Raw genomic sequence first — 144,179 nt, forward strand, 5'->3', positions numbered from 1 at the left:
CAACTCTCTTGAAGGGATCTTCACTATTTGAGGCCAGCTGCTGTCCCTTGTCTCTATTCTCTCTTTTAGGGTCATTTTTGCATGATAGATTAGCCCTACTTGTGTTTGTTTTTGAGAGTTGTAATAAACTGAAAAATATCTTATTTTAATCTCATCTTCAAGTTTGTTTAAGGTTCAATTTTTTTTTGAGGTCATATGCTTCCTTGTATGCTTGATTGTCTCCTATTTTGAGCCTTAGGATTTCTAGCCACTGAAATCCAGTGGATTTTCAGTGGCTAAGACACTATTTTGAACTTCCAAATCAGAGGGGGGTGACCCCCTCTCACCTTGACTTGTTTGGTGGTCATTTTGGCCTTCCAAAGAGACCCTATCTTGCATGCTTTGGAGTCACTTTCTAGGGTCAATTTGGTGAGTTTTGGGACTACCATATTTGATTTTAATAGTTTTTTATTCCATGCCAAATGTCTATCTTGCATGTGCTTAATGACTCCTTGCATGGCCCTCTAAAGTAACTCATCATTTTTGCATGCCATGGTTGCATATCAGTGGTTATTTGGGCCTATTTTCACATGTTTTATTCACTGATTTTTTCTGGTTTGGTGAGATTCCATGTGCATCCTATACTTTCCATGTAAACCATGTTTGCTAGTCAAAATTGCATGCTATTTTAGTCCATCTTGCTAGCATCTTTTGGCCATGCTTTGAACTGAAAATGTCCATGTTTTGGGACTGCCTTGGCTCTGTCTTCATACTTCATGATCAAATAATGCATGCTTTGTATAGCTATAGGTCATTGCGTATGCCTAGTTTTGAGTTTCGGGGTTTATCTCGTGCATCGGGTGCCATATTGCCATGTTTCGGGGCTGTTTAGCATCATATTTTAGTGCTGGAATTTTCATGTTTGTATGACATATTTTGTGCCTTGCCATGCTTTGTTAGAGTGGCATTTGTGCCTTAGGATCGGTCCTCGGTTTGCATGCATGTGTGCACGCATCTCGAGTGTCTCATTTTATATCTTATGGCCACTAATGTGGGTGTGGCTGAGGTCCATTCATGTTGGTGTAAGTCCATTATGCATTGTGTATGCCATTTCAATTTATAGCATTGCGTATGCTAGGTTGTATGTTAGAGCATCGTGTATGCCATGTTACATCGCGCATTATGTATGCCATTTCATAGCATTGTGTATGCTAGGTTGCATGTTAGAATTGCATTCGTAAATGTCATGCATATTGCATTGTGTTTGGGATAAGAGTTAGCCCGAGCACGGAAAATGAGGGACGTTTCGTACTTCGAGTGACGGAACGTGTCTCAATTCCCAGTCACCGACACTCCGGATTATCCATGATGGAGTCTCGGTCTTGTTGTGTTTATGTGTGCATTCATTTCATATTAAGTCATGCAAATCGACTCCTCGGCCATCATGCATCGATATGCGTGATTGGTGGCACGAGGATCGAGGACTACACTCCCTGAAGAGTAGTCACGCATACATATGTGAAAATACTTTGTCACGCCCCTTTGTTGCTCTCTGTTACAGCAAATCAGAAATCAGCAACCTTTCGGAGCCTGGCACGCATCCCTAGAATAATTGCAAACAGAGGCAAACTGGGGCATCGCAAGGGATTCTCCGCACAAGGCAACCTGAGCATGCATCATTCGTCATTTGAAACAGAGCTGAGGCGGTCCATGGATTTACGTGCCAATTTACTGCTTTTCTAGATTAATTTGTTAATTAATTAGGATTCTGTATTTATTCGGGACTGTATTATTTATTCATTTGGGACTGTATTATTTATTCGGACCCTCCGAGTGAGGGCACAATTGTAATAAGTGTGCGTGTGTCTGATGTATGTCTTCGAACCCCACGTCTTTCTCCCTTTTATTTACCCGCTTACGATGGTTAGATTAGGGCATGTTTCAATTAGCATACAGTATGATAGCATGTTTGCATTCATTCATCTGTCTTGCATGCACCGGGCTCGGCGCATCATACTAACTGCATTGCATTTCAATTCCAAGTTGAATACTTGTTAGTTGTAGCATTTCGCATGCCATCTTTAGAATAGCCGAGCCTATCTTAGTTGCATTTTGCGTGTGTTGCATTAGGCATTTCTGTATAGTTAGGATCATGGATGAATTTCTAATTAGCTTCTGTTTTGGCTTGGAGTACTCGGTAAGTTTTATGCTTTAGCATCCTTGCATGCGTGTGAGTGACTGCCATGATAGCATGCTTGCCATGAGACTATGTGCTTATGTGATATAAACTGCCTGAATGCCTGTAGGTGAAGGTTGGATTATTTGAATTGGAATAAATGCATTGACTGTGAGTTTTAAGCCCACTAGATAGTGGCAAAATCATGTTTTTTTAAACTCACCCGAGGGTGGCAAATCCACGTCTTAGCCTACTTGCGGGTAGCACCATCAAACCACTTTAAAAAACAAGCATGAAATGTTTTGTTCCAATTCAGACGATCCAGTCTATACTTGTTTGTTGTGCGCATCACATAGTAAATCTTGGCTAATAACCGGAATAAGAACACATAAAGTTTTTCAAAACTAGATATCATGGTTAGTAGAGGTCGATCTTTGATCGGGCGAGCGGGGGTTCTCATGAAGTGACCTTCCCCAATCGTACCCAAGTTCCCGAGCCGAGGCAACTTTGGTGATGACAGACACGTGGCCTTAGGCAACGAGTCAGGGTTTTCTAAATTTCTCAAAAATAAAATATTTAGGTGGCGACTCTGTATCTGGCAAAGCAGTCCATGTTTGGCACTTCTTTCAAAAAATTTGTTTTCTCAAAATGATTTGTCGGATTTGGACTCTGTGGTTCAGATTAAGAACCGTGACAATTTGAGAGTCCGAACTTGTAGTGAACCCCAAACGAACAGAATGGGACTCGTCCTCCCGGGGCGTTCGGGACGTCTACAGCAAGTATGGCTAAGAGAGTGATCAAGACAAAGTTTAAAAGGGGAGAAAAGAGGTTACCCTTGAAGCACTGCAATACCAGCAAGTTTCTCAGCCAAAAACCATCTTTTCAACCTCCAAAAAGGTCCTCTAGGAACCTCAGTTCAATGGTGGGGTGTATGGTTAAGAGTTGTGGTGTAAAGGTGAATAACAACACACACACACTTTAGGCACCAAATATAGAGATATAGAGGGAGATATACACTTGTGCCTTAGGCGAAATTCAGAACCTCTGGAATAGAGAGAGAGAAAGAGAGAGCCTCTCTTATAGAAAAACAAAGGGTTCAAGCTTCTTGGAGAAGCTAAAACTTGGATGCAATCCCTCCATACACGTGTATGGAGGATACAGTCTGTGCCCTTCAGCTGGCACAGCTGGCATCCATTCAGTTTGACAAAACAGGGGAAAAGCTGCGGTGGTCAGCCGACCACTTCAAGTGGTCTCCCAGAAAAAAAAGTGGTCGGCAGGGGGAATTGGTGGTCTCCGCACTGAAAGCAAGCCAATGGTGTTGTGGGAGACCAGCAAATGTGGCCCAAAGACCAAGAAAACTAAGAAAAGTGGTCTCCAAGGAGAAAAATTGGTCTCCCACCCTTGTACTACCTTCCAAACAAGGTTTGTGCCAAAACAAACCAACAAGGATGCAAAACGAGAGTTCGGGAGGCAAAGCACGCAGCCAGGAGCCTCGAAAACTCGCTGTTGAGCACCAAAAGCAGTATGCAACCATAAAAGTAGTCTCCCGGACCACAGTGTCCCTCCAGACAGAGGAAACAAGGTGTGGTCCAAAAACCAAGCCAAACGGAGAACGTTAAGCGGTCCCCAGACAAGGCGCACAACCGAAGGCTCCGAAAACCAGAAACTGATCTCCAAACGGGAAAAGTGGTCTACGACCACGAAGAGTAGTCTACGACTACAAATAGATGGTCTACAAGACCTCTCCCTCCCTCCAGGAAGAGAAACAAGGTTCAGTCCGCAAACCGAGCCAAAGCACAACGAGTTCGGAGACCCGGAGACAAGGCTCTCAGCCAAAACTCCGAAGCTCGAAACGAGCACAACATGCACTATCACCGAGGGCTCAAACGATGACGTCTGAGTCTTAAGGTCGGTAAAAAATGAGGTGTCTACAATTAGCTAGAATTAGTTAATTAGTTTACTTGTAATAATTAGTTTAATTAGCTTAGATTAGCTAGTTAGCTTATTATTCGGACCCTCCGTCGAGAGGACACAACTGTTGCAATAAGTGTGCGTATGTGTGATGCATGTCTTCCAACCCCCATTTCTTTCTCTCTTTTATTTACCAGCTTTCGATGGTTAGTTTTAGGGCATGTTCCAATTAGCATCCTTATGCTCGCATGTTTGCATCATTCATCTGTGTTGCATGCACCAAGCTCAGCGCATCATTCAAACTGCATTGTATTTCAATTCCTATTTAAGTACATGTTATCAAGTGTTGCATTCATATGCCATTTTAGAATAGTCGAGCCTATTTTAGTTGCATTTTTGCATGTGTTGCATTACGCATCTTAACTTAGCTAGGATCATGCATTGATTACTAACTAGCTTCTTTTTTAGCTCGGAGTACTAGGTAAGCTTTTTACGCTTTAGCATACTGCATGAGATGTGTATGTTTCCATGTATAGCATGCTTGCCATGGGACTACCTGCTTAAGTGATTAACTGCATGAATGCCTGTGGATGAAGGCTTTATTGCTTAAATTGGAACAATTCATCAAAATGTGAGTTTTAAGCCCACTTGAAGTGGTAAAATCATGTTTTTCTAAGCCCACTTGAGGGTGGCAAAAACCACGACTTAGCCTACTTGCGAGTAGCAACCCCAAACCATTTTCAAAAACAAACATAAGATGTTTTGTTCCAATTCTTGCGATTGAGTCTATACTTGTATGTTGTGCAAATCACATAGTAAGTTAGCTAATATCAGAATAAGAACACATGTGTTTATAAAAATAACATATCATGTTAGCAGAGGCCGATCCTTTAATCGGGCGAGCGGGGGTGCTCATTTCAGGACCTTCCCCTCTCGTACCCAAGTTCCCAAGTTTAGGCAACTTTGGTAACGACGGACATGTGGCCTTAGGCACGAGTCAGGGTTTTTTAAATTTTCCAAAATAAAATATTTAGGTGGCGACTCTGAAATCTGGCAAAGCAGTCCATGTTTGGCGCTTTTTGATTCAAATCGATTTTCCAAAACGATTTGCCGGATTTGGACTCTTTGGTGCACTTTGTGAGATTAGATTCAGAACCGTGACATGAGTCTGAACTGTAGTAGCTAAGAACAACAATTCGCACCCTCGCGCGCGGAGCGGAGTTACGGGCGGTCTACATGTGTGCACTATGATTAGCGGCATGCTAAGTAGTTTTGATTGGCGAGTTTGGAGTTGTGAAATTAATAAGCTCTCAATAGATCTAGATATGATCCTGACTATTGAGCTGCGCGAATTGACTTCATAATTTGACTTGTAATAATGTTGCATCATTGGATGAAGTTGTTGGACAATCTTCACAGTATTTAAAGAAATAAATTATGTTTGTGTACTAAACAACAAATAGAATACAAAAGAAATAAAGGAAAGGATGGAGAATGTTTGATTACAAAAATCAAACTAGAAAATAAAATAAATAGATAAAAACAGATTTTATTTTGTTACAAAAACAAAATCAAGATATGATATAAATAAATAAAAACAGATTTTTATTTTGTTACACAAACAAAATCAAAATATGATTTAAATAAATAAAACAAAAAATAACAACTTACTTGATTAATTTCTTGAGTAATATTCTGATCAAGTCCAGTGTTTGACACTGTATCCTTAAGATAGATTTGTCATCTCCACGGTGCTTTCAGAATATGGACATCCATTTCCCAAGATAAAATGATCAATCAACTAAAATAGTAGCACTACAAATTTTTCGTACAACGAACACACTAAGTGTTTATACTTTTTCTCACAGAAATTTAGATGCAGCAAAATGCAGAGAGCAGTAGCAGTTTTAAGGACGAAAATTGGAGTGAAAAATCAAATGAGAGACTCGTCTATATATAGGTGTAAAGGTGACTCTTCATTTTGAATTAAACATGTAATAAACCTGTTTGAACAAGTAGCAGACCTGTTTGGTTTGAATGGCACTGTTTGGGTTTGAATTCAAACAGATATGAATCTGTTTCAGTTCGAATTTTGAACAAAGCCTGTTCTGGGTTTGTAACAAATTCAGATCTATTGGACAGAGGTGCAAACTGTTTTGAAATTTCAAAAATTGAAATTAACCTGGATAGAAATTCGGAATTAATTTCGAATTCTTGGACAGATTTTATTTTAAAAAATAAAATTAAATCCAAATGTTTTTGGCCTAAAAAGATTAGTATTGGGCTGGACAAGCCCAACCCAATCACACACCATGCACCTGCGCCCAAGAGCAGGCCCAGCCTAGCCCGCCCAACCGACCGGACGGACGGCGGCGGCGCGTATATGTGTGGTAATTTTTGGATCCAATGGGTCTAACCTATTTTTCCCCTAATCTCCCTCTCTACAAAACCTGGGTGCCCTTTGGGGTCTATCCCAAGTATCAAACCCATGCCTTATAAACACACAAAACTCTTTCCACCAAACCAATGTGGGACAAGCCTTAAACCATACCTTTAAGAAATTTTCACCAAAACTTCATTTCCATGGAGCTCACTTTGGTTTCAATTTCCCATTCACCCGATAATGGTTTTGAGCAACCAAATATACCATGTGAATCACAACGCGGCATAGAACGCGTTACCACTTAGACCCGCCAACTTTGGCGCATGGGTCCCACCTAAAAATTAGACCAAAGTTTAAGAAAAATTCTGTTTTTTCCAGAATTTCCAGAACTATTTCTAACAGAAGTAACATCCAAGAGTCACGTCGTCTAAGAAATACGAGCCTAAATGAGTTAGTCATTAAGTGTAAGATGAGTAGCTAATATGAGTAGTGTTTTGCTCTCTACTCAACTAATAGGAGTGGATGGAGCAAAATTTCACGCCCTATGATAGTGTGTATTAAAGTATCACTAGGAGTTATAAGATTAGCGCTTAGAAGCTGCAAGATCTATTAACACTAAGTGAAAAGATTAGCGTCTTGTGGCAGCAAATCTATTAGCACTACCAATTTGTTTAAGTTTGGACAATTATTTTTTTTCTGTACATGAGTGTGAGACATGGGGAGGTGCTTCTTTGTATGATTCCCTAGCTAGACTAACTCTTTTGAATATCGTTTATCACTAAGCGCAAAAGTTGCATCATTATAATGAAAAGGTCAAGGCTGACAAAGTTGTTATGACTTTAAGAATTTAACACATTGCTCGTGAGAGCATTTTGTTGAATTAGACTCTTTTGCCTAATTCGCGTTTAAGTTGTTTTAGGAGCTATCATAAATTGATAGCTTATTCTCTCATTGTGGATAGTTGAATTAATTGTAACTAACTATGAAGCAAGAAACAGAGATAGTAAGAGGAGTATCGTCATGTTTCAACTGGATGCAGTAAAGTGTATAGAGAATAAAATTGACTTGAGATGTAGGAGATTAGCGCTTACTAGTTAAATTTGCGACTTAGGTGCACTAGATATCTCCATAGCATCCTTTTATGATATAGCGAACATGAGTTAGTCATGAATCATCACCTAGTTGGACTTAAGCCTTTACACTTGTCTTCGAGAACTCACACATTAGGATGATTGGAATTAGTTTATGACATTGGTCATGAACCGGTTGTTTATTGTACTTAATCACATTGACGAGAAGGTGACATAGATGGTTTCAGTAGGCCCTCTTGGGCCTACTCGCTTGCAGCATTTTGCTCTCATGTGAATGTGTATATTGTTCTCAATGGTTGAGCACAAGTAAGTTAGAAAGCCGCAAAAGGGCATCTATATTGACGCATTTGGTCACATAAAGTTTTCTTAGCAGAGGTGATGTGAATAGAGTTTCAGAACTCTATAAGATAAAGAATTCTAAGTATAGCGCTTTATGTAGCCTAGTTAAGAATGCAAATAAATTTCCAATATCCTAGGGATAGTGGGAGCGATGTGCCTACTAGTGGATTACTCCATTAGAAAAGAATACTCTACATTCCTAGTTGCGTGGTAGCAAATGTGAAAAGTTTTCACATCATCACTATGTGATTGAGAGGGAAACATTCATGATTACTCTGCAAAATTATAAAGAGCCTAGGATAGTGTCAAAGGCTCTCTAGTCCCCTGTTTTTAGAAAGTTGATCAATATTGTGCATTTTAAGATAAAATCTTTGAGGATTAACCATTTCTAGGATTTGGTTGACTTTTCACTATGACGCAAAACTGTACTAAAGTTATGCGCGATTTGAATAGTCATTTTTTAGGCATAAGGCTCGCTAGATATCGAAAAGTCGTACCATTGAAGAAGGTGTAAACCATGAAAAGATTTCCTCTTGGGGAGTAGGTTATGATTGACATGAGTTCAGAACTTTACTTTGTGGATATTGTGACCCAACTTCATGGTAGAGAATTGGATAAACAGATCTGTAGGGATTTACCTTCTGCTTTTATGGCAAAAAGTTAGGAGCACAAAAGATTGCTAATTCCAATAAATCTTTTGCTGCCTAAAGTAATTATCCAAATAGTGGTTCTTAGATATCATCGAGCCATGATGGGCCAACGATGATAGATGAAGACCACTGGAGGATGATCAATGGTCCAAAAGAAGTTTTTCTTTACTTAGTCATTATGAGCCAGGAATTTATAGGGTTCTCGCCACCTAGGGTTGGCAGTCCTCTATTTTAGACATGATAAACATAGGTGATGTAATTATATGCTCGGATATACGATCCTTAGAGAATGTTCTGGAAGATTTCTCGATTTGTCTTTGATAACTTATATAAGGAATATCCTAGAATGATTCTAGATGTGAAATTGCAAACCTATTGATTCTAGATGATCTGTATTCCTTAATCTTTCGTTTTGGAAGCCTCAAGTACGCTATGTGGTCATATTCGACATAACGAGTGTTATCATTTATAGATGGTCAACTGAGTTGTGACACCCTAAGTGTTTAATTAAATACCACATAAATATTTATAGCTATGTATAAATATAATTATGGTCAAATGTGATAATATATCATTAAATAAATAAATATATAAATCTAATTTGGCATTGGGTTATCAAATATGGGATTAATTAAGGATTATTATTTGAGGCCAAATTAATACAAATATGAAATTATAATACTAGTTGGGCCAAATTAGAGTTAAAGATAATAAATAAATAAATAAAAATAAAATCAAAAAAATATAATAAATAATTTCCACGTTAATTAAGTAACAATTAATGAAAAGATTTGCAAATATTGGTAAAGAAATGGAATTGAGCTATTTGTACGTCTACGCCTGGCGTTCGGATCCTCTAGAGTAACTCTCTAGAGTGATCCTCTAGAGTGGATGATCCGACGGTTCAGAATCGTCCTCACCAAAACGACGTCGTTTTGGTGAGGATTTTCACAAAAAAAAAAAAAAAAACATTTTTTTGCCGATTTCAAAATTCCCCCCAGCTGAAGAATGTCATTCCAGCGGGAAGAAGCATACCTGCGAAAGAAGGAGAGAGGGAAGAACAGTTACAGTGCATCCCGTCGAAAAATTACAGGTCGCCCCCGCCGTGCATCCCGTCGGAATATCATTCCAGCGGGAAGAAGCAAACCTCCTTTTATCTCTCTGTTTTTCTCTCTCAATTTTCTGTCCAGTTTCTCGGAAAATTACAGAAGATCTGGAGCTCGCGATTGAGGTTTGTAAATTGTTGTCTGACTTCGATTTTCTATCTTTTTTGTGTAGAGATTTTCAATGCTTGCTTCCACACACACACACTTGCCCTTTTTGGTATTTTGTTATGATATAAATCAATCTATGCAGTCACGATTCTTTTGTTATCAAATCTATTTATTCATTTGTCTCAATACACTTCAACAGTATAGTTTTATATCTCGAGAATTTTGTTTCTCAAAATGTCCAAGAAATGATGCAGTTGAGAGTATATTGGGACAAAAAAATACTGAGACTTGGGAACATGGGATTTGAAGTGGATTTGGCTTTGATTTCTCTACTTCTTCGTGAAGATTTGTTTGTTTCATTTCCATATTACAGAGAAAAGGCTTGTTCAGAGCTCTGTAATCGGGACAAATTCCAATTTTTTTACCATATTTTGATTATCAATCCTCGTAATTAACTCAATTTTTGTTGGACAGGTACATTTCCAGGAGATGTTGAAGCAGTTTTTAGATGACATCTGAACTAGGAGATCAGTTTCTGGGTTTGCGAGATCGGAATCGGATATGAATCCCGACGATTCAAGCTTTGAAATGTTCTCGATTTCTTAGAAATCAACTTATCAATTTGAATATTCATAATCTCAAGACCCAAAAAATCGAAGCTTCCTCTGAATTCACTTTTTAAATCTGCTATCAATTTCGCCATATTCCTTTAATTCATTCACGCTGTTGTGAAGACAAACCCAAGTATAAAAAGGTATTTCAAAAAATCAGAATAAAATCAAGTTCGATTTTGCAATTTAGCTGATGATTTGATGTTCTCTGCTATTGCAGTTTCAGAGAATTTGGAATCAGTTTCAGAGAATTTGGAATCAGTTATTTTTCTTCAAGCAAGTTGCATCTTGTTTTTCTGTTTCAGGTATAGCTGTTTCAAAATTTGATTTTCATTTTGTAATGTTTTTGGGTTCGTTGTTGGTTTAATTTTTTTGGATTCCTATCTATGTTGTTGGGAATAGTAAATTTGTCACTTTCCTCCCCTCACCCAGAATCTGAGATTTTCCCCAATCTTCTCCTCCTCCTCCTTTGTTTGGCAGCCGATAAAATAATGCTTACTGAAGATAAGAGATTGAGAGTTGAATTTATTTGAAAAATGGAATTTCTGTTTCTTTCCCATTTTTGTCACTCATCAGTTCCTCAATCTCAACGCTGAAGAATAAACTAAAATTAAAGCTATTGTGCTTGTTTTTCCTTTTGTCAATTATTAATTTAGGAAGTGTCTATTGTGCTTGTTTTTCCTTTTGTCAATTTGGTTTCTAATTAAATGTGAGGAAGAAGAAGAAACTTAAAATGTTTATTATTATAGTATTTTCTATTTAAGGCCCAAGGAAATACAAATTAAACTAAGCATATGATCAGTCTTTTTAGTTTTGTTGCACTTATTTTCCTTTCAACTCTTAGTTAGCAACACATGGGATTTCAAATTATAGAAAATGACTAGTTAGAAATATGGAAAGGTAGCTGATGCTTTACTAGTGAATTTATCAACTTGATTTCTTATTTGGCCTGATATGGTCTAGTAATTATTGATCATAAGAGTGTAAAAATTATTAATTAGTAGAATTTTTCCTTGTTTGTTTATATATATTCAGGTCGTACGTTTGTTATTCGTTAATTATCTTATTTGGTTTTTATACAGTTTTTATGCTAATATTGAGCACTTTTTTATTTTTAAGTGACTTGGCACATTGATATGGAACCTAACAATCATGAGAATGACGGGGGTGAGTGTGATTGGAAGCCTAGAGTTCGCATGACATTTGATACAGAACAAGAAGCATATGATTTCTATAATACTTATGGAGGAAGGTTGGGCTTTAGTATTAGAAGGGGTTATGTAAACAAGAGCAAAGAGGGGCAAATCACTTCAAGGCAATTTGTTTGTAATAAGGAAGGATTTCGGGTCGTCGACAAGCGAGATTCATTAACAAAAAATCCTAGGCAGGAAGTGAGGACTGGTTGTCAAGCCCGACTTGTCATTATACAACATTTTCAACATTTCAACATTATTCAACATTTCAACATTATTCAACATTTCAACATTCAACATGACACAACATTTCAGAAACCTGTTATATAACATTCAACCTGAACTAATAGATTTCAGAAACTGTTCATTCAACATTTCATCTCCATCAAACATGTTACACACTTGTTTTTGCAAACCATCAGATTTTGAAGCACCAAATAAAAATTCCAAAACCTAAGAACTTAGTCATTTACATGATAAAGTACCAAAATACACAAAATACAATGACATAAGTCATTGCCTTGAAAATCTTCTCAATCCTTTCAACCCTTCTCCTCAGATCATTAATTTCTTCTGTTCTTGCATCTGTCGGAGGTCCATCATTGGCACGGATTGATGAGGTAATGTCGTCGTCGTCGTCGTCGTCATCATTTGCGAACCATTTGAAGTAATTGCAGTGTTCGTTCGTAGTCTACAATGGACAATAATCAGTTAATCAATAAACGACAAATGAAATTTGTAAAAAGTAACAGATTCATTTATATAACAGGTACTTACATATTTTCTTGGGCAAACAAAATAGACACGCCCTTGATTTCCATTCGCATTGGTTTGTACAACACGCACGGAAGCTATTCTTCCACAATTACAAAACCTTGCCTTGAATCTTAAGTTCGTATTGTGAATGGAAGATGAAGCCATTATTTTTCTGCATTAAAAATACCAACATATTTCTGAAATGTCAACAATTAAAGGCTGCTGATTTGTCTGCATAAAAAATCAAAACAGATTTCTTTCTCAATAATTAAAGGCTGCTGTTTTATTTCTCAAGAATTCAAAAATGTCAAAACTTACACATTCTACTTGATTTTTGTAGAGCCTATTCCTCTACTTGAGTATACATAACTAACAGATTGATAGCACAAATCACACAACTTGTGCTCTGTGTCACAAGCTAGTACAATTCATTGACAGATAATTTGGTTCAAAAGGGCTGAGGCTGCAAAGGAAGTATAATTAGGACTATATGTAGATGTATGTAGCTAATCACTTAACATATGCAAAACAAAAAACCTACCAATCAATTTCTCATATAAAAGATCCTTTATGTATTTGAATCCTTGTGTAATTATTGTAAAAGATTTCTGCTTCCCACTTCTCAAAATAGGACCAAAAAAAAAAAAAGATAAGAAAAGAAAAGAATGATAATAAATAATGCACTCAATCCACTACTAAAATTATGTAATTTTAATACCTCCATAGTCATACTGGGAATCCCTATTCTGTTTTCTTTCATTTTGGGATGTTTTCAGAATTCCTGAACAATGTGTAATCATGATTTTGGAAATGTTGTTTGCTAAATTCTGATTTTTTAAACCTTTTTCTAGACTCATAACATTCTCTTGCTTTTGCCAAGTTCTAGAATATATATAGAACATTGGTTGTATGTTTTAAATTTCTCTCTACTGATTCTGTTAAACCTCAGCATTTTTATTGGTCCTTTTTAGTGTCCACTGCAGTATTAAGTCTTTGATTTCCTCCTTTGTATTTAAATGCTCTGCATAAAAACTTTATTTTTCTCCCAAAGTTGTGTTTCTTGTACTGGGAGAAGCTTATAGTGTTGGGAAACCTATCAACCTACAAGATGTTGTCAACCTACAAAATGTGCATGTACTCATTTTATTCAATTGAATTGAATTATGAGAACTTATTAGAAGCTACTGAAGTTGATAATGATGCTTCAAGTGTTCTTACCTTAGGAATTGATTCTTTCAAAGGGGGTTGGTGCTAGGAGGGTTGGTGCTAGGAGGGTATTGAAGACAGATTACTTCTGGACAGATTACTTCTGGCAATATAGTAATACTTACAGGGTACCATTGTGTTTGGCAAGCCAGAAAACAAAATCTAATGTGAAACAAGGGGAACACAAATAGGAAATGGAAGCAATATGAAAAAGCTCAAAGCTTGAGTGGTTATTGTGGTTTCAATTACAAGTTTTAGGAAAAGTTCTTGAAAATACTATTGCATTTTAAGTGTATATTTTTTTCATCATTAAGAATTAGAAAATGATATTTATTATGAATTTTTGTTTCGAAAATTATCCCAAAAGTGAGGTGTACAGTTTAAATTTAAAGTTTGTGAAATCTGGGTCACACCAAGAATAACTGTAGCCATAGATCTATTTTTCTGGATACTTTTCTGGATAATTTTATTGAATATATATTATTATTGTTAAGAATTTATGATAAATGAAAAGGAGTTTGGCTCCCTCTTAGGAGACTTTTCTGGTTCAATTCTATTTTTAGTTTTTGAAAACATGCAAAATTTACTTAATGAACTATTTCCCAAAACAAATAAAAAATTTCTAAAAACAACTTACCTTTTAGAAAATGCCAAAAAGTTATTTTGACTTTTCAAAATTTGTTTTCAAACTCTTCACTATTTTGTTTCTGAAATTATAAAAAAAATAATAACACAACCAAAAATAAAAGAGATACTAACAAATAGGGTGGGCTAAGGCCAAGAATCTTGCCTATGTATGAAAGTATATGCATATTCATCCATGCATGTGCATCCACGATTAGATAAGAACCCTAGGTTTCTGATTTTGAAAGGTCCAAAGAATCACAAATCCATATTGGAAATTGTGGATTCCATTTCTAAATCATTGTAAAGGGTTGAACTCAGATCATGTTGTTGATTAATATGAGAAGACATTCCGTCACTCCAAGAAAACACTTAATTTTAGAATTTTGGACAAAACATGACCAATACTACCTAATTATCAACCTTTTCAAATAAAACAAAAACTAGTGTTGCAGCCTGTGCTTCTGTTTGATTATTTTTATTTTGGTTTTTGAAAAAAGAAATTAGAATCTATTGTTAATCACAGAATATAATACAAATGTATTGAAACATTCCAAATCATTAGTATAATAAAAAAACCCAAAAAACAATTAAACTAAAATTCAGGGAAAGTGGACAAGTTTTGTCTCCTTGGAGCATGTATGCATTATTGAATATCATGTTATTTTGTCTCATATTCATGATGCAACATGTCATTCATTTATATATAATAATACTTAAGCAACAATTATTTAGTACACATAGGACATAGTTAATAATATCGCAAGATGATTACAATTGATGAATATCATATGAGCTCCATTATTTTATTTTCGTAATTGAGAAATAATATGAGAGGTAACATTTTGTTATTGATTTGTGGATGGTCACATGGGGTTCATCACACACCGAGTAATTTTCATATAAAAATTTCAAAGGTTGGTTGGATCAATATCTTGGATTCCATTCCTCTTGAGACTATTTAGGATTTGTGGTCGAGACTATATGTATCAACAAATTAGTCAGACGAAAGCCTTGGATATTATTGTCATAAAAATAAAATAAATAAATGAAAGGAGATCTAGAAGTACTGTAGTACCACTATTATTTAAGTAAGACTTTGGGTAGTTTGTGAGATGGAAGAATATTATAGTATAAAAAGATGAGACATGAGACATTGGGAAGGATGGGAAGAGCAGAGATTCCACTTCCTTAATGGAGGAAAGGGATGGGGCATTCCACACTTTGTTATCTTGACCAAAAACGACTCTGCTATTTTTTCCATACCATACCAACTCCTTCAAGTCCTTCCCATCTCAAGCCCTATATATATTAAAAGGGTGGATTCTCTATCTCTAGTTTTTTAAGGTTTCTAGAGGATACTTCACATGGCATTTTATGGCTTGGTGGATGGTGCAAAGAGGATTGGGCGTGATGTGTGTAGAGTTCGAAGGAGCAAATTCTCAAACAGTTGGTGTGTGAGCATTCCAACTAAGTGAGTAAGACAACAATGTTGGTGTTTCCCTTCTTTTTCTTCGTTTTCCAGGTAACCAAACAGAGGGTAACGAAACAAAGAACAAACTCAATTTTGAGCAAAACCCACATCACCAAACATTGAAATAAGATTGAAATACATATATATCTACACACATATATGTGTATAAAGGGTGCAAATCAATGATTTAAGCAATACATGAAATAAAAAAGCCTAACTTGTTGGTAGATAAGAATAGAACAGAGAGAGAGAGAGAGAGAGAGAGGAATAGGGAATGAGATGAGAGACCGAAGCTTACGGCAGGACAGTGGCGACTGCGACGGTGGGGCGACGGGGCGACTGCGACGGTGGGCCGACGGGGCGACTGCGACGGTGGGCCGACGGGATGCACGACGGAGCAGCCTCTCTGCCTCTTCTTCCCTCTCTCCTTCTTTCGCAGGTATGCTTCTTCCCGCTGGAATGACATTCTTCAGCTGGGGGGAATTTTGAAATCGGCAAAAAAATGTTTTTTTTTTTTTTTTTTTTTTTTTTTGAAAATCCTCACCAAAACGACGTCGTTTTGGTGAGGACGATTCTGAACCGTCGGATCATCCACTCTAGAGGATCACTCTAGAGAGTTACTCTAGAGGATCCGAACGCCTAGGCTTGTGGGAATGAAGGTGATTCATCACTTGGGGCCATCATTGAAGGGTGAGTCATCACCCAGCCAGCCATGTGTATATAAATAGGAAGGGGGTTGCTGTGAAGTTAGGGCTAGCAAAAAAAAAAAAAAAAAAAGATGGAGCCTCGGAAGGATCATAAAGAAAAAAAATAAGAAAAGGCTAAGGGTCAATATTAAGGTGAGTTATATTATTCTTTGAGTTACCATAATATATTTTACGTATGTTTTGACCTACCATAATTTAATTTATACTATTTATGCTTTATAAATTATACTAATATTTCAATTATATGGATTAATTTTTGAACTCTATTTGTTTAAAATGAAACTCATGGATATGTTAGTTTAAATTTTAGAAAGTATTTGACTATAACATTATAAATAATTATGTTTTATAAGTACCACCACGGGGAGTCCTACGCCTTAGCGGACTTAAATAACCATTGGTTTCTGCTTGGCCACTCTGTAGTCCTCTATTTGTCATGTATCCATTGACATCTATTCTAACTGTCACTTCAGTGACCTCTGTTCTGTTTTGTACCGTGGTTATGGTTATTTAATTACATAACTTATGTGTTTCAGTTTCTGCCACTTTAAATCATTCGTTTATTCAAATTAAGTTCTGTTACTATTTTAGCTTAAATAACTATACATGGTTATTTTGTATTCCCTATACTCTTGGCATAATATTTCTCAATCTGTTGTGTGCTTATAGCTGTTATCCTTTCAAATGACGAGATGTAAGGAAGACTCATAACCTCACGTAGTAGAACCCGCACGAGAATTTGATGTTGAACCATTATTTAGTTTTTTTTTCTTTTTTCTTTTATTTATCTTATTTTAGCTCCCTTTTGTTTTTACTCAAGGCCGATCACTGAATAATAAAATAATAAAAGTCCTATAGATGTATTTTCTCTTATTAAAAAAAGTAAAATGAAGTAAATTTTCTATTTAATTATTTTTATTTCCATTTGCCTGCGCCTGCGCCATTTAATTTGCCACGATTAGAATAAAGTAGTGAGTTACGATTCTAGCCTTAAGCCCCTGGGGTTAGGTCGTGACAAAGATGGTATCAGAGCAATGGTTCGTTAAAAAAAAAAAGCCTATTTAATTTGATCAGGAAGATTGAAAAATTATAAATAGAACTATAAATAAAACTATATAATTAGATACATATAATAAAATAAAATGTTTACATAATAAAATAAATAATAAATATTTACCTGCAACGTTAGTTCTTTTATGTAAAATCTCACGTTTATTCTGGTAATATAGGAATGTCCGAGATTAACCTTGATGAGGCATTTTGGAAGGAGCTTGGGGCCATTAATTTGGATGATATTTTAGCAGAGCACCCCACCCTCGCCTCACCTGAAGGATGGGGAGACTTGGAGGATATGATTAGGAGATTGTATCTAGGTTTTGCCCAATTGATGGATCGGCCAATCTATATACAGACTGATCCTACTGATGTCCCATACTTACTATGGAGGCAGAGCTGTGCCTATACGCGCGGACGCTTTCTCAAACCCACTCATGTCATCGGCGTTGCCCCGGGATATGACCGCCCGCACTACATCATAGGCCCTTTACCCCTAAATTTTGTGGCAAGAAGAGGAAATGTGTACCTTGAAGACTATATTTTTACCACTGTCCCTAAGCTGCGTGAGATTATTAAATATTCAAAATGTTGACTTTAGTAATGACTTGTCATATATCGAGGCAACTGGTTAGATTGTTGATCGAGCATTTTTGGGATACATACAATCCGTCCATATTTTCACGATCCAGGCAGCGTAGATGTGTTATGGTGTGGTCCAATTAGGATGGGAATTTGAGCTTTTTATGCAACACTACTTCCTGTGGTTGTTTGACCCGTTTGACCTACCACTCTAGATTTGGTAAAAGAAAACCCTTTTTGTGCGCTAACCATGATATGCTCTAATCCCTGTTTTTTTTTTTTTTTTTTTTTGTACCACTGGGATAAAACACTAACATATTTTGACTTTTGAACAAAGATGTAATATTAATTATAAAAATAGTAAAGTTGGTATTTTATATAGATATAGATTGCGCTGTATATGCTTATATATATGTTGCATTATGGGTGTAATGCCTCGTTTATTACTTTGTAAAATGGCCAATAATCGTAATGGAAGTGAATCATTAGTCAGTGGTACTGAATCGATGGAAAGAATCATAGAAAGAGCGTTTACTAGCTTTTTGCAAGCCTTACAGACTAGCATCAAGAATGGGATGCCACAACGGCAAGAAGAGCTGGTTACCATAAAACAGTTCCAGGATCTGAAACCCATCACATTTACTGGCGGTCCAGACAAAAAGGTAGTAGACACTTGGGTTAAAGACATGGAAAAGATTTTTCACACTTTACCCTGCACCAAAAGACAGAAGGTAACTTTCGCCACTTTCACTTTCAAAGATAATGCGCAGGAACAGTGGCTTCTCACTCTAAAAAAAAAAAGAAATTGTGACTTGAACAAGATTCTTGGAAGTATTTTATGCAAAATACTTCCCAAATTCATTGCGAGAACAAAGGCGTCAGAATTCATACATCTAAAGTAAGGAACCATGACGGTGGCCGAATACAAGAGTAAATTCACACAACTTGCTCGGTGTAACAACGCCCGCGAGGGGGCCTCGTTACAGTTCGGACTCTCGATTTGTGTCGGTTCTTAATCTGAACCAAAGAGTCCAAATCTGGCAAATCGTTTTGAGAAACAGATTTTTGAAAAGTAGTGCCAAACATGGACTGCTTTGCCAGATACAGAGTCGCCACCTAAATATTTTAAAAATGGGGAAATTTAGGAAACCCTGACTCGGTGCCGAAGGCCACATGTCCGTCATCACCGGAGTTGTCTCGGCTCGGGAGCTTGGGTACCATCGGGGAAGGTCAGCTATGAGCACCCCCTTTCGCCCGGTCCGAAGACCGGCCTCTACTAACCATGATATCCGATTTTGAAAACGTTATGTGTTCTTATTCCATTTATTAGCCTAGAATTACTATGTTATGCGCACAGCAAACAAGTATAGACTAGATTGCCTAAATTGGAAACAAACATTGCATATCCGTTCGTTTTGAAAATACTTTGGAATTTGCTACTCGCAAGTAGGCTAAAACACGGATTTCAACGAGTTTTTCCAACTCAAACAATCCAACCTTCACCCACAGGCATTCCAAACAGTTTATCATATAAGCATTTAGCCGCATGGCAAGCATACTGTCATGGCAACATTCACACGCATGCGGGATGCTAAAGCATAAATACTTACATCGTACTCCGTGCCAAAACAGTAAACTAGTTAGCAAACATGCGTGTCCTAGTTCATGTTAAAAATGGCTAATGCATCACATGCAAAAATGCAATCTAGGCAGGCTCGGCTAACCCTAAACATGGCATGTGAAATGCGGTCAACTACCACATATTCAATTTGTGAATTGAAGTACAAATGCAGTTAGCGTGATGTACCGAGCCTAATGCATGTAATACAAATGCATGGATGCACACATACATAGCATAAGGTATGCTAAATTGAACATGCCCTAATCTACCATCATAAGCAGGTAAATAAAAGGGAAGAAAGACGTGAGGTTGGAAGACATACACACACTCACGCACACTTATTACAGATTTGCCCCCACTCGGAGGGACCAAATAAAATATTACAAATTAATTAACTACGCAAGCTAATTAAATATTACAGATAACCTAATTAATTAACAAATTAGCTATTCTAGGAAAACAGTAAACCGCCTCGGGAAACGCGCCGCCATGCATGAGCTGCCTCTGTTTTCCTTCCTTCACTCCTCTGGAGGCTGCCAAAACCTCAGGAATGCATCCTTGGGTGCTGGGAGACATCACCGGCTGGGTGAAATTACCACCGGCAGTGGTGTGTGGCCACCGGCACAAAATGAAGCTGTCGGCAGAGGAATTGTTGCCGGTCGGCACCTTACACTGCCGGTCGGCAGAGTGTTCCTGCAGAATCTGCAAATGACAGCAACAGAGGGCAAGGCAAAGCATGGCAGCACAATTCAAGGCATATATGCACCAACCATGTCCCTTATCATGATAATGACTCAAAGGGGCATGTGCCTCGATTCCCGGACCACCAATCACGCATTTCCATGCATGATGGCCCAAAGAACCAAGTATGCAACTTTGATTTCAAATGCATGCAAACCAAATCAAACAAACAAGGCCCAATTCCTATCACCAATTCAAGGAACAAGGCATGCATGCAACATGCAATGCGACCTAGGCATACAATCTAAGGATGCAACATGGCATGGCAACAAACTTATGCAAGCATACAAGCAAACATGAGGCAATGCCAATCAATGCCAAGGATGGACTTATGCATGATTTAGGCAGCTCTAAATGGGCCCAAAACAGCAGCCAAAATGCCCAAAACAAGGGACCAAATACACATGCACACATACACATGTTTAAGGGCCAACACTTAGGCACAAATTAGACAACCCTCAAGCACACTTGAAAGGGACAATCATGGACAATTAACATGCAACATAAGCATTGAAAGTCATGCTAAAACATGGTGCCAAACCAAGCAATAAATCAAGCCAAGCATGCAACAAATGGCTCAAGTGCTCAAAACAAACCAATGGAGTATTGAACTACACTTAGCAAGACCAAACATGGCATGAACTCATTGACCCAAAACAGAGTTTTAGGACATTAATACAAGACCTAAGGACCACTTAGATGGCATCTAAATGATTCAAAAACAAAGGCATGCATAAACACCAAAACATGGAGCATGAGATGACAACCTTACAAGGCATTAAAGGGACATCAAATGCGAGCTCTCAAGCATACAATAAGGTCTGAAATGGCATGGTGGATGGTCCAAAATCACCAAAACAATGCAAGGATAGCATGCTATACATTCACATACTCTAGGCCAACAAGCCCAAATACAAAGGAGTTATACCAAGCATGCCAAAATCAACCCAAACACTTATGGACAGACCTAAAACATGTCAAGATAAGCACAAAATCTTCACAAGACTAAGCCTAAAACATGCTCCAACAAAGGCTAACAACCTAAGGCACATTGAGGCATAAACATGGCATTACATGGCAACTATGCTAAGCATGCATGGAGTACCAAAACCAATTTAAAATCATGTTATATCATGGATATATAAGCATGAAAAACAGCCTAAACATGCTCAACACACACTCAAACATAGGCTCCCTTTAGAGGCCAAAACATGCCCTTTTCAAGGACAACAAGGAGTGGGGGTGGCCCTCTCCTTCTTAGGACTTCAAGGCATCACCTTCACCACTGAAATCCCTTAAGATTTCAGTGGTGAAGAGACCCCAACACCAAAATCCCAGAGCTAGCACAAAATAGCACAAAATGAGGCCTTTCAAGGCCTAAGAGGGGTCAAACACCCCCAAACCAAAAAACACTCTTAATAAACAATCAAGAGGACTTAAAAACAGAACTTTTTTGTATTATACACCAAGCTCAAAAATGAATTTAAGATAGGTAGAAATAAGGTGCAAAAATGGGGAATAAAAGGACTAGATTCTCACCCTTGTAGTCCTCTTCAACAATGATGCTCCAATGGCCCTCCTTGGCTTGAAATCAGCTTCAAAACCTCAAAATCAGTCCCTTAGAACCTCAGTTCCAAGAAGAAGGTGAAACACTAGGTGCTTGTGTGCAATAGTATGGACTAAAACACACACAAGAGCACAAAAGAGAGGGAAAGAGAGATAGAATGTGTATCTAACCCTAACCCTAGAACTCAAACCCTAACAATGGCTGTCTAAGCTCTCAAAATATCTCAAGTGTCTAACCTCTTGAGCCAAGAGAGAGCCTCTCTCTATATAGAAGCTTATTGTCTTGTAAAGCTTACAAGACAAGCTTCATAAGAGGGAGATCCCTCCATACACGTGTATGGAGGGGAGCAAAGGCCAGATAGCTGTCTAAAAATATCTGCAAAAACAGATGCACAGTAGTCGGCCGGCCAAAAATGCCATCTTGGCCAAAAATAGTGCCGACCGGTACTAAAAAGTGCTGACCGGCAACAAAAAGTGCCGGCCGGCAATATACATTGCCGGTGGAAGCAAAAACCAGCCGGTGGCCTCTAGCCACTGCCGGTGGTGGGTGGGGATGGTCTACAAGCCCTACCCTGCCTCTCAAAGGCAAGATGCAAGTGTTTGGTGTAAAACCAGACACTAAACGGTCAAGTTCGGAGATCCTGAGATAGGGCGCGTGAGCCGAAACCTCCGGGAACTCCAAACGAACACACACATGAATAATCACCGAGTGTTCCAAGCGGTGACGTCCAAGTCTCGAGGACGGTCAAAAATGGGGTGTCTACACTCGGTTTGCGACATATGTCATCCCCACCGAAGCTCGAAAAGTAAGAAAGTTTGAAGTAGGATTAGATGCTGAAATCAAAGATAGGCTTGAGGTTTTGAAACTGCTAACCTATGCGGAAGTGGTAGACCGAGCGTACATTACAGAAAAGGGAATTAAAGCCTCTCATTCCGGGGAACCAAGCCAAAAGAAGCGATTATGGAAAAGAGACAACAGAAGACCCGATGTTGCGCATCCCAAAAATGTGAATACGGGCACAACCAGTTCAGGTAATCAAGGTCATACCAACCCCCCAGGTGGCACTATTCCAACTTGTCCTACTTGTGGGAAGGCTCATTGGGGACAATGCCATCGAGACACAAAAGCATGCTTTAAACGTGGTCAAGTTGGCCACTTGCTGAGAGATTGTCTAAAGCCGACAAATCCTAAAGTCAGCCCCTTTGGCTCAGTTAGAAAACCCGTAGGACCTAGAGGAAAGAGGAAGGACAAAAAAGCCAAGGAAGGGCTTTTGCCTTGGTACCTGGAAAACTAGAAGTTACCGAAAACATTGTGTCAGGTATACTTTTTGTCTATGATCATTTAGCCCATGTCCTCATTGACTCTGGTTCAACTCATGCTTTTGTTGCACCACACTTTGTTGCTAAGTTGGCATCAACACCCGAACCATTAGGATATATATTGTTTGTGTCTTTTCCTTCTGGTAAGTTTGCCTGTAGTACTGATGTGTACAGATCATGTACTATATCCTTAAAAGGAAAAACCTTATATGTTGACTTGATTCCCTTCCGCATTAGGAATTTTGATGTGATTTTAGGTATGGATTGGCTGGCTGCCAACCACGCCTTTATTGATTGTAAAGCCAAAAAAGTCTCCCTCAAGTTACCAAACTAACCCGAGCTTGTCTTTGATGGGACTGGAGTTTCCAACCCTTCTTGTATTATATCCTCCATGACAGCCCAACGACTCCTAAGGATGGGTTGTTGTAGTTATATTTATTGTGTGATCGATACACAAAAAGAGGCTCCCACCATTGATGTAATCCTAGTAGTACAAGAATTCTCGGATGTTTTTCCTAAAGATCTACCTGGTACCCCAGTTGGCCAGGAAATCGAATTCACCATTGACACTCAACCTGGTACCCAACTAGTATCAAAAGCTCCTTACTGCATGTCAATGATGGAATTGAAAGAACTGAAGACTTTAGGAACTCCTGGACAAAGGTTTCATTCGACCTAGTACCTTACACTGGGGAGCTCTAGTACTATTCGTAAAGAAAAGGGATGGCACAATGAGGTTATGCATCGATTACCGGGAGCTAAACAAGGTCACCATCAAGAATCGGTGCCCTCTGCCGTGAATTGATGACTTGTTCAATCAACTATAAGGCACCCAAGTATTCTCAAAAATTGACTTGCGTTCTGGCTACCATCAATTAAAAGTCATAACGGAAAGCATCGAAAAGACTACCTTCAGGACTCGTTACGGGTACTACGAGTTTCTCGTCATGCCATTTGGCGTCACAAATGCCCCAGCAACCTTCATGGACCTCATGAACCGAGTGTTCAAACCCTATCTTGATGAGTTCGTTATCATCTCCATTGATGACATTCTCACATACTCCAAGTCACCAGAAAACCATGAGAAGCATTTGCAAACGGTTTTACAACCACCTTGTGATCACAAACTTTATGCCAAGTTGAAGACATACGAATTCTGGATCACTAGTGTACACTTCCTCGGTTACGTCATTAACAAAGATGGCATCTCAGTTGACCCCTAAAAAGTTGTAGCAATCGTGGACTGGCCACGACCTACTAATGTATCAGAAATACGAAGTTTCTTGGGTCTACCTGGCTATTATCGACGCTTCGTGCAAGATTTCTTAAAGATAGCATCACCCTTGACCCAACTAACTCAGAAGAACACACCCTTTAAATGGACTAACAAACAAGAGCGTCGCTTTTAAGAATTAAAAAGTCGACTTATGTCAACTCCTATACTAGCACTCCTTACAGGAGTAGATGGGTTCGTAATTTATAATGATGTCTCATACAATGGTTTGGGTTGTGTTCTTATGCAAAATAGAAAAGTCATTACTTATGCCTTACGCTAACTAAAGACTCATGAAAAGAACTACCCAACACATGATATGGAATTGGCTACGGTGATCTTTGTCCTCAAAATTCGGCGTCATTATCTCTACGGTGCAACCTGTGAGATTTACACTGATCACAAGAGTCTTAAATATTTGTTCACATAGAAAGAACCGAATATAAGACAACGATGATGGCTAGAATTTATGAAAGACTATGATGTAGAAATCCGTCACCATCCAAGCAAAGCTAATGTGGTGGCAGACGCACTAAGCCGAAAGACAACCAGAAGTTTGGCATGTACTCTCATTTCCCACAAGATCAATGGACTGCTTGCTAACATAACCGTGGAACCTACATTGATTGAAGAAATTAAAGCGCGCCAATGGGGAGATAAACTTTTAAAGAAAAAGTACGAGGAGCAAAGGAGTACGCCTGATCCTGATTTCACTATAAGCAATGGGATACTAAAATTTCATAATCGAATTTGTGTACCCAACATTTCGGAACTCAAGAAGAAGATATTGGTGGAAGCTCATAGCTCGAGATTTGTAGTCGACCCTAGCAACACAAAGATGTACCATGATCTGAAAGAACATTACTAGTGGACAGAAATGAAAAGAGACATAACAAGCCATGTCTCTAAATGTCTGCATTGTTAGCATGTTAAAGCAGAACATCAGAGATCTGCAGGAATGCTGCAACCATTCCCTATTCCTGAATGGAAATGGGAGCACATTACTATGGACTTCGTGGTTAGGCTACCACAGTCATTTTCGAAGAATGATACAATATGGGTTATACTAGACCAACTGACAAAGTCGGCGCATTTTCTGACAATCAAAATCATCTACTCCCTTAATAAGTTTGCCACTTTATACCTCAAGGAAATTATTCGTTTGCATGGTATCCCAGTTTTAATCGTGTCTAACCGAGACCCTTGTTTCATGTCTCACTTCTGGAACAAATTACAAGAAGCTTTGGGCACCACACTGAAGTTTAGCACTGCATATCACCCACAAACTGATTGGCAATCCGAAAGAACAATCCAGACGTTGGAAGACATGTTACGTATATGCGTGTTGGACCTCAAAGGTAACTGGGATGAGCACTTACCTTTAGTGGAATTCGTCTATAACAATAGCTATTAGGCAAGCATTGGAATGGTGCCATACGAAGCTCTGTATGAAATGAGATGTCGATCACCTCTATGCTAGACGGAAGTCGGGGATAGGAAACTGCTAGGCCCCGAGATCATGCAAGTCACAAGTGAGAAAATCTAACTTATCCAACAACGAATTCGCACTGCCCAGAGCCGCCAGAAAAGTTATACAGATACACGGAGATGGGACTTGGAATTTCAAGTAAAGGATCATGTGTTCCTTAAGATCTCACCAACAAGAGGAGTTATCCGACTTAGAAAGCGAGGAAAATTAAACCCACGTTACATCAGGCCATTCGAGATACTGGAAAGGATTGGTCCTGTAACCTATCGCATTGCACTACCACCTAAACTATCCAATGTCCACAACGTGTTTTACGTTTCAATGCTTTGACGGTATCTTCGAGATCCAAAACATATTGTTGATTATGAGAACTTGGAAGTTCAAGAGGACCTCTCTTATAAAGAGCAACCAGTGTAGATTCTCGATCGTCGTGATCAAGTTCTCCGAAACAAGACCATACTGTTAGTAAAAGTCTTATGACAAAATCATCGTATCAAAGAAGCTACGTGGGAGACGAAAAGTCAAATGTGAGCCAAATACCCACACCTCTTCAAAAATTAAGGTACGTCAAGTTTGGGGACAAACTTCTATTTAGAAAGGGAGAAATGTGACACCCTAAGTGTTTAATTAAATACCACATAAATATTTATAGCTATATATAAATATAATTATGGTCATATGTGATAATATATTATTAAATAAATAAACATATAAATCTAATTTGGCATTAGGTTATCAAATATGAGATTAATTAGGGATTATTATTTGGGGGCCAAATTAACACAAATATGGAATTATAATACTATTTGGGCCAAATTACAGTTAAAGATAATAAATAAATAAATAAAAGTAAAATAAAACAAATATAATAAATAATTTCTATGTTAATTAAGCAACAATTAATGAAAAGATTTGCAAATATTGCTAAAGAAATGGAATTGGGCCATTTGTACATCTAGTCTTATGGGAAGGAAGGTGATTCATCACTTAGGGCCATCATTGAAGGGTGAGTCATCACCCAGCCAGCCATGTGTATATAAATAGGAAGGCGGTTGCTGTGAAGTTAGGGCCAGCAAAGAAGAAGAAAAAGAAGAAGAAGAAGAAGAAGAAGAAGGGAAAAAAAAAAAAAGCCTCGGAAGCAGGATAAAGAAAAAAAAATAAAAAATAAGAAAAGTGTGACAACCCTACTCTATGTTATGGTAATTGGTCCTAATTATGCTTATAATTATGAGCTTGATATGATTTTGAATAATAATTTTATGAATATATATGTGTCTGAATTTCTATCTGTTCATCGTAGGTAAAATCTATTTGATTTTCTACTATAAAACTTAAATTGAAGGCTGTAGACGCGTCAGAAACCAAAGATTGACTGTACCAATGTGATTAGCATAATTTTTAGAGCCTACAGTAAAATTTAATTAAAAATTTATTCGGATCAAAATAATTGGATTAAATTGATTAATTTAAGCCTAGTTAATTGGCCTTAATTAAGTTGATTAGCCAAGTGTATATATAGGCCTTTTAACACCCAAGCTCATTCTTTGAGCTCGAATTTTCCAGACATACGCTCTAGAGAGAGAGAGAGTACACGGTTCTAGAGAGAGAGGAAGCTCAAATTGTGGATTTTGGCTCAAAGTTTGGAATTTTGGAAGCTTAACTCAAGAACTTGCTAATTTTGAAAGGATTGAGGCTTTTAGGTGAGTAATTAGACATGAATTCATGAGTTTAAATTATAATTATGTGAGCTCAAGATAAAATTCTGCTCAAGAACATGGATTGAGCTGAATTTGATGAATTTTTAGTCAATAGGACTATGCATGTAGAAAATTGCCATGAATTTGTGTAATCAAGCATGTAGCATGTTAATTATGCAGAATTGAGTTTCAAAACTTACATGCATGCATAATTTTGTTGAGCTTTATGGCTTTGAAAATCATTTGTACCTTTTGGAATGAAATTGGAGTTAATGAATTACATGCATGCCCAATCCATGAAGATATGAAACATGGATTTTACATACATGGTTTCAACTTCATATCTTGAGTTTGAATTTGGGACAATGGTTCATGGTTTTGAGTAATTGATTTCAAATTGAGGAAGTTTTCATGTTATACAATGTTTTACCATGTCTTTGGCATCAATTTGCAAGCTTTGAACCTTTGGAACCAAGTTTTGAGCTTCAAACAGAGTTCTGGAAAACCCAGTATTCGACTTGTCCACTTGAGCGGGGAAAGCGCCTCTCGAGCGTAAAAAATCAAGCTCCCAAAAGTTTTGCATAAATTGTTTTGTCGCTCGAGCAACAAAGTATATGCTTGAGTGGACCCTGTTTTGCAAGACTTCTCGCTCGAGCATTAAAAGTATCCCTCACGCGTAAAATACGTGCAACCGGTACTTTTGCAGGCCAAAGGGGTTCGCTCGAGCGGCCAAATCTGCGTTCAAGCAGAGGGCCTTGTTTTCAGAAATTTTGTAAAGGCATTTCTTGTTTTATTTTCCATTCTCTTTCACTTCTAAGCATTCTTAGGCATGTATTGGACATTCCAAATGAATTAAAGAGCATGAAAGAAGCCTAAGAACATTATGCAAATTAAAGAATGAAATGAATTGAATTATGACCCAATGTGTTATTAATTATGTAGGGTTAAGCGCAAGGGCGAATCAAGCACCAGATCATTGTGAGTAATACGTTAGTAAAGATATTTTGTATATACATTATTTCCTAAATGTTGTCTATGTGGTAATTTCTAAACTTATGAGTTCGCATTATAAATAAGTATTCTATCCGCCCGTTTCGTGAAAGAATCTGTAAAATGAATGTTGTGAAAATGGAAAATGGGCCTAAGGCCGTTTGGCATATTTGACAAGGACATATATGGGGCCTAAGGCCGTTTAGAATGTTTAACAAGATAGACTAAAAGTCATCTTATACATGAATTGGGCTGCATGCTGTTTTAAATAAAGAATTGATTGGACCAAAGGTCGTTTTAAGTATAAATACAAATGTGACGCATAACTATAAATATGAGAATGTTGGACCCAAGGTTGTTTAGTATTATGACATGAAGGACCGACGGTTATTGATACACGGATCCATTAGACCTGAAATTGGTCTATGAATGAGTATTGGACCCGAGGTCGTTTTGTATAGATGGACCCAAGGTCGTTTTGTGTGCGATAGACCTGAGATCGTTTTTGCATGAATATGATGTGTTGGAAGGTCATTTTGCTCGTTATGGTTTATAAATCTGATATGAATAGGAATAGTAGTTCAACTGTTTAAATTATAAATATGACCTATTCATGAATGAATCTCATTCATTAACCTCTTTACTCTGGTATTATTCACTGGGCATTATCTCACTGTTTATATTTATGTATGTAGATGAATAGCGGAATGTGCAGCCCAGCCCCAGTAAGCGATAAGAAACTATGTTTTGAGAGATTAACTAGAGTCGCCTCACGCAAAAGGCCTTGCTTTTGCTTTACTGCTCTTTGAACCTTTTGTGGTCATGTATGACCAACCTTGACTAATCTGGTGTATAATCCGAACTTTTGTTAACACTGGTTTTGAATAATCTTGGGTGTATGTATGGCATACTTAATGTGAATATGCATATGGTGTGAGTTATTATGTGAATGTATGAATGTATGGTTAAGCCATGTATGCATAACTCAACGGACAATCTTAAAAACAATTTCTTCCGCGATTTGGCCCCTTATTATTAAATACGTTTTGATATTTGACTAGGGCCGCAGGTAATCTCGTGATTACTGGCCAGTTATGACTCTAATCCATAGGAGCAGGTTGGGGTCATGACAAAAAGGCTAAGGGTCAATATTAAGGTGATATATTTCACATATGTTTTGACTTACCATAATTTATTTTATACAAGTTATGTTTTATAAATTATACTAATATTTCAATTTCGTCGATTAATTTTTGAACTCTATTTGTTTAAAATGAAACCCATGGATATATTTGTTTAAATTTTAGAAAGTATTTGACTATGACCTTATAAATAATTATGTTTTGTAAGTACCACCACGGAAGTCCCACGCCTTGGGGGACTTAAATAACCATTGGCCTCTGTTTGACCACTTTGTGGTCCTCTGTTTGTCATGGATCCATTGACCTCTGTTCTGACTATCACTTCAGTGACCTCTGTTTTGTTCTGTTCTGTACTACGGTTATGGTTATTTAATTACATAATTTATGTGTTTCAGTTTCTGCCACTTTAAATCATTTGTTTATTCAAATTAAGTTCCGTTACTATTTTAGCTTAAATAACTATCCATGATTGTTTTGTATGCCCAATACTCTTGGCATAATATTTCTCACTATGCTGTGTGTTTATAGTTGTTACCCTTTCAGATAACGAGATGTAAAGATGACTCATAACCTCACGTAGTGGAACCCGCACGAGAATTTCATGTTGAACCATTAATTTGTTTTTCTTTTCTTTATCTTATTTTAGCTCCCTTTTGTTTTTACTCAGAGCTGATCACTGAATAATAAAATAACAAAAGCCCTATAGATGTATTTTCTCTTATTAAAAAAAAGTAAAATGAAGTAATTTTTTTGTTTAATTATTTTTATTTCCATTTGCCTCTGCCTACGCCATTTAATTTGCCACAATTAGAATAAAGTAGTGAGTTACGATTCCAGCCCTAAGCACCTTGTATGGCCAACCGTGTAGATCTCTAGTGTGTTGGGCTGAGGTGGGTGATGCACCTTTGTTAGGTCCAGATTTGGTTCGGGAAACGACGGAGAAAGTGACACTTATCCGTAAGAGGTTCGTTACAGTCCAGAGTCGCCAAAAGAGTTATGCTGACCATAGGAGGAGGCTGTTGTCATTCGAGGTGGGAGATCACATCTTTTTGAAAATTTCACCTAGACGGGGTTTGATGAGGTTTGGGAAGAGTGAGAAGTTATCCCATCGATTTATTGGCCCTTTTGAGATCCTTGAGTGGATTGGGGAGGTTGCCTACTGTTTGTCGTTGTCGTCGCAATTGTTTGGAGTACATGATGTGTTTCATGTTAGTATGCTTCGGAAATATGAGCCGGATCCATCACCTGTGTTGGATTGGACCGACTTAGAAGTAAATGAGAATGCTTCGTATAAGGAGAGACCGGTGAGGGTCTTGGATAGACGAGACCAAGTCTTGCGAGGCAAGATGATTCCCTTGGTCAAGGTGTTATGGAAACATCACGGAGTTGAGGAAGCGACTTGGGAGCGTGAAATAGAAGTCCGAGAGAAGTATCCGGACTTGTTTGCTAATGTATAACTTTGTGTTGAGATTATAATTGTTGTTAAAGCAAAGTATGAACGTTGTATATGTTTTAAAGTATGAGAACATTGTATATGTTATGGACATCTTGGAAACATGAGTTTATTGCACACATTGCATATGTTTGGGAATATGGAATATCACGTGTATTGTATTACCTTGGGAGCATTGTATATGCCATGTACACTTCTTGAAATGTGAATTTTGATTAAACATTGTTAATATTTTGGAAATTGTGATTCATTTCAATATGGGGCTCGTGTATCGAGTCGGTGGGAATGAATGGCCGGAGGATGGGTCAGGGTATTGGATTTATAAGAATAACATTGTTGGGAATGACCAAACGTTGATTGTGAACCTAATTTGTAATTTCGAGGATGAAATTCTTTAAGCGGGGAAGGTTATAGTGATCTCGGTTTCTAACTTGACCTTTATGGTGTTTCGGACTCGGGTCTTGTGATTTAATGTTGTTGTTTATGTCTTTCCCTCTTCTTACCCTTTGAATTTGAGTTTTGGAATGTCTTGGGCGTGTTCAGAATAGGATGGTTGGTTGTTGGTTTAGAACCGTGTTGCCCAGAATTTTGGTCTTCCGCTCGAGCGGGTCTTTTTTTGCTCGAACGGGATTTGCAATCATTCAGTACTTTGTGCGCCTACAAAAATACTGCAGAAATGTTTTTCACGCTTGAGTGGGGTTTCTTACGCTCAAGCGGGTCTGAGCTTGAACGACCCCTCTGGCACTCGAGCGACTTCCTGAAGTCTGTAAAATACAGGGTGAGTGTATTCTATGCTCGAGCTGGTCTCATTGCGCTCGAGCCGGTAGTGCCTTGCTGTTGTGTCTTAGCGCTCGAGCGACCTTTATTATGCTCGAGCGAGTCGAATTTATGTGTCTAACGCTCGAGCATCAAACTCTCCCCTCGAGCGGACTGTACGTATATCGGATCACGAGAGTGACTTTTAAAATCACTTTTTCTGTCCTTTCTCTCTCTTTAAAACTTTCCAAAACCCTAAGTTGAGAGCTTCTCTCTCTAAAATACCCTATCTCTCTACATTTTGACCTAGATCTAGTGATCTCCTCACCCTCTTTCCTTTGATAAAAAGATTGAGCTCTTTAAGATCTCCATTTTCATCTGAATTGAAGTTGGTTTCATCATCTTTGGAGTTAATCTCTTTCTTGGCTCATCTTCTCTTCTTGAGGTAGGGATATTCTACTCTTCAATATGGGTTTTAACATAGATGTTGGTCATTTTGTATAAATGGTGTGGTTTGGAAATTTTGGGTGAAGTTAGGGTTCGAGTTGAAATTATAAAAGAGGGTTTTTCTATTGTTGGGTTCCATATGTATGTGAATTCTTGAAAATGGGGTTGTTTGTATAATATAGGTGAAATTTGGCCTTGGGAGCAACATTTGAGAAATGAGGAGAATGCCCTAATTTGCATTACATAAATTATTTATTTAAGTATTGAAACTAATGTGGAAATATGAAATTGTCCTGGGAATAATGAAATTGGGGGAATATGTAATTAAACGGTGTAGTTAGATTGATAAATCACTCACCTACGGAAAAGTTAATAGTTTATCTGTTTGATAGATTTATTTATCTGTTTAAAAATAACTGTTTTGGGCTATCGGTGGAGGATAGCCATGATTGTTGTAGAAACTGTATGATGATTAGGTAAATTAAAACTAATCAATTGGATTGTGTCATTGAATATGACGGTTGGATTAACGCATTGAATATGTGATTTAATTGGTTATATGTTTCTTTGTTTGGGAGGAGAAAGTGGATGTACTCCATTGTTTGGGAGGAGATAGGGGATGTACTCCATTGTTTGGGAGGAGATAGGGGATGTACTCCATTGTTTGAGAGGAGATAGGGGATGGACTCCATTGATAATTAAGTTGGCCAGAGTGTCAAGGGTGAAAGTCCCAAAATCTTATATACATCTGAATGATGTTGATGATTGAAGTGTTGATGATATGAGTTGTAGTCTCATTTTGACTTGTTTGGATAAAAATAAACCATGTTAATGTATTGATTTGGATAAACAAATGGAAATGGATTGAAATATGGATGTTAATGTTGATTGGTTATGGAAAGGGTGTGAGTTGGTTTTCAAGTGTTACACATTTATCAGATGCAAATGTTTTAGTTAATTCTCATGTGTTGTTTAGCATATCTCTACTGGGCTTTGGCTCATTCTACTTGGGACACTATTTTTCAAGTACTAGTGATATGCCGCCTCCGAGATATTAACTTGGGAGGTTTTGGAGTTGAAGACTCATTTTTGTTACTCATTTTAATGCTAAATGTATATTCAAGCCTAGGGCTTTCCATATATAGAGCTAGGACCCTTTTTGTTGTAACCAAGTGATAACTTGGAAAACTGTAAGCCTGTAAGGCATTTATTTGTTTAATATCTTTGTAAAGAATACTCTGATGAATGTAATATGTAATATTTCTATTATGTTTCATGGATTATGTCTTATTTCATACTATATGTGCTTGGCGACCGAGTAATGAAATGAGAGAATGGATCCCTACTTCCTCACCGTGGGAGTATTACATGTCATTATTGATATGACTTTCACTTTTATACCCTTTTGTGACATTTGACTATGTCATAAGGTGAGGGGTTGATGTTCTGCTACATTGGTATATTGCTTGCGGTCATGTATAATTCGGCCTTAAGCGACATTACTAGGAAAGTGGTCAATCTTAAACTAAATGGCATGAGGGCGAAGCAAAGATCATCTAGTATTACACCTCTGTTGCATATTTACTGCTGGCAATTCACATCGCTCTGTATAAAAAATAGATTGAGTGTGAATATATTGCAAGATTTGAGAAAGTCAAACATGCTCTTCTGAGGGATTAGAGATGTTTTTGGACCGGTGTCATTAGATAGGTCTGGAGTGTATAAGACACTATTTTTATCTTCGGGTTAATATCTCTATCTTGGCTCTTTTGAGTTTCTAGTGTAAAGCTGTAACAACCTGACCCATAATTAATTACTAATATGTAATTAAGGATGTTAATTAAGTGATTAAAATAAATTATGTGTTTATTATATATTTTGTATGTTATTTGGCTTTCTATCTGTTACTTGTAGAAATATCTATCTGAAATTTTGCTTTGATCTGAAAATTCAAGGCCTTATTGGCCTCCGAAATTGAAATTGGTTACATCATTATGTTATTCAGAATTTTTAGAATCATATGGCAAATTTTATTAAAAACTGATTTAGTTTACTTAATTAAGTTGTGTTTGGTTGGCCAAATGTTTTAATTATTGTGATAAGCCATTATATCTATATAAGTGTGGTTTGTTTGAGTCTAGAACTCATTTGTGAGCTCAACTTCACCATTTTGAGAGCAAAATCTGAGATTGTATTCTAGAGAGAAAGTGAGCTCACTTGTAGAGAGAGAAAGTATAGATATTGAAGGAGAACTTGAAGCTTAAGCTAGGGTTGGTCAAGATTATGCTAGAATAGGAGTAATTCAAGGCTTTAGGTGAGTTTTGTACCCTTAATTCTTGAAGATGAGTTGAATTCATGGTGTATATACGATCATTTGCATATATTTTGCATAAGTTTGTCAAAAGATGATGAATTGAAGTAACTTCACATGCATGCGTGATTTTGCCATGTTCTTACATCCTTGAGTTTGATTTTGAGCATTCATATTCAAATGGTGAGTTATATGGTACATGCATGTTTCATTCATCATATTTAGCTCTTGAATACATGTTTTGGAAAGGAGATTCTTATATGCATGGAGCCTTGACCCCAAATTTGTTAAGTCCATGAATTTTGAAAAGAGATCATGTGCATGCATGCACAATTCTACGTTGTTGAGTTCCATTTTCCACAAATTCTTACATACAAGTGCTTATCTTTGTTATGTCTTGAGAGCTCACCATGATTTTACATGAAAACATCTCATTTGTCCATGTTTTGGAACTTAGATTTCATGATCATTACATACATATGTTTTAAAGTTTGGTTTTGAAGAATTGACGTACTTTTGGGCTTTGATATTGGTGAAATGACTTTCAATTCATGATGTTTTATAAGTTTACAAGTGTTTTCTTAAGTTTTGGCTCAAAAGAATGAGTTTTGATGCTTTGGAATTGAGTTTTGGAGCTTAGAGAGCAATCTAGAAATTCTAGAATTCGCACTCATTGCTCGAGCGGTGAAAGCTACGCTCGAACAAAGAATGCAAGCTCTTAGAAGTTTTACAGAGTTTGGGGGTTAGCTCGAGCGAAGGAAGTTGCACTCGAGCGACCACCCTTATTTTTGAACCTTGGTTCAAGTGATCTAAGTTATGTTCAAGCGTAAAATGAGAGCTTTTAGTATTTTTGCAAAATAAGGGATCTGCTTGACTGACAAAGTTGGGCTCGAGCGAACTGCCCTGTTTTAGAAATTTTGTTAAATGTTTGCAAAGTGCATTTTGGCATTCTCATTGAATCCTACGCATTCTTAAGCCTTAATTAAGCCACAATAATGAGGATATGAATTATAAATACACTAAGAAATGAATGTACTAAGTTAAGAGATTACAAAGAGTGTGTTTCGAGAAATGTAATAAGAAAGAGTGAGAATCAATGTAAAGAAAGCTAAGCCATGTTGGCCATATGAATGTGTAATGATAAGATGTGTTTTGTATTATGTATGATTTTTTATTGTAGGTCGAGAATTGGAGACTGACTAACTGTTTCCGGAAACTTATTGTGAGTAACGTTATTGTAAAAATATGTTCATATGAATTATGTTCCAAATGTAATTTGATAAGTTATGATTTCTGAAATGATATTTGTTTACTTGAACGAATGTCCTATGTTTGAAATCTATTATATCATCTATAGATAGTCCCAAGTCATGAGAGGCGACATGTTAATGCGAGTCCATGACATATATATGATTACAAGATCTGGTTAGCCACTTGTCAAAGTGGTGATGTGTTTAATCGGTATCTAGAACCGATTACTCTAGTCAGATATGTGATATGTTTTATTAGATGTACCATTATTATGTTCGGATATGATAATTGATTTTGTTATGATCTGTTTATGAATGTGATATATTCAGAATTTGTTCACTAACCTCTTTCCCTTAATGTTATTCACTGGGTTTTAGCTCACTGTTTGTATATATATATATATATATATATGTAGGTAAGTGTGCGCAGGACCAGGCTTGAGGGCTTTTGTTTGACTGACTTTTTTTTTTTTTGTCAAGCCAACCACCGTGCCTCACGTGGAGGTTCTTGAAAGTCAATGTGATCAAGATGTTTTGTGAGCAAGTTTAAAGCTCTTAATGTCTTTTGTTTATTTGTGTGCAGGGCTAAGTCTCTTTTTGTTGTATCTGCATTTGGTTGGTGTAATGTTGATGTTATGATATATGTATATAAATGTTTTAAGTTTCCTATCTCATATAAGTCAGCATAGCTCATTGGACAATTATATTTATGTATTTGCTTCCGCTAGCCCCTTATTTTGTTAATCTGTTTCAAAGGCCATAGGTAATCATAGGATTACTGGCCAGTTACGACGCTAAACCTACAAGGGCGGGTTTGGGTCATGACAAAAGCTGTCACTTGCAAAGGTTCTTAGCGGTCGCACGGTCCATTGGCAAGTATGAGTTTGTTCGAGGTTTAGGCAGATTGAGATAGAGATGTGGCACTGTTATGCTAACTCATGTGCAAATGAGAGATGTTGGAAATCGGGTCAAATTTCAAACCTGGATCTGGGCGCCCATGGTGATATGATCCATGACCCACGTAGTGACCTTATCAGTTTGAATTTTAAACCACCTTATCCTGGGGATAAAGGTGAATAACCCACAATCTCATCTCTTGGGGAGATAGAGTTGTGGGTGTTTACATCTCTTGCATCTATACATATTATGTATAATGTGATATGGGTTTTTACCTGAATAATATTTCTGAAAAAAAGACTTTCTCTCTCTAACTCTCTGTCATGGGAGAACAACCATGCCTTTGTACTGTGCATTGTGTGGGTGTTGCTCACATTGTAGTATTACTCCAATATTGGAAATTATTCGGAGACATCAAAGGAGGCACGTGATTCACCCACATGATTCATGGATTTAGTTTGAGCGTAAAAAGTATACCGAATCCATTTATGTCCGTTGTGTATTATTTCTTATTTTTCCTATAACTATAATGAAGGTACCCTACCATACATTGAATCTCCATCACACATTAATTTGTTTGGATATTTTTATGTGTACTTAGTATTGTTGTTTTAAAAACCCTATAAACTATTTGGTAAAAAAAATTACTCGTCATTTTTTTTTGGGATGAAACTTTTTTAAAAATTTTAAAATATTTTTTTGGTATTTATTTTCATCCAACTAGTTTCTATTTTTTGAAAGGAAAAAAAAAAAAAAAGCAAATTGCGAAAACTCAAACAAATAAAGTGGTGAAGTTCGAAAAAAGTAGTTTGAAGAATGGTAGAAAATGTATTATATGTTATAAATTTAAGGGGAGGGAAACTTCACTTTACCTCCCTATGGTTTAGGCCATGTACGAATTACCCTCCTGACTTTCAAATATCACCACATAACCCCCTGTGATTGATAGAGTAAAATGCACCGTTAATGACAGACATAAAAAGACCAATTTACCCTTGTATATATAATCCTTACAATGAAGTAAAAATCAATTTACACAAAATCATCAATCTAGAGAGAAACAAAGAAAGAGAGAGCAAGATCCAGAAAAAAGAAGGAAGAAATGGAGAAAAGAAGGAAAATCATCTCATATGTATATATGTATATATATCATCTCATGTATATATATTGGAATTCAACCCACATTGCTTGAGAAAATCTATTCTAGGATGCAATTTCCTCTTCCTACTAGCACTAAACAAATTTGGATACACAAGAACAAATCTGGGTTCTTTAATATCAACCGACAAAGTGCAAATCCACTGATTCCGATTTGCCACAGAGATTGAATCCGAGCACGTATAAAATTAAAAGGTCTGAATCTGAGACCTGGGTTTTTCTCCAAAAGTAGTTTAGTTTCTCTCTCATCAATTCCGATTTCTCAGAAGAGTGAGAACAAAGTCACATCTGAGGAAACAAACAGAAAACAAGCAATAGTCAAATAATTGATGTAGGGTGCAAGTTTATGCAAACAATGTGTTTGAGATTAGGCCTTTGAGAGTTACTTATCCATTTCAGTGAGAAGATTAGGGGAAGAGTTGTTGTTGCTTGTACTATTGCATAGTGAGAGCATAAGATTTGATTTTTGAAGAGCCAATTTTGGGATAGATAACCATCCATGGTGGTGAAAAGATGAACAAAAAGTAGAAGGAGATGTGGAAAGAGCTCTTGGTGAAGGGTTTAGGGCGCGAGAGATGGAACAAGAAATACATGAAGAAGAAGAAGAAGAAGAGTTTATGGACATGGCTGGGACAAAAACCATTTCTGGGTAACTGTGGAATGAACTAAGTGGTTTCGTCATCCTTGCTGAAGATGATGATGAAGAAATCAAAATCAAAATCATCCTTGCAAAATCAAAATCATCACATTTCCAGATCTGATGATGAAGAAAATAATATGAGGGTATTCTTTGGAAATTGATGATGAAGATAAGGGCATTTTGATCCTTTCATTGTGAGGGAACATCATCAGTTAATGCCCACTTGCACCACGATCGCGTGCACAGCACAGCCGGTTAGAATATACAGAAAAGCTAACGGTGCACTTTACTCCATCAATCATAGGGGGGGTTATGTGGTGATATTCAAAAGTCAGGGGAGTAATCCGCACATGGCCTAAACCATAGGGGGGCAAAGTAAAGTTTGTCCTAAATTTAAATTTACTGTGATGCGGGTCAAATTTAGAATAAATTTGGTTTACACATTCATTTTTTGATTACTTTCTAAGTTACTATGCAACTATATCTGTCTAGTTCTATTATAAATACAGAAACCAATCACAAAACTAAATACAAAATAAACATAAATGGAAAGATTTTATGGATTTTGCTAAACAAATTCACTTTTGCAATATTCCAAATAGCATGTTGTTAATCCTTTTTGTTGTAACATCTGCATGACAGTAGTTATCTGAACCCCTTCATCATTGAACTCTAATTCTAGTTGTTAACATTTGAAAATTGAATGAGTCAACCACTGGTCACACATTACATATAGAATCATGCAAAAAAATATTGGTATCACTTTAATTTAATAAACATCCTTTCACTTTATCCAGCTAATAGAAGTAACCATTTATTTTGGTCCTCCCTCTCCCATTCTTGATGAGGATTCTCATTCAATATCATGTCAATATTAAGATGTGAAATATGGAAAATCCGTCTTTCAATATTTAGAGAAGGGATTTGTTTTGGCCCTCATTAATTGGCTGGCTAAATGAACTTGTTTCTTCAACAAAATACAAATTAATGGGAATGATGAGCCAAGCTGTGATAGTATTCAGAAAGCCACTTTGTTATGATATTGATCTCTCTTCTTCTCACGTCTACAAGCCATTCTGGATCTTCCCTTGTTGAGAACCTAAGGTCCACATGGTGTGCCCCTGTTGTTGTCATATTGCAAAATAGCTTTAGCATTTGTGCTTTAGTATTTTTAGGTACACTTAATTAAATCACAAAGAAATACCTAAAATATTTGCATGGACAAAATTAAACCATAAAAAAATACATTAACACTATGTGAATGTTTTGGGTATTTTAAAACAAATTAATATTTAGAGACAAAAATTTAGAAATAAAATCAATTTTCAGCGACGAATTGAACATTTAGCAATTAATTACTATCCTTTTGGGATAAAAAATTTGTCTAAAAAATGTAAATCTTTTTGGAACCAAATTATTTTCTCCTTAAAAGTATTTATTAAAAATGTTTTCAAAATTTTGTCGTTAAATTTTTTTTTTTTTTAACTTTTCGAAATGAGTTTTAACTTCGATCAGAATTGATCCCCTAATATTTTTTTTCAATAAAATTTTCACTTTAAAAATAAATAAAAGAAAAAAAAAATTGATTCATATAACCCTTATATGTTGTAGTGATAATTCTAGGGAGATTTATTAGAAAATCTTTTTTTCAAGTGTTTATATCCTAATTAGTTCATAAGATATTCTTGTATTCCAAAGTCATATTATTTGAAAATTTGATTTACCAAATCATAATTATCATATTTAAGTTATTTTATGGACATTTCTACTCTTACAAATATTTTTTGAACAGTTAGCAATTTGGTGATGTGAACATTCATATTTTACGATGTGAATGTTCACATAAATAGTGTGAACATTCACATTGGCAATATGAATTATGAATATTCACATTGACATGTTAACACTCACATTGACATGTTAACATTCACATTGATAGTGTGAACATTCACATCACGAAACATTTGTATTATAAATGTGAATATTATTAGGAGTATTTTAGTAACTATATCACCTATAGAACTTATTGAAATATAAAATAATAATATGAACTAAATAGAACATAAGTAAAAAAAAATTTATAAAAAAGTGCCCCATATTTCTATGTACTTATCTTTTCAAGATGGGCATAAGAATGAAACAATTAATACAAAAGAACTTACAAGTTCAAAAAAATGACACAGCTAGCACCTTGCTATGAAACGTGCCGTTGGTGTTTTAAGTCTTGACATAGCATTCTAGCTGTAGCGAAAGTGAAGTCATCATTTTCATATTTTTATATTTTGGTTTTTCATGTTTTCATAAATAAAAATACGAAAACAGTTTTAAAATATGACCATTATTTTCATATCAGTCTTTTTTTTTTGTTTTTTTAGGTGACGAGCTTTCCAAAATTCAGAAAACAACTTTAAAATGTCACCTAAAAATGAGTACTTTTAAATAACGAAAAAAAAAATAAATTCAAAAGCAGTTTATCAAGCAAGTTTAAAAGTATCGGTACTTTTTATTTTTTTTTTTATTTTTTTTGAGCAAAAAATAGAAAAATGAAACGATACCAAATGTGCCAAGTATCTAGCCGAGCTTTGTTGATGTCCTTGATTTTCAAATTAATATTATTTATCCTCTTTTTTTTTTCTTTCTTCTTTTTTTTTGTTTATTAACTCATTTAATTTTGTTATATAAGATTGCAACCATGGACGGAACTAGGATTTTATTATTGGAGGAGTTAAAAGCCAAATAAAAATTTTCACTATATACATAAACACTCATGTATGTATAATATGACATATAAATTATATCTGTATACATTAAAAAGATTCAAATACGATAGAAGTAATTTCTAATATGATGAAAAAAAAATTTGTGCAAAATAAAAAGAGAATGCAAGATAGGATAAGAATGAGATATGTATTTTTTATACTGGGTGTCATTTTATGTATAAAATGATATATATATTTTTAAAATGTCATAACAAATCGTATTTTTCACAGAAACAAGGTGGCCATGGCTCCCATAATCTTCTCCTAATTTCATCCCTATTGCAACAACTTATGAAAATTGAAGCTGAGACCTTGGCATGTAATTTATATATTTATTTATTTTCATTTCACTTTTTAATGCAATCATTAAACATTTTCAAAGATGATTTTGTTTACTAACCTTCTTTTGCTACTATGGCAACTATGCTTTTGGATAAATTCTTTAGCACCCTGCCACAAAGAAGATATTCATGATCTCGAGAGAGACAGAAAAAAAGAGCAAAAATCATTCACTATCGTTTGTGACTAATCTCACCGCTCATTTGTGTAAGTGGAGTCTACAAAAATAAACTCGGTGAAATTATGTCCAATGACGTTGAATAGTTGTGAGAGAGAGAGAGAGACAATCTTACCCTCCACCACTCCAGGGGTCTCTTAAACCATTAAAGAAGATAATATTGCTCCCAAACCGTTTCAAAGCCATTTTAATGTCCTGTCTCATATAAACAAAATATAATCTTTTAATTTAAGTTAACCACACAATATCTACAAAATGGCTGCAGCAATGTTACATTACATATAGTTATTGATTTTTATTTTTTTTAATTTTTTGTCAGGATCAAGGTCTTAAATCATGCTATGAGGACAGGTAGCAGCAGTGATTATTGAAAGTATAGTGTGAAACGTATAAAAAATTGGATGAGACAATCGTGAACTTTTTAAACACCAAAAATATTAAAAATTTTTAAAAATTGTATACTCCTCCAAAAATATAAAATCATACGAAAAAAGATGAGTTTTATTTTTAATTTTTTCCACCTTTTTTGAATTTTTTTAAAAAATAAACAATATTTTTTTTAATTAGCAAATATTAAACAATATGTATGTACGAGTTAGAGCATCTCTAACGGTTCACCAAATTTTTCATCAAATCTGAGTAAAAAAAAGATCATTTTCTCAATCTGATACAGATTGCTCCAATGGTTGTCATTAAAGCAGGGGTCGACCGGCCGGTCGACCGGTTAGTGTATTTTTTTTTACCTTTTTGAATCTTTTGACCTCTTTGAACCAACCTATTTGCAAGAGAATCGGTCGATCGGTTGGTCAACCGGCAGGTTGACCGGTTGGTTTCCCCCAACGGTCATGCACAGTAAATTGGTAAAATCTTCCCCCTGTTCTCACTTTAATAAAAAAAATTTAGTGAATTCTCGTTTTGATACTAATTTGATGAAATCATTGGAACTGTAAAAAATGACTTTTTCACCAAATTTCAAATCTGATGCAAGACTTGGTGAAGCGTTGAAAATAGTCTTAGTGATAGACTTACATGGAAGCCAAACTCGGTAGTAATCCAAGTGGGCCTTGGCTCAATATTGAAGATTTGTTGGCAAACACTGACTCTATCACTATAGTTCCACGTTGAGGCTGGAAATATACTCTCCTCATTGTTACCATCTGTTGGCATTATCATTTCCGTACAAGCCTGCAACAAATTTCACAACCACTTATTTTAGTTAATTTTTTAATTATTTTATAAAAATATGTGTAAAAAAATAAAAATAATGTAACAACTTGTATTAAGCTTTTATTTTTTTTTAAACTTTTTGACAAACGAGACCTTATTCTCACAACTTTACTAGTATAACATTTTATTTTTCAAAGATTGTCAATTTTATTTTTGAAAAAAGAAATTATTTGTTTTTCTTTGCACAGTGGAAAAGGATAGAAGGGGTCAAGCACCGCATGACAACCCTTCCCAACTAAGGCCATGTCTGATAAGCCACGTAAATTAAAATACATTTGGAGCTTATATGAAATCCATATTTTTTTTTTTTTATGTCAGTTAAACGGTTAAAAAGTTTTAAATGTACTTTAAAATTTTGCTTAGACAAAATTTTATTACATTATTGCGTGCACTGAGATGTCAGTACATATATATAACACGACTTATAAATGATATTATAATTAAGAGGCTTGACTATTTTTTTTTATAAATCTAAATTATTCATTTATATAATTTTTAATAAATATAAATCATTCATTTGTGTGGGAATAATTTTTCCTAACTTTTGCTGAATTAACTACATTGTATTTGGTACCAAGAGCATTTTCAATAGGATAGCCAAAAAAGTTTTAAAGTGTTATGCGATAAAAGTGATAAAAATGGCACCTAATTATATATATATAATTACCCAACTGAAGATGCTGTGCAACTAATGGGCTCACAACTACCCAATTGAAGATGCTGTGCAACGGGTTCAATAAAAATCCATAGTGTCAGCAATTACAGCACATATATATATATATATATATATACATATATTTATTTACTTATTGTCTCCAATGGGCTTGCTAGTTTGTTTGTTAGTTAGCTCATTAGTAGTGTTATTAAATGTGAAGAGCACAATAAAAAAATTATAATCATTTTATTATACATATATAATCATTCCTCACTTTTTATTATTTTGAAATAATTATTAAAAAAAAATTCAAAGTTTGACCTTTCAAGCAAAATAATTCTGATTTTTTTTTTATTTATCATTTTAAACACAAAGTTTTAAATTTATTTTTAATTTAGACCATAGGTTTACTTTCGTTAACTAAAACTAATAGAAAAAAAATATTTTAGCTATTAATAGGGAGATTTGGTTAAAACCTCCTCATAATAATACTTTAATACATTAAGGATAACCACAAAAAAAATTTCTTAAAAAGTCCAACGCATACTACTATTACCAAAATATACTTAGTGGGTAATTGAATATTTTAAACTTTAAAATAATACAACTTTCGATCTAGATGTTAATTTTTAATAAAATTAGTAATTTTAAAATTCTATCATCAAGATCTATCAAATAAGATCAATGTTGATTATAAAATTCTTAAAAAATAAAAAATAAAAAATAAAAAAAATTACCGTCAAAACTAACATAAACAGTAACATTACTCTGATTCACGATAACATTTTACTGTTACAAAAAATCAAGAACATACTAGATGAACCAACCAAAAATACACATATACAATATTTTTAAACTTGTATAAAATAAAATAAAAGTGTTCATTGTCAAAAGTGTTCTATGATATATATATATATATATATATGCATGGGCAACATTGTCCAAGAAATAAAAAAATAAAATTTTACTCTGCCCTTACTTAATTATGCATCTCCTCCTTAAAGGGTTTATGAAGCCCAATAAATTGGGTTGTCTTTTTTGCCAAACAAGAGTCCAATGAATGGATTTTGGCTAAATTTCCCATAAACTTAATGTAAATATATATATATATATATATATATATATATATATATAAAATATCTAAAATATCTTTTTTTCGTTGAGTTTAATTACTACAGTACCATTTTTCTGTTGATTTTATGTAATGAAAATAGGTAAATTGTTTAAATTGAAAATAAATCAAATGATTAGAATTTAAATTTATAAAATTAAAAGCTCAAATTTTATTTTGTTACAATAGTCAAACTCTTATTTTATTTTATTTTATTATAATTTTTCCTATTATTTTTTTATCAAATAATACATTTTAGCAAATACGAATTGCCCTGTGGGATTTGAAAAATTACAAATACTCTTTTGTTAGAATTTTTTATTTAACAAAATTAACTGAAAAATGAAATTCCTAACTGTTCTCTTATATAATAATAAAATTATTTGAATTATTAATTGAAATAAATTTATGATATTATTAAAAATTGTTAATTGACATGATTTATTAATAAAATGAGTCATTTGTTATGAAATTACAAATTTCAAGGGACATAATGTTATTTTTAAAATCACAATAGATAATTTATATTTTAAGCAAACATTAGGGATGTATTTATAATTTATTCTACAAAAATGTCTCCTATGATTTAGGATATGAAGGAATAATATTAATAAAAATAAATTTTGTAATCATTCTTAGGCCTAGCTTTTGTAGGTGAGGCACATGGTTCATCCCAAGGTTTTAAAAATCGGATCGGACTGACCGATTCGACCGGTTGAATCGTCAATCGGTCGGGATTTTAATCCGAATATACCCTCTAAACAGTTCAAAGTAAAAACCGGCTTATTTTGAAAAAATCGAAAAAAGCAGCAATTGAACTGTTGAGCCGGTCGACAGTTCACCAAGTCAGTAAAATCATTTTTTTTTCTTTTTTTTTTCTTTCTTTCTTCTTATTTTATATTATATTATATATATATATATATATATAAAAGAAAATTTTAATTGGAAACTCTCTTTCAAATGTCTCCTCTTGTGAGGAATCTCATTGAGAATAAGGGTGTACACGGTCCCAATTGGTTCGGTTCTGAGAAAATTCAAGAACCGAACCGATTCTAACGGTTCTGTGATTTTGAGAACCAGACCAGACCATTACACTTGTAAAATCGGACCAGAACCAAACCAAAATAATGGTTCAGTTTCAGTTTGGTTCATGGTTTCAAAAATTTCTATTTACAAGAATAAATTGTTAATATTAGCAAAATAATTACTCAAACTAATTACATTTAACTTATCATAAAAACTAATAATATTAAGGCATTACTCAACATTACATATCTATATCATCCTAATATCATTAAAATTACAAAAAACCAATTAATAAAAATAAAACTTGATATTATATATATATCTTCTAAAATTTGGTTCGGTTTAGTTTGAACCATGGTTTTTTCATAAAATCCATTAACCGAACCATTTTTACGGTTCTCATATTTCTTAAACCGAAACCAAACCAATTCTTAATAGAACCGAACCAAACCGTACAATTCGGTCTGGTTCAGTCTGAATTACCAATTTGAACAGATTTTTGAACAACCCTAATTGAGAGTTTGAAATTATTGGGAAAGCCTTTACCTATTTGTAAGAAAAAAAAAATTCAAAAAAACTCAAGAAATTTATGTGAGATTCAATCAAATTTATTGAAGGGAAACTTAAAATTTTGATATCTCTCCAAAATTTTTGCTCTTCTTTCAATCAAATTATTTGAATTAAAATCATATGGAGGGAATATTAAATATTTAATTTCTTCTTCCAAAATTAAAATTAATAATATTTTAAAATATATTTTTCTATTTTTTAGTAAAAAAAGTATTAGAAGAAATATTTAAGATTATTTAATTTTTTAATTTAAAATTTTATTACTTATATTTTTATTTAAATATAATTTTAATATATTTATGACGTCACGGTTCGATTCTGATTCAACTCGACGGTGACCCGTCCCCCCGATCTTTTTTCTGGTTCACTCACCAGTCCAGTTTTTAAAACATTGGTTCATCCTTGATATCCCCACGTAAACTATAATATTTTAAAGAAAAACATTTGATAAAATATTTGAAATTACTAACATTACTCTAATTTAAAATAAATGAACTTGTCTTCTATTGAATGTGTATTGAATAGTGTTGTCAAAACTCATTTGGAAGATCTTGTTTGTTTATTTTGTTGGTTCAGAATTTTTTAATTTAATAATTATAATTATATAATTTTATTATGTTTGTGATTGAAAAAATAAACTTTGCTAATAAGTGTTATAGGGGTACAAGAAAAAGATAAAACAAGTGTAGAATTCAATGCATTTTTCATTAGTTTTATAATATTTTTCATTCATTTTAAAATAATTTTTAAACTTTTTCACTATTTTTAAAGCAAATTTTACACTAATTCCAATATTAAACAATGCAAAGCAACATATGTTGGCATTTGCCTAAAAAATTAATAGCTTAGTTTTAAAATCATTTTTTATTTCCATTTTTAATTAAATTAATCATTTATTTTTTCAAAAAAAAATATTAATTGAACAAATCATATTATCAAGATGGGAGCACAGTAGATCCCGTAAATTTTGACAACACCATCTCCATCTAATAGAGAATCCTTCATTTTAAAAATATTTTACACCAATGTAATTTATGTAGATGAGCGGGCTTTAGGGGTGTAAAAATGACCCGCGGCCTGTGGGTGGCCCGAAACCCGCTTGCGGCCCTAGATGGGCCTGCCTGATTAGGCCCTAGCCCGAATCTAACCCAAGACCCTAGGCTTGGGCCGTCATTTTGAAACCCAGCCCGACTTGCCTAGCCCAGTTCGAGACTTGATCCAGTGTCATTTTTTGTGGAACAAAGAGAAAAAAATAAAAATAAAAAATATTCAGACCCGCCTAAGCCTCGCCCAAGCCTGACCTGAGGCCCAGGTCAACGCGGCCTACCCAAGGCTCGAATATTCCCTGGGCCTGAGCCTAATTTTCTGACCAGTGGCCCGGCCCAGTCCAAATTTTGATGAGAACCCGCACGGCCTGACATGAGCCGGGTTGGACCGAGTCGAGCCGAATGTACACCCCTAAATGGGCTTAGTGAAGTCTATCATTTTGAGTGGAGTTTTTACAAAAATTTTTTATATGAAATCTATATATTTGGCTGCAACAACCCTATATTGAGTTGAATAATTTTATATGAGACATAATTCAAATATTTGGAATCAAAATAGTTCAAAACTTAAATTTTAAGAATTAAAATTATATGGATAAATTACAAACACAACCTTTGAGATTTAATTAAATTACAAATTACCTCATATGGTTCTAGAAATTACATTATACCCCCTAAGGTTTCTAATTTCATAACAAATAGGTCCTTTTATTAATAAATCATCAAGTTAATTAATAGATTTTAATAATGTTAAAATTTTATTTCAATTAATAATTCAGATAATTTTATTATTATATAAGTGAACAGTTTAAAATTTCACATTTTCAATTAATTCTGTTAAATAAAATTTTTTGACAGGGAGGTAGTTGTAATCTTCCAAATCACATGAGACAATTCGTATTTTAAGCAAATCTTAAGAGGTATATTTGTAATTTACCCAAAATATAATTAACCTTTGTTTTTAAGAATGAGGCTTCTCTCATGTTCATATTTTAAAATGGAGAACTTGAAGGGCTCATGACACCCACCATGGGTCTCGTTTCGATAATTTAAATTATTTATTTTATAGGGTGCTCAATGTATATCATTTATGATAAAAATAAATTATTTTATTTTATTGTGGTTATCTTTAAAAAATAAATAATTTATTTTCAAAAATATATTTATCATTCATTTTTTTAGAGACAAATATAATAAAATAAAAAAATTAAGATTATCAAATTGAATTAATTGTTACACAAATAATATATATTGACAACTTTATAAAATAAATACCGTCAAAATAAGACTCATATCAATAGGGGTGAGTATGGTTCGGATTGGAGTAAAACCAAAACCAATCTGTTATTTACGGTTCCTGAAAAATTGGAACCAACCCAATCAGTTTAAATTGTGGAACCAATCCAAACCAATCCATCTAAACACGGATTGGATTGGTTTAGGACCACAGATTTACATAATTAAATAACAAATATATATATATATATATAACACTTTAATTTCGTAAAAATATAAATATAGCACCATATTAGTCTTACAATAGTAACATGTCTTTTCATAATAGTGACAAACTGTTCTAGAATTTAAACAATCATAAGGAAACTAATTCCACCATAAATATTTAGACCATTACAAATTAACACTAAAAACTAACAAACAAAAGTAATAAAAGAACATACTATGCAAGTTTAGGTTTGGATTTAAGTTTTATATGAAATAAAAGAAGATATTATGCAAGAGAGTGTATAATAAAAATATAGATTATTTGTATACAGTCCGGATCGGTTCCAATCCGGAACCAATCCGTGAACTACAGATTTTTAATTTTTTAATCCGAAACCGAATAACAGATTCAAAAAATCAATCCAAACCTACTACATTAAACTAAATTGAATAAGATTACGAATTTTACGAATTCATTGCACAACCCTACATGTCAAGTTGACGAGTTCTTCAAATTCTTCCATATTAAAATGTAAACACCAGAAAAGCACAACTCTATTTGTAAGATAAGATTAATGATAGAAAAATGATAGGGTACCTGCCAGTTCCACCCACCAAGACCATGGGGATCAGAATTGTCGGCCAGATCAAAACACTGGCCTGCTTCCCCAGTATAGTTGTAGTAGACCACAGCTGCTCCATATAACTTCCCAAATGGGTCATTCCCTGTGGTTGGATCGTCAATTGCCTTGCACATCTGCACAGTTATGTTTTTCAGACAAAATAATTCTCAAAAATATATATATTTGGTGTTTTATTTTTATTAAATTGTTTTTTATTGTTTAAAAAAAAATTTGAAAAATCAGCCAAACAATACCCACCATTTAAAAAGACAAATAAATTGACTTGTAGACAAATGCAAAAAAAAGAATAGACTTCAAGAAGTTTGTGAAACCTGACACATGCCCTATTTTGATTATTCAATCTTATTCTGGACAAAACTCCCAATTTTCTATTTTGATTAATCAATTTCATTCTTGACAAAACTCTCAATTGTAACGTCAATGTTGTACTCATTTTCTTACTTTGAAAATCACATTTGGACATTTCAATAATCTCTAATCACCTAATCACAAACTTCAATAATATCGTCCATTAAGAAAATAATTTTCTTTTCTTTTTTTTTTAAACAATTTTCAATCACTTTATGTTGGAATTCTACTCCCCTTGTTGGTTATTTAATGGGTAAATTACAAACACACCATTGAGAAAAATCGTAAGAGCTATATATTAACTAATAAGGAAATTAAGAAAGTAGTGAGAGAGACTAAGTTGAAAGTTTATGATAACATATACACTAGACTGGATAGCAATGAGAGAGAGAAGAGGGTATACAAATTTACTAGGATACAAAAGAAGAAAACAAGAGATTTTAATCAAATTAAATGCATCAAGAGTGAAAATTCAAAGATATTGGTGAAGGATGAAGAGATTGCGGAAAGATAGAAGAATTATTTTGAGAAACTATTAAATGAGGAACATGGAGGTACGGCAATAAGGGAAGAAATAGCTAGTAATAGAATAAATCAAGACCATAGGTTCTACCGTAAGATTATGAACTTTGAAGTGGAGATTGAACTTAAGAAGATGAAATCAAATAAGGCTTTAAGACCCAATGACATCCCTATTGAAACTTGGAAGTGTTTGGGTAAAAAAGAGGTTGCTTGGTTGACTAGGTTGTTTAGCAAATTTTTGTTGACTAGGAACATGTCAGATAAGTAGAGGAAGAGTATTTTAGTGCCTATCTATAAGAATAAAGAAGATGTTCAGAATTGCAACAACTATAAAGAAATCAAGCTAATGTGTCATATAATGAAAGTGCGGGAGAGAGTGATGGAACGCCGATTGCGAAATATAACAGAGATGTCAGATAATCAATTTGGTTTTATGCTTTGCAGGTCAACATTGGAAACGATTTATCTTTTGAGGAGAGTAATAGAAAAGTATAGAGAAAAGAAAAGAGATATTCATATGGTGTTTATCGACCTTAAGAAAGCATATGATAGAGTGCTCCAGGATATAATATGGTGGGTGTTAGAGAAGAAATGAGTGACAAAAGGTTACATTGATGTGATTAGAAATATGTATGAAGGAGTGATGACCACTATTAGATCGCCTGCTGGAGAGACAAATGAATTTCCTATCACTGTAGGGTTACACCAAAAATCTATCTTATGTCCTTATCTTTTTGTTTTAGTTATCGATGAGTTGACGAGAAATATTCAGGATGACGTGCCGTGGTATATGTTTTTTGCAGACGATATCATGCTAGTAGATGAAATTAGAGAAGGAGTTAACACAAAGTTAGAGATTTGAAGAAAAACTCTTGAATCTAAAGGATTCCGGATAAGTAAAACTAAGACAGAGTACATGAAGTGTACATTTAGTAACAGTTACAATGAAAGCAGAGGAGAAGTGAAGATTGAGAATCAAGAATTGCCTAAGAGTGAACATTTTCGTTATTTAAGGTCGATTATCACAACAGCGGAAGAGATTGATATGGATGCGACCCATAGGATTAAAGCAAGATAGTGTAAGTGGAGAAGTGTGTCTGGGGTACTGTGCGATAAACGAATACCCATCAGACTAAAAGATAAGTTCTATAAAACGGTTATTAGACCAACGATATTGTATGAGACGGAATATTGGGCAACCAAGAAACAACATGTAAATAAGATGAGTGTGGCTGAGATGAGGATGCTAAGGTGAGGATGTGTGACAAGACTAGACAAGATAAAATTAAGAATGAGTGTATTCGAGAATGTGTAGGAGTAGCACTGACAAAAGATAAGTTGAGAGAGAATCGATTAAGATGGTTTGGTCATATTCAATGAAGACCAACAGAGGCAATAGTGAAGAGATGCGATGTTGTAACGGTAGATGGAAGTGTTAGGGAACGAGATATGCTTAGATTAACGTTGGCTAGCGTTGTAAATAAAGATATGAATCTACTTAATTTGACTAATGAAATAGCCTTTGATAGGGCCGCTTGGAAAAGAAGAATTCATATGGCCGACCCTATTCGATGGGGCTTAAGGCTTAGTTTGGTTTGGTTTATAAGAGAATAGTTAAAAATTTTACCTTTTCAATTAATTATGTTAAATAAAAAATTCTGACAGGAAAGTATTTGTAATTTTCGAAACCACATGAAACAATTCGTATTTTAAATAAATCTCAAGAGGTATATTTATAATTTACCCATATTTAATCCTCTGTTATAGGATGGTTGCCCTATTTGGCCCAAAACCAAAAAAATAATAATTACAGTACATTTTTGCCATCTTTTTTTTTTTTTTTTTTGAACATAGAAAAAGGAGATTCTGTGGGGGCATCACGACCTCCGTAGGCCCAGGCCCCGGGGTAGCCGGTTGCCAGCCTGATTTAACCCAACTCACAGGAAGGGACCTACCACCGAGGCACCAGTGGAGCTCATCAACCGCCCCAGTCATGGACAAGTTTCGATCGAAGTACAGCGCGATGTCTCCACAGAGATCCGCAGAGAGCCCCTGGAAATCCCAGGATTTTCACACCCCCCAGGAATCGAACTTGACTCATGGCTGTGGGAAGGCAATGCCTTCACCACTAGGCCAGCACCCTCGGTGGTGTACATTTTTGCCATCTTAAAACTAGTTCTCTCTCTCTCTCTCTTCATTAATCAAAATATTCCCAACAAAGGGTAAATTATTTTGGACAAATTGCAACATTAGTTTGTCTTTTGTATTAATGTGATAATTTTAGATATAATTGCATCAATTTTATTCTAAATTTTTTACATTAAGTTGATTGTGTTCTTTTAGAATTTAGACGATATTAGAGAGTAAAATAATCCATTCATTATTTTAAAACTAATTGAGGGGTTAAGGTTCAATTTTTTTTTTTGGATGGGGTTAAGGTTCAATTTAAAATGGTCCATGTCCTTTCGAATTGATTGTTTTGCTATTGATTTTTATTTATTTATTTATTTTTTTTTTTTGAATGAATGTTCTCAATTGGACTATTGACACAACATAAAAAGATAAAGGGTAAAACTAATATAATTGAAAATATAAAGATCAAATACCTGTTTGATTGGGTAAGCTGGCATAGGATTAAGAAAATTGGAAGGAGTTGGATAATCTGTCATGGCCGTGTAAATATATGCAGTTTGAAGCCAACCCTCAAGAGACGATGCACTAATATAGTTCCTGTGAAAAAATAACAAATATATAAGTATCAAATATTTTGCCAATCTTTTTTAAGATAGTTAAGCTAAATCATTTAGAAAAAATTATTAGATAATCCTACAAAGAATTAATAAAGTTCTTACTCGCATATTCTGAATGATTTTCGAAGTACCTCAAGGCCCCCAGGTTGGTTGGCAATGTCTTCAATTTGCTGCCATGATCCTTTGATCACTTTATAACAGTTTTCACTCTCACTCTAGATTTTTCACATAGAAACAACAAAATAATAATAATTAAATAATTACATGCTAAAAAAGCTTGCATTTAGATTTTTGATTTTATATACATATATATCGGAAATTATTAACAAATTATTGGTTTATTATTAATGATGCCAGACCGCATTGTTGGACTCAAGTAAGACTTCATTGTCATCCATTTAATAAAGAAAATGATTGATGGAAACATAATTTATATTTAGAATAAATTTTTTAAAATTATGTTTTAGTATATTTAATGTGATATTTTACACAATACTGATCATATTATTTATTGTGTCCCATCTAACACAAGCGATTAGTATGCCAAATGTCATATAAATAATATTTAAAGATAAGTAAATTATACGGATATCTCTTGAGATTTAGAGAAAATATAAAAAGTTTAACAATTTTGACATAATTGTGCTAATCTTCATTTTAAAAAAGTTGGAAGAGACTAAAACTAATACAGATAATATGAAGACAATAAATTATACAAAATAAAATATACATTTTAATATAAGAAAGATAATTTTTTTTTTTATTCCTACAACTAACAATTTTATGATAAAAAATATATTAAGTATTATATAAATTAAAATCATATAAGATAGGTCAATATAATTTTCCTTTAAAGATAATATTCAAATGTATCACTTAAGCATATTTTTTTAAAAGGGCGTGTTTGTGTCCATATGTGTGTAATCTTATCCTAAACCTCATCTATACTGATTTATATGTTGAACCAAAAGAGAAAAGAACAGTAGAGAGAGAGAGAGAGAGAGAGAGAGAGAGAGAGAGAGAGAGAGAGAGAGAGAGAGACCCGGAAGTCTTGAGTGATGATGTTGTTGAAGGCATAGGGAGAAGAAATATTCTCAAACAAGAGGATTGGTGAAGAAGATGACAAAGCTCCAATGGTCACATGTGGGTACTTCAACCTAAACCATGCTGCCAGCACTGTCAAAACCATCGAAACAAATTAAAATCAATGTTATAATGCATAAAAAGTGTCGTGAGAAATCCATCCAAACCAGTTAAAATAAATATTATAATGCATAAAAAGTGTCCTGACAAATTAAAAGAGTATAACTAGAATCTCTCCAAATTCAAACTACTCATTTTAATCTTAATTTACCTATATATGACCTTGAGTTATACTGGTATGCTCTCTAATCCCCATAGGAGTGGTTGTGAGTTCAAATCTCACGTGGACATTTGGGGCTGTCCCCTTCCTCTTTTCCCTTAGATCTAGATTAGTATAGGTCTCACCGAGTGAAAAAATAATAATAATAATAATAATAATCTTAAAACAATTCTTTTATATACACAGAATAAAATATAATTCTTTTATATGAGATGGGATTCACACATTTAGTGAGTTCACTCCTATGAAAAGATTATATTTGATTCTGTAATCGGATTCTTGTTTATTTAGATTTTTATTTAGCTAAACAAATAAAAATAACTAAAAAAGTTAGTCACGGATATTTCCAAAAAGACATGTACAAAAGGAGGAGAGTGATGGAGAGAGAACACAGACTTCCTCCATAGGAACCTCCAAAGACCACCACAGGAGAGTCAGTTGCTGACAAATTCTTCTTAAGATCAATGATAAGGGTTGCATAATCTGCCAATGCCTGTGTTGAGCTCAGATACCCAAGTGTACTTGAATTCTTGTATGCTATATTTTTATCACCCCCAAAAGGCATAGATTGTCCATAGAACCTATGCTGCAATATTCATATTTCCCAAACCATGAAAAAATTAAAATTAATTCTCTCGACTTTGGTTTCTTAACATGTTTTCTAAACTTAATTTCAATTTGTGTATGATTTTAAGCTCTAATATTTGAATTGTGTGTACTAAAGTGGTTCACATGGCTACATCATCAGTATTAGTTATCAAAACAGGGGTATTTTTAGAAGAAAAAAATACACTTAAGCAAAAGAAGATCAATCATATTTTAGACGGCATAAATATGTGTTTTGTGTTTTTTTTTTTTTTTTTTTTTCAATATTTATATTATGTTAATTTGTAAAGGGCTCTTTTTTTTCCCCTTTTTTTTTTTTTCGATGTGTAATTTTTTGTATAAAAAATAACTCTCATACTGACCGCACCATCCATTGAACCACTTTAAAACACAATTTGCATACTCTGGGAACTAAATTGATACAGTCGAAATATTAAGGAACTAGAAGTCTAATTAGCCCTTGTTTTTTCACTAAACCTGTTTGGTTGCCTAGAAATTTGATTACCACCGAAAAAGAAAACAAAAGAAACGTTTTTCAAAAGGTGGTTGTGACATTTTGAATTCCCACCCTCCTCTGCTAACCAAAACCAACCATGTACCTGATGATTAAACACAAAAGAAATTAATTAATTACCTCAATGAAGATTAGAAGAGCTCTGAAACTCGGAGCAGTCTCGAACATGAACCCTGTGTTCTGAGCAAACCACTCAATCTCTCCTTCATTCCCAGTGTAGACGAAGATGGGGGCATTGTTCTTGGCACCACCCCAGTAGGTATCATTGATCAAATACCTTTGTTGGAATGTGTCATAGCTTTGTGGATTGTAATTGAAGTGATCAAGTGTTTGTGTGAAAAACATGGATTTGTATAGCCCTTTTTGATCATTAGTGGAAACAGAGAGCTGTTCTGGCCGATTAATGATCGAAGAAGGAAACCTTGGTGTAATGATTTTGGCAAATGAGAATGTGGTGAAGAGTGAAAACCATACTAATGTGAATTTAATTTCCATTGTTTTCACGTATTGGTTGTTCTGTACTTTGCAGAGAAATATGGAGAGAGAGAGAGAGAGAGAGAGAGGAGTCTCCAAAGTGTACAACTTGTATGGAATGAAATACAAAGGAGAGGAGGGTGTGGGGTGTCTAGTTGAAGTTAATAATGACTTATTTTGTTGTTTTTGTTGGATTATTGATTATGGAGTCATCATGCACCGAGAAGTTATTCCATGCTCTAACCGCATGGCCACATTGTGCTCAAAATCAATTGGATCATTGAAAAAATTAGAATTCATGAATTTGTGTTGGTGATTGAGCAATCAACAGGAGGAGATGGTGATATGTAGTGATTGATTTATAACATAATCACTTGGTGCCTCATGGGTATCGAATAATTTTTTTTATAGACCACAAGCTGGAGGATGATTAAAAAAAGTTGTTTGTGATTGTGTCCATCAAGCTCAGATCGGACATGGCTAGGCTAAGTAATCAATGATGTCATGACATGTTATCCTCAAACAATAAAATAAAATTTATATTAATAAAAAAACATAGATTTTGTTTTTTTTATTTATGTCGATAGATATAGGCGTTAGAGAAAATTATAGCAACAATGAAAATATATTGATAAGCACTTGAATTGACGTGTGGAATCAAGTTGAATAAAAATGCCTTGGATCCAAAGGCTAAGATCAATGAAAAAGTATTGGTTGGTCTTCGGATATTACGTGGCTATGTCCCTAATCATATATTTCTATATCCTCTTATACTCTCTAATTACTTAATGTAAAATTATAAATCTTACTCTTTTATCAATCACAATACATATAAAATGTCACATAACGCTACTCCTGCACCAACCAATAACTTCTCAAGGTCAATTCAGCCTTCATAATGGTAAGAAAACCAATTAGTCTCTAAAAAGAATGGATTCTCTCTGTTTTGGATTGGAGGATGTTAATCCAGTCTATCTATGAGATCCATCCTGAGTTTTAATTAACTATACCATCTATTCATTTTGTAAATTTTTTATCTACATTATTTATTAAAAAACAGAAAGAAAAAAAAAATATTAACCTGATAATTGTAGGCATAATTTTATGATGTCTGCTCTGCCTATGAATAAATAGACAGTTTAATTTTTAAGCCATTTTTATCATTCATTTTTTAAAAATAAATAGAATAAAATCACAAGGATGTAATAATAGGATTTTTTAGAAATTAGGTTAGGTTTAGAACTCATTAGATTGCCCATAATGACATGACCCCGAGATTCATTTTGGATTAACTTATCGCGAGATAAGTGAGTATAAATAGTCTAGCTCTTTGGCTTTTTCGCTATTTTGGTTTGGCTTTTTTAGTCTCGTTTGGTTTTTGTTTTTGGCTTTTTTGATTTTTGTAAGAGAAAAAGTGTAACGATTATGGTTTGGATGTAACATTTTGTCTTATTGGCTTATGTAGTCACTTTTGTCTTTTCTGCTTTTCTAGCCAAAAAGCCAAAACTAAACATAGCTTTACTATTCCATCTTTTGAGGAGATAGAGTTGTAAGTGATTATAAACTCTCCTACATAATATATGTATTATATTTGGGAGAATAAGATTTTAATTATATGGGTAATCAATATCTGTTTTCTCTCTCTCCTTTCTCCTTCCATAGAAACACAGAAACCTTTGTACTGTGAAATATTATATTTTGAGAGAATAAGATTTTAATCGTATGAATAATCAATATTTGCTTTTTCTCTTTCTCCTTTCTCCCTCTATAAAAACATAGAAACCTTTTTGTACTGTGAATAGTGTGTAGTTGTGAATAGTGTGTAGTTGAGTAGTAGTTCTACCTGCTGTTGAAAATTGTTCAAGTTCATCAATGGAAATATGTGATTTATCCATATGATCATTTGATTCAGTTTGAATACAAAAAGTATGCATGAATCCTTCATACAAGATCAATTTAATTTTTTTTATAAATAATTTACTAATATAAACTTAATAAATAAATAAATTAAATTATCAAAATATAATCTATGGTGAAACCTATATTCCCAAACCAAATAGACCCATCATAATTTATCAAACAAAATGATTTTTTTTTTTTTTTTTTTTTAAGGCCACTCCTTTGTTGACTTCAAATAGGTCCATCATAATTTATCAAACAAAATGATTTTTTTTTTTTTTATAAAGGCCACTCCTTTGTTGACTTCAAATAGGTCCATCAAAATTTATCAAACAAAATGTTTTTTTTTTTTTTTTTCTTTTTTTTTTTTTTTTTTTTTATAAAGGCCACTGCTTTATTGACTTCAAAGAGGAACTGAAACCAAGATACAGGTCAGATTTTTTTGGGAAAACCTTAGCAATGCTATAGATTTTAATTTTATTTAACAATATTAAAGCGTAATTCAAATTTATTATGTACATGAACTCTATAATACATTAATTAAATCACAATCATGTGTTTACCATTTTTTTTAATAAATAACTTTTTTAAATATATTTTTTTCTTTAGTTACTACGGAAATAACTATATATGTTCTCTGATATGTTGTGCATTACCAAGGATTGCATCACCTTGTAGGGGAGGGGGGACCAAGTTTAAGTCGTTTTACTGTTCCTATTGGCTTTTCGCCCAATTCTAGTTTTCAATTATGAGATTGATTCAGATGTTTGGCTCCTACATAAAGTAAAGTTTGGTTTCCAATGAATTTTGTCATGTCAGTCCAAGCTGTAGAATTGAAAACATTGCACCTACAGACTTGTCTTAGAAGTTAGAATTGAAAACATTGCACCTACAGACTTGTCTTATTTTTTTTTTAGGTACAAGCACCTACAGACTTGTCAAAATTAACTTCTTGCCAAGTTTCAGCAATCAAACTTTATTTACTTATTTTGCCAATATAAAAATAATTAATAATGCATATCTAGAAGCTCAATAATTATTATAAAAAAAACCACATGAAGAAGAAATAATCAGATTGTATTAAACTCTTTTCTATAAAATTTAAATCTACAATTACATACTACATAATGATGATACTACATAATCACCAAGTCAAAAACCCTACTTTAACAATCAAACTCACATGCTTAATTTTAAAATCAATTTAAAATTAATATTTTAGTGATATTAAATTATTTTTCTACAATGATATATAGCCCCGAAAGCTACTAATTACCTTAATCGGTAAAATCCCTTAGGCTTTGTTTGGGAAGTGGGTTGACTTTTTAGTTTTTTGATTTTTTTGACTATTTTAACTTGGGTTAAAAAGCTTGGTTTGGGAAGGCTTTTTGACTTTTTGGCTTTTTTGACTTTTTTTGTGAGAGAACAATGTAATAATTATGGACTGGATGTGATATTTTGTTTGTTGTGGTTAAAATAAACTATTTTGTCTTTTGTAACTATTTTAGCCAAAAAAATCCAAAAAACCTCTTCCCGAACAGAGGATTAACCTTATCAGCATGGCAAAGTGTTACCTTTGTTTGTACAACCCATTAACATAATTGGATCCAAAAGATGAATGAAAGAATAAAAAAATTATTGCTCCTTTATATATGGTAATATATTCCCTCGTGATGATCTCATTTGTAATGATAGACTGCAAACTTTTTTATTATTATTATTTTTTTCAATCCGTAAAAATTACTTATAAGAGCAACTCTAATCATATTTTTTTATTTTGTATTAATTTAAAATATAAAAAATATAATTTTTTATTTTTTTTATTTATATACTCCAACACTAATCTTTATTTTATCAATCTATAAACACAAATTGTTTAAATAGCATCTCAAAGCTCTTTCAAATGTAGTTAGCCTTTAAATTTTTTGTTAAAATAACTATGGTAATAGCTAGTCCATTGAAGTAACTAAAATATAATAATGCTATTACAATAATTAACAGACCTCGTTTAAAATGCCCCTTGAAAATGCTCACGAATCTTTTATATCAACTGAATAATTTGAGAAGAAAAAAATATCAAACTGCTCATTATAAGATTTGAATTTACCACTCCACACCAAAAAATAGTACTACACAACCATTAAACAAAAAACTTGGCCATCTTCTTCGCATTTCCAGGCATTTGGCTTTTTATATGAAATGTGTGTAATAGTGTATTGGGCATGTTTGGTTTGGTATAATTTTTAATGAGTTAAAAGTTGATAATTAAATATAAAATCCAAAATTACTCCTCTTTTAGTTCTTAGATAATTAATTTTTTTTTCAAAATTGATAAGTTATAAATAGAAGTTACATTAAATAATCTAACACCGATTCTTAAAACAAAAACACAAACCACAAAAAAAAATATATATATATATATATATATATAAACGGTCTGGCTTTGGCCCAGTCCACCATCGGACTGGACCGTGCTGTTGGGTCCGTGAGGGCCTACCACAAGTCCCGTTTTGAAAATCTGAACCGTTCAATGTGTAAAACTCTTCGAGGACTATATGCCTGTAAAAAATCACGATGATCGGATATCGATAGCTATGTAATCAAATCAGTTTTTTGTCAACCGTTAATTTATTCACCGTCCATTTTTTTTATACAAAATTGATTTGATCACATAGCTATCGATATCCGATCACTGTAATTTTTTACAAGCATATAGTATTCGAAGAGTTCTACATATTGAACGGTTCAGATTTTCAAAATAAAACCCGTAGTGAGTCTCTACAAACCCAATAGCACAATCTAATCCGATAATGGACCGGAGACCTATAGATAAAACAGTACCATTAAGAACGATTTTTTCAACATGAATGTGTGAAATCTTTATGGCGCACACACCGTGCACAAGGTTAGTTACTTTTATCTTTTGCAATGACCAACGGAATCCGCCAAATCAAATAACAAGTTGTCAATTCTTTTTGTTATAATATGGGAAAATAACACAACATGATTATGTTTTTAAAAAAATATTAATAAACCCTGACATTTAATTAAATTAACAAAAAAAATTGTACATATTAATAATTAAATTTATAATTTTTTTTCCTGACTTCATTGATATTTAATAACAACTTATAATATTTGCATGACAGTAATTATGTGAATCCCTTCATCAATGGAATCTAAATCTAATTGTTCAATTTAACATTTGAAAAATGAATGAGTCAACAAAGTGGTCACACTTATATATAGAATTGTGGGGACATATTTTGTGAGTAGCAACACGTGGCCAATGTGGCACCGAAGTGCCAACCGAGGTGCTACGTGCCCTGGACATGATGCCGAGATGATCTCGACTAAACCGAGGTTATCTGCGAAAATGCCAGAATCCGAAGTAAACGGATAAGCTATAAGAGTCCTAGAATGGGGGAGGATCTCAGCCTGAATAAGGATAAAGCTCTTAGAGAGTTTATCTTTATCTGTTAGAGAGTCCAGTATGGGCATTGGGCCACAGTCCAAGAGAAGCTAGGCTTCTACAGGGATCAAGTCAGTGCTGACTATAAAAGTAAGGCACCCTCATAGGTCTAAGGTACGTTTTTGGTATTCTAACTAGTGAATAAAAGCACTGTTTACTATCTTTGAGAGATAATTGAGTACTGACTTGATCGTCGGAGTGCCCCCGTGGATGAACCACCACTGGAGTCTTTTCTTTCTGTGACAGGTTGTTCAGGCGTGATCTATTCTGCCGGTGTTCTCCAGCTGAGTACATGTTTGGCAGTGTAGTCAGAAAACAGCACACCAATTTGGCGCCGTCTATGGAAAAGAAAGGAGAATAGATGGCCAACGACGGACAGAAAGAAAAGGTTGGGGACGACATCCCAACTGGGAGTGGTAAACACATTGACCCTAACGTAAAGGAGGATAACTGCAACGAAGAAACTCGGGATCAGAATCTCGGAGATAAAGACATCGGCCAGATAGGAGACATACCAAAGAAGGCATACCAAGGCGGGTATTATAACGAGGACGACCTCCAAGTATGGAAAGACAGATGCCCACGGAGAGACGGAGAGATGAAGGGAATGGCGAATAAACTGGCAGACCTACAATTGGTCGTCAATTTCATGATGCAGAACAACATCATGCAGCCACCGTTTCCGTTATAAGATACGCCGATTCCAGCGGCCAAGAAAGATGCCCATAAAGGGGGGCATAAAACAGTCCATGCAGTTCCTCAGCACGATAGGACCAAGGAACATTCTCACCAGCCTTCACGGGAGGTCGGTAATGGAGAATCAATGAGAGGAGAGTCCCAGAAGACATGTCGAACCAAAGAAACCTGCACCAAAGAACATCGGCATGTTCAAGGAAATGAGCTCTATTTCGACACGACCAATGGGGGGAGGTCCAAAAGGACTCATAATGACACCGAAAATAGCGCACCGAAAAGGCTGAAATCTGGAGATAGTCGAGCTCCTAGACAGACCAAGAAGGATTTGAGGGATTACCTCCACAGGAAGCGACAAGATGCCGATGTAACCTCTCTGGTGAAGCCAAGAACACTGTTTTCAGTAAAACTGGGTAAATTCAAAGCCCCAAAGAGGTTCCACCTACCGAGATTCCAAATATATGATGGTAAGTCCAACCCTAACTTTCACGTCGGCTTGTACCTGAACTCAATGGCACTGTACACCGGGAACGAGCCGTTGCTCTACAAAGTATTTCCCTCATTCTTTGGGGAAATCGTATCAGACTGGTTTCACAAGTTGCCGAAAGGAACTGTGAAAAGCTGGGAAGGCCTGGCCGAGATGTTTGTGGCCAGGTTTGTGACAAACAAACTACAGCCGTTGAAGGTAGACTCCCTGATGGCTCTAAGAATTGGCGAGGATAAAAGCCTTAGGGCCTATGCCAAAAGGTATTACGAGGTGTTCAACCATATACCGAGGTGCAACCAAGAGGTGGTGGTCATGTCTTTTAAGAACGGCCTGAAAGATGATTGTCTGCTTCAAAAATCACTAGCAAAGACACTACCAAAAAGTATGGAGGAACTGTTGGCCAGGATAGAAAAGTATGCCAGGGCCGAGGAGGACACGCTAGCGACAAAGGCGTCAAAACAAGAGAAGAGAAACGGCTCGCCGAAGCGAGGCCGAGGTAATGGTGGATACAATAAGCAAGAGACAGGACTGAGGGCTGTACAGGCAGTCACAACTGTATTCCGAATTTCGATCTACAAAGTCTCAGAGAGAATTCGGAACCAGCCCTATTATAGAGCACCAGAGAAGATTCCTGGTGAATTTATAGGAAGAGGCCTGGGGAAATGTTGTGCCTACCACAATGAGGATGGGCATCTGACTCAAGGGTGCAGAGCCCTAAAAGCACATCTAGAAGACCTGGTAAGATAAGGTCACCTAAAGGACTTGGTAGACGAGGCCAAGACAAGGGAAAAGCAAACAAGACTACCTCAGGCACCGGCAGCACCACCTCCCCCAGCACCACAGCCACAAGTAGGCGGACCTTGTGTGATCAATGTGATTCACTCGAAGGTCAATGAGAACGAGATACATGGGAAAACTCAGAAGTAAAACACTTACAGCATATGTATCAGGTCCGGTAGAAAAGACCTAGGACAGACGAATGCCAGGGACCAATGGTGTCCTTTACTGAAGACGACCTAGAGATGGTGCACCATCCACACAACGATGCCTTAGTAATATCCCTCCAGATTGGAGAGTGCCAGGTAAAGCGAATTCTGATAAACCAAGGTAGCTCTTGTGACATCATGTATGTTAGGTGTTACAAGGAGCATGGCCTTCACCAAGATGATCTAGAACAATCCAATGGTCCAATGGTTGGGTTCAATGGAATGCCGACGTGGCCCCTAGGAGCAGTGAGCTTGAAAGTGCAGGCTGGCACCAAGAAGGTGAAAACTGATTTCACAATAATTGACACCCTCTTCCCTTACAATGCTATCTTGAGAAGGCCATGGCTGCATGCAATAGAGGTTGTTCCCTCAACATAGCACCAGCTGTTGCGGTTCCCAACGAAGCAAGGAATTGAAGAGGTCAGAGAAGATCAGGTGTAGGCAAAAAATTGCTCCATGGTAGCAATGAAATCCACATACAACATACAAGAAGTAGAAGCAGCGAAGATTGAATATGAGGACATGGAGATCCTTGAGGACGTCGGCAAAGAACTAGCCAAGAAAAGTGAGGAAACCCTGAAGAAGATCTTGGTCCAGTAAAAGGATGAAGAACGCTTCTTCCTTCTAGGCTCAGGCTTGGCCGAGGAAGAGGAAAAGGAATTAGAGGCATTCTTGAGAGAAAACCTAGAAGTGTTGGTCTGGACACCATACGAGATGTTTGGCATTGACCCCGAGGTCACCTGCCATAGACTGAATGTGGACAGGTCGCCCAAACTTGTCATCCAGCGAGCAAAAAGGCCTACGTTGATGTATGTTGAGGCAGTAAAAGAGAAAGTGGATAAACTTCTGGAGGCCAAAGCCATTCGAGAGGTAAACTACCCACATGGTTATCAAACACGGTTGTTGTGAAGAAAAAGAATGGGAAGTGGAGGGTCTGCGTGGACTTCACCAGCCTGAATAAGGCTTGTTCCAAAGACAGTTTCCCACTGCCCAAGATTGATCAAGTGGTGGATGCCACTTCAGGGCATGAAAGAATAAGCTTCCTAGACGCTTATAGAGGGTACCATCAGATAGCCATGTACCCCCTAGATGAGGAGAAGATTGCATTTATCACCCCAAAAGGGCTGTATTGCTATAGAGTGATGGCTTTTGGGTTGAAAAATGCAGGAGTAACTTACCAAAGATTAGTGACTAAGATGTTCAGACATCTAATAGGCAAAAGAGTAGAGGTATACATTAATGACATGGTCGTGAAAACCAAGGAACCTAAGGATCATCTGGGCGACCTGAAGACAGTCTTTGATATCTTAAGGACATTTCGGCTCCGACTCAATGCGTTGAAGTGCACATTTAGAGTTGGGTCGGGAAAGTTCATGGGATATCTGGTCACCAGAAAGGGCATTGAGGCAAGCCCGGATCAAATCAAGGCCATCTTGGAGTTAAAGAGCCCAATATCAGCAAAACAAGTACAGATGTTGACTAGAAGGGCTGCAGCCCTAAACAGATTCATAAGCAAAAGCTCTGACAAATGCAAACCTTTCTTCAATTTAGTGAAGAAAGCCACAGACTTCTTATGGACAAAGGAGTGCGAAGTCGCCTTGGCCGACTTGAAGAAATACTTGACCACCGCTCCAATTCTCTCAAATCCAGTACCTAGAGAGGAGTTGTTCTTATACTTGGCGGTTTCAGAGCATGCAATAAGTGCAATGGTAATCAGGGAAGAAAATGAAGAACAAAGGGCAGTTTACTACGTGAGTAAAACCCAGCAGATGTAGAGACCAAATACCTACCCTTGGAAAAGCTAACACTAGCTTTAGTAATGGCCTGCAAGAAGCTGAATCATTACTTTCAATCCCACAAGATTGTGGTGTTAACTGAGCATCCTTTGAAGTCCCTATTGCAACAAGAAGATCTGACAGGCAAGATAGTCAGATGGGCAGTGGTGTTAGGCCAATATGACCTAGAATTCAGACCCAGAACAGCAATCAAAGGCCAAGTTTTGGTCGACTTCATGGCCGAGTTCACATCAGGCGCCATCAGACATCGGGCTCCGTTGAATCGGGGTAAACAATGTCTAGGTGAACAAGGAGAAACCCAGCTGGGGATAGCAGAACAGAGGAAAGAAAAGAAACTCAAGCCCTGCAGTATTTACGTTGGTGACTCCTTCCGCTTGTTTGTTGATGAAAGTTCAAACCGACAAGGAGTAAGGGCAGGATCAGTACTAGTATCACCGGATGGACAGATGCTGGAACAATCCATTCATTTGGGGTTTAAGGCCTCAAATAATGAAGCAGAGTATGAAGCATTGATCGCATGATTAAAGTTGGCAGCAATGGAAGCCGACGAGGTAATGGTCTTCTGTGACTCCCAACTTATCGTCGACCAGGCAACAAGGGAATATGCAGCCCGAGATGAAAGGATGGTGGCCTATGTAAAGGAGGTGGGCAGACTGATAGCATTGTTCCAAAATTACCGACTATAGCAAGTTAGCCGAGATGACAACAGCCATGCTAATGCCTTGGCCAACCTGGCTAGTGCAATGAAACCAGGAGAGGCAAGGACAATAATGGTTGACTACTTATCAGGTTCAAGTGTAGAACTACTGAACACAGAGCATGTGGCAATGAGTGTGGAGATGGAACCAAGCTGGATGGATGCGATAATAGTATTCCTTAGAGATGAAAAACTACCAGATGATCATAAAGAGGCACACAAGATCATACTGAAGTCGGCAAGATTCAGTCTGACAGCAGAAGGACATCTCTACAGAAGATCTTTTACTGGTCCCCTTCTGAGATGTGTGCATCCTTCACAAGTTAAAGACTTCCTGTATGAAATACATGAATGAGTATGTGCAAGCCACACTGGGGCAGGTTACTCACTCGTAGGGCCATTACTTAGGGGTACTAGTGGCCCTACATGCAGAAAGATGTTGAAGCTTATGTCAGAAAGTGTAAGAAGTGTCAGAGGTTTGCACCTTTGATACACCAATCAGCAGCAGATTTGAACCCAGTGTCCAGCCCTTGGCCATTCGCCCAATAAGGCATGGATCTTGTTGGGCAGCTACCTCAAGCGACTGGACAGAGGAAATTCCTGCTAGTAGCAACAGATTACTTCACCAAGTGGGTGGAAGTTGAACCCCTTGTAAAGATTTGAGATATTGATGAGAAGAGCTTCATATGAAAGAACATCATCACCAGGTTTGGGATCCCAAGGGCAATAATAGTAGACAATAGAACACAGTTTGATAGTAAGCTGATCAAAAGCTTCTATGCAAAGTACAAAATCAAGAACTGCTATTCCACTCCAAGCTTCTCTCAGAGTAATGGTCAAGCAGAAGCATCCAATAAGGTTATCTTGGATGGAATCAAGAAGAGGTTGGAAGCAGCAAAGGGAAGGTGAGTAGATGAGTTGCCCAGTGTACTCTAGGCATATTGGACAACGCCGAGAAGATCAACTGGGGAGTCCCCATTTGCCATGGCTTATGGCACAGAAGCAGTTATTCCACTTGAGGTCGGCATCCCAGGAATCAGAACCCAAAGAGTAGAAAATGGTACCAATGAAGCATTATTGGCCCGAGATCTAGATCTGTTGGAAGAAAGAAGAGAGAAAGCAGCAATCTAGCTGAGGGCATACCAGCAGCAGCTTGCTAGAGCTTACAATAAAAAGGTCAACCCACGAGAGTTTCAAGTTGGGTACCTTATCCTGAGAAAGGTCGTCGGCAACAAGAAGGATCCCAGAGAGGGCAAGCTTGGCCCAAATTGTGAAAGACCTTATAGAATCATCTCAGTCCTGGGCAATGGGGCATATCGACTTGAAGGCAAAGAGTTGCTAAGACCTTGGAATACTTGCAACCTGAAGTTTTTCTATCATTAGATTTCCTTTTATTTTATTTTATTTTTAAGTTTTTTTTGTTATTAGCCGAAGTAAATAATAAAATTTTAGCTCGATTTTTTTTCAACTTGTGTAAAGCGATTGACCAGTTTCTTGGCGATGTTTCTGATTGAAACATGACGAATAACTTAGACTTATTATATGGCAGAGTTGAATTATACTTGCATATAATAAAGTTGAACTAAGTTGGCGATGTTTCTGATTGAAACATGACGACTTAGACTTATTTTATGACAGAGTTGAATTATACTTGCATATAATAGAGTTGAACTAAGTTGACGATGTTTCCAAGTGAAACATGATAAGTAACTTAGACTTATTATATAGTAGAGTTGAATTATACTTGCATATAATAGAGTTGAACTAAGTTGACGATGTTTCTGATTAAAACATGATGAATAACTTAGACTCATCATATGGCAAAGTTGAATTATACTTGCATATAATGGAGTTGAACTAAGTTAAATTAACCTAGACTTGCCATATCGGCAGAGTCAAGCACAGATTGAAACTAAGTGCATTTGGGTAAGATTAACAGAGGAATCAAGGTTGAGAACCTCGACTAGTCTCTGTTTAAACTTCGGCGATGAGGTCATAAGCCACATGCTTAATGCGAACCCAAGTGAAACTTAAGTTCACATTAAGATGCAAAGAGTTGTAGAATAATGCTTGGGAGTTGGAATTTACAAGCTAAAGGTTGGTTTAACACTTGTTGAAATATTTTAAGAAAAACTTACAAGTTGAAGTTAAGCCAAGGTTATGTTGAAAGAAATATCTACGTACTTGCTGAGATTACCATGTTGCCAAGACTTGGAAAGGCAATGGGAGACAGAAGTCTTGATAAGTGAAAGTGAAGTGGCAGGTTTTAAATAAGCACTTGTGAAAATATTTTTACAAATGTTTTCAAGTATTAAGCCTTGTCCGAGATAAACAGTCAACAGTTATACCCAAAGTATTTCACCCCGAGGAAATTGCACAGTTAAGTTGTACCTTGAAGAGTTGCAAATTATTTTAAATATGGAAACATACAAACACTTGAAAGAAGAAATTACACTTGTATTAAAAGAAGCAAAAGGGCACTTCGGCTTACAAAGAGACTACTTGTTCAGATTACAAAAGTGGCACGTCGGCCAAATATGAAGACTGAAAACATTGTTTAGAAAATTACTAAGTACAAAGAAAAAATATTATAGCAAGACTACTTAGCATCGGTGGCGGGCTGTGTCTCGGCCCCAGAAGACAACTGATGAATCTTTTCGGCAGCCTTCTCAACATCGAGCTCGGCGTCGATCTCTCGTAGAGTCTGATCAATGCTCTTCTCGATGATTGGCACCTCAGATGTTGTCTTCTGGGGGGAGGCACCTTTTGAGACCTTGCCCTCCTCATCCTGAGTCAAGTCTAGGACTTGCTCATTTAGAGTTGGGGACTTGGCCCCAGTAGGATCTTCAACAACAGCCACCTCGGCCTCTTCGTCTTCGGCTTCTTCTTCTTCTTCCTTCCCAGCCTTAGCCTCAGACTGGCTTAAAGTGGATGGGAATGGCAACACAAGTCGACCTACGTCCCTCAGAGGAGAGTCCTCGGGGACAGCCAACTCCTTCAGAGCGGTCATCCAACCAAGGGTGAAACCCTTATTGCATGCCTCTCTGACTTGTTTTTTGTAGTCATCGCGGACGTCGGCTGCCCCCTCGGCGTAGGCTTTCTCGTCCGCTGATCTCGGCGGCTTTGGTAGCCAAAGCATCTCGGAGTTCGGCTTGGGATTCAATCATTTTGGCCTCGACATCTTTCTTCTCGGCCTTGAGGACTTCAGCAACAGCCTCAACAGCCCCCGCCCTTTCATCGGCCTCGTCTTGGGCCTGTTTGGCAGTCTTGGCCTGATCTATCAGTGTCTTCATCTTGGCCTAGGCCTTATTGATGGTCTTGAACAAGCCAACAGCCCCCTTGGTCTTGCGGGTCAACTCCTTAATGTCAAAGGCCTGCATCGCGAAGGAATGAGCATGCAGGATCGCCTAGAAGAAATGAAAAAAATAAAAATTAATAAAACTCTCTAAGTATGGAAAAAACAGAGAGTACCAAGTGTTAGGGGCTTACTTGTATGGAGTGCTGCAACATCAGAGCAAAATTTTTGTATTCGCTAGCCTCGGCGTTGCGTTCGAGGTCTTTGGGAAGGAGCAAAGCAGTAAAGAGGGCAACACCGACTTCAATGTCAGCCGCACTGTCGCCGACTCTGACTGGCTTGTCCTCGATGGTGATTGGAGGAGCCTAGAGGGCATCAGATTTCAGGGACCCCGAGGTTGTAGTAGACTCTGACTTCGGCTTCTTTGACTGGGCGGATTCAGAGGGAGCAGCCTCTATGGGCCTCTTTTCGACAGCAGAGGCACTTTTTTCTGCCTTAGCCATTTTTGAGATTGGCAAGATGTCCTCAGAGTCGATCTGAGTCACCGTGGCCTTGGCTTGGGCTTTCTTCAACCTCTTTGGCTTCGGTTTGGGTTGAGACTGGGAAGGGGAAGACTGAACTGTGACGACATTGGGGATGTCGACAAGAAGGTCTTCAGCAACGGCCTTTTGTCTCTCCATTTCGTCGGCGAAGATGGCAACGACAACTTTAATGCCAAGGCGAATAGCTGGAAGTACAGTTGGTGGGTTGGCTGGATCGTAAGCCGATGCCTCAAAACTTCGGCGTCTTCGACTACGAGTCCTGCCTGCTGGTGCAAACAATGGAGCTCGACGTCAGTGTTGGCGTTGAGAAGGTGGAATCAGTTGTGGAGAAGTGGTTGATGGTTATTCTGCTGGGTCGGGACGTCGGGCAAGATGGATTTGTAAGTCGGGATATAGTTTAGGAGCAGATGAGCTTTGCGCTGATTAACAGGCAAGTCCAGTAGCTTCTTGAAGTCCTTGCTTGGAAAGAATGTTTTGCGGAAGTCCTTTGGTGGTTGAGGAAGGACTGCAAAGTAAAACAAACAAACGTTAGAACATACAAAAGTATCAGAAATAACAAAAGACTTGAAAGCAAATGAAGTGACACTTGGCTCTTAGCATTCCTCTCTTTGAAAACTGTTCGGCTTAAGGGATAGAGATGAAGGCCATCATCTGGTGGGAACTCCCAGTTGCCCGAGACGATGAAATAATCGTCTCCAGCACCCTTGTTGGAGTCAGGGAAGTCGGCGATGAGTTTGTATTCTATGGATCTCAGCTTAAGGTAGTAGACATAGCCATTTTCTGACTTCAGGTCACACATTGTATAGCAGTATTGGATATCGGTTAGGGTTATCCTAGCGTTTTCTCAGCTAGCTAAGGCAATAATACCATTGATAACTCTGTAAGATTTAATGGCTAATTGCATTGGGTTGAGTTTATAATAGTGAAGGACTTCTCGAAAAAGGATGTCAAGAGGGAACTTAAGTCCACACTCTATGAAGGCTACTACTGGGAAGGGCATAGGGTCGTCTTTGGGCATGATGGAGTCCTTCTCTCCAGCCAACCTGAGATGAATGTCGGCAGGGATGGAGAACTCTTGCCTAAAGTACTCTAGCTTAGCAAGGGTGTCTACCCTCCACCTGAACATATCCATAACGTCGGTTAAGTAAGGAAAGTGTTGAATTTTAGAGGGAAGTGGTTTGTTAAGGTTTAAAGGACCTCGACAAAAGCCTTAAACAGGGGCAAGGGCAAGAGCTTTTTAAGATCTAGGGATATTTGTTCCAATTTTCCTAAGGAAAGTGGTTTCTATCAAAACCCAAGCCTAAAATCTATGTGGAAACAGGGAATTAGAGGCAAGAATCTGGCAAAATGCAACAAGAAAATAGAAACAAGAACATGATTCAGACTCAAAAAGACAAACAAGAATTCAAGAACACTTTTCAAAACATGTACAGATATACAAAGCCAAGGACAGTGGCAGAATAACAAGTATGTATGTGGTTCAAAACCCAGAAAGCAAAATCAAGAACACCGTGTAAAACATGTGCAGATGTGTAAAAACTAAGGAACAGTGGTAGAATTCCTCAAATATCATGTGGACAGTTCATGTATGCGTATATGGATCCAGAAGGTAAAATTGAGCAACATAGAGTTACAAACAAATGAGTTTTTACCCACAGGTTCAATAGCAGGAAAGTAAATAGATTCACGAAATCACAAAAGAAAGAACAAAGAAACTCACCAGTTGGGTCCGAGGTTGTAGTTCGCCAGAGTTAGATGGTGGTGGTGAGCAGAACAGCAAATGCTTCACCGGAGGAGGTGAACATGGTGGTTACAGAAAGCTCGAAGAAGGCAACAATGGAGGTAAGGAATTTTTAGAGAGAGAAACTTGAAGGCTTGAGGGAAATCGAATATACAAAAATGAAACGGCGAAGAGAGGGGGAAGTGTTTTTGATCAAAACACGAAAGGGCGGCAAAAACGCAATTAGTGTGCCTAGGACGATGTATCTGTCAAGCGGCGTACGCAAATGCGACGCGACTTGATAGCGCATGTCAGGTACAATTCAATAGGGAAAGGACGCGTGGCGAAAACGGTTGAATTACTGTGCGTGACAACTCATACGCGTGTTAAAACTTTTGGAGTTCTTGATTTAATGAAGCAAAGATCTCGGCTAAGGGAATGATCTCAGTTAAAAAAACTTGGTCATTGGTTCTAAACAGACTATAAGTCTTGGTCATATGGAGCTGACGAATGATGACCTCGGTAATGAATGATAGAGCAAGTTTAGCCGACATGCCGAGGTAATAGAACCTATATCATATAGGTTCAAATGATATAGGTTTCATCACCTCAGGATTCCGAGGTAATAGAACCTAGGGGGCAGTTGTGGGGACATATTTTGTGAGTAGCAACACGTGGCCAAGGTGGCACCGAAGTGCCAGCCAAGATGCCACGTGTCCTGGACATGATGCCAAGATGATCTCGGCTAGGCCGAGGTTATCTGCGAAGATTCTGGAATCCAGGGTAAACGGATAAGCTATAAGAGTCCTAGAATGGAGGAGGATCTCAGCCTGGATAAGGATAAAACTCTTAGGGAGTTTATCTTTATTTGTTAGAGAGTCCAGTATGGGCATTGGACCAGAGTCCAAGGGAAGCTAGGCTTCTACATGGATCAGGTCAGTGTTGACTATAAAAATAAGGCACCCTCATGGGTCTAAGATACGTTTTTGGTATTCTAACTAGTGAGTAAAAGCACTGTTTAATATCTTTGAGAGATAATTGAGTACTGACTTGATCGTCGGAGTGCCCCCGGGTGGATGAACCACCACCAGAGTCTTTTTTTTCTGTGACAGGTTGTTCGGGCGTGATCTGTTCTGCCGGTGTTCTCCAGCTGAGTACCTGTTTGGCAGTGTGGTCAGAAAACAACACACACAAGAATTATGCAGAAAAATGTAATAGTTTAATTTAATAAACCTACTTTCAATTTATAAAAGCCAATTGAAGAAACATTCTCATTCAATACCATTCTCAAAGCATTCTCATTCTGAATATTACAATGTGAAACATGAAAATTTTGTCTTCCACAATTTGTCGCTAAAGGCCACATTTAGCAACAAAAAACCGGTTTGCTCACTGAAAGTGATTGATATTTTTATTTATTTATTATTTTTGTAGAAACAATAAGCAAAGAAGGGCTTTGTTTTTGCTCTCATTTTCAGCAAAATACTAATTAATGAGAAAGATGAGCCAAGTTTTGATAGTATTTAGACAGCCACTTCGTAATGATACTGACCTCTCTTCAGTCTGGATCTACACTTGTTGAGTGCCTAAGGTCCACATGGTGTGCCCCTGTTATTGTCATATAGCAAAATAGCTTGAATATATATGCTTTGGTAATTCTAAATACACAGAATTAAATTACAAAAAAATATCTAGAATACTTACATGGATAAAATTAAACCATGGAAAAATACACCGTGCAAGTATTTTGGGTAGTGATTTTTATATTTTTGAGTTTTGTAATGATTTTTCTTTTCATGTCTTTAGTGCAAGTAAATTTTAGTACATACTTTTAGTAATAATTATATAGGCTAGCATACTTTGTGTGGATACCATCAACAAAAGAAAATAGTTTGCGGGCAAAATCGAATTTTAAACACAAATTTTTTATCATTTATTTTTTGTGATTATGTAGACAATAGTATTACATTCTTAGAAAAATACATTTATGAATCGTATTCATTCTGAGTAAAATTCACATCGCATCAACTTTGAAACTAAATTATACATCTTACTTTTAAAATAAAATTTTTGTGTAAGATTTTTTTATATGTATCACGGACTCAATTTTTAATATTTCTCCTAAAATCCCGAATACCTCAGGACCAGCCGAGAACATATGATTCTATATGTTGCAAAAACTAGAGGCATCATTTTCATTTTATAAGTTTTCACTTTTCATGTTTTTAAAAATAAAAATAATAATAATAATAAAATACCCATTATTTTCATATCACTCATACTTTTCTACGAAAATAGTTTTTAAAAATTTAGAAAATAACTTAGGGATGTTACCTTAAAATTGGTGTTTTTTGAGAGGGGGGGAGGGGTTTAAAAATTCCAAAACAGTTTGGCAAACAGATTTTCAGTGTCGGGTTTATTTTTTCTTATTTTCAAGAACAAGAAACAGAAAAACAAAAAGAAAACAATGCCAAACGTGTCAAGTATCTACTCGAAATTTGTTGTGTCCTTAATTTAACTATGTCCAGCTTAATAATATTTATCTATTTTGTATTTTCTTACTTTAACTCATTTAATTCATTATATAAGAATGCAACAACCTACGAAAATTGATGCTGAAACCTGGCATTAGGGTCATTAATAGGACGGGTCGGGTTTACTTGGCTCGCAACTATTATGTTCATGTCTCATATAATAATGGGATTTTTGGGATTTGACTAGTCAACGAACTGGTATGAGTTGAGTTTATTTAAAAAAATTAAAACCATGTCCCACTCGTAAACCCAAATCTTACAGGTCAAAATCAAACTGCACCGGATTACACATTTTTTATTAGATTTATATTATTAAGTTATACACATTTATATTTTCTTTTTTAATAATTCATATGATCAAATTAATTAATACTATTAAAACAATCAAATTAAAGTATAAATTCACCAAATTAACAAATTATGACAATGTTATATGTAAAAAGTTAAAAGTTAGGAAGATATCGCTGGTCATTATCAAATTCAATTTTAATAAATTGTGTTTTGTATATTTGTTTAAAGTATAATTTACAAGAATAATATGGGCTATCAAATTTTTTTTTTTTTAAATGGAACAATATTGATTTTAATGAATTAAAATTGAATTTAACAGTGTTATTTTTTTAGATAATATAGTTTGAATCGGGCTGATGAGATGGTCGGGTTAGATTTACCTATGCGAACTTGTACGGGCGGATTCGTGGGCGGGCTCGGGTTTCAAACCTTTGTAAATGATCTTCTATGGAATGGGATGGGTTGAGCAGTCAAGTGGGCATAGATGGGCCATGGGATAGGTTGGACAAGTTGGGTAATAGCTGGTTTTTTTCCCCGGGCCATTTGATGACCCCTACGTGGCATGAATTTTATTTATTTATCCCATTCTTTTTTTTGGGACCATTTATTCATAAATCATTCTTCACTTACTTATATTTCACTTAATTTAAATTATTTTCTTATGTTTTAATAAATCCTATGAGTGACATAATTATCAAAATACTTCTAATAATAATAGGGTGAAGCGCGTATTAATATTCACATTAATAGTGTGAATGTTTTATGATATGAATGTTTACACTTTATACTGTCAACATGAACATTTCATACTGTCAAATTTATTTAATATAAATGTTCACATCACCAAGTTGCTAAGAGTTTAAAAATATTTGTAAGGAAAAAATTGTTCAAAAAATATCTTAAATATGAATATTATGATTTGATAGATTAAATATCTAAAATAATAAGACTTATTAGAATATAAAAATATCTTAGGTCCTAATTGAGATACAAATAGTTGATAGAGAATTTTCTAAATTTTTCATTTTTTAATGCAATCATTCAAAATTCAAATATGATTTTGTTTACTGACCTTCTTTTGCTACTATGGCAATTATACTCTTGGATATTTTCTTTAGCACCCTACAAGAAATCACCAAAAAAGTTATTCATGATCACAAAAATAAAGAAGAAAAAAATATTTAATATTGCGGCACAAACAGTAATTTCACACCGTTTATTTTTGTGGACCTTTACCTTACATACGTAGGGTCTATACACAAACTCGGTGAAAGCGCACCACAAGAGAGAGGGAGATGATCTTACCCTCCACTACTCCAAGGATCTCTTAAACCATTAAAAAAGATAATATTGCTCCCAAACCGTTTCAAAACTGTTTTACGTCCTGTATTATACAAACAAATTAATATTCAAAGTTAACTATACAGTATCAATTGTTGAAAAATGGTTTTATATAGGCATATTTTTTAGCCCAAGTTGAGTGAGCCTCAAACGTCTTTTGGGGTGGGTCCGAAGAGGTGACGTGTTCCTTACCGCGTGGCAAGTCACACGGTGAAGACGGAACGTCAAAATCATTTATGAGTGAATGGGAAGTTGACGTCATTTTTAGATCTAACTTTAATTTTTATTTAGATAAAATTCTTTTGAATTTTTTCAATAAAAATTATCGTGGGAATTTAATTTAATTCTAAATTCAAATTTTAGGTTCTTAAGTGGTTTCCTAAAATTTGTAATTGTGAGAATTTAATTTAATTCTAAATTCAAAATTTAGATTCCTTAAAAGTTTCCTAAAGTTTGTACCTCTTCATTTATTTATTTATTTAACTATTTCAATAGTTTAATATATATATATATATATATATATATATATATATTTAATTAGTTTAATATATATATATATATATATATATATATATTTGAAATAATATAAATAATAAATGAACCTACAGTTCCAACAGGTTAAATTGTTTCACCAACGGTCAACGGTCCTATTTTCAAACTTTTTTGAAAATATGTTCTAGATACAAATGGTGTGATTCAGTTTTCTTTTGTACCTATTCATTTACAAATTCTACCTGTTCGGGTCCTATTGTTTGCCTATAAATACTATTTGTTTTTCAGCAGTCCATGGTGTTCGAAAAAACAGTCTGAGATTTAGTCTGCATTTTTTATTGCTGTCCAACTTTTATTTAGGAGATTTTCCTTCATTCTAGTTATAGAAAATTACAGAGAGAGTATAGAACACGGGTTCTAGTTCGTCGAACAAATTTATTTGAAGTGCTTCTATAAATTTGTGAAGATCATTGTATCCTAGGAGATAGACGCCACTCAACCGTAAGTACCTTAGCGGGGCGAATCTGTCTTAAGAACAGAGTGTCACACACTCGACTTGGTCTTAATTTTATTTGGGTTCGATAAATAAATTTGGTATGTTATTTATTTGTTTTGTTTGAATTTATTTCAAGTTTTTTATATACACAGAAGATTGTTCCTACAATCTTAAGACAGATTCGAATTATTCTGTTTACAGAATTTTTCGTTTGTTTTCCTTTTTCATTCTTCGTAAATAATTTCGGAAGAAAAATTATTTTCTGTGAATTTACAAAATAATATTCTGATTGGAAAAACAAATAGTGATTATATGCTATTTGACAGATAATAGTAATATACTATCTCTTTTCTTTGACAACAACTAGTAGTACGATACTGGTGTCATTAACAATTCATAATATATTTTTGTGGAATTTTGTCAGAAAACTAATTTTGGTTTTTAGAAATTATTTTCTGAGTTTTCTTTAATTAAAATTCTGTTTCAGTATTTTAATTATTGAAGTGTTACAGAAATTTAATTTTCTGTGTGGAATTAATTTGGTTAAATAAAATTTTATTTTATTTCCAAATTAATTGAAAAATAAAAGTTATAATTTTTATTTCTTTTATTTTTACAGAATTTACTTTCTGTGTGGAATTAATTTGTTTAAATAAATTTTATTTTATTTTCAAATTAATTGGAAAATAAAAGTTACATTTTTGTTTCTTTTATTTTTACAGAATTTAATTCTGTGAATTTGGTTTAATTTTCTGTGTAGTATAAATTCTAATTATAATTTTGTTTTATATATTAGAATTGATGACTACTGAAACGAATGTCCAAACAAGTACTACTGTGGTGGCTGCAATAACGCCAACCCCCTCTCCTGTTGTAACAGTACCAGTAAATCACGGTGAAAAGTCAGAGAAGTTCTTAGGAACTGACTTTAAAAGATGGCAACAGAAAATGCTGTTTTATCTTACAACTCTGAACCTGGCTCGTTTTCTCTGTGAATATGCTCCTATCCTGAAAGAGGATGAAACTGACCGGCAAGTGGTTGCTGCGGTTGATGATTGGAAACATGCCGATTTCCTTTGTCGGAATTATGTCTTGAACGGACTTGACAACACATTATACAAAGTCTACAGTCCAATCAAGACAGCAAAGGAACTTTGGGAACCGTTAGAGAAAAAGTACAAAACGGAAGATGTCGGTTCAAAGAAATTTGTGGTTGGCAGATTCTTGGATTTTGTAATGGTTGATTCAAAAACTATGATCAGCCAAGCTCAAGATTTCCAACTCATCCTGCATGACATTCACGCAGAAGGTATGTCTCTCAGTGAATCCTTTCAAGTTGCAGCCTTAATTGAAAAATTATCAAAAGGCTGGAAGGAATTCAAGAACTACCTCAAACACAAGCGCAAAGAAATTTCTATGGACGAGTTAATTGTGCGTTTGAGGATTGAGGAAGACAACCGCAATTCTCAAGCCCACACGACTGAAGTGGACAATATTTTCAATGATGTCGATGACATCAATCTTTCTGCAGTTGTTTCCAAGGTAAACCTTGTCGAAAATTCTAAAGAATGGTGGGTGGACACTGGTGCTACTCGCCATATTTGTACCGACAAAAAGATGTTCACATCTTATTCTTCAGTGGACAATGGTGAACAACTTTTTATGGGCAACTCCTCAACTTCTAAAGTTGAAGGATAAGGAAAGATTATACTCAAAATGACATCTGGAAAGGAACTCACTCTCAACAATGTGTTGCATGTACCGGACATTCGCAAGAATCTTGTTTCCGGATCTTTGTTGAGTAAGAATGGGTTTAGGCTAGTTTTTGAAAGTAACAAGTTTGTACTTACCAAAAACGGGATGTATGTACGAAAAGGTTACATGTGTGATGGCCTTTTCAAATTAAATGTAATGACCGTTGTACCCTCAGTTATTAATAATACATCTTCTTCTTACTTGCTTGAGTCTTCAAATTTATGGCATGGTAGACTAGGACATGTTAATTATGGATCTTTGAGTAGATTAATTAATATGGAATGTTTACCTAAATTTAACATTGATTCAAATCATAAATGTGAAATTTGTGTTGAGGCAAAATTATCTAAAACTCATTTTCATTCAATTGAAAGAAATACGGAACCACTTGAATTAATTCATAGTGACATTTGTGATTTTAAATCAATTCAAACTAGAGGTGGGAAAAAGTATTTTATCACTTTTATAGATGACTATACTAGATATAGTTATGTCTATTTAATTCGAACCAAGGATGAAGCTTTGGAAACTTTCATTCAATATAAGAATGAAGTTGAAAATCAACTTTGTAAGAAAATCAAGAAACTTAGAAGTGATAGGGGTGGTGAATATGAATCACCTTTTGGTGCGTTTTGTAAAGAACATGGAATAATTCATCAAGCCACCGCTCCTTACTCACCTCAGCAAAATGGAATTACTGAAAGGAAAAATAGGACTTTAAAAGAAATGATGAATGCCATGTTAATAAGTTCTGGATTACCTCAGAACTTGTTGGGGGGAAGCAATACTTTCTGCTAATTATATTTTAAATAAAGTACCCCGAAAGAAAGTGAATTGAATTGTGGCATGGAAGAGTACCATCCTACAAATACTTAAAAGTGTGGGAGTGTTTGGCTAAAGTGGCTATTCCTAATCCTAAAGAGACTAAGATAGGTCCTAAGACCATAGATTGCATTTTCATTGGTTATGCCAAGAATAGTAGTGCATATCGATTTTTGATTCATAAATCAGAATATTCTGAAATGCATGTAAATACTATTATTGAGTCAATGTGTCACGACCCAAACCCGGCCCTATGGGTTTAGCACCGTAACCGGCTAGTAATCCGAGATTACCGAAGGCCTGCTTAACAGTAATACAGTAAAACAGAGTACAGGGCCTGGCGGAAGCCAATACAGTAATTAAACAATGTCCAATGAGCTGTGACAATCAGTATGCCAAAAAGATTTTTCATGCATTCATACATAAACAGTACAGGAAATATTCCGTCTGTACAAAACAGTACGGTCTATACAAAATTTACAGTCACACAGTACAGGGACCTAATCCCTTGATAGCAGTACGGTAAACAGTCAGTCTATACAGTACAGTTAGACAGTATGAAGACAGGTGGGGGAAACAACCAAAACACCCCCAAGCCATAGCATGGCAACTCGGAACCTCGCAGTGAGGCGCAAAGGCTGGCTTGACAAAACTGGAGTAACCCTGACGCTCCTAGCTCCGATCTGGTGCCTGTACACCTACATATATATATGAGCAGTGAGCTAAAGCCCAGTGAATAACATAAAGCGTAAAGGGGTTTAGAACGAATGTCCTTACAGTAATGAAAACAGTTCAATTCAATCAGTATTTCAGTCGTTCAGTACAGTAAACAGTCATATGTGGTACATCCATTAGCATAACAGTAACAGTAGGTCTTGAAAGACCGAACAGTAATGATGGCCATCAGTCAGTAAACAGTAGTGGTTCCACGAGGGAACCGACAGAGATCTCTGTAACAGTAACAGTAACAGTAAACCGTAGATACTAAGGATGCCACAGTACAGTTCAGAAATAAAGGACATACATTCATTCAGTAAATAATACCAGTTCAGTAAACAGTTCAGTTCAGTATTCAAAAGATAATCAGTTGAACATATCTTTACACAATTGTTACTCACAGAGTTCTGGGCTACAGTATGCTAGAGCGTGTCTCCCCAGTTGCCAACCCTACACAGTTCATAGGTTGAACACACACTAAGCTACACAGTTGGGAAAATATCATAACTTAATCCCTAATTTACCTTGGTGTGTTCTACAACGATATCCTCATCTAGATGTCTTAAACTAGGCCTAAGAATGCCTAGGATGGGATGAGGATGCAAAAATACACTTAGAAAATATTTCGCAAAGTTTGCTGAAAATAGGAGCCTCGCTCGAGCGAGACTTTCTACGCTCGAGCGTAAGTCCAAAATCAAAGGCTTCGCTCGAGCGAGGAATCCTTCGCTCGAGCGGTCTGCAAAACAGTAAAAGTACTGGATGCTGAAATTTTACGCGCGATGGTCGCTCGATGGTCGCTCGAGCGGAGCCCTGGACAAAGGTGCTCGCTCGAGCGGGGAATCCTTCGCTCGAGCGAGGAAGCCAAATCTGGAATTTCCAGATCTGCCTCCCAAGCTCAAACCAAGCATTCTACCACTCCAAACTCGACCTCTTGGGCCCAAATTCTGGAAAACATCACTAAATTCAATGTATAACAAGTTTCAAAGCTCAATTTATGAATTCAAGCCCCAAAGGTGAGTCAATTAAAACCACATTCAAACCCATTTTCAAGAACAACATTCAAACATGTCATGCATGAGTTTCAAACCAAATTAAATCTTCAAAGCTTGTTCAAATGGACTCATTTCTTCAAGAACATGATGAATTCATGGGGTATGACCAAAAGATGGACATGCATGTAACATTTTGCCATGAAAACAACTCAAATATCTACATTACAAACATGCATGCATGAAATGAGTTCCAAATCAACACAATGAACCAATTCTAGATTTGAATCACTAGAGGCTCAAGAATCTAACATGAATGAGCTCAAACACATTACAAAGAGGGGTTGAATTCCTTACCTAGAGCTTTAGTTACAAGGTGTGGAAGTTAAATTTGCAACCTATGTTCCAATTCCTTCAATTTCCAAGCAATTCACAAGGTAGAACTCAATTTCTCTCCCTCTCCCTCTCTTGGTCGGTTAAGCACAAGAAAATGGCTGAGCAAATGTGTTTTGATTCAAGTATAAGGCTCAAGTGTGTGCATATGAGATAGTGGCAAAATGGTAAATATGGCAAACTCTTTAATTGGCTTATTTTTAATCTAATTTAATCATACCTAATCAGTTTTTAGATAAATATACCATAAAATCACATTAATTATGAGGGTCACGGAACATCAATCGGTTTCTAATTCGGCCGCCGATAAGGCCTTCAATTAGTAGTTTAAACATATAAACATGAACAGATAATCAGACAATCAAACAGATAGAATGCAATTAACTAACATATACTCAGTCAATTCAGTTTCAATTTCAGTCAGTCAGTTCAGTATTTCATTCAGTTCGATTATCAGTCAGTTATCAGTCATTATCAGTTTCGTTTAACAGTAATCGGTCAGTCATTAATCAGTAAACAGTATGAGGGTTGTTACACAAGGAATGCATCATTCTTTGAATATGTATTTCCAAATAAGACTGGACAAGAGACTAGTAGTAATAAAAGATGTCATGTTGTTATTACTAGTCAGGATCAAGAACATGATCAAGAACAAGAGTTAGACCAAAATGAGGAAGAAGAACCTATGCGTAGTAAACATGCTAGAACCTCAAAATCTTTTGGTCCAGAATTTCTAACATATTTGTTAGAAAATGAGCCTTTAACTTTTAAGGAGGCTATGTCCAGTCTTGAAGCTCCTTTATGGAAAGAAGCTGTCAATAGTGAAGTTGAATCCATCTTGCAAAATCACACTTGGGAATTAGTGGACTTGCCACCAGGTTGTAAACCTCTTGGGTACAAGTGGATTTTCAAAAGAAAATTAAAAGCGGATGGATCAATTGACAAATACAAGGCAAGACTTGTGGTTAAAGGATTTAGACAAAAAAAAGGTCTTGATTACTTTGACACATACTTACCGGTTACTAGAATAACATCCATTAGAATGCTAATTGCCATTGCATCTCTATACAATCTAGAAATTCATCAAATGGATGTTAAAACCGCTTTCTTAAATGGTGAGTTAAATGAAGAAATTTACATGGAACAACCAGAAGGGTTTTCTGTTTCAAGGAAAGAAAAAAAAGTGTGTAAATTAGTTAAATCATTATATGGTTTAAAACACGCTCCAAAGCAATGGCATGAGAAATTTGACAAGGCAATGATGTCAAATGGATTTAAAATTAATGAGTGTGACAAATGTGTTTATATTAAAAACACAGATAAAGGTTATGTCATTGTATGTCTTTATGTAGATGATATGCTCATCATTGGTAGTAATAACGACATGATTAAAACTACCAAGAAAATGTTGAATAAACATTGTGACATGAAGGACATGGGCATTGCTGATGTAATACTTGGTATGAAAATTACCAAAACATCAGAAGGATATGCTTTGTCACAATCTCATTATATTAAGAAAATACTTGACAAATTCAGTAAATATGATGATCATCTTGCTAGAACTCCTGTAGATGTTAATTTGTATCTTTCTAAAAATGTACAGGAAAGTATTTCTCAATTAGAGTATGCCCAAATTATTGGGAGCTTAATGTACTTGATGAACTGCACCCGCCTAGATATAGCTTATGCAGTAAGTAAATTAAGTAGATATACGAGTAATCCGGGAGTAGAACACTGGAAAGCAATGATAAGGGTTCTAAGATATCTCCGATTTACTCGTAACATTGGGCTTAACTATACTAGATATCCAGCAGTACTTGAAGGATACTGTGATGCAAATTGGATATCGAATACTAGAGACTCGAAGTCCACCAGTGGGTATGTCTTTACTCTTGGTGGGGCGACTGTATCTTGGAAATCTTCCAAACAAACTTGTATTGCTAGGTCTACTATGGAATCTGAATTCATAGCTTTAGACAAAGCAGGGGAAGAGGCAGAATGGCTTCGCCACTTCCTTGAAGATATTCCACTATGGCCAAAACCGGTGTCTGCTATATGCATACATTGTGATAGTCAATCAGCAATTGGTAGAGCACAGAGTCATATGTATAACGGTAAGTCACGACACATTCGTCGTCGACATAACACCGTAAGACAACTACTCTCTAATGGAATTATTTCCATAGAATATGTTAAGTCTAAAGACAACATAGCAGATCCACTAACCAAAGGGTTAGCAAGAGAGTTAGTTGAGAATTCATCGAGGGGAATGGGACTAAAGCCTATTAAATAAGAGTTACCACAACGGCGACCCAACCTAGTTGACTGGAGATCCCAAGATCTAGGTTCAAAGGGACAACCAAGTTGTGATTGACTCAGAAAGATCACTGTGGAGTCCAACTCCTACCCATTTCTATGATAAAATAAGTGATGTCTGCAGCGTTTGAGGTTAAGTAAAATTTTAATGATTCTTATATCTAGGTAAATCTAGTGGAGTATGGCAGGATACTTTTCATAAGAATCACCTATGTGAGTATGAACTGGGCCGGTTCTATAAGATTTGTGAAGGGCTACAAGTCTTTAGAGCACTCATGAAAGACCAGATTGTTCAGGGTCAAAATGAACACAATAATGAGAACTAAACTGTGTCTGGGGATATACTGTGTGAGTTCTATTGTCTTGGTTTACACAAACGGCTGAACAGTTCAAGACATCATGTTCACTAGTTAGCTAGTAAATCCGATAGTGTCTCACAAGGGAAGGTTCAAAGCCAAAAGCTACCTATCATTTCCAGAATATTTTCAATTTCTGTACTCTCTGTAATTAGATCATGTTGTTGCATTTTCTCTCCGTCAAATTCCATTCATGTGGGGGATTGTTGGAAAATGGCTTTATATAGGCATATTTTTGAGCCCAAGTTGAGTGGGCCTCAAACGTCTTTTGGGGTGGGTCCGAAGAGGTGACGTGTTCCTTGCCGCGTGGCAAGTCACACGGTGAAGACGGAACGTCAAAACCATTTATAAGTGAATGGGAAGTTGACGTCATTTTTAGATCTAACTTTAATTTTTATTTAGATAAAATTCTTTTGAATTTTTTCAATAAAAATTATCGTGGGAATTTAATTTAATTCTAAATTCAAATTTTAGGTTCCTAAGTGGTTTCCTAAAATTTGTAATTGTGAGAATTTAATTTAATTCTAAATTCAAAATTTAGATTCCTTAAAAGTTTCCTAAAATTTGTACCTCTTCATTTATTTATTTATTTAACTATTTCAATAATTTAATATATATATATATATATATATATATATTTGAAATAATATAAATAATAAATGAACCTACAGTTCCAACAGGTTAAATTGTTTCACCAACGGTCAACGGTCCTATTTTCAAACTTTTTGAAAATATGTTCTAGATACAAACGGTGTGATTCAGTTTTCTTTTGTACCTATTCATTTACAAATTCTACCTGTTCGGGTCCTATTGTTTGCCTATAAATACTATTTGTTTTTCAGCAGTCCATGGTGTTCGGAAAAACAGTCTGAGATTTAGTCTGCATTTTTTATTGCTGTCCAACTTTTATTTAGGAGATTTTCCTTCATTCTAGTTTTAGGAAATTACAGAGAGAGTATAGAACACAGGTTCTAGTTCGTCGAACAAATTTATTTGAAGTGCTTCTATAAATTTGTGAAGATCATTGTATCCTGGGAGATAGACGCCACTCAACCGTAAGTACCTTAGCGGGGCGAATCTGTCTTAAGGACAGAGTGTCACACACTCGACTTGGTCTTAATTTTATTTGGGTTCGATAAATAAATCTGGTATGTTATTTATTTGTTTTTTTTGAATTTATTTCAAGTTTTTTATATACACAGAAGATTGTTCCTACATCAACAAAATGATTGCAACCATATTACATGGTGTTATTAATTATTTTAGTGATGACCATATCAAGCGAAACGTATCAAAAATCAAATGAGATACTCGTGAAGTATTTGAAATCAACAAATGTCCTAAAACTCAATGATTAATATGTTTGATTCTCTCTAAAGTTAATTTTCACATTTTAATCAATATTGTAACATTTAGAATCACATTTTATTTATAGCATTAACAACAACAACAACAATAATAAAATTGAGTAGACACCATTCAAGATAGACTAGTTTAAAAAAATTATTGATGAGTAATTTATTCAAAACAAAAATACACATTTGAACCCATACAAATACATATCAACTGCTATGTGTGCAAAATCTAATTTGGGGGCTTAAAATTTTTATGGGCACCGTTTGGGAAGAAGGTTTGTAGGTTTTTTTTGCTATTTTAATCACAAAAGATAAAATAAGTTATTTTAATCACAACCAACAAAACATCACATCCAACCCATAATCATTATACTATTATCTAACAAAAAAATCAAAAAAGTCAAAAAATCAAAAAGCATTTCCCAAATCAAGCTTTTTAACCCAGACTAAAATAACTAAAAAAATTAAAAAATCAAAAAGTCAACCAACTTCCCAAACCAACCATAGTACAATGTAGTGGCATATAGAGAAAAGATAAGTTCACAGACTTTTTTTGTACAAATTTTTTTAACAGAAACCAATCACAAAAGGTGGGCTCATCTTTGTGGGCTTTATTCTGTGTCTCTTCTGTGATTAATTTTGTTAAAAATAAATAAATAAAATTGTGTATATAGTAGAATTGAAAAAATATTTTATATTTATATTATTATATTAAGTAAAAGCATGACTTGATGTCTAAACTTTTACTTATTTTTCTTTATGCCACATGTTCCTCTCAAACCTTGAACCTTAAGTCTACTAAAAAAAAAAAAAACTTTTCACTTAAATGACATACAATATACAAAAATTATTTTATTTTATTATAACTTATTTAAATTACACACATGTGTCAACCGTTAATATATATATATATATATATATGCATGAGTTAGAGAAACTGACATGGCCACCAAACTCAGTAGTAATCCAAGTGCGCCTAGGCTCAATGTTGAAAGTTTCGTGACAGTATCTGAGTACATCAGTGTAGTTCCATGTTGAGGCTGGAAATATACTCTCTTCATTGCTACCATCAATTGGCGTTATCATTTCTGTACAAGCCTGCAATAATTTTCACAACCACTTAATACTTATCTAAATATCTTCTCTAGTATTTGTTAGGAAAAATTTATCATTCTCTACAAGTAAATCAATCAATGAAAATAAAAAGTAATGTAGAAAAATTAAATAAAAAACAACACAAGAATTTTTACGTAATTCTCTCAATGTGAGGTACGTCTATGGGATCGAAATCCGATTCCACTATCAACTAAAAAGTTTCCAAACGATTACAAACAAGACACGAATGGTCTCACAAAATCACCCTTAGATGAATTTCAAATAATCACAAATAAATAAGAGAAACGACCTCACCAAATAGATGAACAAAAATTTTCGAATTGAAGAAGACTCAGAAAAAACGAACCAAATCAAGCCACACGCTGCCGAAATTAACCCAGCGCGTACACACACAATCTAGCCGCACAGTACTTCGGAAAAGGTGGAAAATTTTGAAGCAGCCGTCCAATACTTTGTGAAGAGTAAACAATATATATATGTATATGGGGTTAAGTCTTGAGCTTTGATATAAAAACCCTAACTGTTATTAAATTGACTATCAAATACCTATTAGGATTCCAAAAGTCAGACATAATATATAAAATATATTATACCCAAATCAAACCAAACTCTTTTAATAAACCAATTGGGTCTCAAACTCCAATAAGGAGATATACCGCAACAATTCTCCCCCTATCAACTTAGGTGAAGATATCAACCATACCCGCCAAAGTTCGACACTTCAAATGTTTGTCCCTCGACAAAGTCTTTGTCAACATATCCGAAATATTATCATCTGTGTGAACCTTTTCGAGTTGCAACAATTTCGAATCTAACACATCACGAATCCAATGATACCTTACATTAATGTGTTTCAATCTTGAATGAAAAGTAGAATTTTTACTCAAGTGAATAGCACTTTGACTAGCGCAATAAAGCACATACTTTTCTTGCTTCAAACCCAACTCTTGCAAAAATTTCTTCAACCATAACTCTTCTTTGCAAGCTTCCGTAATGACAATAAATTTAGTTTCGGTAGTTGGGAGAGCAATACATTTTTGTAATTTAGATTGCCATGTCACAGCTCCCCCTGCAAAAGTCATCAGATACCCCGAAGTAGATTTCCTAGAATCAACATCACCGGCCATGTCAGAATCCGTGAACCCATCAAGCATCGGCTTACCATCCCCAAAACACAAACACACCTTCGAAATCTCTCGAAGATATCTTAGAATCCATTTTACCGCTGCCTAATGTTCTTTACCTGAATTAGAGAGAAACTGACTCACCACACCAACGGCATGAGCAATATCCAGCCTTGTACAAACCATGGCGTACATCAAAGAACCAACTGCTGAAACATAAGGAACTTTCAACATCACTTCTTTGTCTTTGTCACTTGTAGGACATTGATTCGAACTAAGCTTGAAGTGACCCGCAAGTGGAAAAACAACCGGCTTTGCTTTATTCATGTTGAACCTCTTAAGAACTTTCTCAATATAACTTTCTTGAGACAACAAAATCAGTCCCTTTTTGCGATCACGAACAATTTTCATACAAAGTATTTGTTTTTCCGGTCCCAAATCTTTCATATCAAAAGATTTACTCAACTCTAACTTCAACTTGTTAATCATGGTAAAATCTTGACCCACAATTAACATGTCATCAACATAAAGTAAAAGAATAATAAATTTATCATCCGGAAAATTTTTCACAAACACACAATGGTCCGAAGTGGTTTTAGAAAAACCATTATTCATCATAAAAGAGTCAAATTTTTTGTACCATTGCCGCGAAGCTTGTTTGAGACCATACAAACTTTTCTTCAATTTGCAAACAAATTCCTCTTTCCCTTTTCCAAAAAACCTTCCGGTTATTCCATGTAAATTTCTTCTTCAAGATCACCATGAAGAAATGCGGTTTTCACATCAAGTTGTTCAACTTCAAGGTTCATACTTGTAGCCATGCCAAGTGCAACCCGAATAGAAGACATCTTCACAGTTAGCGAGAAAATTTCATCAAAATCAATACCTTTCTTTTGCCCAAAATCTTTCACAATAAGACGTGCCTTGTACCTCAGATTCTTGCCATCATTCTTCAATTTGAAGACCCACTTATTTTTCAAAATTTTCCTCCCTTTAGGCAACTTCACTAAATTATAGGTGTGATTTTCAAGTAAGAAATTTTTCTCCTCTTCCATGGCCTTTTTCCAATCACCTTTCTTTTCATGTTTAATTGCTTCTTGGTAGCTCTCAGGCTCCCTTTGATCAGAAATCAACACAAACTCATTAGGAAGACACTTTCTCGAAGGTTGTCGATCCCTTGTAGATTTCCTCAACTCAAGTTGTGGTGGTGGTTCTTGAGTTGAATGCTCTTTCTCAATTTCTAGCTCAAGTTCATTAGGATTAGTATCATCATCTGCATCTTCAATAGGTGGTTGCACATCTCCCTCATTTTTATCATCCACCGAAGATGAAGGAGATGGATCCATGTCAATGAGATCACTACTTTTTGGCTCCGGTTAATCACCTTTGCCAAAGTCTTCAATTGTTTGGTCTTCAAAAAACACAACATCACAGCTTTGAATAACTTTCTTGTCGACCGGATCCCACAATCTATAACCAAACTCATCACGCCCATAGCCAAGGAAAATGCAGTGTCTTGACTTGCTATCAAGCTTGGACCTCTCATCCTTTGAAATGTGAACAAAAGCTCGGCAACCAAACATTCTTAAGTGCTCATAAGACACATCATTACCGGTCCAAACACTTTCTGGAACATCACCATTCAAAGGATAGGAAGGAAACAAATTGATCACATCAACCGCTGTCCTCACTGCCTTACCCCAAAAAGATCTTGGTAATTTAACTTGTGAAAGCAAGCACCTTGTTCTTTCCACAATAGTGCGGTTCATCCTCTCGGCAACGTCATTTTGTTGAGGAGTCTTCTTAACTGTCTTTTGGTACCGAATGCCTTGGCTGCGACAATACTTATCAAATGGCCTAATGTATTCACCACCATTGTCTGATCGGATGCACTTCAATTTCTACCCTGTTTTTCTTTCAACCATGGCTTGAAAATGCTTAAATACTTCTAGAACTTGATCTTTAGTTTTTAGTAGAAAAGTCCAAACTTTCCTTGAATAATCATCAATGAAAGTAACAAAATAAAGTGCACCACTATGTGTTCTAACTTTCAAAGAATCACAAACATCTGATTGAATCAACTCCAAAACATTTTCTTTTCTAGAAGCAACATTTTTCTGAAAAGAAACTCTATGTTGTTTACCTGCCAAACAAGGAACACAAGTTTTAAGATGTGTACCTTTCAAATCGAGTATAAGCCCTTTCTTGAACAAAACTTGTAGCCCCTTTTTACTCATATGCCTTAGCCGCTTGTGCCACAATTCGATAGAAGTATCATTTTCAAGTGCATTGACAACACTTTTACAAATTTTTCCTTGCATCGAATAAAGTGTGTGAGTCTTCTTACACTTAGCAACCACCAAAGAACCCTTTGTGAGCTTCCATATTCCATCACCAAATTTGTTGTTGAAGCCTTCATCATCTAGCTTCCCAATAGAGATCAAATTGAGGCGAATGTCGAGAACATGCCTCATATCTTTAAGCAATAACTTGCAGCCCAAATTTATTTCCAAGCAAACATCACCCATGCTGATAATCTTGGACAAACCTTCATTACCCATTCGAATAGAACCATAATCTCCTTTGATGTAGGTAGTGAAAAAATCATCTCGAGAAGTCACATGAAAAGAAGCACCGAAATCACTCATCCAATTGCTCTCTTGGCCCACAAAATTGATACAATCATCTTTACAAACGACCATGAGATCATCAGTAGTAACAGCCGTTGTGTCTTTTGCATCTTATCCACACTTTTGTTATGCCTTTTCTCCTTATTCTTGAGCTTTCGACATTCCCGCTTCATGTGCCATTTCTCATGGAAATAATAGCACTCAATGTCTTTCTTTGAAAAAGAACCATCTTTTGATTTGTCACGGCTTTGATCACGACCATGAGGAGTCTTACTCCTCCCCCTTGTTTTACTTCGGCCTCTCACAACAAATGCTTCTGAATGAGAAGAACCCCCTGATTTTCTTCTAATTTCTTCATTCAACAAGCTACTAGTGACTTGGTTCATTGTGACAACTCCATTAGGTGCCGAATTACTAACGGTCACAACCAAAGTCTCCTAATTTTCGGGTAAAGAACTAAGTAGCATCAAAACCTGCAACTCATCATCAAAAATAATTTTCATAGAAGCAAGTTGGTTAACAATACTCTTTATTTCATTCAGATGTTTCGGAATAGGGCTACCCTTTTTATATTTTAAATTAACCAACTTACGAAATAGAAAAACTTTATTTGTGACTAATTTCCTATCATAAAGGCCTTCTAATTTTTTTCTATAAATCATGTGCTGAAGTTTCAGTAACAACATGATGAAACACACTGTCATCAATCCATTGACGGATAACACCAACGGCTTTTCGATTAAGCCTCTTTCATTCATCATCTTGCATACCCTCAGGTTTGCCACTATCATCCTCAATAGGCCCATACAAATCTTTAAAAAATAATAGGTCCTCCATTTTTGTTTTCCAAGTTACCCAATTGCTTCCATTGAAGCTAGATATGCGACCCACATTCCCCTCCATTGATTTATACAAATAAATAGACCCAAATAAATCGTAAGATCTAATACCAGTTGTTAGGGAAAATCTATGATTCCCCACAAGTAAATCAATCAATGGGAATAAAAATTAATGTGAAAAAATTAAATCAAAAGCAACACAAGAATTTTTACGTGGTTCCCTCAATATGAAGTACGTCCACAGAATCGAAATCCGATTCCACTATTAACCAAAAAGTTTTCAAACGATTACAAACGAGACACGAATGGTCTCACAAAACCACCCTTAAGTAAATTCTAAATAATTACAAATAAATAAAAGAAAAGATCTCACTAAATAGATGAAATTTTTTTTTCAAAACCAGAGTTAAAAAAGACTAAAAAATAACGAATCAAATCAATCCATACGCTGCCGAAATTAACCTAGCGCATACACACAAACCAGCCGCACAGTACTTCGGAAAAGGTGAAAAATTTTGAAGCAGCCATCCAGTACTTTGTGAAGAATAAACAAAATATATATATATATATATATATATATATATATATATATATATATATGAGGTTAAGTCTTGAGCTTTGATATAAAAATTCTATCAAATTCACTATTAAATACCTATTAGGATTCTAAAAGTCAGATATAATATATAAAATATATTATACTCAAATAAAATCAAACTCTTTTAATCAATCAATTGGATCTCAAACTCCAATAAGGAGATATACAGCAATAATATTACATATGATTTTAGAAAAATTGTCAATTTTTATTTTTGAAAAAAACATTTAACCATTGCAATAAAATAAATCTTAAATTTTTAATTTTATCAATTTAAATCTTAATATTTTAATTTGTTTTCAATCTCAATCATATGTCGATTTTTTGTTAAGTAAAATTAAAATATATATATATATATATATATATATATATATATATATATTTTAATGATTAAACTTTAACAGAAAATGATATTTTATATATTTTATGAGTTTAATTACTATTTGTTAGTTTTACTGAACAAAAATAAGCAGATAGTTTAGATTGAATATAAATAAAAGTTTAGAGTTTTAATTTAACAAAATTAAAATTTTGTGATTTATTTTGTTATAAGAGTCAAATTTGAGATTTTTTTTAGTAATTTTCGCAAAAAAAAAAAATATTTTTAGTTGGTGAAAATAGGATAGGACGCACAACTAGTGCATGACAGTCCGCTCTAAGGCCATGTTTGGTAGAGTCCCCAATCCCTTTTGACAGGGATTAAACAAAATTTCATAACTTGTGTCCACCTTTCATCCATGAATAGAAGTAGCGTTTCCTTTCATAATTTTTACTTAGCCATTATCTCTAAATTTCAGTCATTCATTGGTGTATCCAGCTGATGATTCACTACAAACTAAAACCTTACACAGTGGAGATTAAAAATTCAAATATTAAAAAATATCAACAAAATTAATATGCGAGTTAGACTTATTTTAAGTGTAAACTCTGCGATATAAGAGTTGAATTTAAATCACATAATACTTTTTATAATATATTTATGTGTTTGAATTTTTTATCCCTAGAGAAAGCATAGAATTGAAAAGGGAGCTTTGTTACAAATACAAAAATGGTTAGATTAACTTTAAAATATAGACTTCTCTGTGACTATTTCTGTGCACTGTTTATATACACTTAACTTTTCTCTTGAAAGGGCAACGAAAAGAAAAATTATTTTATGGTTAGATTATTATTCTAAAGCATTTATAATTTGGCACATCTTGTTATCTCCTACAATCCAACAAAAAAAATCAATGAGGCCCACTAGCCAATAGAGTGAATTTGGGGCACCGTATTTATTTGCCTGAAAACTGTTGAGTAGGTATTAGTGCTTGGTTTTTTAGGAGTTGTTTGGGATGACCTAAATAAGTGTATTTTTTGTCTTTTTATGAAAAGATGTGCAAAAAAATAGAGAGATGATGTGATGAAAAAAAGATAAAAAGATAAAAAGTGTGTACTTATTTCGGATAGCCAAACTTGACCTTAGTAATTTTCTTGTCATCTTTTTTTCATATTTAATATAAAAAAATTAAAAAAATAAAATTTCAATAAAATTGACACTTTTAAATTCTACACAACTAGACAAATTAAAAAAGTTAAAATAAAAAAATAAGTCAACTATTTTGACTCTTTTTTCTTTTGCTTTTTTGGTTACAGTAATTTTTTATATATATTTCTTCAATTTTTTTTTATTTTAAATTCATCTACACAAAATAAATATAAAAAGCAAAACAAATCAAAATAATTTTAAAAAAATTATTAAATATAAAAAAAATTAGAAAAACAATTTTTGTAAGAGCGTAAGAAAAATCGATGAAACTGAACCAACCGATCAAACTGGCTCACAAAATTTCAATTTTCGGTCTACTTTTCATAATATACTATCTGTTTTTGTTGTGAAAATTTTTATACTGATAAAACCGAACCACCCAAATATTATATTTATTATATTTAAATACTTTTGAATTTTGATTCTTTGACCATTATATGATAAATTACTAATATAATATACATTTGTGATAAAAAATTAAGAAAATAAACATTTATAGAACAATTTTCGCACATTTTCTTCATTTATTTTTAATAAAAAATTCTACAAACTTTTATAGAACTTTTTTAAAAATTCAAGTAAATATCTCTTCTACATCAATTTAACAAAATCAATAAAATCGAACCATAATATACGGTTTATATTAATTTCTCAATTATCAAAACTAAAAGAATCGATTTGGCGTTAAACTACCCTCAACACACTGACTATTATATTTTTGGAAAGTTTTGCGTGAATTCTATTTTGGAAAGTTGGTTAAACTTACCTCTTTATTTTTTTTTTTGAACGTTTTTTTTAAAAAAAATGAAAAAAAAATTAAAATAACAACTTTTAACTTATTTCTCAAAATAGACGTGCTGAACCGTTTACAACTACCATACTTTATCTTCAAATAAATGCAACCGGGAAGGGAATATGGTAAATTACACTTTACCCTCTTTATATTTGGTTAATTTCTCACTTTGATCCCTAAATTTTTTTTTCTTACTTTAACCCATCATGTTTCAAGTTTTTCTCACTTTACTCTTAAAGCTAACTTTTGTACAAAATTAGACAGAAAATGTCACAATAACCATTACATAACATAAAACATATGTTATTATATTGGGACTTGAGTTTGTGTCAGATGTGTAAGTTATATATAATAAAATGTTTTTATGTCACATCACTGTCAATGTATTTTTTGTCTCATTTTAACATAAGTTACTTTAAAGAGTAAATTAGGAAAAATTTGAAATATGAAAGGCTGAAAAGAGGGAAAAAATAAATTTTAAGGGCCAAAAAGTGAGAAAGTGGTCAACATGAAAGGATCAAAGTATAATTTATCCAAAGGGAATCAATAATACTATAAAGTCAAACTTAATTACTCAGAAAGTATCAAGAATTATCATAGGGTGAATTACACTAACGGTCCCTATAGTTTGGAACTTGTGTCATTTTGATCCCTGACTTTTCAATTGTGACACATTTGACCCTGAATTTTGAATCTTGTTACAAATAAGGACAATTGAATATGCTATTGGATTTTTCAAGGGCAAAATCATCAATTTGATAAAATATAAATTAATTTGACAAAAATAAATGTTAAAAAATTATTTTTGAATTTTTAAAAATTATTTCTACTTACTAAAGATAAAATTGTATAAAATTGATAAATCTTTTAGACATTTATTTCTTTTTTTTTTACCAAATTAATTTTTATTATGTATTTGGATGATGATCATGTAAAATTAATTTTTAAAAATTAATCATGTAATTTTTATTAATTTTTATCATTTTTACATAATTTTATTTTTGGTGGGTAGAAATAATTTTGAAAAATTTTAAAATATCTTTTTGACATTTATTTTTGTCAAATTAGTTTATATTTTATTAAATTGACGATTTTTTCCTTGAAATTAAGCAATGGTATATTAATTGTTCTTATTTTGAACAAGATTCAAAATTCATGATCAAATGTGTCACGATTAAAAAGTCATGGACTAAAGTGACACAAGCCCTAAACTATAGGGACTATTAGTATAATTTGCCCATTATCATATTATGGCTCAAATTTATTACACATGGGCCCTACATTACATAAATTCAATATCGACCACATATTTCCATTCGGGATAAATTTAGGCCTCGTTTGGCAACAGGCCGGTTTAGCCAAAAAGTTATTAAAAAAGTCAAAAAGTCAACAACCCATACCAAAAAGTCAAAGATTCTTTTTTCTCTCTACTTTTTGTACATCTTTTCGTAAAAAGCCAAAAAATCATTCCAAAAATACTAGTTTTTTTAACTCATATTTTAGCCAAATAGCCAAAAAATTACTAAATTAGCCTATTTCCAAACGAGGCCTTATGATAGTTTAAGTGGGGTTCATCCCTTTTGGCAACACCAAGAATAAGCAGGTTGGGAAGCTGGTAAAAAGTCAGCTTTCAGCTTTTTACCAATTTTGGGTCACATCACTTCTCACATAACTGTAGACACCCCATTTTTGACCGTCCTCAAGACTTGGACATCATCGTTTGAACACTCGATGATCATCTGTCACGACCCAAACCCGACCCTATGGGTTTAGCACCGTAACCGGCCAGTAATCCGAGATTACCGAAGGCCTGCAGAACAGTAATCCAGTAAAACAGAATACAGGGCCTGGCGGAAGCCAATACAGTAAATAAACAATGCCCAATGAGCTGTGACAGTCTGTATGCCAAAAAGATTTTTCATGCATTCATATAATCACAACAGTACAGGCTATACAAGCATTTACAGACATTCAGTACAGGGATCTAATCCCTTGATAACAGTACAGTACAGTAGTGCAGTACAGTAATACAAACAGTAACAGGGACTAGCGGGGGAAAAGACACCCCAAGCCATAGCATGGCGAACTCGGAACCTCGCAGTGAGGCACGGTGGTTGGCTTGACAAAACTGGAAAACCCTAACGCCTCTAGATTTGATCCGGTGCCTGTATACCTACATATATATATGAGCAGTGAGCTAAAGCCCAGTGAATAACATAAAGCATAAAGGGGTTTAGAATGAATGTCCTTACAGTAATGAAAACAGTTCATTTCAATCAGTATTTCAGTTGCTCAGTACAGTAAACAGTCATATGTGGTACATCCATTAGCATATCAGTAACAGTAGGTCTTAAAAGACCGAACAGTAATGATGGCCATCAGTCAGTAAACAGTAGTGGCTCCACGAGGGAACCGACAGAGATCTCTGTAACAGTAACAGTAAACAGTAGGTGCTAAGGATGTCACAGTACAGTTCAGAAATAAAGGACATACATTCATTCAGTAATACCAGTTCAGTAAACAGTTCAGTTCAGTATTCAAAGATAATCAGTTGAACATATCTTTACACAATTGTTACTCACAGAGTTCGGGCTACGGTATGCTAGAGCGTGTCTCCCCAGTCGCCAATCCTACACAGTTCACAGGTTAAACACACACTAAGCTACACAGTTGGGAAATATCATAATTTAATCCCTAATTGCCTCGGTGTGTTCTACATCTATATCCTCAACAAGATGTCTTAAACTAGGTCTAAGAATGGCTAGAATGAGATGAGGATGCAAAGATGCACTTTTAAAAGCAGTTTTAGATTTTTCAGAAAACAGAGTCCCGCTCGAGCGTAGGTAACTCCGCTCGAGCGGACATGCAGACAAAGGCACCCGCTCGAGCGTAGAATTACCCGCTCGAGGGTTCTGCAAAACAGTCAAAAGTGCTGGATGGGTGAAATCTCCGCTCGACGGACGCTCGACGCCCGCTCGAGCTTGAGACACGTGATTCCGCTCGAGCGCCCAATCCTCCGCTCGAGCGGACTGTAAAACAATGCAGAGAGATGCTGGATGCTCGGATTCCACGCTCGAGCGTCTCTATCTCCGCTCGAGCGGGAGTGCGAAATCTGAAAATCCCAGATTGCACCTCCAAGCTCAAACTCAAGTTCAAAAGCATCAAAACCGATCCTCTTGGGCTAATTTCAGGAAAAACACTTGTAAACACATAGAATAACATGGTTCAAAGCTCGATTTGAGAAACCAAAGCCCAAGGGTGTTTAATTCAAACCCAATTTCAAACCAATATAGAGAATACGATGAACATGCAAACATGCATGAATTCAAATCATTTCAAAGCTTCAAAACATGCTCTAGTGAACCAATTTATCCAAAAACAAGTTGAAAACATGGACCAATACAAAGTTATGGACATGCATGCACCCTTTTACCATGAAACCAACTCTCAACTTAACAATTCAAACATGCAAGCATGAATTATGCTCTATATCAACATGCATGAACTAAAACATGACTTAGCTCTACATGGACCATGCAAGAATTAGTTCAAACACAAGAATGAGAAGATGAAATCCTTACCTAGGTTCCTTGAATGCAAGTCTAGAGGTTCAATTATGCACTTAAGCTTTCAATTCCTCCAATTCCAAGCAATTCTAAAGATGAATCAAGTTGGATCACTCTTTTCCTCTTACTCTCTCTCTCTCTAGTCGGCAATGAGAAGGGAAATGGCTGAGGAGATGGTTTTTGATTCAAGTGTAATGAGTTCAAAGGTGTATGAGGTAGTGGGCACTTAAGGCTAGTTTGGTAAATAAGGCCAACTTAAGCAATTGATCAAGATTTAATCTAATTTAATCACACCTAATCAGTTTTCAGATAAATATACTATAAAATCACATTAATTATGATGATCACAAAACATCAATCAGTTCCGGCTTCGGCCGCCGATAAGGCCTTCAATTAGCAGTTTAAACAGAACACGTGAATAGATCAAAGAAACAATCAAACAGATAGAATACCAATTAACACACATACTCAGTCAATTCAGTTCCAGTTTTCAGTCAGTCGGTTCAATACTTTAACCAGTCCAATTATCAGTCATAATTAGTTCAGTTTAACGGTAATCACTGTTTGTCAGTACTCAATCAGTCATTAATCGGTAAACAGTATGAGGGTTGTTACATCATCTCTGTTCGTGTTCGTCTTGAGTTCTCGGAGGTTTCGGCTACGTGCCTTGCCTCAAGACCTCTCGACTTGTTTGTTTTGTGTTTGGTTTTACATCAAATACTTATTGTTTTGCTTCTGAGGGTGAGAAATAGCTTGTAGGCCATCCCCACACCTCACCGGCCATGGCTTGAGGCCACCGGCCTTGTTTCCTTGCCATCGGCCACTGGTGATGGCCGGTCGGCACTATTGATGGTCGGTCGGCACTCTGTTTGGTCGGCCGACCACTGATTTTGGTCAATCGGCCACTTTTTCTAGCCGAGCCCTTTTCTTGAGAGGGTTTGAACCTTTTAAACCCCTGTTATAGCTTCTTGAGGAAGCTTGAACCCTTTGAACCCTTGGTTCTAGCTTCTTAAGGAAGGTTGAACCTTTTGAATCCTTGGCTATAGCTTCTTGGGGAAGCTTGAACCTTTTGGACCCTTAGTTTTAGCTTCTTGGGAAAGTTTGAACCGTTTGAACCCTTTGCTCCAAGCTTCTCCAAGAAGCTTGAACCCTTCTAAGCTTTCAAGAGAAGCTTGCACCTTTTGTACCTTTTCCTCAAGCTTCTAAGAGAAGCTTGACCTCTTTGCCTAGCTTCTCCAAGAAGTTTGGCCCTTTTGCTCCAAGCTTCTAAGAGAAGCTTGACCCCCTTGACTCTTTTACCTAGCTTCCCTTAAAAGCTTCAAGCCTTCATCTTCTCTATAAATAGAGGGACTCTCCTCCCATTTCAAGGGTTAGAAAAATCTGATATATATCATATATATCACTCTCTCTCTATATATATATCTCCCTCTCTCTCTACATTTGTGTGGGTTAAAGGGTGCAAAAGGGTCTAGTTCTTGGCCATTTGAACTACACCTCCTAGCACAACACCTCCATCATCAACCTAAGGAGCTTGGAGGCCATTTTCAGAGGCTAAGGGACTGTTTTTTTGGACCAAGAGGCTGCTGTTCCCTTTTGGCTACAAAGGTAACTCTTTTTCCCTTTTTATTCTCCGTTTTTGCATACACTTTTAGCCTATCTTGCTTGCTGTTTTGAGCTTTGTGTATAACATAAAAAAGTTTTGTTTTTTTGTGTTTAAGATATTTCATTAAGGTCACTTTTGTGTTTGGGGTCGTTTACCTCCTCTTAGGCCTTGTTTGGCCTCATTTTTGTGTGTTTTTGGTGAGCTTCGGGACCACCTTGTTTGGGCCTCCTCACCACTGAAATCTTGAGGGATTTCAGTGGTGAGGATGGTGGTTTGAGGTCCTAAGAAGGAGAGGGCCATTCCCTCTCCTTAATGTCTTGATTACTTGCATTTTTGGCCTTACAAAGGAGCTCTTATTTGCAAGCTTCCAAGCTTTATTTCCAGCATTTTTCAGTGGGTTTTAGGACCCCCATAAGTCATTTCCAGATCTGGTTTTGCCATGTTAAGTGTCCTTGTTGCATGTGTAGAGTAACCCTCTTATTGGCCTTTCAAAGGAACACATCTTTCTTGCATGCATGGACCTTGTTTCCATGGGTTTTTGTGGCTTCTTTGACATATCATGTTACTATTTTTAGCTGGTTTGATGAGCTCTCACATGCTTCATATAGGTGTAGTGTAAACCATACTTACTAGCCTATGTTGCATGTTGTTTTGGCCAAGCATGCTAGCTTATTTTGGCTACATTTCATACATGTTTTAACATTATTTTGGGCTGCATAAGGACTGTTTGGGGCTGGTTTCATTATTCGAGCATCGCTTTGCATGTTTATAGTGCATTGCATTTCACTAGCTTTAGTGCTTGAGTCCTTAACAATGCATTACATGAGTGTTTGCATGCTTTTGAGTCATTTTGGAGTCATTTGGCATGCCATTTCAGATCTGAAACATGCACCATTGTATGCCATATTCCCTCCTTGCCATGCTTTGGTAGAGTTGCATTTTTGTGCCTTAAGCTTGGTTAATGCATTGTGCATGCATTCCATGTATTTTGTTGCCTTACTTGCATCATTATGGCCACTGATTTTGGCATGCTTGCGAGCTATCCATGTTAGTTTAAGTCCATCATCGCATGTTGTTGTATGCCATATTTGTTTACATGTTTAGGTTGTGTGCCTATTGCATATTAAATGCATTGCATAATCATGTTGCATTAGCCTTGCTTGCATGCTTAGGTTGCATTACATTGTGTATGCATCCCTTGCCTCTTGATTAAGCATGATAAAGGTTGGGGCCTTTGATGTGTTTTGTGTGTGCATTTCATTTGATATTGAAGTTGTACACTTGACTTTTGGGCCATCACGTATTGAAATAAGCGATTGGTGGTCCGAGAATCGAGCACCATACCTCTTTGAGTCACAAGCATGACAAGGGATGTGGTGGTGCACACATTTGCTTGAAATGCATTGCCATGCCATGTTTTGCCCTCTGCTGCTATCAAAACAGGTTCTGCAGGAAGCTTTGGCCGGCCGGCCATCTATACTGCCGACCGGCCATCCATTGTTGGCCGATAGCTTTACAGATGGTCGATGACCATCCGGACATGGCCGGTGGTGTTCTATCTTAGCCGGTGGTGTTCCACAGTGTCCATAGAGTGCTCCCTAGGACTTGTGCAATTTTCAGAGGAGCTGAGCAGGGAAAACAGAGGCAAACTTGTGCATGGAGTTAGATTTCCGAGCAAACCCGAGCACGCGCGCATTGGATCCTCTTCCCGAGGCCTTTACTACTTTCCATAGTTTAGTTAATTTGTTAATTAATTAAGTGGTCTGTAATAATTAATTTGTATATTCTTTTGGTCCCTCCAAGCGAGGGCGAATTTGTAATAAGTGTGGGTGCGTGTGTGCATGTCTTCTAACCCTCACTTCTTTCTCCCTTTTACTTACCTACTTTTGATGGTTAGTATTAAGGCATATTTAAATTAGCATACCTTATGCTATGCATGCGTGCATCCATACATTTGTCTTGCATGCACCGGGCTCGGCGCATCATACTAACTGCATTGTATTTCAATTCCAAGTTGAATACGTGTTAGTTGTTGCATTTCACATGCCATCCATAGATTAGCCGAACCTATTCTAGCCGCATCCTGCATGTGTTGCATTAGCCATCTTAACATGAACTAGGATCATGCATATGATTGCTAACTAGTTTCTGTTTTGGCTTGGAGTACTAGGTAAGCTTTTATGCTTTAGCATACCGCATGCGTATCAGTGTTATCATAATAGCATGATTACCATGAGGTTAGCTGCTTATGTGATATAACTGCCTGAATGCCTTTGGGTGAAGGTTGGATTGTTTGAATTGGAATAATTCATTGAAATCCGTATTTTAGCCTACTTGCGAGTAGCAAATCTCAAACCATTTTTAAACAAATGGATATGCAATGCTTTATTCTAATTTAGGCGATTTGGTCTATACTTGTTTGCTGTGCGCATAACATAGTAATTCTAGGCTAATAACCGGAATAAGAATACATAATGCTTTCAAAACAAGATATCATGGTTAGTAGAGGCCGATCTTTGATCGGGGGTGCTCATAGATGACCTTTCCCAATCGTACCCAAGTTCCCGAGCCGAGGCAACTTTGGTGTTGACGGACACGTGGCCTTAGGCAAACGAGTCAGGGTTTCTTAAATTCCCCCAAAATAAAATATTTAGGTGGCGAGTCTGTATCTGGCAAAGCAGTCCATGTTTGGCACTTCTTTTCTAAAAATTTGTTTTTCTCAAAACGATTTGCCGGATTTGAACTCTTTGGTTCAAATTAAGAACCGTGACAATTCGAGAGTCCGAACTGTAGTGAGCCCAATACGAGCAGAACGGGACTCATCCTCCCGGGGCGTTCGGGGACGTCTACAATAACTTATCCACAAAAAGACAAAATAAGTTAAAAAAGTCAAAAAGTCAGCTTTTTACCAACTTCCCAAAACACCCAACTTAGGGGTGATTTGGAACTGATTTTTTTGAGTTGTTTGTCCTTTTGTATATAAAAGAAAATATGAGAAGTGATCTGACTCAAAATGGGTTAAAAGTTAAAAACTAATTTTTTTTTTTGACTTCCCAAATGGCCCCTTATTTAGATTATATTTTATTTTTACTTTTTGAACGTCTTTTTATAATAAATAATAATAAAAAATAAATCATTCCAAAACAAGCCTTGTACCACGGAGAAGTTATTGGTTGGCCCTGGGACACCGCCAAGTAGTGTCCCAATGATGTTGTGATTGGTAAAGAATGTAAGTTTTACAATTTTATATTGAGTGATTGAAAAATATAAAAGATATAAAAATTTATGATTTGTGAAAAGTGCCATCACATGACACCAAATAATTTGGATAAATTACACTTTGCCCTCCTCAAGTTTCATACATTTCTCACTTTGGCCCTTTGAGTTTGATTTTTCCCACTTTGACCTTTTATGTTTACAATCCTTCCCACTTTGGTCCTTCATATTTGCAATCGTTCCCACTTTGGCTCTTTAAATTTAATTTTTCCCACTTTGGCTCTTTAAGTTTGATTTTTCCCACTTTGACCCTTTATATTTGTAATTCTTCCCACTTTAGCCCTTCATGTTTGCAATCATTCTCACTTTACTCCTAGACGAACTTTCATCCAAAAAAGTAACAGAATTTGTCTCATCACTAACACATCAGCTCCATGTGTGATGTAAAAATTTACTGAAGATGCAAAAATAAAAAAATAAAAAAATAAATTTTTTTTAGTCTTCAATGAATTTTTTTAAAAAAATTTATTCAGAAACATTATTACATTATAGATGCATCTAGATTAGATACAGATAAAAAAATAAAAACAAATTTAACTAAAAAAAAAAAGTTCATTAAAGATGAAAAAAACGATAGTAAATTTTTTATTTCAGAATTGACAATATAGGCGTTGGGGTCAGTATATTTTCATTTTTTCATTTTTAGTAAACTTTTTTTTTAGTGAAATGTGTTTATATTTTTTTAGCTGCATTTGATCTCGATGCATCCATAATGTAATAATGTTTATGAATAAATTTGAAAAAAAAAATGCTAAAGACTAAAAAAAAATTCAATTTTTTTGTTTTCTATTTTTTATTTTTTGCTTCTTTTGTGAATTTTTTACATCACACATGGAGCTGATGTGTTAATGATGTGGCAGATTATGTTAGTTTTTTGGATGAAAGTTCGTCTAAGGATAAAGTGGAAATGATTGCAAATATGAAGGGTCAAAGTGAGAAAAATTAAACTTAAAGGACCAAAGCGAGAAAGATTACAAACATAAAGAGTGAAAGTGAAAAAAATTAAATTTAAAGGATCAAAATAAAAAATAGATAAAATTTTAGAAAAGTAAAGTATAATTTACCCAAATAATTTTTCTATGGGCTCTGCTGGGGACCCAGTGCCACATGAGAGCTGTCATTGGCTAAAAAAAAAAAAAAAAACCTATTTTTTTATGCCATTGAAAAAGACCCCGCACCCCCACTCGGTCTCATGCATTTTTTTTTTCTATTCAAACGGAATAATACGTTACCTGCCAGCCCCATCCACCAAGACCGTGGGGATCAGAACGGTCGGCCAGATCAAAACATGGGCCCGCATCTCCAGTGTAGTTGTAGAAGACCGTCACTGCTTCGCAAAATTTCCTATATGTGTCATTCCCTGCCGTTGGATCATCAATTGCCTTACACATCTGCACATCTGACAAAAGTAACTTCATTTTGAGTTCAACATTAGGACTATTTAATGCAATTTATTTAAATTGATTATAATTTTTTTTTTTAATTTTGGAAGTTTACATTAAAATATTTAGTATAATTTCTGTTTACGGAAGACAAGTGCTTATGACTTCTATTTTTTATTTATTAATTTTTAACTTAATATATTGTACCATACAAACTCATTCTTAATTATAAATATAAATTAGTGAAGACTAAAATATGTCATATTATAAAGAAAAATTTATCTATAAATCTCATATTCAGGAATAGTGATCTATTTAGTCCCAAAAGTTTTCCTATAGACTAATTAATTACATTAATTTTAGAAAAAGAGATTTAAGCCTCGTTTGGCAAGTGACTTTTTTAGTCAAAAAATCAAAATGTCACTAAAAAAAATCAAAAAGTCAACAACTTATACCAAAAAGTCAAATATTCTCTTTTCTCTCTACTTTTTACATATTTTTTGTAAAAAAATTAAAAAGTCATCCCAAACATTACATCATATTTTAGCCAAAAAGTCAAAAAGTTACTAAAAAAACCTATTCCTAAACGAGGCCTTAATATATTGTTTTGAATTAGATTTACGGTTACACACTTATTTCTATTATGTCTTCTTTGTTTTTTTTTTTTCCCCTCTTTTATGCTAGAAAGGTAATATACACAATTTATGTGAATCAAATTTTGGATTAATTTTTATATGATAATCTTTTTTATTTAGAATGACTTGAAATGTGAAATTTTCTAACATTTCAAAAGTATTACAAATGAGTTCAAATATGAGATTCTACAAACATGTCAAAAGGAATATAAAAACTCATCAGTAAGTTTTGAGCAAACATTTAATTTAAACTGTAACACTCTAATGTAACACTCAAACGTCACATTCTAATGTAAGACTCCAAAAAAAACTCCTTGGTATATTTTTTTCAAACGTAACACTAAAAAAAAACACTCACATAAAAAAAACTCCTTAGTATAACACTCAAATGTAACACTCTAAAAAGAAAAAGAAAAAAAAAATCTCCTTAGTATAATTTTTTTAAATGTAACACTCAAATGTAAGACTTCAAAAAAACTCGTTAGTATACTTTTTTTTTCCAAATGTAACATTGAAAAAAAAAATTCTTTGGTGTAATACTCCAATGTAAGATTTCAAAAAAACTCCTTAATATACTTTTTTCAAATGCAACACTGCAAAAAAATAAATTAAAATTAAATGCTTAGTGTAACACTCCAACATAACATTCAAAAAAAACTCCTTAATGTACTTTTTCCAATCGTAACACTCCAAAAAAAAAAAATGTGGGATTCTTTAAACTATTTGAAAAGGAATACAAAAATTTCATAGTAAGTTTTCAACAAATGTATAATTTCAAAGTGTGAGTGTTGCACTTGTAAAAAGTACACCAAGAAATTTTTTAATATTTTTGTGTGTTACATTGGAGTGTTATGTTTGGTATTACATTAATTGGAATGTTACGTTTGAAAAAAGTATACTAAAGATTTTTTTTTTTGTATTATATTGAAGTGTTTCGTTTGGGATTATATTGATTGGAATGTTACGTTTAGAAAAAGTACACTAACGAGTTTTTTTTGTGTGTGTGTTACATTAGAGTGTTATATTTGGGATTACATTGATTGGAGTATTACGTTTGGAAAAAATATATTAAGAAGTTTTTTGTGTGTTACATTAGAGTGTGTTACATTGGAGTGTTATACGTTTGGAAAAAGTTTAGTGTGTTATGTTATTACATTTGGAAAAAAATACACTAAGAAATTTTTTAGTGTGTTACATTGAGATATTATGCTATTGGAGTATTATATTGGAGTGTTACATTCTTCTTTATAATGTGGGATTTGTTTCAGAAAGAGGAAAAATCCAAAACCTCTATAGTGCAGATTGTCCAAATGTGTAATTTCATATTTGAAAAAACTCACTTTTATCCCTAAAAAGTTAAACTTAAACGTATAATTTTCACTTTAATAAGACTTTTGGGTTCATAAGAATACAAATAGGAGTAAACAGTTCACAAGATCATATTTTAAGATTTATTGATGCTTTACTCTATCATAAATCATTTAAATTTTTTAGCTTTTTTAATAATTAAAATTAAAATTAATTATATTATTTGATAATCTTGTTATTTTTCCTCTCTTTTTTTTTTTTTTTTTTTTTGGACATATCATATTATTTAGAAGGAAAAAAAAAGGTTGTTTTTAGCATGGGCAAATGTGTATAAAAATATATTTAAAAAATGCATAAAAATTTGTAAAAGTGTATTGGAAGTATAAATATTTTGATTTTTTAATTCATTTATTCTTAGGATTGTCATTAGCAGGATCTTATTATTTAATTCATTTATATGTTTTTAGCTTTTTAATAATTAAAATTAAAAGTAATTATATTCTTCAATAATCTTGTTAATTTTTTTAGGTTTTTTTGTGAAGATAACAAATGGATGAGTTTCCTTTAAGGGTGGAGTTCTTCTCATACATTTCAAAATGAGAGAACTTGAGAGGTAATGGGAGCCACCACGGATTATGTTTCGATGATCTAAATCATTTATTTTACAAATGTCTCAATGTATATCATTTTCAAAAATGGACGACAAATATATTTTTAAAAATTGAAAAAATTACTCATAAATCTCATATGGGAAAATGTTAGTCCATTTAGTTCTAAATATTTTTTTTATAAACCAATTAGTCATTTTTATTTTTGGTATATTTTATTGATTTGATTTAGTGATATTGGAGTTTACTTGTTTGCCCATTGTTTGAGATTTTATTTCTATTTTGTGCTGGTGTTAGGTGTGTATGGGTAAGGTATGATCTAACATTTCTATATTTTTGGAATTTCATGGAGTGACTTGGGGAATGAGTGATGTTGCCTGCTTGGTGTTTTATTATTGATGGAGGAATCATTGTGGATTGCTGAAGAGGTGTATGTGGTTGTTCGATTTTGAGTTTTTGATACTGGGTTTGTGAGGGTTTATGTGCTGTGCGATTTTTTTCCACGTTAGTTTTTACTTCTTGCCGATGTTGGTTTATGATGTGTTGTTTGTTTGTTTGTTTGTTTGTTTTTTTTTTGTTATTCTATTGTATTTGCAATGGAAACATCATATTATTTTTCGGTGTTGTAATGTTGAGATTGGCTGCGTTATACTATATTGATCTACTGTTGGTTGCAACCATTTTACGAATCACTGAATCTCGAATATAGATTTTTTGCATAACACTACTAGTGCTGGTAAACTTTTCTGATGTTGGCAAAATTAAAGGCAAGACTTCATGATGATGTGGTTGTGTCTTTGGGTTTCTTTTTTTAAATGTTGTTTTGCTGTTTGGGGAATTAATGTGGATGGGTATGCTGGCATATGTTGTTCATGTTATTAATGGTTGTATGATTTTCTTTTGTGAGGTCATTTTATTGATCTTGGGGGTGTGATAGCATATGATCATTTGGGGGGTACAATGTTACTTTGGCATTCAACATTCTTAGTTTAATATTGCCAAATCTAACATTGTAATCAAACAGTATGAGAATCCGAATGGTAGCATTGGGTGGAAACTCAGAAATTTCTATTCTAGCTCGTCCGTTTTGTTTGGGATTTTGGATATTTTTGTAACTATAACATCAAGAAAAAATCACATTTACTCCCTAATATAAATAACTCAGGCACTTATTTCATGGGCTTCCACGTAATTAACATTGAAATGAGACTTTTCAGTCTATAAAATAAAAGACATGACTAAATAGTTCAACATATCAAAATTTGAGATTTATTGGTGAAAAAGGACTTATAAATAAGTCTTTCAAAAATAAACTTATTTCTTAAATTTTTTGTTTTTCAACTTACATTAAAATAACGTTGACTTTTTTTTTTTTTTTTGTGTGATAAATAACAAAATAGCTTGGTGAGTAAAACAAAAATTACTAACATTTTGCTTAGAATGAAATGTACCTATTTGGATCATATCCTCTTTAACAAACAAATTCTAAAGTCAAAAAATGCATTAAATTTGCCAATGCTAAATAAGACCTACGTCTAGCTCTATTATATTTGGATTTTAAATTGTGAAGGAATTTTTTGAGGTAAAAGAAAAGGAAAAGACTTGTGAAAATTTTTAATTTTTGTTTCATCCATTTTTTTTCTTTTCTATTTTTAATACAAATTTCTCAATAAAAATTTAAAAGCCAAACATAACTCGGAGATCCACCGAGGGATTAATAGGAGCACGTGCTCCTTCCCAATTTTTTTTTTTTTAAATATTTTAATCTAAGATTTTGAAAATGTTCTCAAAATTTTTTTTTGGTAAATTACACTATGTAATACAGATTCCTCCTTCATATTTGAAAGATTACATTCTCCTTTCTGATGTTTGTAATCTTATTACAAATTATTCTTTAAATTACTGATATCATGCCTTAAAATTTTTAAATGATCATTTTCTCGTTTTTCCTACCATTTCCTCTTCATGTCATAAAATGATTACATTCTATAACTTTTTATTATTAAATTCTATCTAAACATATTCTTATTAAGTGATGATATACAAATATAAATTTTATATAGAATCTTCAAACACAGTGATATAACTTAATTGTGACATTTCACTTTAAAACAAAACACCTATAACCATGATTTTTATTTACAACAATATCATTATCACAACTCTTTTATGTTTTTTTTTTAATATATGAATATAATTTTTCATTTTTATTTCCACCATTATATCTAGATTATATCAATTTAATTTAGATACACTTAAAAATTATAAAATTTGTATTAAATTTTTTTAAAAAAAAATCATTGAATACAATAAAATAAGATAATGTATCGAATTTTTATATAAATTTTTATTTTTTTTGAATTTAAAAAAAAATCAAAAAATATTATACTTCTTAAATATATCTAGATTAGGTGTATCTAAAAAATAAAAAATAAAAAAATTGATTAAAATATTAAAAAAATTAATAAAAATAAAAAGAACACAAAAAATAAAAAAATTAAATTTTTGTGTGAGATAAACCAAAAAAATATGATTATTATTTCTCTTAAAATGACATGAATAAAATATTTTTATTATTTTATTTTTTTATATGTATAAATGTTAGGAATAAATATATCATTTTAATCTGACAAAGGAAAAATATAATTTTTTAAATGTGAGAAGGAATCTATCTTAAATAAAACCTTAAGGGTGTCAGTGTAATTTATCCAAATTTTCCTTTAAAAACTATGAGACCTTTAGGTTGCGTTTGGTAGAGTTTTGTAAATATGATTTGAGAGTATGAGTTGTATTTTGAGTTTATAAATTTTGGAATTATGATTTGAGTGTGAAAAAATTGTTTGGTGAAAGAGTTTTGAAAAGAGTTTTGAATTGAGTGGAAAATTTTTGATGTGACATATGATATTTGATACACAAATTTACAACTCATAACCAAACATACAACTCAAAATTCTATTAAAGCACATAAAAAAATTTAAAAATTCGGAAAATATTTTTTTCAAATATATAAAAATTAACATATGTCAACTGCAAAAAAAAAAAAAAAAAAATTTGCACTCTTCCGGTCAACTGACCGGACGACTGGTGGGACGTCTAGTGGGACATTCGGTGGGATGACCGGTTAGGCCAAATTTGAAAAAAAAAAAATGAAAATCACACCTCAAACAAAGTTTTGTATATATATGTGTAATCACAAGTTGCTTTTATTCTTGTATTTAAAATTAAATTCAAAGATTTAACACAAAAAATAGTTTTCACTTTAATTAACTTAACAATCTCGCCTTTCTTTGATTTAATCTCGCCTTTAAGTTTAATCCATTGAGATTAGAAGTTTGAGGAGTGACACTATCATAGATGTTTTCTATATCATGAAAAAGTGTTGTGCACAATTTTAAATAACTAACTTTAGTAAATAGAAATATATAACAATAATTTTTTTTATTCCTTTTATGTTAACGCATACAATAGAATATCTTCAATTGTATGCTCATTTTCTTACACTCAAATATATTGATAAAGGTTGTTAAAGTATTATTAAATTTTTGTGATGGTAGAAATTGATGTGATATTAAAAAAAATATATATATATGTATATATATATATAAATTTTCTTGATTGGGAATTATATACCCCTCAAGGTGAAAATCCTTAATCCATTCACGCCAATATATAACTATATTTAAGTCTATGTAACATATAGACTAAGATGATTTTATTGTAGTGTTATGTATGATTTTAGTATATATATATGTTTACCGTATTGAACGTTGTTGTATTCTAAACTAGCCTAAATAATTTGTTTTAGGGTCCGTTTGGAAAGGGTTTTTTTGGATTTTTTTGGCTATTTTAGCCACAAAAGACAAAATAGGCTATTTTAGTCACAAAAAACAAAACATCACATCAAACTCATAATCATTACACTCTTCTCTCACAAAAAAAGTCAAAAAGCCAAAAAAACTCTTCCCAAACCAAGATTTTTAGCTCAGACTAAAATAGTCAAAAAAATTAAAAAGCCAAAAAATCAATCCACTTCCCAAATGGAGGCTTAATATATCTAAACTCCCTCAATCAAAATTCTGACATCTCTACTTGAACTTACCTAGCTGAAATTTAAAATAGCAGACTTGTAAACTCAACCCCACCCCAACCAAATTCTCCATCTTGGCCTTTTAATAATTTCACATTTCAAATTGATTATATCAAAAAAATAATAATTTCAAATTGGCTGATCAAGAACTTCAATAATATCATCCATTAAGAAAATAAATTTCTTTATCATCCAACAAAGACACTTTTGTTTTCCATGTTATGTATAAGATTTAGGGGGTGTTTGGGAAGAAAAAAAATAGCCTACTTTAGGCTAAAAATCACAAAAAGACAAAATAGGCTAAAATAGCTAATAAGACAAAATATCACATCAAACTCATAATCATTTCACTTTTTCTCTCACAAACATCACATCCAACCATAAAAAAATCCAATCATCTTCCCAAACACAAAAATTTTAACCTACTAAAATAGTCAAAAACTAAAATAGCCTACTAAAATAGTCACTTCCCAAACGAGGCCTTAGTCTTCATATATGAAACTAAACTATAAAAATCAAAAAATCAAAACGTGTCAGTAGATAGGGCTTATTTCTAATTAAAATTAAAAAAATTAAATTAAAATCATCATTGTACTGAAGTATACATTATTTATACTATTACATAAACATAGACTATGACTCAATATATCAAGGCACCCAAGTTAGTTTAGTCCAATTCTCTTGTATTTGTATTAAAATAGTATTAGCATGCCTATATTTCTTATCATACATGTGAAATCTATTTATTTGTGTTAAGCAAGAATCATAGCTAAAAATATGAGTATGTATAGCATTTTTCTTTATATTATTATACTACAAATCAATACCTGTTTGACTGGATAAGCTGGCATGGGACTAAGAAAATTAGAAGGAGTTGGATAATCTGTCTCGGCCGTAGAAACAAATGCGCCATATAGAAAATCTACCAAAGACTCTACACTAATATAGTTCCCGTGGAAAATTAGCATTAAAAAAAAAAAAAAAGAAACAAATTAATCAAATATTTTACCAATTTATTCTGCAAGAAAATGCTGATTCATTTATAAATTTTTTTTTTTTTAAAATTTCGTAGAGAGAATTGATAAAACCCTTGCTCGCATATTTTGAATGATTTTCGGAGTACCTCAAGGCCCCCAGGTTGGTTTGCAGTGTCTTCAATTTGCTGCCATTACCCCTTAATCACTTTGTAACAGTTCTCACTCTCACTCTGATTTTTCACATGAAAAAATAAATGTAATTAATTAGTTAATCAATTACATGCAAACAAAACCTTCCATTTGGATTGTTTGATTATATGTTTGAGAGGGTAATTTATGTAGAAATTGGGCCGAGCTAGATAATTGGGCGTTCTATGAGCTACAGTGAGAAAGACTAAGTAAAAGGGCCTGATAGTTAGCCCGGTCCCAGAGAGCCTTGCAGTTAGCCCGGTCCTAGAGAACCTTGCAGTTAGCTTGGTCACCACGGTCAGCACGGTAACAGTTAGCTCGGTCAAACCATCTTGTGCCAAGGTATTGTTGGCTTCTACTTAGGACCTTACTGTTAGATAGCTCGGTCAAAGCTGGTTGTGGATAGCATGGTTTCAGACAACCCAGTTGGAATATGTCAACCAAGGTACACGCGCAGTGAAAGGAAGAACCAAGCTAGTTGGAGCTCGGTCTAGTCTGCGGCTTTAGCGTGGTCGTGTTATCTCGGTCGTATTGACATCCAACCATATGGTAAAACCATCTCATTTGGTTTAAGCAGTGAGGGGTGTTAAAGGATAAGCATTATCTTTCAGGAATGTGATTCTTAGGAGGACTCTACATGGAGGAGTAAGAGTCCTACTAGGATTGTGCCACACAGAACTTATAAAAAGCTCATAACATCACCTATGGAGAGGTAACACAACTCTAATTCTCGAATACACAGAGTTTTTTGTCTATTTGTCTATTTTGCTGACTTAGGCATCGGAGAGGTATCCGGCACACACCCGCCGGCTAGCTCACGTTTGTGTTTTCAGGGAGTAAAGCGACGTCGTACGGAGGAGCGCAAAGTTGATCAACAGGATTATACGAGAAAGAATATTTCTTGCTTGTACAATGTTGTAGAATTATTTTAAAAAAATTATTGGTTTGTTATTAACGATCTCAAAACACATGGTTGGACGCAAACAAGGCTTCATTGTCATCTATTAATAGAAAATTATTTACCCACAGAATTAATTTATAAAAAATTATTGTTTGGTGACAGTGACATTTTTAAAGTTTTTATAATGTTTTGATTTTAAATAAAATATAATAAAAACTTACAAAATTTAATAATTTGCATTGCTAGAGAAATCATCTTTGGATAATCATATTTTACACAACATTAATCACATTAGTTGTTTGGCAAGTTTGTAGCTAAAATAGTCACAAAAGATAAAATAAGGTATTTTAGTCACAACAAATAAAATATCACATTTAATCTATAATCATTACATTCTTCTCTCACAAAAAAAAATTAAAAAAGTCAAAAAATCATTTCTAAATCAAACTTTTTAACCTATACTAAAATAACTAAAAAAGTCAAAAAATTAAAAAATCAACTCACTTCCCCGACGGAGGCATTAGTTGACCCCACAGAGTAGATGATCAATGTTGCATAAAATGTCACATCATACGATATCTATATATAATCTCAAAAAATAATCGGTTATTTTTATTATTCACTAATACCAGTTTGGGTCAATGTATTATATATATGTAACCTTATAATGAATAGGATAAATTACAAATACATCACTTGAGATTTGTTTAAAATACGAATTATTTTTTGTGGTTTGAAAAATTATAAATATCTCACTGTCAGAATTTTTTATTAACAGAATTAATTGAAAAAGTGAAAATTTAAATTGTTCACCTATACAATAATAAAATTATCTGAATTATTAATTGAAATAAAATTTTAATATTATTAAAAATTGTTAATTAACTTGATGATCTATTAATAAAATGACCTGTTTGTTATGAAATTATAAACCTTAAGGGATATAATAAAATTTCTAAAACTATAGGAGGTAATTTATAATTTAAATAAATTTTAGAGGGGTGTTTGTAATTTATCCTAATGAATAATATGAGAGAGACAAAGGAAGATACCCGAAAATCTTGAGTGATGACATTGTTGAAGGCATATGGAGAAGTAATATTCTCAAACAATAGAATTGGGGAAGGGGATGCCAAAGCTCCAATGGTAACATGTGGATACTTCAACCTAAACCATGCTGCCAACACTGTCAGAACCATATACCCCAATTAAAACTTTCCTACTCAAATCCAACTACTCTATTTTAACTCTATATGAATAGGGAAGTGATCAAACCTCCTCCAATCACCGCTTCCATATACACGTGGAGGCTTTTGTGTGTATAGAGTGGTGATTGAAAGAGAAGAAAAAAAAATTGACCAATCAGAGAGAGAGAGGGGGTTGTGGGGGTGCTCATTGTGGGGGTCCAAGTCATTTTTCATATAAATAAAAGGTAAAGAGTAATGATTCAGACCCCACAAAACATCACCCCCACAATTCCTACTTACTTCCCCACAATCCCCACTCACTTGTGATTGATCCAAGTAAAAAAGAGAGGGAAAAAAAAAATACAAATACATCATTGGTTCACGTCACTGTGGGGGTGGTGGGGGTCTCTCCAAAAGGAGGTCCCAAACAATTTCCAAAGGTAAATTACACTAGTAATCTTTATACTTTGCCTTTTAAATTATTTTGATCCTTGTAATTTTAATTGGTTCAATTTTTACTCTGAATTTTTTACTTTGTCTTGGTTTGGTCTAATTGACTATAATTGTTAACATTATTTTATGAAAAATATGCACATAAATGTCGTGTGTCATGATTTTAAGGGCAAGATTGTAAACTTGATCAATTAAATTAGTTAACCTCAACCAACTGAATGATCACTTTTTGTAAAAGACCTTAATAACGTTGTCAATTGGACTAAATTGATAATAAAAATCAATAAAAAAAAATTAGAGTTAAAATTGTGTTAATCAAAAGTGTAAGTACCAAAATGATATAAAAGGAAAAATTTAGGGTCTGCCTATATAATTTGCTCTTAAATAAATTTTAAATATTTAAATATATATATATATATATATATATAAAACAATAAACAAAACCTGGCAACATATGCGTTGTGTTTGGTTTCAGTTTTTTGAATTCAATTTTTTAAAAATTGAGTTTTTTTATTTTTTGTATTTTTTTTAATGAACATTTTTAAAATTTTAAGTAATTTTTTTACTTTTTTAGATGTACCTTACTTAGATGTATCTAAAAAGTAAAATATTTGTAAAAAGAAATATTTTAAAAAATAATAAAAACACAAGAATAGGAAAAATATACTGAATTTTTATATTTTTGATAAATAGTGAATTTTTTAAAGATTTTTTTCACAAATATTATACTTTTTAAGTGTATTAAATACATTTAAAAATAAAAAAAAATGTTGACCATATAAAAAAAATTCAATAAAAATATAAAAAATAAAAAAATTTAATTTTTTTAAAAATAAATCCTAAATTATAAAACCAAACAAGCTAAGAACATTTCCAACCCATCCTCCATATCTTCAAATATGGAGGATCCTCTCCCAAAAATAACTCCAACCCATCCTCTATATCGTCCTCCAGGAGGATGAATTGATCCTCCAAATATAGAGGGAGAATGAAAAAATGGAGGAGACTCTAAAACACTATTCACTCTATATTTCTTAATTATATTCAAAATAACTTTTAATGTGTAAATTTAATTTTTATAAAAATGGCATCAATAAAAAGTATAAAATCATACCTTTAAAATGAGTATAATATTAAATATGTTTTACAAAAATTTTAAAATTAAATATTTATTAATGAACAAAAATTACTTTTTGATTGGAGTTTGAATGAAGGAAATGAAAGTTTGTGATTGGAGTTTGAATGAATAGTAACCTCCTCTATATTTATTTTTTGAATAAAAAATATTATTTTTATCCTCTTAAAAAGAGAATAAAAGAATGTGATTGGAGATGCTCTAATAATTCTTTACGAAAGACGTACAAAAGAAGGAAATTGATAGAGAGAAAAGCATACAGACTTCCTCCATACGAACCTCCAATGAACACCACCGGAGAGTCAATTGCTGACAAATTCTTCTTTAGATCAATTATGAGGGTTGCATAATCTGCTAATGCCTGTGTTGAGCTCAGATATCCAAGTGTACTTGTATTCTTGTTTGCAATATTTTTGTCTCCCCCAAAAGGTATAGATCTACGAAGCATGGGTACTTTGTAAAATATGTCGTATTCGTATCGGGTATTTATCGGCATATCGTATTTCGTATTATACTTCTGCATATGTACCAAGCACACGAAACATGTACTCAAGTTTTTTCTTCTTAATTTTTGACGTACCCAGACGTATCGAGTATATATCCAAACCGTATCGTACCTTAGTTGAAATAATATTTTCCTTCTACTACAGAGATAAAATTCATTTCACTAGATTTGTTTTTTAGTTTTTATTTTATACTTAGCATGGTTTTAAAATTAAACAATGGTTCGTAAGTTATTTAATATATTAACATTTAATTTTGATTTATACTTTTCCTTTTGGCATTAAATGTTAATTATAGGTTGGACCTTAACAAATTAAACAATTTAATTAATTTTTGCATTACTCTAAATTAAAAATAAATATTTTTTTACAAACGTTCCAAGTCGTACTCGTACCCTATTTTTTTTGAATTTTACCGCATCGACGTACCCGTATCGTACCAGTACCCGTACCCGTACCCGTACCCGTACCTGTGCTTCATAGGTATAGATTGTCCATAGTGCCTATGCTGCAATATTTATGTTTCCCAAAGCAAGAAAAAAAAATTAAAAATTAAGGCTGTGTTTGGAATGATTTCTAAATTATGATTTTGCCCCCACATTTCAATATGATATTTGGATAGGATGTTCAAACTATATTTCCATAACATTTAGAAAACTCAGTGTGAGGCGCGATTTTCAAATTTTTTTTTTTTAAAATTTGGCCTAATCAGTCATCCCACCGGTCGTCCGGCCGGTTGACCAGAACAGTGCAAATTTTTTTATTTTTTTATTTTTTGCAATTGACATATGTTAATTTTTATATATTCGAAAAAAATATTTTCCATAATTTTTAAAATTTTTTATGTGCTTTAACAGAATTTTGAGTTGTATGTTTGGTTATGAATTGTAAGTTTTTGTATCAAATGTCATATGCTACATCAAAAATTTCTCACTTAATTTAAAACTCTTTTCAAAACTCTTTTACCAAACAAAATTTCTACACTCAAATCATAATTTTAAAACTCACAAACTCAAAATACAAATCATATTTAGAAAGCTCTACCAAACGTAACCTAATTCTCTCTAATGTGGTTTTAATATGCTTTTTAAAAAAAATAATATTAAACGTAATTTTATTTTTGTATCTTATGTTTTTACTTGTTGACACGTGATAATAATGTACTAAATAAGTCAAAAAGTTAAAAAGTCACTATCTTATTTAAGTCACATCATCTTATTTAAATCACATCACCTCTCTAACACATCACATCAAACCCAACCCAAACTCAACCCAAACCCACCAATAAGTCAAAAAATACACTTTTTTAGGACATCCCAAACCAATAATACACGTGAAATTCACCCACTTATATTTAGAAGTGAAAAAATACACTATATATTTAGCATTTTCACTTACCTTTGTATTATTTTGATCCCCCATCATATTAATTGCGTCAATTCCAATCACAAGTAATTAACTAATTACCTCAATGAAGACTAGAAGAGCCCTGAAATTTGGGGCTTTGTCAAACATGAACCCAGTGTTCTGGGCAAACCACTCGATGTCTGCTTCATTGCCCATGTAGACGAAGATAGGAGGATTGTTCGAAGCACCACCCCAGTAGGTGTCATTGATCAAATGCCTTTGTTGGAATGTGTCATAGCTCTGTGGATTTTGGGAAGAGCTAAAAACGCCAGCTTTTGGCTTTTTACCCATTTTGGGTCACAGCACCCCTCACATTTTTTATTCACAAAAAGACAGAATAGATTAAAAAAGCTAAAAAGTCAACTGTTTACTAACTTCCCAAAACACTCTAAGTGATCAAGTGTTTGTGTGAAAAACTTGGTTTTGTAAAGCCCTTTTTGATCATCAGTGGAAACAGAGAGCTATTCTGGCCGATTAATGATCAAAAAAGGAAACCTTGGTGTAATTATTTTGGCAAATGAAAATTGTGTGAGTGAATTTCTGACCACACTGCCAACTCAGTATTCAGCTGGAGAGCACTAGCAGAGTAGATGGCGCCTGATTGACCTGCAACAGAAGGAAGAGATTCCGACGGTGGTTCGTCCACCCAGGAGCACTTCGATGATCAAGTCAATTATCTCCTGAAGATAGATAAAGTGCTAAACACACTGTTCAGAATATAAATTGCGTACCTTCGACCCATGGGGTGCCTCTCTTTTATAGTTAACCCAATCTTAATTCCAATAGAAGCCTAGCTTCAATGGACTTTAGCTCAGTGCTTATCTTAGACTCTTCAATAGATAAAGATAAAACTCTCTAAGAGCTTTATCCTTATCTAGGCTAAGGTCCTTCCTCATTCTAGGACTCTTGTTCCTTATCCGCTTATCTCGAATTTCGATATCTTCGGAGATAACCTCGGCGTCACGACCAGGACACGTGGCACCTCGGCCGACACGTCGGCGTCACCTTGGCCACGTGTTGGTACTTAGAAAATATGTCCCCACAACTACCCCTAGGTTCTATTATCTCGGCATCCTAAGGTGATAGAACCTATATCGTCATATCATATAGCATGTCAGCTATCTTGCTGTATCATCCATCTACTGAGGTCATAATACGTCGGCTTCATACGACCAGGTCTAGCCGAGATCACTTGCTTCATTAACCCAAGAACTCCAAGAGTTTTATCATGGGTATGAGCTGTCACACAAAATAAATCAACCGTTTCTGCCACGTGTCTTCCTCTCACTAGATCGTACTCAATACGCGCCTGTAAGTCAAAAAATTTTTTTCTCGCGTGCGCCGTCTGACGCATACGTCGTTTTAGGCACATTAATTGCCTCTTTGCCGCCGTTTTTGTGTTTTAGACAAAACTTCCCTTCCTCTTTCCGTCTCTTCACTTTACACATTGTTTCTGAAACTTTTTCTCTTTCTAACTTTTTTCCAAAATCTGCCATTGTTCAAGCTTTCCTAGCTCTGTAATTTTGCTCCGTTCACCTCTTCTGGCGTGATTTTTACCGCTCTGTCGCTTTTGCATCCGTCGTCTGACTTCGGCGATCCCCACACCGGCTTCACTTTTTCTGGTAAACCACTGTTCCTTCTGGTTTCAGTTCTTGATTTACTTCGAACTCTGATATTTTTACGAACTTGCTCATTTCTTCTATCATTTTAATCTGTACCTTAATTTTCACCATGTGTTTAAGTATGTTTGCTTCGTGATTCTGTTTTTGCCCAATCCTTTCTTGAATATTCACACACTACTCACAAATTTGTTCACTTTTGCCACTGTTCTTGGCCTTGTACCCTTGCACACACTCTGTCACAGTGTTCTTGGTGATTCAGCACTATTCTTGATTCTGAATCATTGCTCTTGTTTGTGTTTTCTGTATTTTCTCCAGATTCTTGCCTTCAATCTTCGTTTACTTAGACTTAGGTTTGAGATTTTCCCTAGAACACACGAATCTTAGGGAAAACTGAAGCGAATCCCCCTCTGATCTTCACAAATTCTCACCCCAGCGTGAACTTTAGGTTTTGCCGAGATCTTCTGATCTTTTACAGATCATTTTATTTCCAATTTATACACCTTCCCCTTAAGCCGACGTCATGGGTATGTGGAAGCATAGGGTAGACATCATGACCAAATTAGAATACTTTAGGCAGGAGTTTTCCATCCCTGCCAACGTCTACATCAGGTTGACATGGGAGGAGGATTCCATTATGCCCGATGTGAACCTCATGCCTTTCCCAGTAGTGGCCTTTATCGAGTGTGAACTTAGGTTTTCACTTGACACCTTCTTCCGAGAAATCCTTCATTACTATAAATTGAACCCAATGCAGCTTGCCATCAATTCCTATCGAGTTATCAACAGTATAATAGCCTTAGCCAAACAAGAGAATGTTAGGGTTACTCTTGCCGATGTCTAGTACTGCTACACTATGTGCCGCTTGAAATCGGAAAAAGGCCACATCTGTTATCTCAAGCCGAGGTCCACTGAGTACAAGCTCATTGCCAACCTCCCAGACTCAAACAAGGGTGCTGGAGACGATTACTTCATCGTCTCGGGTAACTGGGAGTTTCAACCAAACGATAACCTCCACCTTTATCCCCTAAGCCGAACAGTTTTCGGAGAAGGAGATGGTAAGGGCTAAGTGTCACTTTTTCTTGTTCTCTCTTTTTTAAAGTTTTCAATACTTTGTTCTAACGTTTGTGCTCTTCTTTTGCAGTTCTTCCCCAGCCACCAAAGGGCTTTCGCAAGTCTTTCTTCCTCAGCAAGGACTTAAAGAAGTTACTGGATTTACCAGTCCACAAGCGGAGAGCCCCTCTGTTACTCAATTTCATCCCGACCTACAAGTCAGTTCTTCCTGACGTCCCAAAGAGGAAGAAAAGCCATTCTACGCCTTCCGCAACAACTCCTTAAACAGCCTCCTCATCTCGGCCAGATCAAGGATTGACCTCTGATCTAGCAGAGCAACCGTCAACCTCGGCTGCATATCTAATCCCATCATCTCAACGCCAACGCTGCCGTAGAACTGTAATTTTTGCCGAGATGGGTCGCAAGAAAGTTGTTGCTAACGATCTTCTAGTCGATATCCCTGACTCAATTGATGCTTCACCAGCACAAACCCAGCCTCAACCAAAGCCAAATCCAAAACGAATAAAGAAGGCTCAGCCCAAGGCAACGGTGACTCAGATTGACACTGAGGACACCTTGCCAATTTCAAAATTGGCTGAGAGTGATAAGACCCAGTCTGCTGTCGAGAAGAGGCCCACCGAGGCCCAACTATCTGATTCTACTAGATCAAAGAGGCTGAGGTCATTCTCTGCGACCACCTCGAGGTCATTAAAACGTGATTCCCTTTGGGCCCCGCTGATCACAATCGACGACAAGCCGGTTAGGGCTGGTGATAGCGCCAACAACATTGAGGTCGGCGTTGCCCTTTCCACCGCCTTGCTGTTGCCTGGAGATCTTAATCGTAATGTTAAGATGGGCGAATACGAAAATTTTGCTCTGATACTACAGCATTCCGTTCAAGTAAGTTCTATTTACTTGATATTTTTCTTTCCTTTTCTTTTGTACACTTAGAGAATTTTCTAATAACTTTTGCTCTGTCTATTTTTCTTCAGGCTATCCAGCATGCCCACTCCTTCTCAATGCAAGCTTTTGAGGTGAGGAAGGAGTTGGCTAACAAAATCAGGGAGGTCGCCGCTCTACAAAAGTCCCTCAACAGGGCCAAGGACAAGATGAAGACATTGGCAGATCAAGCTGAGGCAGTTGTAAAAGCTCAAGACGCGGCAGAGGAGAAAGCTGACGCTGCAAAGGCCATTGCCAAGGTTCTCACAGCTGAAAAGAAAGAGGCCGAGGTAAAAATGGCCGAGGCCCAAAAAGAACTGCAAGATGCCCTGGCCACAAAGGAGGCCGAGATTAAGGCCGCCGATGAGAGGGCATACGCAGAGGGGGTGGCCGACGTCAATGAGGATTATAAAAAACAAGTGAAGCAGACATGCAACAAGGGTTTCACCCTTGGTTGGATGGCTACTCTAAAAAAACTTGACGCCCTTGCAAGCTGCTGCTAGTATGCTGCCATCTGAATTGCAGCTCTCTCCCTTCTTTCTTCTAGCAGATCCAGATCTCGAGGTAAGAGTACATCATTAGTTCCATTCTCCACTGCCTGGGTTTTGATTCCTAGGATGCCGACCTCCAGCAGAATAACTGCTTTTGCGCCATAAACCATGGCAAATCGGGATTCCCCCGTTGATCTTCTCGGCGTAGTCCGATATGCCCAGAGTACATTGGGCAACTCATCCACCCACTTTCCCTTTGTCGCTTGCAGCCTCTTCTTTATCCCGTCCAAGATAACTTTGTTGGATGCTTCTGTTTATCCATTGCTTTGAGGAAAACTTGGGGTAAAAAAATAATTCTTGATTTTGAATTTTGCACAGAAGCTTTTGATTAGCTTACTGTCAAATTATGTTCCATTGTCTGCAACTATTGCTCTTGGGATCTCAAACCTAGTGATGATATTTTTCATATGAAGTTCTTTACATCCACGTCTCGGATTTTGGCAAGGGGTTCAGCTTCTATCCACTTGGTGAAGTAATCTGTTACTACCAGCAGGTACTTCCTTTGCCCAGTTGCTTGGGGCAGTTTCCCAACAAGATCAATGCCCTATTGGGAAAACGGCCAAGGACTGGATACTGGGTTTAGGTCTGCTGCTGGTTGGTGTATCAAAGGTGCAAACCTTTGGCACTTTTCACACTTCTTGACGCAGGCTTCTACATTTTTCTACATGTAGGGCCACCAATACCCCTGGGTAATGACCCTATGAGCAAGTGATCTGCCCCCAGCGTTGCTTCCATATATCCCTTCATGTATTTCGTACAAAAAATCTTCAACTTTTAAAGGATGTACACACCTCAAAAGGAGTCTAGTGAAGGATCTTCTGTATAGATGTCCTTCTGTTGTCAAACTGAATCTTATCGACTTCAATCTGATCTTGTGTGCCTCTTTGTGATCATCTGGCAATTTTCCTTCTTTTAGGAATGTTACTATTGCATCCATCTAGCTTGGTCCCATGTCCACACACAGTGCTTCACGCTCTGTGGTCAGTGGTTCGATGTTCGGGTCCGATAAGTAGTCAACCATTATCGTCCTTGCTTTTCCAGGTTGTATTACACTAGCCAGGTTGGTCAGGGCATCAGCGTGACTGTTATCATCTCGGCTAATCTGTTGTAGTCGGCAATTCTGAAACAAGGCCACCAACCTGCTGACCTCTTTTGCGTAGGCCTACATCCTTTTATCTCGGGCTACAAACTCGCCCGTTGTCTGGTTGACTATAAGCTGGGAGTCACAGAAGACTATCACTTCATCTACTTCTACTACTACTACCAGTTTCAGTCCTGCAATCAGTGCTTCATACTCTGCCTCATTGTTTGAGGCCTTGAACCCCAAATGAATAGATTGCTCTAGCATCTGTCCATCTAGAGATACCAGTACTACTCCTACCCCCGCTCCTTGTCGGTTTGAACTCCCATCAATAAACAGTCAAAAGGAGTCGCTGATGCAAATACTATAGGGCCTGAGTTTTTCTTCCTTCCTTTGTTCTGTTGCCCTCTGCTGGGCTCTTCTTTGCTCGTTTGGACATCGTTCACCTCAACTCAACAGAACCCGATGTACGATAGCACCTAGAGTGAACTCGGCCACAAAGTCGGCCAAGACTTGGCCTTTGATTGCTGTTCTGGGTCTGTATTCCAGGTCATACTGGCCCAAAGCCACTGCCTATCTGGCTATTCTGCCTGTCAGATCTCCCTACTGCAACAGGGACTTCAAAGGATGTTCAGTTAGCACCACAATTTTGTGGGCTTGAAAGTAATGGTTCAGTTTCTTTGAAGTCATTACTAAGGCCAGCGTTAACTTCTCCAAGGGTAAATACCTGGTTTCTGCATCAGCTAGGGTTTTGCTTACATAGTAAACAGCCCTTTGTTCCCCTTTTTCTTCTTGGATTACCACTGCACTTACCGCATGTTTCGAAACTGCTAAGTACAGGATAGCTCCTCTCCAGGTTCTGGATTTGAGAGAACTGGAGCCGTGGTCAGGTACTTCTTCAAGTCGGTCAGGGCGACTTCGCACTCCTTGGTCTATAAGAAGTCTGTCGCTTTCTTCACTAAGCTGAAGAAAGGTTTGCACTTGTCTGAGCTTCTGCTTATGAACCTATTTAGGGCTGCAGCCCTTCTAGTCAGCATTTGCACCTGTTTTGTCGATATCGGGCTCTTCAATTCTAGAATGGCCTTGATCTGGTCTGGGTTGGCCTCAATGCCTCTTCTGGTCACCAGGTATCCCAAGAACTTACCAGATCCAACTTCAAATACGCATTTCGATGCATTGAGTCGGAGCCGATATGTTTTAAGGATATCAAAGACTGCTTTTAGGTCAGCCAGATGACCTTCAGGTTCCTTGGTCTTTACGACCATGTCAACGATGTAAACTTCCACTGTTCGACCGATCAAGTGTCTGAACATCTTGGTTACCAATCTCTGGTAAGTTGCTCTTGCGTTTTTCAACCCAAAATGCATCACTCTGTAGCAATACAGCCCTTTTGGGGTGATAAACGCAATCTTCTTCTCGTCTGGGGGGTACATGGCTATTTGATGGTACCCCCTGTAGGCATCCAGGAAACTCATCCTTCCATGCCCTGAAGTGGCATCCACCAGTTGGTCAATCTTGGGTAAAGGAAAACTGTCTTTGGGACAGGCCTTGTTTAGGCTGGTAAAGTCAACGTAGACCTTCCATTTACCATTCTTTTTCTTTACCACCACTGTGTTTGATAGCCATGTCGGGTAATTTACCTCTCGAATGGCTCTGGCCTCCAGAAGTCTGTCCACTTCTTCTTCCACTGCCTCAACATGCATTAACGTCGGTCTTCTTGCCCATTGTATTACAGGTTTGACCGACTTGTCTACGTTTAGTTTATGGCAAGTGACCTCGGGGTCGATGCCTGACATTTCGTAAGGCGTTCAAGAAAATACTTCAATATTTGCTCTCACAAAAGCCTCCAACTCTTTTTTCTCTTCTTCAGCTAAGCCCGAATCGAGAAGGAAGAAGCGTTCTTCATCTCCTTGTCGAGGATTTTCTTTAGGGCTTCTTCACTCTTCTCGGCTAGCTCCTTACCGACGTCATCTAGGACTTCCACATCCTCGTCTTCGATCTCTATTGTCTCTGGTTCTCGTATGCTGCAAGTAGATTTCATTGCTGCCATGGAGCAGTTCTTTGCCTGCAACTGATCCCCTCTGACCTCCTCTATCCCATGCTCTGTTGGGAACCGCAATAGCTGATGCAATGTTGAGGGTACAGTCCCCATTGCATGCAGCCATGGCCTCTCCAGTATAGCATTGTAGGGGGATGGTGTGTCAATTATGGTGAATTCTGTCTTCACCCTCTTGGTGCCAACCTGCACCTCTACGCTTGTTGCTCCCAGTGGCCACGTCGGCGTTCCATTGAACCCGACCATTGGGCTGTTGGACTGCTCCATATCGTCTGGGGGAAGGTCAAGCTCCTTGAAACACTTGACATACATGATGTCATAAGAGCTGCCTTAGTCGATTAGGATGCGCTTCACTTAGCACTCCCTAACCTGGAGGGATACTACCAAGGCGTCGTTGTGCAGATGTTGGACCATCTCCAGGTCTGCTTCAGTAAAGGACACCATTGGTCTCTGGCACTCCTCAGCCCGAGGTCTTTTCTGCCGGACCTGGTACACGTGCTACAAGTGCTTTACCTTTTGGGTCTCCTCCTGAATTTCGTTTTCGTTGACTTTCGAGTGAATTACATTAATTACTCGAGGTCCGCCTGCCTATTGTTGCTGTGCTGGGGGAGGTGGAGCTGCTGGTGCCTGAGGAAGTCTTGCTTGCTCTTCCCTTGTCCTGGCCTCATCTACAAGGTCCCTTAAATGGCCTTGCCTTACCAGGTCTTTCAGGTGTGACTTCAGGGCTCTGCAACCCTGAGTCAGATATCCATCTTCATTATGGTAAGCACAATGCTTACCAAGGCTTTTTCCCATAAACTCTCCTGGTACCCATGCTGGCGCTCTGAAATAGGGTTGGGTTCGAATTTTATCTAGGACTTTGTGAATTGGGATTCAGAATATAGTTGTGACTGCCTGTGCGGCCCTCAGTCTTACCTCTTGCTTGTTGGATCCGTTATTACCTCGGCCTCGCTTCGGCGAGCCGTTAGCTTTCTCTTGCTTTATCGCCTTAGTCTCTGGCGTATCTTCCTCGGCTCTGGCATATTTCTCAATTCTGGCCATGAGCTCCTCCATGTTTTTTGGCAATGTCTTTGCCAATGACTTTTGTAGTGCGCAATCATCTTTTAGGCTGTTCTTGAAAGACACGACCGCCACCTCTTGGTTGCACTCGGGTATTCGGTTGAACACCTTATAATACTTTTTTGCGTAGGCCCTAAGGCCTTCATCCTCATTGATCCTCAGAGCCATCAGGGTGTCTACCCTTAATGGCTGCAGTTTGTTTGTCACGAACCTGGCCACGAACATCTCAGCCAGACCTTCCCAGGTCTTCACACTTCTTTTTAGTAGTTTGTGAAACCAATCCAATGCAATTTTCCCGAAGGATGAAGGGAACACCTTGCAAAGCAACGGCTCATTCCCAGTGTACAATGCCATCGAGTTCAGGTATAAACCGACGTAAAAGTTAAGGTTCGACTTACCATCGTATATCTGGAACCTTGGCATACTGAATCTTTTCGGGGTCTCAAATTTGTCTAACTCCACCGAGAATGGTGTTCTCGGCTTAACTGGGGAGGTTATCTCGACATTTTGTTGCTTCCTCTTGAGGTAATCTCTCAAGTTCTCTTTGGTCCGCCCAGGAGCTCGGCTATCTCCTGATTTCAGTCTTTTAGGGGCACTACTCTCAACTTCGTTGTGAGCCCTTTTCGACCTTTCTCCATTGGTTGCATCGAAGCACAACTCATGCCTTTGAACATGTTGATGTTCTCTGGGATCTGCTTCCTTGGTGTGGTGTGTCCTTCGAGATTCTTCCCTTCTCGACTCTCCTCGCTCGACCTCCCTTGAAGGCCGGTGAGAGTGTTTTTCACTCCTGGTGTGCTGGGGGGCTACAGGGATTGTTTTCTACCCTCCCTTCTGGGCATTGGCCGCTGAGATCGGCGTGTCCTGCAGTGGAAATGGTGGCTGTATGAGGTTGTTTTTCAACATGAAATTGACGACCGATTGCAGGTCTGCCAATTTGTTCGCCATCCCCTTCATCTCTTCATCCCTCCGTAGGCATCTATCTTTCCATACCTGGAGGTTATCCTCGTTATAGTACCCGCTTTGGTCCGTTTTCTTTGGTACGTCGCCTTCCTGGCTGACGTCCTTTCCTCCGTGATTTTGGTCACGAGTTTCTTTGTTGCAATTGTCTTCTTCGACGTCAAGGTCAATAGGTCTCCCACTCTCAGTAGAAGTGTCATCTCCAATCTTCTCTTTCTGTCCGTCGTTGGCCATCTATTCTCTTTTCTTTCCCACAGACGACGCCAAATTGTGTGAGTGAATTTCTGACCACACTGCCAACTCAGTATTCAGTTGGAGAGCACTGGCAGAATAGATGGCGCCTGATTGACCTGCAACAGAAGGAAGAGATTCCGGCAGTGGTTCGTCCAGTCAGGGGCACTCCAATGATCAAGTCAGTTATCTCCTGAAGATAGATAAAGTGCTAAACTCACTGTTCAGAATATAAATTGCGTACCTTCGACCCATGGGGGTACCTCTCTTTTATAGTTAACCCAATCTTAGTCCCAATAGAAGCCTAGTTTTAATGGACTTTAGCTCAGTGCTTATCTTGGACTCTTCAATAGATAAAGATAAAACTCTGTAAGAGCTTTATCTATTTACGCTGAGGTCCTTCCTCATTCTAGGACTCTTGTCCCTTATCCGCTTATCTCGGATTTCGATATCTTCGGAGATAACCTCGGCGTCACGACCAGGACATGTGGCACCTTGGCCGACATGTCAGCGTCACTTTGGCCACGTGCTGGTACTCAGAAAATATATCCCCACAAAAATGTAGTCAAGAGTGAAAACCATAAGAATGTGAATTTAATTTCCATTGTTTTCATGTGTGATTCTTTGCAGAAGAATATGGAGAGAGAGAGAGAGAGAGAGAGAGAGAGGAATCACCAAAGTGTACAACTTGTATGAAACGAAAAACAATGGAGAGGAGGGTGTTGGGGTGTTAACGTTGTTTTGTTTGAATATCGTGTTTGTTTAAAAAAAAATTAAATTAAAAAGATGAATGGTTTATTTTTAGAGTTAAATTCATTTTATTCATTGTGGTTTAAAGTTAGAGTATTTTACTCCCTTATCGTTTAAATATAGTTAGAAAACTCACTCACATATGATTTTGTATTAAAATGTAACTATTAATACCGTTAATTATAAATGTAAAATGATTATAATACCCTCAAATTTTATCATTTTTTGTTATTTTCTCTCTCTCCACTCTTGTAACAACCCCAACATCTGATTAATATTAATCCGTATTTCATTATGCCTAACAGTAAATTAAGAGAGACTTGGAATTAATTTACATGCGTGTTGCATCATTTTTGTGTCTTTATCTGTTAGGCGTAGAAAGATCTGTTCACGATTTAGTTTCGGTTTGCGAATTGAAAGCCTTATCGGCGTCCGAATTAGAAATTGACTTGATTTTTGTGTTAGTTAGGATTTATAGAATTTTATGGTAGGTTTAATTAAAATTCGGTTCGGAACGATTAAATTTGATTAAAATAATGCTATTCGTTTTATTTTGCCAATTACCACTTAATAGGCCTTTTAACCCTACTAAGTTCCCTATCTCATTTTCATTCCCTCCAACTGATGCAAGAGACGAGAGAGAGAGAGAGAGAGTTAAGATATTTGGGTCCTAGTTCAAGAATTGACTTCACAAGGGGGGGAATTGGCTAGAAGATTGAAGATAATTTGAAGCTTTGAGTTAGGATCACACTTGTAATCAACTTTAGGTAAGAATGTTAGTCTCTAGCCTTGTAATTTAGTTGATTAATGCTTGAAATCAGTTATGTAGGCAAATTAACATGTGAATTGAATTAAAGGTTGGGAATTAAGAATGAATTCATGCATGCATGCATGTTTCATAGCATTTCGAAGGATGAGTTTCAAGAATTTCCTCATGCATGTGTTGAGTCTATTTTGATTTTGGAAACACAAGAAGTTTCATGTGAGTTGGTAGCATTTGATCATGTTTTGAAGAGCCTTAGCTCAAAAATGTACTTGCATGTTATGTTCATAATAGATTTTGGGTTTAAAGTTGAATTGTGTACAATTGGTTTACTCTTGGGCCATGATTTCTTGAAATGATCTTTTAAACATGTTGTTCTATGAGTTATTAAGTGTTTTCCAAAGTTTTGGGCCCAGAAAATTGAGTTTGATGCTTCAAAGGTCGAATTTGAGCTTGGTGATCAAATCTGAAATTTCCAGAAATTTGATCCACGCTTGAGCGTGCACCCTGAGTACATGCACTCCGCTCGAGCGTGAAAGTATACACTCAAGCGTGAAATGCATACACCCAAAAGTTCTTGTGTTTTACAATCCGCTCGAGCGAGGCTCTGAGTCTCACGCTCGAGCATAGGTCGAGCGCCCGTTGAGCGCGAAAATCCTGCATCCAGCACTTTTTCATGAGTTTACAGTACGCTCGAGCGAAGCGTCATTGTCTGCATGTCCACTTGAGTGAGGAATGCCACGCTCGAGCGTGGACCTTAGTTTCAACAAATCTTGAGAAATGTTTTCCAACGCATTCATGCATCCTCATTCCATCCTAGGCATTTTTAAGCCATGTTTAAGACTCCATAATGAGGATTAAAGGTTAGAAACACACTAAGAGCAAACAACATAAATTATGTACAATTCGAACGTGTATTTCAAGTGTGTGTTCGTATGTGTGTTCATGCAGGTCACGCGCCTCAGAACAAGTGAAGAGCCACCTTACCATCTAGTTAGGGCTACCAATCATCAGTGAGTAATAACTTTGTAAAGTTATGTTTAATGTTAATTATTTTCTGAATATTAAGATGCGAAGTAATTAGTTCTCTGAAATGTCATGCTATATTTGAAATGAATGAATGGTTGTCCAAAATTCTGAAAGTTATTCGTGACATCCTTAGCATCATATGATATGCGTCCCTTTATGGGTCGTCAGGTCCCTTTATGGGTCATCAGAACGTCTCTGTGCATATGAGTCATCAGAATGCCTTCAAGGCTGTCTCTTTATGGGCCATCGGATTTGTTAACACTAAGGGATGTACCACGCATGATTATATGAAAATTCTGAATATGGTAATGATTATGAATATGATTGTGAATCTATTTATGATAAGAATTTGATTTCTAACTTTGTGATGGACATCATTCATTAAATCCTTTACTCTGTTATTATTCAGTGGATTTTAGCTCACAGTTTATATTATGTATATAGGTAAGCCGGCGTGTGACCAGGGCCAGAGTTGACGGCCTTTTGTTCTGTTTTGTCAGCCAACCGTTGTGCCTCCCGAGAAGGTTCCGATTGAAGTCTAGTTGCATGGCTGTTTTTGTACTTATGCTAGTTTCTGAATGTTTGTAAAGTCAGGTCTTGGGAACTCCGCTTATGTAAATGTTTTGTAAATATTGAGGTCCTCCAACCGACACGCTTGTGTATATATATATATATATATAAGTTTCGAAATTTTCTATCCCATGTATGTCATTACAGCTCATTGGACCCTATATGTTTTGTATAATTGCTTCCGCAGCCCCTTATCCTGTGCTTATATGTTCAGAGGCCTTTGGTAATCCAGGGATTACTGGCTGGTTACGGTGCTAAACCTACAGAGGCGGGTTTGGGTCGTGACAGAGTGGTATCAGAGTACGTGTTCTACCACACACACTGGTCCACTTGAGTTTAGGAAGTCCTAGTAAGAAGTAGGGGCATTTCATCTGCATGTTTATGTGTATTGTTTGAAAGTGAAAGCATAAGTTCAAGTATAAACATGTGAATTTGAATACATAAAGTTTTGTTTACCTAAAACAAATGGACAATGCAAGGAATGTTGACACAACAGGGTCCTCTAATGCCCGAATGAATAGAATGGAACAAATGCTTGCAACCTTAACCGAAGTGGTAATGCAACAACAGAGGCAACAACCTTTACCACCTCCACCCCTGCCGGCTCAAGTTGAAATGGGCATCGGTGACGTCATCAACTTGACACAGAAGTTCATGAAAATGAAACCGCCAACATTCTATGGTGGAATTGAACCGTTGAAAGCAAATACGTGGTTACTTGACATGGGGAACCTGTATGAGGTGTTCCCTTGTTCTGAAGTCCAGAAAGTCCTCCTAGCCACATATACTCTAAAGGATGAAGCCCGAAGGTGGTGGTTACTGATTCGAAATGGCCACGAGAATATGACGTGGACTCAATTCAATACAATCTTCTATGACAAGTACTTTCCCCAGTGCTTCCGAGACCGGAAGGTTTCAGAATTCCAGGAACTCAAACAAGGCAGAATGTCCGTAGCCAAGTACGAGGCTAAGTTTACTGAGTTAGCCAGGTTTGCTCCTCACATGGTGGACACAGACTACAAGAAGGCCCGCAAGTTTGAGGATGGATTGGATCTGGACATACTGGATAGGGTGGGAGTCCTGAACCTACCCACGTACGTGAATGTTTTGGATAGGGCATTAATAGCAGAGTCCATTCTAGCAGCGAAGAAACAAACTCTCGCCCCACGAACTGATTGGATGAGGAAAAGATATGGAAACAGTTTCAAAAAGGGTCGTTCGTTTTCTGGGAATAAGAGGCGAAACACAGGATCTTACAGTAGCTCAAGCCAAAGTAGTGGTACTATACCGACTTGCTCGGAATATGGTCGGAAACACAAAGGGGATTGTTATCGAGCTTTGGACACCTGTTTTAGATGTGAAAAGACTGGTCATATGATGAAGGATTGTCCTGTCAGGTTCGAAAATACCAACTAACCAGCGGCAAGCTCAGCCGGATCCGCTTCTGCATCCAAGACGAATACGAGGGCCAATATTTGGAAAGAACCTCTGAGACAGGGTCGAGTGTTTGCCTTAGTGCCTGGTGATGTATCAAACACCTATACCGTGGTGTCAGGTACACTCTCTGTATGTTCTCAAGATGCATGAGTATTGATAGATTCTAGTTCTACACATTCCTTTGTATCGCATGCTTTCTCTCAAAAATTGACTAGACCATTAGAATTTATGACATGTGTTATCTGTATCTATGCCGTCTGGGGATTCTATGATGTGCCCTCATGTTTATCCGACATGTGATGTTATGATTGGCGATATGATGTTATATGTGAACTTATTACCCTTGGACATTAATCATTTTGATTGTATTTTGGGGATGGATTGGTTGACTAAATACTGTGCTACCATTGACTGTGCGAATAAAACTATCGTGTTTAGACCACCGGGTATGCCCGAATTTACTTTTATTGGGAATGGGGTAGTTCCTCCCCCATATTTGATTTTGGCTATGAAAGCTGTAAAACTGCTTAGGAAGGGATGTAGGGGTTACTTGTGTTGTGTACTGACTGCGTCATCTGACAGAACTAATGTAGAAACTATGCCTGTTGCTTGTGAATTTCTCGATGTGTTTCCGACTCACTTACCTGGGGACTTAGTTGATAGAGAAATTGAATTCACTGTTGAGGTGTTTCCGGGGACACAACCTATTTCCAAGACCCCCTATAGAATGTCTACCTCAGAGTTGAAGGAATTAAAAACTCAACTTCAGGAACTGTTAAATAAGAAATTTATCCGTCCGAGCACTTCACCTTGGGGTGCCCCAGTCTTGTTTGTCAAAAAGAAGGATGGATCTTTGAGGTTGTGTATAGACTACTGAGAATTGAATAAAGTGACTATTAAGAACAAATATCCCTTACCTCGAATAGATGATTTGTTTGGTCAACTCCAAGGAGCTAAAGTGTTCTCTAAAATTGATCTTAGGTCCGGTTATCATCAGTTAAAGGTTAAAGTAGAAGATGTAGAGAAAACTGCATTCAGAACTAGATATGGACATTATGAATTCCTAGTAATGCCTTTTGGAGTGACAAACTCACCTGCAGCTTTTATGGACCTAATGAATAGGGTTTTCAAACAATATCTTGATGAATTCATTGTCGTATTTATTGATGACATTATGATTTATTCTAAGAGTAGGGAAGAACATGGGAACCATCTGAGAACAACTTTGCAGATTTTGAGAGAAAAGAGACTGTATGCTAAATTGTGCAAATATGAATTATGGCTTGACAATGTAGCATTTTTGGGACATGTGATCAATGAGGACGGTGTTTCTGTTGACCCTCAGAAGATTGAAGCTATTGTGGATTGGCCTAGACCGACAAACGTAACAGAAATTAGAAGTTTTCTGGGACTTGCAGGTTACTACCGAAGATTTGTGAAAGATTTTTCCAAGCTTGCTATTCCATTGACTCAGTTAACTCAGAAAAATGTGCCATTTGACTGAAATGAACAAAGAGAGGCAGCTTTCCAAGAGTTGAAAACCAGGCTAGTGACTGCACCAATCTTAACCTTGCCTAATGATACTGATGGTTTTCAAGTGTACAGTGATGCTTCCTATAAAGGCTTGGGGTGTGTACTAATGCAAAACGGAAGGGTGATTGCCTATGCTTCTAGACAACTTCGACCTCATGAAAAGAATTAGCGGCTGTGGTGTTTTCTTTGAAAATATGGCGTCACTATTTGTATGGGGTGACTTGCGAGGTGTATACACACCATAAAAGTTTGAAATATTTCTTCACCCAAAAGGAATTAAACATTTGACAGAGACGATGGTTAGAACTAATCAAGGATTATGATTTGCAGATCTTATATCATCCAGGAAAGGCTAATACCGTAGCAGATGCCTTGAGCTGAAAATCCAGTGCAAATTTGTCATGTTTGCTATCCAACTGAAAAGAATTGTTGACTGACCTAGAACAAGATGGGCTATTTACTGCTATTGCCGCTCAACCTACAATTCTTGACGAGATCAAACGGAAACAGTATGAGGATGAATACTTGAAAAAGATCACAGAGGAATTTGATTCAAAACCGAGGCCAGGATTTGTGTGCCCGATTGTTATGATTTGAGGAAACATGTTATGACCGAAGCTCACAGTAGTAAATTTGCTATGCATCCTGGGAACAACAAAGATGTATCATAATTTGAAACAGAATTTTTGGTGGCTTGGAATGAAACAGAGTATTGCAGACTTTGTGGCTAGATGTCTACATTGCCAATAGGTTAAAGCTGAACACCAACGACCCGCTGGTTTGCTACAACCACTCCTAATACCGGAATGGAAATAGGAGCACATTACCATGGACTTTATTGTGGGGTTGCCTCGTTCTTCTCGAGGTATGGACTCTATCTGGGTTGTAGTTGACCGTTTAACTAAGTCTGCCCATTTTCTACCTATCAAAACTATTTATAACGCTGATAAATTGGCCAATATCTATATGACTGAAATTGTGAGATTGCATGGAGTGCCAGTATCTATTGTGTCTGACAAGGACTCAAAGTTTGTATCGAGATTTTGGCAGAGTTTGCAACAAGCGTTGGGGACTAAATTGAGACTGAACAGTGCCTATCACCTGCAGACAGATGGCCAAACTGAACGAACGAACCAAACTCTGGAGGATATGCTCAGAATGTGTGTATTAGACTTCTAAGGGAATTGGGAAACCTATCTGTCATTAGCTGAATTTTTGTATAACAATAGTTACCATTCAAGCATTGGAATGGCTCCTTATGAAGCTTTGTATGGAAGAAAATGTCGTTCTCCGATATATTGGGCTGAAGTAGGTGAAAGACCTTTGTTGGGACCGGAGCTTGTGCAAGAAACAACCGAGAGAGTGAAACTGATACAGCAACGTCTAAAAACTGCACAGAGTCGGCAGAAGAGCTATGCTGATGTTCGAAGAAGAGATAGGGAATATGAAGTTGGGAACCATGTGTTCATTAAAGTGACGCCGATGAAGGGTCAAACTCAGTTTGGTGTTAAGAGCAAATTGGCGCCAAGGTATGTTGGACCATATGAGGTCCTTGAAAAGATCAATCCAGTATCGTATCGGGTAGCCTTACCTCCAGTGATGGAGCATATGCACAATGTGTTTCATGTATCGATGCTTCGAGAGTATTTGAGAGATCCACTCCATGTCATTGAGCCAACACACGTACTTTTGAAAGATGATTACACCTACGAGGAAAGACCTATCCAGATTGTGAACCGCAGAATCAAAAGGCTGAGAAACAAGGAAATACCGTTAGTAAAAGTTGATTGGCAAAACCACGGAGGAACCTATGCAACTTGGGAGACCGAAGAAGACATGATGAAAAGATATCCGGATTTGTTCCCATTGGACCCAATGTTGTTCTAGAACGAGTTTGAAGGACCAAACTCTTTTAAGGGGGGAAGACTATAACAACCCCGACCTCTGATTAATATTAATCCGTATTTCATTATGCCTAACAGTAAATTAGAAGAGACTTGGAATTAATTTACATGCGTGTTGCATCATTTTTGTGTCCTTATCTGTTAGGCGTGGAAAGATCTATTCACGATTTAGTTTCGGTTTGCGAATTCAAAGCCTTATCGGCGTCCGAATCAGAAATTGACTTGATTTATGTGTTAGTTAGGATTTATAGAATTTTATGGCAAGTTTAATTAAAATTTGGTTCAGAACGATTAAATTTGATTAAAATAATGCTATTTGTTTTATTTTGCCAATTACCACTTAATAGGCCTTTTGACCCCACTAAGTTGCCTATCTTATTTTCATTCTCTCCAACTGATGCAAGAGACAAGAGAGAGAGAGAGAGAGAGAGAGAGAGTTGAGAGATTTGGGTCCTAGTTCAAGAATTGACTTCAAAATGGGGGGAATTGGCTAGAAGATTGAAGATAATTTGAAGCTTTGAGTTAGGATCACACTTGTAATCAACTTTAGGTAAGAATGTTAGTCTCTAGCCTTGTAATTTAGTTGATTAATGCTTGAAATCAGTTATGTAGGCAAATTAACATGTGAATTGAATTAAAGGTTGGGAATTAAGAATGAATTCATGCATGCATGCATGTTTCATAGCATTTCGAAGGATGAGTTTCAAGAATTTCCTCATGCATGTGTTGAGTCTATTCTGATTTTGGAAACACAAGGAGTTTCATGTGATTTGGTAGCATTTGATCATGTTTTGAAGAGCCTTAGCTCAAAAATGTACTTGCATGTTATGTTCATAATTGATTTTGGGTTTAAAGTTGAATTGTGTACAATTGGTTTACTCTTGGGCCATAATTTCTTGAAATGATCTTTTAAACATGTTGTTCTATGAGTTATTAAGTGTTTTCCAAAGTTTTGGGCCCAGAAAATTGAGTTTGATGCTTCAAAGGTCGAATTTGAGCTTGGTGATCAAATCTGGAATTTCCAGAAATTTGATCCACGCTCGAGCGTGCACCTTGAGTACATGCACTCCGCTTGAGCGTGAAAGTATACACTCGAGCGTGAAATGCATACACCCAGAAGTTCTTATGTTTTACAGTCCGCTCGAGCGAGGTAATCCATGCTCGAGCGAGGCTATGAGTCTCATGCTCGAGCGTAGGTCGAGTGCCCGTCGAGCATGAAAATCATGCATCCAGCACTTTTTCATGAGTTTACAGTACCCTCGAGCGAGGAAATCCACGCTCGAGCGAAGCTTCATTGTCTGCATGTCTGCTCGAGCAAGGAAAGTCACGCTCGAGCGTGGACCTTATTTTCAACAAATCTTGAGAAATATTTTCCAACGCATTCATGCATCCTCATTCCATCCTAGGCATTTCTAAGCCATGTGTAAGACTCCATAATGAGAATTAAAGGTTAGAAACACACTAAGAGCAAACGACATAAGTTATGTACAATTCGAACGTGTATTTCAAGTGTGTGTTCATATGTGTGTTCATGTAGGTCTGTAGACGTCCCCGAACGCCCCGGGAGAGACGAGCTCCCGTTCCGTTCATTTTGGGGTCACTACAGCTCAGGACTCTCAAATGTCACGGTTCTAAGTCTGAACCAAAGAGTCCAAATCCGGCAAATCGTTTTGAGAAAACTGATTTTTGAAAGAAGTGCCAAACATGGACTGCTTTGCCAGATACAGAGTCGCCACCTAAATATTTTATTTTGGGAAATTTAGGAAACCCTGACTCTTTGCCTAAGGCCACGTGTCCGTCATCACCAAAGTTGCCTCGGCTCGGGAACTTGGGTACGATTGGGGAAGGTCACTTCGTGAGCACCCCCGCTCGCCCGATCAAAGATCGGCCTCTACTAACCATGATATCTATTTTTGAAAACATTGTATGTTCTTATTCCGGTTATTAGCCTAGGTTACTATGTGATGCGCACAGCATACAAGTATAGACTAAGTCGCCTGAATTGGAACAAAACATTTCATGTTTGTTTGTTTGAAAATGGTTTGATGGTGCTACCTGCAGGTAGGCTAAGACGTGGATTTGCCACCCTCGGGTGGGCTTAGAAAACATGATTTTGCCACTATCTAGTGGGCTTAAAACACACATTTGATGAATTATTCCAATTCAAATAACTCAACCTTCACCCACAGGCACTCAGGTAGTTATATCACATAAGCAATTAGCCTCTTGGTAAGCATGCTATTCATGGCAGTCACTCACACGCATGCAAGGATGCTAAAACATAGAACTTACCGAGTACTCCAAGCCCAAATAGAAACTACATTAGAAATCATGCATGATCCTAAGTATACAAAAATGCCTAACGCAACACATGCAAAAATGCAACTATAGCAGGCTCGGCTATTCTAAACATGGCATATGGAATGCTACAGCTAACATGTATTCAACTTGGAATTGAAATACAAATGCAGTTAGTATGATGCGCCGAGCCCGGTGCATGCAAAACAGATGTGCCCTAATCTAACCATCATAAGGAGGTAAATAAAAGGGAGAAAGACGTGGGGTTGGAAGGCATACAACACACACACGCACACTTATTACAGTTGTGCCCTCGCGCAGAGGGTCCGAATAAATATACAGTCCCGAATAAAAGAATATTACAGTCCAAATAATATAGTCCAAATAATATACAACTTCCTAATTAATTAATCAAATTAACTAAGAAAGCTGTAAAACTGGCGTGCAAGCCAGGGACTGCCTTGCTCCTGATGAATGATGCATGTCTGGGCTGCCTTGTGCGGAAATCCACTGGGATGCCCCAACTAGCCTCTGTTTACATCTTTTCTTGAAATGCGCGCCAAACTCCAAAAAGTTACTGATTCATCATTTTGCTGCAACAGAGAGCAGGAAAGGGGCATGGCAATGTATTTTCACAGATATATGCATGCCTCGATCCTCGTGCCACCAATCACGCATATCGATGCATGATGGCAGAGGAGTCGAAATGTGCAACTCAATATAGAATGAATGCACGTATAAACACAACAAGAACCTAACTCCATCATGGATGATCCGGAGTGTCGGTGACTAGGGAATTGGGACACGTTCCATCACTCGGAGTACGAAACGCACCTCGTTTCCCGCGCCCGGGCTAACTCCTATTCCGAGCGCAATGCGATATGCACGACATGCATGAATGTAACTAAGATACAGCCTAGTATGCACTATGTTGTGAAAATGAGATGCCTCGAGATGCGTGCACACGGGCACGCAAACCGAGGCAATGGCATATGCAATGCAATATGGCTAAAATGGCATATAGAATACAATAATGGGCTTACACCAACATGAGAGAGCCTCAGGCACACTCACATAGGAGGCCGATGGATGAAAATGAAGTGCCTCGAAATGCGTGCACACGGGCACGCAAACCGAGGCAATGGCATACGCAATGCAATATGGCATGGAATGGCATATAGAATGCGACATGGACTTACACTAACATGAGAGAGCCTCAGCCACACTCACATAAGAGGCCGATGGATGAAGATGAAGTGCCTCGAAACGCGTGCACACGGGCACGCAAATCGAGGCAATGGCATATGCAATGCAATGGCATGGAAAATGATATGCAAACATGCTAATGGGATTTCAGCACTGAAATGTGGGGGAAAACAGCCCCGAAATGAGGCGAAAGTACACCCGATGCATGGAATAGTCCCGAAACATGAATTTCAGGACCCGAAATGGCCTATAGCTATACCAAATATGCACAATATGGACATGTAATGAATAGACAGTAGCAAGGCAGCCCCAAAATTAGTATTTTACCAGTACAAATCATGGCCAAACAGCAAGCAAAGATAGGGTAACAATGGCATGCAAAAATAGAGGCCAAGAGAGGGCAATGAAACAAGTGGTATATGTAAAACCCAAACTGAAAAATGCCCTTCTACAACACTGAATAAGGACCAAAAATATGCACATTTACAGTTTATGGCAGCCCCAAAATCAGTATACAAACATGCTAGAAATGCGATGCAAAATGAGGCTCAAAAGTGGCTATAATACAAAGCGTACAAAATATTCAACAAACAGCCAAAGACCCTTAATGAAACATGACAAGGGGGTCAAAATATGGCTGTTTTCAGTTCGGACCAAAGTCCAAAAACAGCAACATCAGGGGTTGCCAAAGCATGCAAAAATGGGGACCAAAAGAGAGATATAACATGAAGTGTATAAAATATACCTCAAATCATGAAAGGCCCTTAATGAAACATGAAGAATGGGCCAAAATAAGACCATTTATAGTACTGTAAAAAGGCCAAAAACCGAAGCATAATAGGCTGCCAAAACATGCAAAAATGGGACCCAAAAGAGAATATAAAGGCAAGTATAGCATGGAGGTCCCAAACAGTGTTGAGCCCTTCTTCAATGTTGAAGAGGGGCTCAAAATAAGCCTATTTACAGTTTACATCATGCTCCAAAACAGATCACACACAAGCTAAAAATACTACGCAAGATAACGGTATTTAAGAAGGATATTGAAGCAAGTGCAATATGGGGGGCTCAAACAGTGTTGAGCCCTTAAGAAAAAGTGAAAAAGAGCTCAAAAGAAGGCCACTTTCAGTTAGGGCCGGAGCTCAAAACAGCAAGCATATGTGGCTAAGGAATGTTGCAAAAATTGGCTTAAAAAGAAGGAAATGGCAACTCACCCTTGTAGACCAATCTTTGGTTGCTTCTTGGACCAAGTTGTAGCACCTTTAGCCTCTGAGAAGCCCTCCTTGCTGCTGGAAATGGAGTGGTGGTGATGGTGTTAGGTGGTAGTGAAGAAAAGGGGATGAAACTTGGGTGTTTTAGGGTAGAAATGAGAGAAGGAGAGGGGATCTAATGCAAGAGGCTTAATGGATTTTTTTGTAACCCCTAATACAAATGCTGGCCCCTGGTTATATGGAACAAAAAGAGGGAGTAAAGGTGGGGAAAAGGTGGGGGAAAAGGAGGCAAGTTTTCCCCCAAAAAATATCCCCCGGATTGAGATATTTTCTAGGGGATACAACTATACAGCTGTAAAGTGTGTATTGCAAGGAACATGGCCGGCCACCTTTTGGAGCTGCAGGTGGCCGGCCGGCCACCCCCCCTAGCCGGCCGGCTAGGGGTCAAAAAGGTCAAGTTGAGTTAGTGGCCAGCCACCACAAAAAGATGGCCTCCCAGGTCCCCTCATCACAACCCTGTGGTTCGAATTTGGAAACTCTAAAACAGGAGAGAGAACAATACATTTTTAGGAGAGGTTCAAAAGGTTCAATTGGATTTTCTGGCTGGCCATGAACTTTTAGGGTCCTCCCATGTGTGTACAACACAAATATGTGGTTTGGGGTTGAAGAAAGTGGCCCCAAGGTGTTCAACATTGGCTCGGAAGTGAGAAAAACGGGTGTCGGAGGGCGAAAATGGAATATAACTGGTTGCCAAGATAATTGTTGGCCTCCCACCCTTCAGTGACCTTCCCGGTGATGAAACAGAGGTACCCGCCAAAAATGAACAAAAACCGATGCAAAACGAAAGTTCGAGGACCAAAACACGCAGTTCGGGGTCCCGAAAACGGGTTGTTAAGCACCGAAAGTGGCATTCGGCCACGAAGTGGGTTTCTCAGACCTCAGCGTCCCTCAAAAGGGAGTAAAAAGGAAGTATGCCAAAAATCAGAGCAAACGGAGATGGTTAAGCGGTCCCGAACCGAGGCACACGGCCAACGGTCCCGAAAAACCGGAAACCGGACTCCGAAATGGGTAAAATGGCCTACGGCCACAAAATGTAGCCCACGGCCACTGAGAGATGGTCTACGGGACCTCTCCCTCCCCTTAGGAAAAGAAATAGAGAAAACTGAGTCTGGTTCGCAAACCGAGACAAGGCACAAAAGAGGGTTCGGAAGTCCGGAGACAGGGCTCGCGGCTGCGACTCTGAAACTTCTGAACGAGCACATTATGCAACATCACCAAGCGCTCAATCGGTGACGTCTGAGTCTTAAGGTCGGTCAAAAATGGGGTGTCTACAGTTGCCCCTCTTTGACAGAACTCGGAAGTCACAAATGACGGGAGTGAATGTCAAAGCCAAGAGACGACACATTTTTGACAAGGCCGAAGACTTAGACCAACGTACAGGATAAATAGAGATGTGCCCGCAGGCATGCCCTCAGGCAAAGGGGCAAAATGCAAAGCGATATGCAGGAAGATTTTGATAATTGGACTTATACGCTACGCGAAGCCGGTTTGAAAATTGGACTTATACGCTACGCGAAGCCGGTTTGATAATTGAGGATTGATGCAATGAACTGTAATGTAATAACTGAAATGCAATGTAATAGCTAGGAAGTGAAGGTACCTTACAGGGGCAATTGGCAATGACTTACCTCATGCTGCTGGGGATCTTTCGCTTCTCCTTGGTTGAACCACAGGTACTACTTTTCTCCCTGACTATGGTCGCAGCTTTCCCTATTCTCCAACAGGGTGACAGACTAGGTTGGATCAGTATCCAGAATTGAGGTGCCTACAGATGCTATCTCAATCTATGGGGCTGCCATACAGATTTCAAGCTGAGGATATACCCCTGGGTATTTAAACCAGACTTTAATCTCGAAAATCCCGAACCTTTGCGTTCTAGGCATAAGCCACTCGAACTCTAGTTTCCACCGTCTCAGTTGGTCTCCTAGGAACTCACTGCAAACACAGGCATGTGGCTATACCAGACCACCAGAAGTCGTTCGGGCACGACAAACACCAAAGGAATTGCACCTTTAGAGGATTTAAGGTCTCCTAGATCGGGGACTGCACAAGACAGTGCGAAGAAATGCAAGTAAAATGCAAGTACGATGCGCAAAAACAGCGCGAATGATGATGCAGGATTTAAGGTCTCCTTAGACCAGAGGATTTAAGGTCTCCTGGACCAGGGAGTGCACAAGACAGTGCGATGCAGAGTGAATGCACAAAACAGTGCTAAACAGATGCACAAAATAGTGCGATGCTAAAGGAGTACAAAACAGTACGAGCAAGGTGAATGCACAAAACAGTGCGATACAGATAAGGTGCGCAAGATAGCGCGATACAATGCACTAACAAGTACAGGTGAGATGCGCAAGATAGCGTGATGGAATGCGTGCAAAATGCAAGTAAGGTGCACAAAATAGTGCAATGCGCAAGAAAGCGCGAGTGATTTGAAATGCACAAGACAGTGCGATAGAGGTGTGTAAAATAGCGCGAAATATAAATTGCACAAAACAGTGCGATGCGCAAAATAGCACGAATGATAAACTGCACAAAACAGTGCAATGCGCAAAATAGCGCAAATGATACACTGCACAAAATAGTGCGATTGAGGTGCGCAAAAAAATGCGAAATGTAAACTGCACAAAACAGTGCGATACGCAAAATAGCGCGAGTGATAAACTGCACAAAATAGTGCGATTGAGGTGCGCAAAAAAAAACGCGAAATGTAAACTGCACAAAACAGTGCGATGCGCAAAATAGCACGAATGATAAACTGCACAAAACAGTGCGATGCGCAAAATAGCGCGAGTGATTTTGAAATGCACAAGACAGTGCGATACGCTAAACAGCGCGATTGATTTGAAATGCACTAAACAGTGCGATGCACTAAACAGTGCGATACGCTAAACAGCGCGATTGATTTGAAATGCACTAAACAGTGCGATACGCTAAATAGCGCGATTGATTTGAAATGCACTAAACAGTGCGATACGCTAAACAGCGCGATTGCTTTAAAATGCACTAAACAGTGCGATACGCTAAACAGTGCGATTGATTTGAAATGCAATGCACAAAATAGTGCGAGTGAGATACAACCACAAGATGCACAAGACAGTGCTAGTGAGATACAAAGTGTAAGTGCACAAGATAGTGCAAGTGAATGCATGTTCTATGCAAATGAGGTGCATTTTCTATGCAAGTATGGAAGAGTGCATTTTCTATGCAAAAGATACGAGCATTTTCTATGCAAGAAACAGGAGCATATTCTATGCAATATTGAAAGCAAATTCTATGCAGAATCGAAAGCAAGCATATTCTATGCATGAATCATAACGATGTGCGGCACGCATGTCACAGAAGTGTATATGAAAGTGCACATTCTATGTAGTAGAGGAGCATCAAATATGTACTCTGGTGCCTCTGATTTACCTCTTAGAGGACTTTGCAACACACTCAGCTCAAAAAGGGCACACCCTATTCATATTGGCGAGAGATAACATCTGCTGCTGCTGCTTTAATTGCCGTTCTGGCTTGAAGTATGCTTAAGCTTGGAGTAGAGGCACACTCATTCTTCAGGGCACTGGCAAGGCCTGAAGAGGTACATATGGAATGCAATCTCAGAATTTTTTGAAGGTGAAACACACTCAGATGCTCAAAATTTTCCCTATTTTCTTTTGCTTCGTAGTCCGGAACTTATATAGCTTCAGATAGGTCCTTGTTTTACCGTTCACACTTGTCGGGGGTGGACCCTGCAGTTTTATGAAAGAACAAATCTTGTTTTGTACAAATGTGGAGAATGGCACAGCACTCTGAGCACAAAAAGATTTATGGAAATTGAGAAATGAGTCGACCAGGTATTGAGCCCACGACTGAACACAGCAAAATGACTCAACAAGGAAATAAAAGGCACATAACCTAGACATGTCGAGTAACACTCGAAACGACTCAAAATAAGAATCGAGATAAAACAAAAAGACACGACACTCAGACGTGCACAGGGAGCCTGTTTCACCGGGTAGTGTTTCCCACCCTTTCTCATTTGTGGTTCTCACATCGCTCGGCCCTCAAGCTCTGTTTTTTTCTGAAAAAAGCCCTTTTTCTCACTTTTCCTCTCATCGCACATCTCTCTATTCTTCAATCTCTCATTTTTCATCCCTTCCTGGGTGGTTGATGGATAAACAGCAAATTGTGGGCTTGTGCCCCTAGCATTCTGCTAGATTCTCTTTCTTCCGCTCACAGCTAGTGAATTCCTCCCACGGAAAGGTTGCACTACCACTGGGTGTGTAGCAAATCTGCAGCTAACATCAGTTGATGATGCTTTGCTGG

General features: G+C 36.1%; 2 protein-coding genes and 1 pseudogene across 2 annotated transcripts; 1 reads left to right on the forward strand and 2 right to left on the reverse strand.

The window, feature by feature from the left end:
* Window positions 1-39,440: 39,440 nt before the first annotated feature.
* LOC114256048 (uncharacterized) lies at window positions 39,441-56,439 on the reverse strand. The gene is made up of 10 exons (XM_028195637.2): window positions 55,922-56,439; window positions 55,078-55,267; window positions 54,361-54,494; window positions 53,421-53,533; window positions 53,175-53,298; window positions 49,653-49,811; window positions 43,006-43,161; window positions 42,092-42,171; window positions 41,860-41,909; window positions 39,441-39,821 (listed from the first exon to the last, which is right to left on the reverse strand). Exons 1-10 carry the CDS (start codon window positions 56,294-56,296, stop codon window positions 39,685-39,687), a joined length of 1,518 nt encoding a protein of 505 aa, XP_028051438.2. The 5' UTR covers window positions 56,297-56,439; the 3' UTR covers window positions 39,441-39,684.
* Window positions 56,440-73,420: 16,981 nt separating this feature from the next.
* Window positions 73,421-116,153, reverse strand: LOC114256077 (uncharacterized; annotated as a pseudogene).
* Window positions 116,154-130,690: 14,537 nt separating this feature from the next.
* Window positions 130,691-131,641, forward strand: LOC145821454 (uncharacterized). The gene has a single exon (XM_082917975.1). The coding sequence runs from the start codon at window positions 130,691-130,693 to the stop codon at window positions 131,639-131,641; it is 951 nt and encodes a 316-aa protein (XP_082774101.1).
* Window positions 131,642-144,179: the final 12,538 nt, after the last annotated feature.

The sequence above is a fragment of the Camellia sinensis genome, chromosome 3, assembly GCF_055761805.1.
Source record: "Camellia sinensis isolate YWXY chromosome 3, ASM5576180v1, whole genome shotgun sequence".
Taxonomy (NCBI): Eukaryota; Viridiplantae; Streptophyta; class Magnoliopsida; order Ericales; family Theaceae; genus Camellia; species Camellia sinensis.

What these genes read in the sequence shown, in the direction of transcription:
- LOC114256048 (XM_028195637.2), bottom strand. Translation starts at nt 56,296, where the DNA reads ATGGAAATTAAATTCACATTAGTATGGTTTTCACTCTTCACCACATTC. An exon ending in TCATCACTCAAGACTTCCGG is followed by an intron (nt 53,534 to 54,360) that starts GTCTCTCTCTCT and finishes TGAAAAATCTAG; the next exon opens with AGTGAGAGTGAAAACTGTTA. An exon ending in CTACCGAGTTTGGCTTCCAT is followed by an intron (nt 42,172 to 43,005) that starts GTAAGTCTATCA and finishes TATATGAGACAG; the next exon opens with GACATTAAAATGGCTTTGAA.
- LOC145821454 (XM_082917975.1), top strand. Translation starts at nt 130,691, where the DNA reads ATGGACAATGCAAGGAATGTTGACACAACAGGGTCCTCTAATGCCCGA.